This window comes from Dama dama, chromosome 17 (assembly GCF_033118175.1).
Source record: "Dama dama isolate Ldn47 chromosome 17, ASM3311817v1, whole genome shotgun sequence".
Classification (NCBI taxonomy): Eukaryota; Metazoa; Chordata; class Mammalia; order Artiodactyla; family Cervidae; genus Dama; species Dama dama.
In genome coordinates, this window is record NC_083697.1 from 49959412 (window position 1) to 50086225 (window position 126814).

The following is a 126814-nucleotide window of genomic DNA, read 5'->3' on the forward strand; positions in this document are numbered from 1 at the left end:
CTTAGCCTACTAATCTAAGCTTTCAAAAACAGTACCTCTTCCTTCTGTTCCAAGGGTAACAAAAACACTTACCCTCAAGAGTCCACATTTCCAAGCTCTGCTTCTCACTAAAAAAAAAAAAAACTTTTATTTTTGCCAACTCATCTACAATTGCAAGGACAAACAAAAACTGGTCCCTCGACATCTTCACCAGCAGCTGAGAGCCCAAGGAGAATCCAGTTCTCCAAGAAGACAAGCAGGCCATTTATTCACTTGTTCATTTTGTATTAAGCTAAGCACTTACTGTATGCCACTAAGACAGTCCCCTGCCCTCAAGGAGATGGCAGCCTGGGACAGCATGCTCAACTCTGGGTGTATCTTATGATCACCAGGGGAGCTTTAGAAAGTGCCAGTGCATCCAGGGCCAGTAAATCAGAATTTCACAGGGTGGGACCCAGGTGGCAGTATTTTTAAAGTTCCCCAAAGGAAGTCCAATGTGTAGCCAAGCAGAGAAGACAGCCAGTGATCTAACAGGACTGGCAGATAGAAGATGATTTCCAGTTCAGTATTGCTAGAACAGGCAAGTGACACACAGTATGAGAATTAAATCACAATAAAGATGTTAAAAACAAGTCAATAGGCAAGGGTGGGGATTATGAGAGCCCAGGGAGGGCTACCGGATTCCAACTAGGGAAGGGGGTTGGACTCGGCGAAATCTCCCAAAGGGGAACTTCTCTCGGCTTAGAGAGTCAGGAGTCAGACATGCTAAGATAATGAAGGGAAAAGTGTGCATTTAATTCTCATTTCTAAAGCAACAGCCCCTTATATTATTGACAGTATAGGACACACTGCATAATTAAGTCTGTTAATGAGTATTAATAAAATTGGCACTTTTTCCACTTAGATTAACACTTCTCAAGCCTCAGGAGTAGCTTTTGGTGGTTTAGTTGGAGTCTACCTGGAACTCTAGGAGAAGTCTGATGTGTGAGCAAAATAAGCAAGTTCTGAACTAGAAAGTCTCAGAGGCAGCTTTGACTCATCCATTCCTTCATCCCTGAGTCCAAGCAGTCAGCAGTGATTTTAGGTCTCTGTGGTGAATAGACCCCAGATTCGGCCCCAGTAATTCGTCCCCTTCCGTGTTTGCATGCCACTCCTCACATCAAATGGTGGGATCTGGGACTTGCCTGTTGGTCCGGTGGTTAAGAATCTGCCTTCTAAGGCGGAGGACCTGAGTTCAATTCCCGGTCAGGGACCTAAGATCCCTCACACTGCAGAGTAACAGTCTGTGCGCCACAAAGAGAGTTCATGCACTGCAGTGAAAGATGCTGCATGCTACAACTAAGCCCCGATGCAGCCTAATGAACTATTTTTTTTAAAGAATTAAAAATTTGTATATATACGTTTAAAAAAACAGGTGGGATCTGTTTTCCCTCCCCTGGGATCTGGACTGGCCTGTGACTTGTTTTAATCAGTGGAAGGCTGTGGATGTAACTTTCTGAACTTCCGAGCCAGGCCTGAAGAGGACCGGCGGGTGTTAACTTCTCTCTCTGAAGCCCAGATGCCATGCTGGAAGGAAGTGCAGGCTAGCTGACTGCATGACAGAGCTTAGGCACGGAGAAAGGCCATGGAAGATGCCATGGGCTGAATCGCATTTCCCTAAATTTCATGTTGAATCCCTAGGGTGACTGTATTTGGAGATAGGACCTTTCCAGAAGTAATTAAGATTAAAAGAGATCATAAGGGTAAGGCCCTGATCTGACAACAGTGGCTGACTTTATTTTGGGGGGCTTCAAAATCACTGCAGATGGTGACTGCAGCCATGAAATTAAAAGACACTTACTCCTTGGAAGGAAAGTTATGAACAACCTAGACAGCATATTAAAAAGCAGAGACATTACTTTGCCAACAAAGGTCCAACTAGTCAAGGCTATGGTTTTTCCAGTGGTCATGTATGAATGTGAGAGTTAGACTATAAAGAAAGCTGAACACTGAAGAATTGATGCCTTTGAACTGTGGTGTTGGAGAAGACTCATGAAAGTCCCTTGGACTGCAAGGAGAGCCAACCAGTCCATCCTAAAGGAAATCAGTCCTGAATATTCATTGGAAGAACTGATGTTGAAGCTGAAACTCCAATACTTTGGCCACCTGATGCAAAGAACTGACTCATTTGAAGGGACCCTGATCCTGGGAAAGATTGAAGGCAGAAGGAGAAGGGGACGACAGAGGATTAGATGGTTGGATGGCATCACTGACTCAATGGACGTGAGCTTGAATAAACTCTGGGAACTGGTGATGGACAGGGAGGCCTGGCGTGCTGTGGTCCATGGGGTCACAAAGAGCTGGACATGAATGAACGACTGAACTGAACTGAATGTCCTTGTAGTGGCTCAGATGGTAAAGGGTCTGCCTGCAATGTGGGAGATCTGGGTTCGATCCCTGGGTCAGGAAGATCCCCTGGAGAAGGGAATGGCAACTCATTCTAATATTCTTGCCTGGAAAATTCCATGGATGGAGGAGCCTCATAGGCTACAGTCCATGCGGTTGCAAAGAGTCAGACATGACTGAGTGACTAACACATTCACTTTCAAGAGGAAGAGGAGAGAACAGAGCTCTCTCTCCCCACGCATACACCAAGGAGAGACCACATGAATGTACATCAAGAAGGTCCACAAGCCAAGAACAGAACCCTTATGAGAAACCAAACACTGCCAGAAATTCCTTGGACGTTCCAGCCTCCAGAACTGTGAGGAAATACATTTCTGTTAAGATTGTCAGTCTATGGTATTTTGTTAGGGCAGCCTGAGCAGACTAATACTAAGATGAGAGACCTACTTGGAAGTTCCAAGTCTAGCCAAGCTCCCAAGTGAATGGAGACACATGAAAAATCCTGAGTGAGACTGGCAGAAAATCACCCAGTGGAACCCTGACAAAATATTTAACCTACAAAATTATGAGGAAATTAATGTATCACTTAATTTAGCCACTAAGTTTTGGAGTCTTTTGCTATATAACAATAATAATTGAGGCTTAGGTGGTAATGAATCTGCTTGCAGATTCTTGCCTGGAAACCAGGGTTCTTGCAGAACCCAGGGAGACCAGGGTTCGATCACTGGGTTGGGAAGAGCCCCTGGAGAAGGAAATTGCAACCTACTCCAGTATTCTGGCCTGGAGAATTCCATGGACAGAATAGCCTGGCAGGCTACAGTCCATGGGATCACAAAGAGTCAGACACGACTGAGCGAACTTCACTTCACTTCAATAATAACTAAAAAAATCCTACTGTGACACCTTTTCTTTCCACTGTCTAGCATCACAGTCTGACCCAGCTAAGCCCATTCAGTCACACCCAATTATCAGCTGGGCAACTCTGAGCAGCATCCCGATAAGGATTTTTAACCTGAGGGTCATGGAATTCAAGAAGGTCCACAAAGTGGAATATATATACATATACTCACACATATAACATCTTTATTTTCATTAACCTTTAACTGAAATTTATCATTGTCTTTAATTGTGAATAAGGCAACAAACCACAGCAGTATGAGTATTCATGACTTTGTCACTAATAGAAACCACAAGTAGATTTCTTTCACATCACAGGACAATTGTTAGCAAATATCCTGAAATGTATTTCATGCTTATCACTACCCATTGCTATACCTTGCTATTTAAGGTGTTAATAAGGAAGTACATATATTATTATAATGTATTAATATTTTGATAGTTGTACTTCTATATAATTCATTTTTTCTGTAACACTAGTATTTTTTTAATGCATTTAGAACCATTTTCCTCCAACGGTATCCATAGGCTTCACCAGACAGCTGAAGGGGTCCATGGCCCTAAAAAGGAATAAGAAGCCCTGAAACAGAGGTATGTATGGGCTAAAGTTCTCTGCACCACAGATTTCCCACCAGGTTTCATTTAGACTGAGTCCCGCCACCCACTCAAACATTTATGAGCAAATTAGCACTAAAGCAGTGCCTACAACTGACTCTGGAAGTGAGATCGAGTGCTGGCTCCCTCTCTTTTCAGGAGTTTCTACAGCATCTCATCTGAAAAGTTCATTCAAGGCAAATATTCTAGTTGCCTGTTTCAGCCAACTAGCAGCTAGGAAGTTTTCCAAAAATTAAAATAAAAATAGTTTGAATAAGAATAATATAATAATGCCTAACATTGAATTGAGAACTTGCTACTTCCTACACTGTTCTAAGTAGTCACCATGAATTAACTAATTATATCCTCACAACCACCAGATAAGGTAGGCCTATTATTCTACCCATGTTCCAGATGAGAAAACTGAGCCTCAAAAGGTTAGTAACTTGCTCAAGGTCACACAGTTCATAAGTGACAGAGCTAAATGTGGAGTACACCAATTCAGTTAATCACTACAGGAAGAACTAAGGAATTGGTATTTTTCAAAGCTTTCAGCCAGCTACAGCCAAGGTACAAGATACAGCCAAGTTTGAGAACCCATGTACTGCTGGGCTCCCTGCACCCTTTAACTCTGTTCATGCAAAAGCTGAGTTGCTGTATAATATTTATAGCCTGTCCACACATATATAACACTACTGGTTTAACCAATGAAAAATATTAATAATTTCTAGCATCCATTATGTAAACTAACAAAGTCTCTGATATTGATCTGAGATAAAGACTGCCAAAAATGTGGAAGCCACCTCAAGGGATTGGACTTTTGATTTCAAGTGCTAACCAACCACCCTGGAGTGTTCTATTTGGAACACTTGGAATGTTAACTGTCCTTAGAATATAGATTAAAATCAACCCACATACACTTACATATTATATTACCTGTTAAAAACATGTTAGATTAACTTATAGACAACATAATGCATTGCCATTACCATCACTTCTTTCTTATGTTGAACAACATAGTTCTCTTCACCTGCCATGTAGGCACCAGATGAAGCTTCCTAAATCACTTAAATAATGATTATGTTAGCAGTCCTTTTTTTCTGCCAAATGATCAGCATATACCTTCAAGATCAGGTGGTATTTCTCTGCCCTTAAGATTAAGATAAGATCACCTCCAGCCAACTTATTCTATCCTTCCTTCTTTATCACCACCACTTTGTCTGAGGTTTTACCCTGCTTGCAAGCTAGTAAGTTAGCCTGCTACAGTTTCATGGGTGCAGGCAGAAGACCCCTGGGTCAGAGACAAAGGGTTTATTACTCACAGCATAGCCTGCAGCAGAGCATAATGGATATGACCATTGGTTCCCATGTCTCCCAAGTCCTACAGGGATGACACGGAGGGACCCACATGGAAGCTACACATGCAATGGATTTGCATCACAGCCAAAGAGCGTTGCACTTAGGGAATTCATCGTTTTTATGGTGAGCAGTAAGCAAACCTGCTCTTTGTTTGACGGAAGATAAGACTGCTCACTGCAAATAAAGACCCTGAGAAATGGCCCAGGTCAAGAGCGATCAGGGTCTTGCGTTCTTGGCCTACACAGCAGAGATGAACAGTGCCCAAGATGAGCTGCCTCTTCCAATACCCATTGCTTTATTTTCATCTCAGCATCTAGTTTCCCGATATGTCCCATTAGTCTGTTCACACCCATCTCTTGGTGCAGTGGCAGCTCTAGGATGGCAGGGTCTTCTCTGTCTGTCATTTATTGCTACTTCCAGAACAATGATAACACCTGACCTGACCCAGCCAGGTACTCAGTGAGTGCTCCCCGAATGAATCATAGGACTGACCTCAACTTCCAACACAGGCCACAGATTCTTCACTCTGTTCAAACAGAATTCTTAGCTGCCCCCAAACATACCTGACCTCATGACTTCTGCTTAAGAGAACTTACCTCCCCTCTCCTACTACACAGCCTCACCCACCCCCAAAACCTGGCTCAGTCCCCCTCTTTCAATGTCCTACCACCTTAAGTCTTCTCTTTTATCCCAATTCCAGGAGACCAGGGTTCAATTCCTGGGTCAGGAAGACCCCCCGGAGAAGGGAATGGCTACCTACTCTAGTATTCTTGGCTGGAGAATTCCATGGACAGAGGAGTCTGGTGGGCTACAGTCCATGGGGTTGCAAAGAGTTGGGCAAGACTGAGTGACTAACACTTTATCCCAAAAGCCCTCCTCTCCAGCCTCATGTATTATTATTGCAATCATCATTCTCTCTTCTTTGTCATTATTATTTAATTCCTAAAGCTTAAGAGTCTTGTTAACGGACTTCCCTGGTGGTCCAGTGGTTGACTCCACACTTCCAATACAGGGGGCATGGGTTCCATTCCTGGCCAGGGAACTAAGATCCCACATGCTGCATGGGGAGGCCAAGAAGAAAAAAGAGTCTTCTTAAATGTAAATATACCTTGGCGAGAAGAAGGAAGAGAGATGAGGCCACAGGGGTAGTAAAGAGTAGTAGTAACAAGCTCCGAATATCTGTGTTGCTACTAACTAGCTGTGTGACCTTAAACAAGTGGTCTAACCCCTCTGTGCCTTAGTTTTACCACCTACAAAATGGAAATAATGACCTTAGCTACCTCTGAAGGTTATTCTGAGGATTAAATTAACTGCTTTATGGAGAACATGTAGAAGAAGGCTTTGGGGTTATTTGTGGCATGCCTACTACCTACCTGGCTGGATGCTTTACATGCATTCTCAGGAGGCTCCTTGGGAAATGCCCCCACCCCATCCAAACGCTAGTCCCTTGAAAGAGCAGAGGCTTAAACTTCCAGTTCTCCTGCACCCCCTGCAGTTCTCACTCTGCCCCAGAACACAGGGCTGCTGAGGGGAGGGATGAAGAGCATGCTCCCAAGTAAAGTCAAGCCTTTCACAGAAACGGGGGCATGTTCACCAAATGCACACCCAAAACTAGAAAGAACTGTCTCATGCCTTTGATTATGGTCAGAAAGAAGCACCTTGTTGAACCAAATAGGGAGCAGTTACCCCACACTTTAGGTCTGGTAATAGAAGCAAGAGGTACAGTGGGTACTCTTAGAGCTGGATTTTTCTGGGCTGAGAAAGGCAAGTATATCTAACCAGGTCTAGACTGGCCTGAATTGGTCTTTCTTCTTTAGTACCATTTTACTAAATAAAAAGAAAGTAGATGTTCACAGAATTTCACAAGCATCTGAACTTATATCATCCCCCTTAACCTTTACAACTCTAGGAGGCAGGCATTTCCACCAGCCTCGTCATCTTCCCATTTTGGAGAGGAGGAAACTGAGGCACGGTTGTTCTTGTTGTTGTTCAGTCGCTAAATCATGTCTGACTCTGCGACCTCCTGGACTGCGGCAGGCTAGGTTCCTCTGTCCTCCACTATCTCAAGGAGTTTGCTCAAATTCTTCTCCAATGAGTCAGGGATGCTATCTATGCATCTCACCCTCTACTGCCCCCTTCTCCTTTTGCCTTCAATATTTCCCAGCATCAGGGTCTTTTCTAATGAGTCAGCTCTTCACATCAGGTAGCCAAAGTATTGGAGCTTTAGCATCAGTCTTTTCAATGAATATTCAGGGTTGATTTCCTTTAGAATTGACTGGTTTGATCTCTTTACAGTCCAAAGGACTCTCAGGAGTCTTCTCCAGCACCGTAATTCAAAAGCATCAGTTCTTTAGCACTTAGCCTTCTTCATGGTTCAACTCTCACATCCATGCACGACTACTGGAAAAACCATAGCTTTGACTATACAGACCTTTGTCAGGAAAGTGGTATCTCTGTTTTTTAATATGCTGTCTAGGTTCATCATAGCTTTCCTTCCAAGGTGCAAGCATCTTTTAATTTCATGGCTTCAGTCATTGTCTGCAGTGATTTTGGAGCCTAAGAAAATAAAATCTGTCACTGCCTCCACTTTTTTCCCTTCTATTTGCCATGAAGTGATGAGACCAGGTGCCATGATCTTTATTTTTTGAATGTTGAGTTTCAAGTCATCTTTTTCACCCACCTCTTTCACCATTATTAAGAAGCTCTTTAGTTCCTCTTCACTTTCTGCCATTAGAGTGGTGTCATTTGCATATCTGAAGTTATTGATATTTTTCCCAGCAATCTTGATTCCAGTTTGTGACTCATTCAGCTTGGTATTTCCCATGGTGTATTCTGCATAGAAGTTAAATAAGCAGGTGAAAATATACAGCTTTGACATATTCCTTTCCCAATTTTGAACCAGTCAGTTGTTCCATACCTGGTTCTGTTTGCTTCTTGACCTGAATACAGGTTTCTCAGGAGACAGGTAAGGTGGTCTGGTAATTTCCATCTCTTTAAGAAATTTCACTTGGTTGTGATCCACACAGTCAAAGGTTTTAGCATAGCCTTTCAATGAAGCAGAGTAGATGCTTTCTGGAATTCTCTTGCTTTCTCCATGATCCAACTGAAGTTGGCAATTTAATTTCTGGTTCCTCTGCCTTTTCTAAACCTAGCTTGTGCACATGGAAGTTTTCAGTTCACATACTGTTAAAGCCTAGCCTGAAGGATTTTGAGGGTAACCTTGCTAGTATGTGAAATGAATGCAAATGTATCATAGTTTAAACATTCTTTGGCATTATCCTTCTTTAGGATTGGAATGAAAACTGACCTTTTACAGTCCTGTGGCCATTGTTGAGTTTTCCAAATTTGCTGACATATTGAGTGCAGCACTTTAACAGCATCATCTTTTTGGGTTTTAAATAGTTCAGCTGGAATTCCATCACCTTCATTAGCTTTGTTCATAGTAAGGCCCACTTGACTTCACACTCCAGGATGTCTGGCTCTAATTGAGTAACCACCTCATTATGGTTATTCAGGTCAATAAGAACTTTTTGTATAGTTCTGTGTATTCTTGCCAACTCTTCTTAATCTCTTTCGCTTCTATTGGGTCCTTACCATTTCTTTCCTTTATTATGCCCATTCTTGCATGAAATACTCCCTCAGTTCAGTTCAGTCGCTCAGTCATGTCAGACTCTTTGCGACCTCATGAACCGCTGCATGCCAGGCCTCCCTGTCCATCACCAACTCCTGGAGTTTACTCAAACTCATGTCCATTGAGTCAGTGATGCCATCCAACTATCTCATCCTCTGTTGTCCCCTTCTCCTCCCACTTTCAATCTTTCCCAGCATCAGGGTCTTCTCAAATGAGTCAGTTCTTTGCATCAGTTGGCCAAAGTATTGGAGTTTCAGCTTCAAATCAGTCTTTCCAAAGAATATTCAGGACTGATTTCCTTTAGGATGGACTGGTTGGATCTCCTTGCAGTCCAAGGGATTCTCAAGAATCTTCTCCAACACCACAGTTCAAAAGCATCAATTCTTTGGTGCTCAGCTTTCTTTATAGTCTAACTCTGACATCCATACATGACTACTGGAAAAACCATGGCTTTGACTAGACAGATCTTTGTTGGCAAATTAATGTCTCTGCTTTTTAATACACTGTCTAGGTTGGTCATAGCTTTTCTTCCAAGGAGCAAGTGTCTTTTAATTTCATGGCTGCAGTAACCATCTGCAGTGATTTTGGAGCCCCCCAAAATAAAATCTCTCACTGTTTCCATTGTTTCCCCATCTATTTGCCATGAAGTGATGGGACCAGATGCCTTGATCTTAGTGTTCTGAATGTTGAGTTGTAAGCCAACTTTCTCACTCTCCCCTTTCACTTCCATCAAGAGGCTTTTTAGTTCTTCTTTGCTTTCTGCCATAAAGGTGGTGTCATCTGCATATCTGAGGTTACTGATATTTCTCCTGTCAATCTTGATTCCAGCTTGTGCTACATCCAGCCCAGCATTTCACATGATCATAGGGATTTGATTTAGGTCATACCTGAATGGCCTAGTGGTTTTCCATACTTTCTTCAATTCAAGCCTGAATTTTGCAATAAGAAATTCATGATCTGAGCCACAGTCAGTGCCAGGTCTTGTTTTTCCTGACTGTATAGAGCTTCTCCATTTATGGCTGCAAAGAATATAACCAGTCTGATTTTGGTATTGGCCATTTGGTGATGTCCATGCATAGAGTCCTCTCTTGGGTTGTTGGAAAAGGGTATTTGCTGTGATCAGCATGGTTTCTTGACAAAACTCTGTTAGCCTTTGCCCTGCTTCATTTTGTATTTCAAGGCCAAACTTGCTTGTTATTCCAGTTATCTCTTGACTCCCTACTTTTGCATTCCAATCCTCTATGACGAAAAGGACTTTTTTTTATATTAGTTCTAGAAGTTGTTGCAGGTCTTCATAGAACTAGTCACCTTCACCTTCTTCAGCATCACTGGTTGGGGCATAGAGTTGGATTACTGTGATGTTGAATGGTTTGTCTTGGAAATGAACAGAGATCCTGTACTGAGTTTCAGGATCCACTGCATTTCAGACTCTTGTTGACAAGAGGGTTACTCCATTTCTTCTAAAGGATTCTTACCCATGGTAGAAGATTAAATGGTTGTCTGAATTAAATTCACCCATTCCCATCCATTTTAGTTCACTGATTCCTTAGATGTCTATGTTCACTCTTTCCATCTCCTGCTTGACCATGCTCAATTTATCTTGATTCATGGACCTAACATTCCAGATTCTTATGCAGTATTGTTCTTTATAGAATCAGGCTTTACTTTCACCACCCGACACATTCACATCTGAGCATCGTTCCCACTTTGAACCAGCTGCTTCATTCTTTCTGGAGCGATTAGTAAAAATTGCCCTCCACTCTTTCACAGTAGAATATTGAACACCTTTGGACCTGGGGGTGCTCATCTTCCAGTTTCATATCTTTTTGCCTTTTCATATGCTTCCTTGCATGACAAAAGGGACTTTGTAGATATGATTAAGTTAAGAATCTTCCTATGAGGTTATCCTGGATTATCTGGCTGGGCCCAATCAAAAGTGCCCTTAAAAGAGGAGGTTTGAGTCACAGATGGGAAGATGCTGCTGGCTTTGAAGGTGACAAGCAGCCTCTTAGAAATGGAAAAGGCAAAGAATTTGATTCTACCCTGGAGTCTCCAGAAGGAACAACGTTCTGCCAACACTGTGACTTTAGCCTGGAGAGACTCATTTAGGATGTAGACCTCCAAAACTGTAACATAATAAATCTGTGTTATTTTAAGCCACTAAGTTTGTGGTAATTTGTTACAGTGGCAACAGAAAACTGATAAAGCTTCTAGCGCACACCCGCCATGATGTTTTCAAGAGGTGTGTTATTTTTAAGTGAATCCATACTTGATAGAGATGCAACAGAAGCCACGGATGATCCAGAAAGGCTCTCTAGTTTCCCTGCCCTGTCAGCTACCAGAAAACCACCCCGGGAAGTCAGCAGAGGTGGGATGGTGTGGTGGTTAGCAACATACCTTCTGGAGCTGGTGGTGTCTGAGACTATAAACAGACTGTTTAGCCTTCTGTGCCTGTTTCCTCATCCGCGGATGGGAATGAAAATAATGTGGAGCCCCAAAGCCAGGAGAATTCATAAATCCTTGGAACGGTGCTTGGCACATGGCTATTGACTAGTGCTGGTAAAGGACTTTTAGTCCTTTCGGAAGCTTGTTACCATTTAAACATGGTGGAAGGGATGGTGAAGGGGGAAGGAGGAAGGGAGAAGTGGGGGTCACCTATGAGCCCCTCCTTTGTGGCAGGCACTGTCTTGGGAACTCCCAACACATTATCTCATCTATTTCTGCTGACAGCCAAGAGGTAGGGCTCGAGGACATGTGCCCAAAGTCACATCGCGGAGAAGAGGCAGAATCCGAAGGCAGATTTGTTACATTCCAAAGCTCTGTCTAGGACCACTTCTCCCACCTCTGCAAGAGCTGACAGAAATTGAAGAGGAACTGGCAAGTCAGTTTATTTTCTGAACCTCAGTTTTCTCATCTGTATAATGGAGATGAAGTAAAGGATAACGAAGTCTTCTGGGACTTCTGGAAGAATCCCAAGAGATAATATGCATGAACTTCCTTTGCAAACCAAAATGTGTCATTCAGATGAAAGGCAAAGGTGGGTACTGGAGTTGACAAACTATGGACAGAGAAGCTGGGATAGGGAGCTAAACCAGCCCTCGGCACTTCACCCAAGCAGCACGTGTGTGGGAGGGTGGCTCTGGGCTGGGCACCGTGCAAGGTGCTGGACACAGACTGGCCCTGTGGTACCAGTTTCTTCTTTCTTAGAGAAGAAGTGGAGGCTTCAAGGGAAGTGTGTGAGCATTTCTAATTCATTTCCAGCTAATTGAAATGCTGAGTGGAAGATGTTCAGCCCAGAGAGTATCAGCTGATAGTTTTCCAGCAAGGAGTAGCCAAGCCCCTGGAGTCAGTGAGCAACCTCACCTAAGAGCAGATGCTCTGCAGTAGAAGAGAGATCTCTGAATCCCATGTGCCCCTGTAGGGTGACCAATTCTCTTGGTTTGCCCAGGACTCAGCGGTTTCCTGGGACACGGGACTTTCAGAGCTAAAACCAAGAAAGCCCTAGACAGAGTAGGCCAAGTTGGTTATCTTATTCCCAGAACACTGCACCTTTCTTCACCAAAGCTTCATTCAGAACTCTTTCCAACCTGCCCTGGATTAGCACAGAATTCAAGCTCTCAGTTTGGGTTTTCTTGCCTAAAGCAGAGACTGGCAATGTTTCCAACTCATAGCAAATATTGTCCATTTGCTGAGGACTTTGCATTATGCAAAGCGTTTTCACATACCTCAACATGTTCAGTCTTTAGAACAATCTCAAGGTCAAGAAAAACAAAAGATAGTTGTATTAAAAATGCATTAGGCTGGAAGAGACAGAAAGCATAACTTGAGCAGCTTAAGCAAATAGGTTGTGCTTTTTCCCCAGAACAAGAAGCCCAGAGGTAGGGAGCTGCTGGGTTTGACTTAGTAGCACAGTGATGTAAAGGTGGCTGTTTACAATTCTCCTTTTCTTCCCTCATGATTATAAACGGCTGCCACAGCTCCGGACGTCTAGTTGCATTTTAGGTGGGAAGAAGGATGGTGAAGAAACAATACCAGCAGAATTCTACATATGTCTTTTCAGCCAGAACAGTGTCACATGGCCACTCCCAGCTCCATGGTCATCATGTATCTAGCTTTCTAACCTCTATAGCAGAGGAAGGAGAGGGGTGAAAGGCTTAGGAATGATTTGAATGAGTCTCCTAGAGTATCTACCATGATAGGAAGAGAAGACCATTTACTAAAGCCTAGAAGAGGCTAGAATGACTTAGGATATCATGGAACCCAGTGGTCTCAACACTTTGCCTTCACATTCAAATTACCTGAAGGTCTTTCAAAATAATGATGAACAAGCTCTACCCCAGACCACTTAAATCAGAATCTCTGGGGCTATACCCTGGCATTGTTATATTTACAAGGCCCCTAGTTGATTAAAATGTGCAGTCCATCTTCTAGAGCTGCTCTGTGCTTTACAGTAGCTATTTGTGGTAGCCTTTGTGGCTAATGTCATTGAAACTGAAATTAATTAAAATTAAATAAAATTTAAAAGTTTTAGCTTCTTAGTCATACTGTCTGGCTGCCATTGGACACCACAGAAACAGAACTTTCCATTGTCATAGATGGTGCTGTGATTGCATGGCTCTGTTCCAGAAGCCCGAGGGTGAGCAAGGCTGTCAGGAATGTCCAGGCCCCTTAAATCTGGTCTGGTTAAATGAAGCAAGCCAGATAGGCCTGACCTGGAGGCAGCATAGTGGAGTGTCAAGGTCACTATCCATGGGGCCAGAGAGCACAAATTTCAGTCCCCAATCTCCCACACACTGGGTGGGTGACCTTGGACAAGTACTTATCCCCTCTCCATTTGTAAAATGGGAATGATAACAGAGTACAGGATGACAGAGGATGAGATGGTTGGACGGCATCCCCAGCTCAATGGATATGAGTCTGAGCAAGCTCCAGGAGTTGGTGAAGGACAGGGAAAGCCTGGCATGCTGCAGTCCGTGGGTTGCAAAGAGTTGGACACAACTGAGCGACTAAACAGCAGCAAACAGGATACCATCTTCTGGGACTGCAGTGGGAACTCCGAGTTGATTCTTGTCCTGTGCTTAGAACGGTGCCCTGGCACATGCCATCTGCTGTCAGTGTGACCCAGCAGCGCTGATGGGGGCCAAAGCCCCCAGTGGGGCCCTCTCGGGACACATCTGCCATGCTGCCCCTCAGCCCTACTCAGGCCTGCAGCAAGGCTGCCTGACTAGGACCCTCATTCTGGCATTTCTGTGCCACCTGGAACTCTGAGCCTGATCTCCTGTCACTCAGCCTACTGTCCCATCCATGGTCTCTGGCACAGACAGTGAGTAAGAAAGTGAATGGATGAATGGACAAACACCGAACACATCCCTGTGCTCATTTGCTGAGTGTCAGCAGGCCCTTTGACTTACACCTTGGTCCTGGATGCAGTGGCTGCAGAAGATCTAGGGGCAGGAGGGCAGGCTTAGTGGTCCCAGCAGGTCACAGGGCCTCCTGAGTATGCGGGACAAGATCTACAGAACCAGAGGTTTGGCTAATACAGAGTACAGCCTCTGAAAGGCACACAATCTCTGAAACACAGGGTTTTCCCTCCTTGGGAAGATTACAGCTTCCTAACCACTGTGGCTCTACCCTGGTCTTTCTTCCTGGGTTTCTGATCTCCCCAAGATGAAATGCGAGTCTTCTCTCAGTGCCCAGACTTACCCGCCACCCAGCCTTCCCCATCCCCTCCATCTCTCCAGGCTGTGTTAACTGTGTCTAGGGATGGGATCCTGAAAGGAACATGTCATTTACTGCACCAGAAATGAACAAGATGCTCCCTTGGTGCCAAATGCTGGTTTTCAGAGAGTAGGGGGTGAAGTCCCCCAAGCAGCTCCACCTCCCAGGGAAGGAAGGACATTTTCCAGACGCAGCAACCTTGAGTCTGAACACATCTGCTCCTAGTGTGCGCATCCCACAGCCTGGCAGACACGCCGCGATGGGTCCCAGTCATTAACTGGCTGTCAGGTTCTTCAGATGATGGAGCTAAAAATAGCGCGCTATAGATAGAACCTTCTCCCACGCAGGCAGGCACAGGCTGTAAATGGAAGTAGGAAGAAGGGGCTGAGCCGCTCTCTCCCCTCAAGGGAGGTTCATGCCGATCTCCAGTCCCACACCGCGCTCGTGGGGCATGGTCCTGCTTCCTTCAGTAGCATCCCTCCCTCATTAACCCGCAGATGTGCCCAATGTTCCAAAAGTGCCCTGCTGGGCACGGGGCGTGGGGGTGGGGCGGGGAGTGGGACGGGGGAGGTGGGGGCAGGGGAGTAGGGAGGGGGAGGTGGGGGTGGGGCGGAGGAGATGGGGGGCGGGGGAGAGAGGGCATGAGGCGGGGTTCATTTGTATGCTGCATCCTGGATAACGGTGATAAGGCCCGAAACACTCCAAGGAGACGGCGCAGAGGAAACCAGCGCTGCTCCGCTCTGGAGGCAAGCTATTTATAGAATCCAAATATCAGCATTTTCCACCCATTTACACAAAGCAATTTCAGCCTTTTCAGATGAAAAGAGTGCAGCCCAGGCCGTCATTCATTCCGGTGCTGGAATCACATTTGGGGCCAGGAAGCCCTGGTTTTATAGGAAACCTCGAGGCAGGCTCCGATTAAAGATCAATGACAACATAAAATGTAGGCTGTCATATTTTCACTGTGAACATGTCGTGGCAATAAAAAATGTTGTTTTAGTAAATAAACTCGGGGAGATGCATTACTGGCTGCATGTTTATCCCCCCTGGCCTCACCCTGAGCGCTTGGAGCAAAGGACGGGGAGAGAGACACATAGACAGTCATATCGTGGGAGTCACAGCTGAGCCTGACAGCCGCCGGCCAGGACTCTGACACACTTTCACCTTCAAGCCAAGGCAGCTGCTGGGTATTTCTCTGCTGAGATGCTCTTTGCTGCTTCTCTCGGAAAAGTGTAAAATGTGTTTCTTAATAATGATGAGGCGGGCAGTTGAGCAGGCTGGCTAGCAGTGCAGATCCTGGGGACAGATGGACTTGGGGTCAAGTTCGGGTTCTGCCACATCCTAGCTATGTGATTTGGGAAGTTACCCAACACTGCTAAAACTGTTCCTCACCTGTTAAATGGCAGTGGGTCCTCTCTCTCTCATTGGGCAAAGGTCCTTGTTACTTTCAGACCCATGCCGTTCACATCTATCTGGGGTTTCTGACCCCGCCCGCTGATTTGGCCAAACCAGTGGCAGAGGGGAGCCACCATAGAGTTGTCTTTTTTCCAGGCACCATCGCCTTGTTCTCTGCTTCCTGGCCAGCTCACCTTTCTCCTTACTGTCCAGACCAGTGGTCCTCAAACTTCAGGGTATCATCAAAATCGTCAGCATGGGGAGTACCTGGTAGTCCAATGGTTGGGATTTGGTGCTTTCACTGCTGTGGCCCCTGGTTCAATCCCTGGTTGGGGAACTAAGATCCTACAGGCTGTGCGGTGTGGCCAAAAAAAACAAAAAAACAAAACCAAAAACCATCAGGACAGCTCATTAAACTCCAGAGAGCTGAGCCCCACCCACCCCCAGTTTCTAATTCAGTAGAACTGTGATAGGGCCAAGAATTTGCATTCCTAAATTCCCAGATGATGTCAAATGATGTTGATCTGATCTGGGGACCAGACTTTGAGAACCAATATTCTAAAGAAACCAGTATGGAGGGTGAGGAACTAGAAGTTGTGCTCTTATTCGTCAGGTCTTATAGAGTCTTAGTGTATAATATATTTAGGGTTTGCTGAGCTGGCACCTTTGAAGCACAGCAATAAAGATATAATTACAAATTGAGATGAGTGCTACATAGGAAAATTCAGCATATCTTGAGAGAGTATGGTTCCAATCAAGGACAGCTCTGAGGACATGATGATGGATGCTGAGGATGAGGGTGCATAGAATGAGCCAGATGAGGAGGCAGCAAAGAGTCTTGCAGCAAGGGGCCCCCAGAGATGCCTTGGAGCCACACTGTCAACAGAGAGAAGAGAGAGCAAATGAGAGGCTATAGTAAGCATGAATTTCCTACCCACAGAAACCAACTACCAGCTATGGTCTCACTGAGCCTCCTTCTCCTCTTTCTTCTTCTTCTCCTTCCTCTCCTCCCTTTCCCCCTCATTCCTCCCTTTCCCTCTCCCCTTCTGCTCCCTCCTCCTCTCCTTCCTCCTTCTATTCTCCTGTTTCTCTCTCTCTCTTTTAAAATTTCCTCAACAGACTTTCCCCTACATTTCATAGACCCAGACTGGGACAACGGTGTGCACATAGCTGCAAGGGAAGTTGGTAAATGTAGTCTCTAGCAAAGGAGGATATGACTGTGCAACAAGCTGAAGTCAGTCATCCTTCCCCGCTTAGGGTTTCACCTAGTACCTGAAAAACATCGAGGTTCTGTTTTCAGTGGGGCATGGAGAAGGAGTGGACAAGTGGGGAATGCTGCTGAGAAAACGTCCTCCATCCAGCCCTTTGCCTTGACTGATTTCCTCACTCCCTGGCAAGTCCACTGGCATGAACCTCAGCTCCCTTCCAAGTCTCCTCTTCCAGGGATTGCTGCAACCTCTGGAAATATGGGACAGGAGGACAGAGAAACAGCCTCCCAGGGTAAGCATGCAGATGGCTGGACAAGCCAAAGGCCATGCCCTCCGGCTCCCTGGCCTCCCCATTGCCCTGGCTTCCAAGCTCCTGGTGGAGGGCTCTCTTTCCAGCCAAATAAGAGCCGTATCTCTCCCCACAGGCTAGATCTGTTCACATGTGCCCTGGGCCATATGGCCAGCGTTCCCCTCAAAAGAGAAGCTCAGGCCTTAAACATTGTAGGGTCCTGCCGTCCCCTTTTTCCTGCTACTGCTCATTCACTGACCTGCCTATATTAAAGAGGAAAATAACGGATTTTAGGAAAGCATTTTCCCCTCAACAGCGCCTTGAGCTGTGGGACAACTCTCTTAGAAGAGAGCTCAGCCCAGGAAGTTAGGAGGCTGCCTCAGCCCTGCTTGGCTGGCTTGCTTGCCTCTCCACCATCATTGACTGTGTGTGTGTGTGTGTGTGTGTGTGTGTGCACACACACACAGACTGAGGGGTGGGATCCCTGGGGCCATGCCCTGTCCTGAGGTCAACCTGTCCTAAGCCATGACCTCCCAGTACAACAGGTCTGAACTCCAAGTTTCCTAGCATACTCATGACTATCTGGATATTTCTAGAGCCACTCCCTCCACCAGCAGCCACAGGAAACAGAAAAGCAAAGATCTGGGTATGTGAACTTTTCATTCTCCCTCTGCGGCCATTGACCTGCATGACCCTCCGTGACCCCTTAGGGTCAGAAAAGTGGGAAAGGGATTCCCTGTCCCTAATGTTCTATCTCCTCCTTCTCAACTCTAGCTAAGCTTCACGATCCATGCTGGTCACTGCTTGATTCCCAGGGCCAGCACAGTGCCTGGCACACAGTGGGCATTCACCAAGTACGCTCTGGGTGAGTGAATGCCTTTGCTTCTTTCCCTGACTTTCTCTCTCCCCTGACTCTGATCTTGAGGTGCCTGGCCCATCACCCCCATCCTGAGCCCTCCCTGGCAAATCTGACTTACCCTTCAGATCCCAGCACACCCTCATGCTTTCCAGGAAGGCCCCCATCCCCTCCAGCTGTCAGAGCAAGCTGGGAGGTTCCTTCTTTCTTCCTCAGGCCTCTCCCTCATCTCCTGGCCCTCTGCTTAGGAAGGCTCTATGTTAGATCAAGTTGCCTATGCATTCCATGGGCTTCCCTGGTGACTCAGCAGTAAAGATTCTGCCTGCAAGGCAGGAGCCGCAGGAGACATGGTTTTGATCCCTGGGTCCAGAAGATCTCCTGGAGAAGGAAATGGCAACTCATTCTAGTATTCTTGCTTGGAGAATCTATGGACAGAGGAGCCTGGCAGGCAAAAAGTCAGACACGACTGAAGTGACTTAGCAAGCACGCCTATGCATCCCACTCCCATTCTAAGAGTTCCTTAGGCATTGATGGGAATGGGAGATGTTTCATTTTGCTTTATATTTATTCCCCCACCTCTTACCCCCATCTTCAGAAGCCAGCACCATGTTTAGCACATGATAGGTGCTTAATGGATATTTTTTGAACTAATAATAGTTGTTATTATATTGTCTACATGTATATATACATTATATACTATATATAGTGATATCTATTTTATCTATAACACATGTATGTTTATGTTATGTAGATATATATGTTATATACATATCATATATACTAGTTATAATGAGTGTTCCTCTCCTCCATGTGCTTGCCTATTAACTCATTCCAGCTCCTGGGTTCCCTGAGGGTTACCCAAGGCCATGCCATTAGTATCAGAAAGACCTGGGGCTCTAGTGTTGGAGACTGACTGATTTTAGTGCATGCTAAGAAAAGAGGGTTGGCCATTTGAGCTCAGTAAATCCAAAAAGGCTCCTTGTAAGCGGTAGTCAATTCCCTGGTTATCTGAATGATAGGAAGAATGTTTTCTTGGTGAGAATGGACAGAGAAATACAAGGAAGAGTAGGGGGTCTGTGGACAAAACCATTTCCCCCTTTCCTGTTCCTCACTCACTGGGCCTTAAGTTAGCAGACTTGAAACTGCTTTATTTGGTTCCAGGGAAAGACGGTTCCACCGAACATTATCCTGATATGCTGACTGTACGGGCATCATCCTGCTGGAAAAAGCACCCCCGTCTCAGCATATCAGTCCTTTAGTAAGAGTTCACAGTTATCAAAGTGCATTACTTTTGCGTAGGCACTCGGTGAGTCGCAGAAATGCCATTCACTGTAGCTAAAGCGCTCCTTCTCTAGCTGCATAATTCCCCATGCTACCAGTCGGCGTGAAGTGTGTGTGCTGGGTCTCTCACTGCCATCTGGCAGCCTCTTTGAAATTGCAGCTCCCTCTGCACCTCCCACCCTGCCCTCCATCAGCCCTGGGGTCCCAAGCCAAGACTGTCAGTAAAGCAAGATCAGGACAACGGACGCCTCCACGAGGACAGCGGTGACGTAGCTGCATCAGTTGCTTTCTGACGCTTCCATAGCTCTTCCCGGCTTTACCCCTGTGGCCGGCCAGTTGAGAACTGCAGAAGTCAACAAGCAGAAATTGAATTTTCCACAGTGTGCACATTTGGGAGGCTCATTCCTCACTTCTCCAGGCAGCTGCCTGAGAAGCTTCCAGCAGCTGCCACCGTTCCCCATGCTAGGCCCTGGGCAAGCCCCCTGGGGGGAGCTGACTCCGCCCAGGAAGGGACACTTAGCTCTGGGGACAAACAGGGGGCTCAGAGTGTGTTCTTCTCTGAGGCTACCGGAGTGGGTGTCTGGAGGCTCTCCCCTGAGTTTCCTGAGAAAGCCCAGAGGATTGCCCATTTTGTTGACAATTTGACTACACAGAGGTTCCCAAGGGTGAGTGTGGCGAGTGTGGTTGTGGGAAAGACACGTCAGGCAGGGCCCACACTCGCCTAACATCAGGGTGCAGACCAGTCCTCTAAATCCTCCAGATGGAAGGAGTCTGCACAAACATCGGGAAGGACGAGAGATTCCCTTTGTCTGCTTAACATCAGAACAAGGGGCTTTGCTTCCGTGTGAGGGGACACAGGGGAGGTTAGGATGCCAGAGAGACTGTTATGCGCTTTTCTAAAATCCTCAATCCCCTTCGTCTATTCCACTCTAACACCTTTGGCATGGGTAACATGCCCTGAGTGATGGCTTCCGAGTTTCAGTGTATAAAGGAATTTCCTGATGGCCGTCTGATCTCCGGTGGTTCCAAGCTGCTCTGAGATGAACCCAGAAAACTGCATTTTGAACAAGTACTATGCAAGGCTGTCTTGTAGGTGGTTCTCGGCTGTCATGTAAGAGATGTTGTTGCATATGCAGCCCCTTCCTCCTGCACTGACTCTGTCCTTGAAGGCTATGGCAGGGGTACCAACTGTGAGATGTTTTGTGCTTTCTTCTTTCCACTCCTTAGACACCATGTCTGCTCCTGGGACACATCCAGTGCGTGGAATCACTCCCCCTACTTTCCTTGTATTCTCCTTCCTACAGCATGGCTTGTGTCTCCCCGAAAGCAGGTGCCCCCCTCACCAGGTCACACACCAGGTCTCCACATGGGCAGTGGTAGAAATGATGCTCTATTCCCCTTCACGTCTGAGGGTGCCTAGCATGGTGATGCGCTTGTTAAATATTCTTGAGCAACTGCATTACCTATGCATCAAGTACCTACTTTGCTTCAGACCCTGTTGTTGTTCAGTCACTAAGGCATGTCCAGCTCTTTGTGACTCCATGGACTGCAGTATGTCAGGCTTCCCTGTCCTTCACTGTCTCCCAGAGTTTGCTCAAACTCATGTCCATTGAGTCGATGTGCCATCTAACCATCTCATCCTGTGTCTCCCCTTCTCCTCTTGCCCTCAATCTTTCCCAGCATCAGGGTCTTTTCCAGTGAGCCAGCTCTTGGCATCAGGTAGCCAAAGTATTGGAGCTTCAACTTCAGCTTTGGTCCTTCCAGTGAATATTCAGGGTTGATCTCCTTTAGGATTGACTGGTTTTGATCTCCTTGCTGTCCAAAGCACTCTCAAGAATCTTCTCCAACACCACAGTCTGAAAGCATCAACTCTTCGGCACTCAGCCTTCTTTACGGTCCAACTGTCACATCCAAACATGACTACTGAAAAAAATCATAGCTTTGACCATATGGACCTTTGTCGACAAAGTGATATGTCTCCTTTTTATGCTGTCTAGGTTTGCCAACAAAGGTCTATAAGGTCAAAGCTATGGTTTTTCAAGTTGTCACAAATGGATGTGAGAGTTGGACCATAAAGAAGGCTGAGTGTTGAAGAATTGATGCTTTTGAACTACGGTATTGGAGAATACTCTTGAGAGTCCCTTGGACTGCAAGGCAATCCAACCAATCAATCCTAAAGGAAATCAGTCCTGAATATTCACTGGAAGGACCAATGTTGAAGCTGAAGCTCCAATACTTTGGCCACTTGATGCGAAGAGCCAACTTATTGGAAAAGACCCTGATGCTGGGAAAGATTGAAGGCAGGAGGAGAAGGGGACAACAGAGGATGAGACGGTTGGATGGCATCATCGACTCAATGGATATGAGTTTGAGCAAGCTCCAGAAGATGGTGAAGGACAGGGAAGGCTGGCATGATACAGTCCATGGGGTTGCAAAGAGTCGGACATGACTGAGCAACTGAACAACTAGATTTTCATGGCTTTTCTTCCAAGGAGAAAGTGTCTTGTTATTTCATGGCTGCAGTCACCATCCACAGTGATTTTAGAGCCCAAGAAAATAAAATCTGTCACTGCTTCCACTTTTTCCCCGTCTATTTGCCATGAAGGGATGGGACCAAATGCCATCATCTTAGTTTTTTGAATGTTGAGTTTTAGGCCAGCTTTTTCACTCTCCTCTTTCACCCTCATCAAGAGGCTCTTTAGTTCATCTTTGCTTTAGCTGCTGATGAGAAGAAAGAAGATAAAAAATGATTTTTAACCCAAATTGATAAAAGGTGCTAAAAGTATAAAGCATCAAACCTATTAGACCAGCGAAGTCTGAAAAAAGGAAAACCTTCAGCTTTGCAGAGGTGAGGAGAAGCCCTGACAGTATTGGTAGGACTGTAAGTTGGTATGACCGTTCTAGCAGGCAGTCTAGTCCTGTGTGACCAACATCAAAATCTCTATTCCCTTTATTCCAAAATTCAAGTTCTAGGAACTTTTCCTAAGGACACAATAGAGGACATAAAACTGTTCATTCAGGTTTGTCCCCAGACATCTTGAGAACCCACCATACACAGGGTGTGGAGCTAGGCCCTGGGCAGAGTGTAAACCCAACAGCAGGGCATGTCAGAGTGCGCTCGGGTCCAACGAGAGTCACTTCAGCAGGGTTTACCAAAGCAAGAGGCCAACAGCAACACAAAGGCCCTCCAGGAATGGCTGAGGGTACATTTTGCTTCAGCCACGTAACAGAATTCTAGGCCACCCTTTAAAATGTTGCTGTGTATCTGTGGTCACTGGGGGAGGCTCTCGGTGACATCATTGAGTGAAGAAAAGCAAATTGGGAAACAGAAGGTCTCCTTGAGTTGAGTGACACATAAATGTCTACCCAAGTATACACATAGAAAGAAGTATCAAAACCTTCACTGTCAAATGTCAGAGTGTTCAAAGGATTTGTTTCTGGTCAATGCCTTCTTCTTTCTGCATTTCTGTATTTACATTTTCTACAAGAGCATGTACAGAGAATGCAAATATTATCTTTGTAAACAGAACAAGTGAATGAATACACAAATGAGGAAAAAGCAAAATTTTATCAAAGTTCAACAAGTAACTAACTTCCCAGGAAAAGGAAAGAGCTTCCGCAGAAGGCCGGGCACCCCATCACACTTCCCCCAGGAGGCTCTGAACTCCTGGGGGGAGGGGCGGGGGCCAGCATGGGGTAGGAGACCAGTGACCAGTCTGTGTGGCCGCTGCCCTCCTGCTGGTCCTGACGTGAAACACTCTCCCCTGAAAAGCCTCAGGTGTCTCCTCTAATCCAACAACTGTTGGCCTCCGTGACCTTCCCGGGCCTCTACCAGCTCAAAAGCTGAAGCTGCCGTCAGACCACAAGTGAAATCAATCCAGGCCCAACATCAGGCTGGGAGCTGGCTGGCCCTGGCCCTGGGTCATTGTTTCTTATCTGCTGAGGCTCTGTTGAACTGGCTAACTGACACGGCACAGCTGAAGCTGTTAAATCTTCCCCAGCAATGCATGTGCTGTCAGGATTATTCACAGTAGCTTGCGTCCCCTGCCCAAGACCCCTTTTCCCCAAAGATACCCTTCCAAGCTTGACTCATGGCTAATAAACTCATACCCAAATTGATCTCACAGCTGTGCTTCACGGCCATGCCAGCCCCCTGATCGGAGCCAAGCTATTTGGACCTGCGATAAATAGGGGTGATTTTTCATCGGGGGCTTGTCATTGGTTTCAGAAACTATTCTCATTCAGCAAAGGCTTTTTTTTTCCAATTTTTTTAAACATAACTTTTTCAGAGCAATTTTAGGTTTACCACAAAATTGAGAGGAAGGTGAAGAGATTCCCTACATACCCCCGGTCCCTCGTACGCATAGCCTCCCCCATGAGCAACATCATTTATCAGAATGGTCCACTTTTTACCAAGGATAAGCCTACACTGACATTATAATCACCCAAAGTCCATAGTTTACTTAAGGATTTACTCTTGATGTTGTATATTCTATGGGTTTGGACAAATGTATAATGACACATCTTCATCATTATAATATCATAGATAGTATTTTTCATTGTCCTGAAAATCCTTAGTGCCCTGCTTATTCATCTTCCCTCAACAGACCACCAGTTTCCCCAGTGGCTCAGATGGTAAAGAATTCGCCTGCAATGCAGGAGACCTGGGTTCAATCCCTGGGTCAGGAAGATCCCCTGGAGAAAGGCATGGCAACCCACTCCAGTATTCTTGCCTGGAGAATCCCATGGACAGAGGAGCCTGGCGGGCTACAGCCCCTGGGGTCGCAAAGAGTTGGACATGATTGCGTGACCAACACTTTCACTTTCAACCCACCACCATCCTTGGCAATCCCTATTCTTTTTGTGTCCATAGTTCAGTGGAGACAGTAACATATCTTGGCAACATCATATCATAAATTTAGAAAACTGGCTTTTTCCTACCACCAGATAATACTAGCCAACAATGCTCCCTCTCTCTAACATAGTTCGGTTGTTTCATGGCGGTATGATTTGCTCATGAGAAAGAAAAGGGGAGAGTGAACGTCTCTCTCCCCGCAGCTTACTTCCACCAGTTGATGGAACTTCCTCCCATCAGCTGATGCACAACTCAAATAACATGGCCCAGATGTGAGAGGGACTGGATATCAAACCTCACTGATCATCCACTTCATACAAGGCAGTTGTGGAGAGAGAGGAGGGCTGGTTGTTTGGAATGAGGTATCTGGAGGTCCATGACGACAAGAGCTACAAACCACTTAAGGCCAGCAGTGATGCAAGTAGCCACGGTGGTTATGGTAACAGCAATGGGAGAAGATGGGTCCCGGCACCTTCAAACACAGCCCGCGGAACACAGAGGAGGCTACTGGGAGGCAGAGCGCGCGCCCAGAGTCCACAAGCAGCCCTGGTAAGAATCTGAAAAACAACCATCAAGCACTTACCGTGAGTCAAATACTATCATATTTTGTCTCATTTAACTCTCTAAGCCGTAAAAGATGGTTACTATTTTCTCCCATTTTATAGCTGAGAAAACAGCCTCAAAGAGTTTCAGAAACTTCCTCAAAGACTCCCCCTTCCAAAAGTATCAGTAAAATTGAGTTTCAAACCTAGGTCTCCCTGGTGTTGAACCCCAAGCTCTTGGCACCTTCATGATTCAGAAACACCCTGTACAAAAGCATGTGACTCCAGCCTCCCCAATTTCCAGCAACTCAGGGCAACCCTCCGCTTGACTAAACATCACCATATGGGTCACAAGATCCAGTCACCCCATGAGGGATAGAACAGCCATCTGACCTAAAGGCTGCCTGCGAGGGGTGGGAGGGATGAGCAGGATGAGAAACAGAGAATGCGCCTTCCTTTTCCAATGTGGCCTTTCATTTCTATTACTTTATACGACTGTGAAGTACGAAAAGTGGTTGCAATGGGAAGAACTCAGGGATGTTAGCTCCTGGCTTGTCACAGCCATGATACATGCCTGTTCCACTTCACTTACAAGCATAAATGTCCCTGTGATGTGCAGGCAACAGCATGTACAGTTGGGCCCGCCACACACAAACCACAGCGTGAGCCCTAAGCCTGCACTCCAGGTCTGGGGCTATTTGGTTTCTGAGTGGTTGGGGCAGTAGGGGTGGAGGGGGAGGTTGGGGCTTGTTTGCTTCTTTTCCAGGGTTGGCCAAATGTCATCACTCAGGATTTCCTTTCCAAACATTCTTCTTGCTTAAAAAAAAAAAAAAAAAGAAAAAAATGCCTGAACTGCAATTTTGCCTTTATGTCCTCTCCCATGAGATCAGCTTTTATTTCAAAAGTAAAACCCTAGCACAAAGGGTAAAGAAGCTTGCAAACCTTTTGAGGATGGCTATATAGCATGGGCTTTCATTAAAATACTTCTGCAACTCCTGTTATCAGGAAAATGCCTTTTGCTCTTGTGCTAAAAAGTCTCTAGCTTGCTTCTGATTTTATGATCCTGTGATTCTCTTATTTCTACCACTGTGCCTGGCTCACAGTTTGTATTAGGCAAAAAAAAAAAAAAAAAAAGCAATATTGATGCTAATTGGCCAACTGGATTCATTCCTTCTTCAACAGCAAGATACTGTTGTGCATGTTAGTTGCTCAGTTGTTTCTGACTCTTTGCAGCCCAATGGACTGTAGCCCACCAGGCTCCTCTGCCCATGGAATTCTCCAAGGAAGAATACTGGAGTGGATTGCCATTTTCTTCTCCAGGGATCTTTCCGACCCAGGGATCAAACCCACATCTCATGTCCTGCATCTCTTGCATCACCTGCATTGGCAGGCGGTTTCTTTACTACTAGTGCCACCTGGAAGGATGCTATTGGGGACAAACTATTTCTTCAACGTATGAAAATACGATACTTTGTTCTCAGTCAAAGCCAGCTGGAGAATGAGAGGCAGGGGATAGAAGTCTTTTCATGAAAACCCCAATCCTTCCTTTAGTTTCAGACTCCTCCCCACCTTTTCTCTACTAATAAACCACATTTTTTGTTGTTCTCCTTTCTCTGGGAATAATTCTACAGGCATTTCCTTCTCTCCCCAGAGCCCAGCTGTCCCAAGTTGCAGCTGGTCTGGGCGGTGTCTGGGTGGAACACCCATTGGGCCTCCAGGGCAATGCCCGGGGCCTGCTGAGCACTGAGAAGGCTCCCTCCTATAGGACGTGTCCTTGAACCTGGCCGAGCTGACTCTCAAATGACTCACGGCAGCTGCAGAGATATAGCTGCTATCACTCGAGGATCTCAAAGCACGTCCCACCATAATTTTCCCTTCATCTCATCGAGATGTGAAGGTTACGATAAGGCGGAGGAAGAAAATAAGACTCCAAACCAGGCAGATCTGGCTTTCTGTCTTGTCCTTGCCACTTGCTTTGTGACATTTTTCTGAATTTCAGTATCCACCTCTGTGGTGCTAGTGGTTTAGTTGCTCAGTTGTGTCCCACTCTTTGCAGTCCCATGGACTGTAACCCACCAGGCTCTTCTGTCCACAGAAATCTCCAGGCAAGAATACTGGAGTGGGTAGCCATTCCCTTCTCCAGGGGATCTTCCTGACCCAGGGATCGAACCTGCGTCTCTTGCCTCTCCTGAATTGCAGGCACATTCTTTACCGTCTGAGCCACCAGAGAAGCCAGTATGTTCATATAATATATGACATATATAATACATGTGATATATATTCATTCCTATGTTTGCTATTCCTCGAACCATTCAGTGATAGTCTTGGGGCCAGTGGCCTACTGTCTTCCAGGCGGTCTGAGGGAGGAGGGGGTGATAAGGTGGGAGAATTTGGAAGACGTTTAGCCACAAGTTTCTGTTGCACTGGTTCATACTCCCCAAACCTCAGCAATTCCACGGCTTTGGGGACCCTCCAGGAACTTCTCTTTGTAGGTTGTCCTGAATTTGATGCTGATTCCTGTAAAAATAGGTTGATCTCAAAACCACCTCTTCCAAGATGTCAGTGTTCAAAAGAGTCCATTGACATTCCCACCAGCTCATCTATAAATGGTCTTGCTTATCTGGGGACTGGCAAGACCTCCAGGGCAGACCCTCCTCTGGTATAGACACTCAATCCCCTGTGCCTGGGCATACCTAAACTGGGTATAGCCACTCAGTTCTTCCCAGACTGCTGGTGCAATGGTTGGCAGCTCATAGATCTCTCAGGAGATGGTTGGGACGTGGTCAGCACTGATCACTGAAATTGATGCCCAGGGCAGCACAAAGGCCTCCTCCCTCCTCAACTTCTCAGATCCCAGCCACTGTCCCTATTGTCTGTACTATGCTCTTGTTGCCTGCTGTCTCTCGGTGGAATCTTCATGATCCAAGATGATTGCTTGAGCTCCAGTCATCACATCTGTGCTCTACTTTCTTCCCAGGGCCCTCCCCAGTCAGAGTGGCTGTTACTGAGTGCATGCCTTATTGATATGTGTGATGGTTTTAAACATGTCCACAGATTCTATGACACTCCTAGTTAGAAAAGTAGAGGTCTGTGTCCCCTTCTTCCATATCTGGGCCCCAGTATTTGTAACTCATCTGTAACCAGTAAGATGCAATAGAAAAGAGGCAGCACAACTCAGATCAGAAAGTTCATGCAGTTTCCTGCTGGTACCTTAGGAGGTCTCACGCTCCAGAAGCACCATGCCGAGACTCACAGCATTGATATACAAGACTACTGGACAGGAAATCAGATGGTCCAATGCCAGCTGAATCCCTGTCTCTCTCTAGCCTATCGGGTGTGGGTTCTGGAGGCTAAGTGCTAGGATTCATGTGCCACTTGCCACTCACTGGCCATGTGTCCTCACACAGGCCGCTGTACAGTGGGAATATTAATAGTCCCTACCTCATAGAATTGACATGAAAGTTAAGTTGGCTAATAAACATGACAGTTTTAGAACCCTGTCTCACTCAATGTGACTTTTTCTTTATTTAATATCACTGATTATTTCCTGGATTTATTGTGGGTTTCCTCCTTTGTGGTTCTCTCTCCACTGCAATGTGAGTATACAAAGTGGGCACCACATGTACCATCCTCACTGCTGTTGCCACTACGTGAAGGAGTAGCATACAGCAGAATCTTGTATCAGTTTAGACTGGGTTCAACTGCGTGTTAGCAAATGAACTCAAGATAACAGCAGTTTTAAAAGGCCGCAGTTTTTCTACCTCTGATGAAAATTGTCTGCAGATGTGCAGCCTAGGGAACGTTTTATGGTGCTCTCATCATCAGAGGCTCAAATTCCTGCTACCTAGATTCTCCACTAGGCTCAGTGTGCCTACTTCATGGTCCAAGTTGGTTGCTTAAGCTCCAGCCATCACGTCTAAATTCTGTATTAGGAACAAGAAAGCACAGACACGTGTAGTACTTCTTTTTTAAGGAAACTTTTCAGCAACCCCACACAATAACTCAGCTTACATCATCTCACTGGCCTAACCTTCCTGGGTGGTTACACCTAACTCCAAGGTGGCCTGGGAAATTTAATCCATTGGGAGGATGCCATTATTTCCAGTTAAAGTCAGGGTTCTAGAGGAGAAATGGAAATATTAAGAAGAAATTGGCAAGGTTCAGTAAATCTCAGTCAGACAGGGACCTCTGCCCTTTCTGACTGTGCCCTGGGGAGTCCCACTGAACTGAAAGGCCAGTTGAGCTGTAATTGGTGCCAGCTCTGCCTACATAAGGCTGTGACCACTGCCTGCCTGAGTGGGAGTCAGAAGCTAGGAGGCTGGTTCAGGAGTGAGGGATGGGCCAGGCAGAGGTAGCCCTTCTTCAGTCTCTGGCATCCTGATCCTCCCCATAACCCCATCACTGCAGAGCAGCTCCTGGGCCTCAAAGGGCTGACCGGTTAACAACGAGGCGATTGGATGGGTCAGCCAAAGACAGAGCTGACCATCCTTGTTTACACCTGCCAGGGTTTCATCTGCTTCATTACCAATGGTTCTCACCATTCATCACCACAGGATACAAAAGGTCACCCTGCACACGGTCAGTGTGAGTGTCAGCAGTCCTTTGCGTAGGGGCAGAGATTCCCACTGACGAACAGGGAACTTCAGGAGCCAAAGAGCAGACACCCGATTCAGTCTCTTGGGTACCAAGAAGCCTGTTCTGACCTTCATATCCATCCTGCCTGCCTCAAGGGAGCAGCATCATCTGAGAAGGTTGGTCTGTGGAGGATTCTGGAAGCAGATGCCAAGTCACAAGCTTCTGCTTCTGAACAAGGAGAGCAGGGAGCCAGATCTGAGCAAATCTAGGCCAGGTTGGCACATGCTGAGTGGACAGACTTGGGGTTTTTTCCTGGATTCAGCTCTTTAGCTGCTTTCTGCGCTTGCAGATGTCTTCTGCTCACCACACTTCCAGCCTCCCGTGGTGATGCCGGAGCCCCACAGACCATGACCCCGGGCCTGGGGCTGAATACTCATGATGCCTGGAGCAAAGGGTTTCTGAAGATCTCAGTCTCTTTAGTGCTCAGGAATAAAAGGGGCATATTTGGCTAATAGACACTTCCCTCCCGCCCCCGCCACCATTAGCATCAACACTGACCCCTTCAGAATCCAAGCTTGAGGCGGGGCACCTGTGAGGGACAGAACAGGGATACCACCTGCTCTGGAAGATTGTTGACCCTTGGCTAAGCACAATGCTATACTTTTGACACCTATCATCCTATTTCATCTTCTCCTCCATCCTATGAGACAGAGATCATTGTTATTATTCCCATTTTACAGATGAAAAAACTGAGGCCTGAGAGCAGAAGATCCTTATCCTGATTTTGTTAGCAGGCCAAACATGTAGCCTGTTCATTTCATTTGGGCCTTTCCTGTCACTACAACTTATTATTTTTTAAAGGCTTCGTTGTTGTTCAGTTGCCCAATCATGTCCGACTCTTTGCAACCCCGTGGACACCAGCCTTCTCTGTCCCTCACCATCTCCCAAAGTTTGCCCAAGTTCATGTCCATTGCATCAGTGATGCCATACACCTGTCTCATCCTCTGACACCCTCTTCTCCTTCTGTCCTTGATCTTTCCCAGCATCAGGGACTTTTCCAATGAGTCGGCTGTTGGCATCAGATGACCAAAATACTGGAACTTCCACTTCAGTATCAGTCTTTCCAGTGAATATTCAGAGTTAATCTCCCTTAACATAGACTGGCTTGATCTCCTTGCTATCCAAGGGACTTTCAGGAGTCTTCTCCAGCACCACAGTTCGAAGGCATCAATTATTTGGCGTTCTGCCTTCTTTAAAGTCCAACTCTTACAACCGTACGTGACCACTGGGAAGGCCGTAGCCTTGACTATACGGACCTTTGTCGGCAGAGTAATGTCTCTGCTTTTCAGACACCAAAATACTATCTATGTTTGTCTGAGGCTTACCTTTAAAGGCTTACCTTTGGCTTAAAAAAAGTACTTCTGTCCTGTGGGTATATCTGGATTTCCCTTCAATTCACAATTTTTCATTAGGACGAGGTGAAGAAAAGGCTGAGGTTGTTTGAGAGACAGTAGAATCCCCTATCGGTATATTTCAGGAGGACAAATGATCCCCTAGAATTTAGCATCAACGAATCATGACACCTCCCATCCGCTGAGGGCTACCTATGTAAGAGATTTGCTAAACACTTTACAATTATTGCATTTCATCCTCCAGTCCCTATGGGTAGAAAACACTATGACTTTTCCAATCCTGTCATTGAGGGCACTTAGGCTTATTTAGGTAATCCGCCCCAAATTGTATGCTTAATAAATGGCAGAACCAGCTCTAAAAGAAGGTCAGTGCACCATGGCCCATGAGCAAAAACACAACCAGCCTCCTATTTTTGTGTGGCCATGAGCTAAGAATAGTTTTTACACTTTTAAGTGATTGAAAAACAAAGTCAAAAGAAGACGAATATTTCACAACTCATAAAATGATATGAAATTCAAATTTCAGTGTCCATAAATAAAGTGTTAATGGAACCCAGCCATGCCCATTCATTTACATATTGTCTGCTGCAGTTTTTGAGTTGTTGCAATGGAGGCCGTATGGCTCCCAAAGCCTAAAATATTTACTACCTGGCCCTTTTCAGGGCAAGTTTGCCTATCCCTGCTCTAAAGCATAGGATCTCAATCCCTGTTCTAAGTTTCCAAGAAAACTGCAAGGTGGGCGTCAGAGTTCTGAGTGCCTAGGTTTCTAGACCCTCCTACCCCTTGGAAGGAGGGCAGACAAGTCATCTAAATCACCAAACCTCTCTGGGGCTTAATTGCAAAATACACATCATCATCATCATGCCCGGTCCTGCTCCCAGGACTGACAGAAGATAAAAACAAGATAATGTATGTGAAACTATTTTGTAATCTGGAAAGCATTCTATAGAAATGGGAAGGATTACTGCATTATTTGACTCAGAGAAAGGAGGCTGGTATGAGGAAAATAAGCCAGTAAACGGGGGAGGGGGAGTTCTGCTTGGCTTTTGCATGATTTATTAATGAAACAGACCAAACCTGCTAGAAATGGCCTTTGGCGTAAACCCTGTGGCCCTTGCTCATCAAACTGTTCCTCTGGCCCTGCCGAGAAGAATCATCCATCAAGCATTTCTATCTGGGGCCAGTGCTTTTGCCCCAGAAAAGCGGGCTACCTGGTCTTCCCAGATTCAGCCACTTCCCAAGGAGTGGGCTTACCGCCCACCCAGGGAATCTCAAAGTGCTCCGAAAGCTTCCCTGCTCCCCACATACACCCAGTTCTTTCTGCTCACTGATTTGCAAAAGATCTCAGAGATTCGTTTCTATCTTTATTCTGAACTCAACATTTGTTTAAATATTTATTTCTGGAATAGACTGCCATTAAACCTTCTTGGTTATTGCTATAGTGTGAACAAGTTATTTGATCATTGGACCAATGGATATTTACTAAGGTTCTCCAACATGCAGAGGGAGGAACATGGTAAGTAGATCGATGACCCCCAGGAAAGAGGCAATTTGAAGGACCAGCAGAGAATGCCAGGAGGGTGAAGTTGAAGCTGGTGCCATCACCACTGTACTGAACCATGCCCACTTTTCAAGGTGTCTAAGAGAGAGAAAGGAGGAGACGAAGGTACAGTGAGAATCCCAGAGGTATGGAATTGCTTTGTGACAGACAAGGGCAAGGGTGTGAGGCACGTCTTGAGTGGGCAGGGATATTTGGAGCCTGATAATTCCAGGGTGGGGCCCACTGCTGCAATGAACCCCCACTCACCAGGAATCTGTTGTCCTGGGGGCTCTCAACACAAAAGCTGATCTGGAATCTCATAGCAGCCCTGCTCGCCTATACCCCTACCCATCGAAGAGTCCCTGCTGGCACCGTGGATGCATGATGCTCAGTCGATCTTTTTAAAGTAAGAGGCAAACAAAACTGTGTGCGGAATTGGATGTTTATTTCCACCATCTGCGTGGCAATACAAGTTCAAGTTATAATGGCATCCGCACTCTATCAGTATTAGGGAACCATTTAAACATCCACAGCCATTTACTGATTATAAACACACACTAAAAAAAAGCGGCAAGTGGCATGTGGCCCCGCACCTGCTGCCTTTGTGTGTGTCAATTTCATGCCTAGGAAGCACTGGGCTCCATGGGGATGGCTATATAAGCAGTTTGCTTGGTTGTGGGTTTGCTTTTTTTTCCTGGGGAACAGCATAAACCAAGTTGGCCCCAAAATGCATTTATTGCAAATAGATGGGAATAAATGGAAAATAGACAATGATCATAAATGCAAACAAAAATACTGAATTTCCTAATGTTAAAAGGTCCATTTGCTTATAATTAGTAGATTAAAACTAATGAGTATTTTTACTGGCTTTCAAGAAAAGTTGCAGGGGTCACTGTGCAAAACAAAAAGGCTCCTATCTCCCACCTGCCTCCACCCTCACCCCAGAAGGTTTGAGTCACCAGGTGATGGCAAATAGGGCATAAAGTGAACATGGTGAGACTGGGCATGGGGAATTGAAGGCACAAAAAGAAACTAATGCATTTTACAGGGGAACTAAAGGAAGTTTACCCAAAAGCTGTCAAAATGTTTTCTGGATCAACTTTTTATCTTATGAAGAGTTTTATCTCCTTGAGACCTGTCCATGCCCTGTCGTAGTTGGTAGGGGGCTCCTGCCTCAGTCCTGACCTTAATTAGCTGGTATGACTTTGGGCAGTCAGCCCTGCTCAGAACCTGTTTTCTTACTGGGGAAAGACTTCAAGGGGGAGTTTCATTTCCAGATTAACTTCTCCAAGGAGAGGATTTGCTTCTGTTTTGTTCTGTTCTGTTGGGTTTTTGGACTTTTTTTTTTTTTTTTTGGCAGCTTTCTAACTGAAAGTACTTTCTGCCTTTATGGTGTATAAGACCAATTTACTGCCTGTGAGCAAATCTTTTGGAGGCGAGAGTGTGGAAAATCACTCTCTCAGCTTTCTATCTGGTCAAAAGCTCCAAATGCTTTCTAAAAGTTTCCGTCTCTCTAAAGTGGTCCGTGAGATACATCAGGCATTCTTCCCACTGAGTATCACATTCAGCTCTTCCAATTTATCCCGGAGGGGGTCCCTGTCTGCATCCCTTCTCCTCTGAAAACTGGTTTTGAGATGGCACTCACCCTTCCACTGCTCATTAAACCTGGCTGGCTGGAGCCCCAAACAATGGTTCAATTAGCCTTCAATGCATTTATTTAGAATAAGGGTTCCCTTTATGTATCTGAAATGATTACCCCCATTGCCTTATAGGCCTAGTCTAATTTGTGGTTCTAATTCGCAGCCTTATGTTAAGGAAGTTGGCATTGAAATTGGAAAGTTATACATGACTATGGACTGAAGTTCATTTCTTATGATAACCAGTGAAAATTTGGAACAGGTGAAATGTGAATTTCTCCAGTATCCTGGAAGATATTTAGGAGCCCATTTGGAGTACGAACACCCTTCATAAATCCAGTATTACTAATCCATGGGAAAGTCATTAGAAAAATACCATCTCAAGCCTTGTGAATCTCTTTTCTCTGCACTTGTCTAATTGTCTCTGGTTACTCAAGCCATCTGTTTCTCACCTCTTCTCCCTTTTCCACTAAAATCTACCCTTAGGGGATCTTATTTGGATCAGGACTCAAATGTAAAAAAGGAAAGTAATTAGAGAAATGAACAATGATAGCATATTTGATGATATCAAGATATCATTAATTGGGGTTGATAATAGTATCGTGATTTTTTAAAAAATGAGTCCTTTAGTTGTTGTTCAGTTACTCAGTCCTGTCCGACTCTTTACTAACTCCATGGACTGCAGCACACTAGGCTTCCCTATCCTTCACTAGCTCCTGGAGTGTGCTTAAACTCATGTCCATGGAGTCAATGATGCCATCCAACCATCTTATCCTCTGTTGCCCCCTTCTCCTCCTAGGAGAAAGGAAGATTCCTCAGTTATGAGATTCATATTGAAATGTGAGCTACACCTTAAAATGCATATTTGCTTTAAGGTAAGAGGGTGGTGCAGGTGAGACAAAATAGGGTTTGATAAGTGTCAAAGGTGGACCTCATTGTATGGTTCTCTCTACTTTAATATATGTTTGAAATTTTCCATAATAAAAAAAAATTTTTTTAATAAACCACTCTCAGAGAAACATCTGATAAACTCATCCAAACTAAGACGTTGTTGCTAAGGGTAAATAGCAGTTATCTATTTCCTGATGTAGCTATTAATACATTTTAACAGGATAAAAAAAAAGACTTAAGACAAATAAATAAAACCAACAGTAGCAAATAAGGTGGGAGCAAAGGAGAGAGGAGGGAGGGAGGGGGCCATGAGGAAAATGGCCACTTAAACAAGAGCTTTGAATACAGTTCATCTTAATTTTCATTTTTTCATCTGATCTAATAGGATTTAATCAAGATCAGGCCTCTAAACCCAGCTGCATTTTTTAAAATTGAAGTATAGTTGATTTACAGTCTTGTGTTAGTTTCGGCAATTCAGATATGTGTGTGTATATATACATATATATATATATATATATATATTAGATTTTTTTCCTATACTCAAAATATTGACTATAGTTTCCTGTGCCATACAGTAGGTCCTTGTTTCTTTCTATATTAGTGTGTTTATGTTAATCCCAAACTCCTAATTTATCTCCATCCCTTTCCCCTTTGATAACTGTTAGGTTTGCTTTCTGTGTCTAACAGAGCTACATTTTAAAAGACTTGTTTCTGGTGCTACTTTATTGAAATCTCTTTTTTGTTGTTGTTAACTGCCAGGTAATAATAGCTACTATCAAAGCACTTACTGTTTATCAGACTCCTTGCTAGGTACTTCACACACATGATTACATTTGATCTTTATTTCAACTTTCATAGATATCATCACCCCAATTTTACAGACGAGTCAAAAGTAACTTGTGCAATATCACTCAGACACGTAGAAGTCTGGTCTCTTAATTATGTCATGGTCACCACAGTACCTTGGTCATTACAGAACTCCTCCTAAAGGTTCAGGGGATGACTTACTTTTCTCACAGTGTATGGACCACTTGTCAGAGGTATGCTAAACCACTGTCTTGCCCCAGGTTTAAAACAGTAATTAGTACTTTAAATTACAAAAGAGCGGACAACTGAGGTGTGAGCTAACCTTGAAGGAGCGAACAAGGCCGCGGGCACGGGTTCAACCCCTGGTCAGGGAACTAAGACAGCATGAGCCTCCAGGAGCGGCCAGGAAAAACAGAAAGGAATGAACACCAGGGAGGTTGTCAGCTAAGCACACTGCCGCAGCCAGGTAGCAAAGTCTTCTCTTGATGGGAAGACTGGAGCAGGACCTCTTTGGATCTGCCATAACCAAGTAGGATTTTTGGAGCTCTGTCCTAGAAGCAATAGAAAACCACTGAATAGACTCAATCAGACATGATAGGATTTCATTCATAGTTAAAATATATTTAATAACGCCTACTGAATCACTCATACAACAAATACACTGTCTCATGTGCCAGGTGCCATTTAGGTTACTTGGGTATATGTGAGGGGACAAAGACCCTGCCCTGAAGTAGCTTATGTTCTAGCCAGAGGGATAGAGATAAACAACTGTACATAATAAACAGTTAAATTACATAATATGTTGTATCTTTGCTCTTCAGTGTGGTCCCTGGGCCAGTATCACAGGTCGGTATCTGTTATCGCCTGTGGGTTTGCTACAAATGCCGGCCTCACCCCAGGTCTACTGAATTCAAATTTGCATTTTAACAAGAAGCCCACTTTTAAGCACAAAAAAATTGAGGCTCCACTTTCAATTTTAAGAAAAATTTTAAGCAATGTTAAAGTGGGGGAGATAGCTACCAGTATTGAGCGGAGTCGTCTAGGTAGACCTCATCAGGAAGGAAAACTTGATTAAAAACATGAAAAGGTGAACGAGCCAAGCATCTGGGTTGAGCTGTTCCCTGGCAGAGGAAGCAGCTGGAACCAAGGCTCTGAGGCAAAGTGTGCCCAGTGTTTGAGGAACAGCAAGATAGCCAGTTCGGCTGGAAGGGGCAAGGGTGAAGAGTAGAAAGAAAAGAGAGATAAAGGAAGTCAGGGAGATAAAGGGGGTGGGAGTAGGGTGGCCAGATGCTGCTGGGCCTTTGGGGGCACAACAAGGACCATGACTTACACTGATGACATGAGGAGTTTGAGCAGACGAGTGACTGCACGTCTCGAAAGGATCACCCCGGCTGGGGTAACGGGGCACGGTGAGAGAGCAGGGAGACTTTCAGGGGTGGGAGGGAAGTACTGAAATAATTCAGACAGGAGACACTGATAGTCGAGACCTGGCCAATAAGAGAGGAGGAGGTAAGAAGCGGTTTGATCCTAGATAACTTTTTAAGGTAGCTCCAACAATGTTTCTTGATGAATTAGATGTAGGATGTGGGAAAAAAAGGGAAAGAGGAGAATTCAAAGGTGTGGAGTTCAAGAAAGAGGTCTGCTAAAGATGTAAACTTGAGAACCATATTTGGTCATTCTACTATAAAGTTGGGCTTCCCTGGTGGCTCAGAGGTTAAAGTGCCTGCCTGCAATGCGGGAGACCTGGGTTCGATCCCTGGGTTGGGAAGATCCCCTGGAGAAGGAAATGGCAACCCACTCCAGTATTCTTGCCTGGAAAATTCCATGGACGGAGGAGCCTGGTGGGCTACAGTCCATGGGCTCACAAAGAGTCGGACACGACAGAATAGGGGTAAATATAGCAAACTGCTGTGCTAGTAGGTCTGCTGACTACACCAAAAACTTTGGTCAGATAATACAATGGATGCAGACATCATAGTAAATGAACTTTCTCTATACATTTTTGCTGGGTTGTGATCTGAAACTTCAGGCACATAAAATTATTGATGCATATTTAAATGTTTCTTTAAAAAAAAACTCTCAGATATAAACACAAAACAAAAATTCACAAAAATTTAAATAGAAAAATTCTGGAAAAAGAAAAAAGATAGTCATCAAAAATCAACTAATACTTTGCAATTTCCACTGGAGATGAACAAAATTTCATTGATGACTCTCTCTCAAAAATAATTTTGCTGGGAATTCCCTGGTGGGTTCCTATGTTTAGGAGTTGGTGTTTTCACTGCCATGGCCAAGGTTCCTCTGATCAGGGAACTAAGATCCCACAAGCCACATGGTGTGGCTGGGAAAAAAAAAAAAATCCACCTAATAAGCTTAGAAATAGATTTTCATTTAATTTTTAAAATTTAATTTAAATCTAGTAAAAATTGGTACATTATAGCTTTATGCAGACTATCGTAGCAGTTATTAACAGCAAGTGCTATGTTTCAAGTATTGAGTTAATCACTTTATATCTCATTTAAACCCTCAATCCTAAAGGATTGTACCCACTTAACATAGGATGAGACTGAGATTCAGAGAGGTTAAATGTGAATTCACGTGGGTTAATAAGTACCAGTGCAAAGATTTAATTAAAAATCAAATGAGAACCTGCAAAAATCAAATAGTACAATTTAAAAATGAAGTCGGCTGAAGAAGAAAGTACTACCATTTTATTTTTAATTAACATGTTTCTTTTTAAATACTTCTAAGCCTCCAATGTTCTACAGTCAACAGAGCTTTGTGAAATGGCTGCTAGAAGATTCTCTTCTCCTTCCTCTTTTAAAAAAAAAAAATAATCTAACCTCCATCCCCGTGAATCATGAGTCTCATTACAAAGTATGACTTTCCTTGCTGATTTCTGAGCAAGTTAATACTGATGACTAAATGAAAACATGTGCAAGTAATTTAATGTTAGTTATCTGCACTTTCAGATTTTATCTGTAGCAATGATTAGGTAAAATAATATAATGCACTGCCATGATTTATTAAAAATTTATTTTATAATAAATTATACAATTCAGTCTTATTTTTAAATAGTCTACACCAAAAATATTTTTGGAAATGTCTTTCTCTTTTAGTAAAACATATAAGTTAGCAGGCTTCAATTCTAATAGCTAAAATCCCTCACAACTATACATTTAAACACAGCCTTTCTTCACAGTTCTCTACAAGTTAAAGTTGACACCAATATCACTTCATAAAAATAAGACCATATAAATAATATCTCAGATTTTGCTTAAGGCCTTAGATTGAACTTTAAAATATTAGGTGGAAAATTATAAAGATATAGTCATCAGCCTTGAACTCATCATCTTACATGTGTACATACCATAATGACCAAGAAGAGCATGAAAGTAAAAAGGAAGGCACAGAAGAACACAGTGGGGACGTCTGAGACCTGTATACTGAGTGGCCAAGAGAGACCAGTAATCAACCCAATGTGACAGACAAGAAAAAACTACTTACAGCAATTTAAAAAAGATGTTAACAGCATATTCAGTTGTTTCATCAAATTATCCAGAGGGTATCAAGCCTCTAAAATAATTAAACTTCTACGTACACAAACTTAGTTTCAAAACGAGATTGGCCTCATGAATGCAAAGCACAAAAGCAATGGAGGGCTTGGCAGAAATGAGCACATTTCAGACAGCAGGGAAAGAAAGCCCAATTCTGTATGCACCAAGTGTGTGCGTATTCAAAACAGTTTCCCTGAATGGGACTCATCAGGGTTTGCCATACCTGTCAGTTGTTGGATTTTTCCTCTACTAAAGAAGACAAGAATATAACTTAGGATGAGCTACTAATTCAATATTAAAGTAACATCACTGGTTGAACAAATTATCTCTGTTTAATTTTACTAAGACCTACCATGGCCGTCTAGTCTAAAACCAAAGGCACAGACTATAGCTTAGACCTCATGACAGTACTTACTATAGTGCTTAAAGAAGCAGAACTACAACAGAGGTATGTGCTAGAGCAAAATATCAGGAAAAAAAACTCAATTTATATTTAAAGTTATCATTCTGTATATCAAGTGCCCACTGACGGAACATAACTGTATTCAATAATTCACATTTGATCAACTCATCAACTAACGCAAAAAACTAAATAAAAACATTTATAGTTGAACACAGAGTTCCTAAGGCTAGTATCACATATCATTCCCTGATAGAGGGAGAATTTGTCAGCAGAGAACTTAAGAGCCAAAATGAGAATTGGATTGAAAATACCCTTTCCTGCTCTGTGTATAGTAAGTAACACATTGGGTGTAGTGACCTAAAGAATATTTCACATTATTCAATTTTCTTTTCCGGGCAGACTACCACACAGCCCAATGACTTTAAAAACTAAACTCAAAAACTCTACCTGATAGTCTTAATAAGGGCAGCTGGATCACAAAGACAGAAGAGATCATCTTAGCCACTGATTGCAAAAGATATCATCGGTTGGCCCTTTGCCCCAGTGAGACGATAACTAAAGCCAATTATGAGGCTTACCAATCATTACTAGGAGATTAAAATAAATAACTTGTATGTACATGGAAAGGAGAGATAGCAAGTCAAAGGACACTGGCGTGGGGGCAAAGGAAAGCCTAAATATGCAGAACCTGTAATATCTCTTCAAAAATTCTTGACTTCTACAACCTCAAGGTCAAATTGAAACCAGCAGGAATAGAGTTGGAATTCTAAAATCTCTGAAAAGAAAAGGCTAACAGTAAAAGCTGCAGCTGATTTTATGCACCAGGAATGGAATGTTATAACATAGCTATCATTCACATGTGGGTTGGTGTAAATTATTTTCAATTAGAATTATTATCTATCCAGCAGCTGTAGCCCCAGAACTGCTGATACACCACAGATGAGAAAACATTTGCAGGTCTCTCGACTCCGGCCTTTCTTAAGTTAAATGATGATCACATAAAATAGATCACTCGTTCTATGAAATGATCTTGGCTTATGTGGACAGTATACTGCAACACCAGCAAACATCCACAACGTCACTTCACTTCCCTTCACAGACTGGAGAGGGTCTACAGCAACTCTTCACCTTTACTAATTCTTCGATTCAGCCCCAAATTCACATTAAAAACATTATACAACTTTTTAATCCAGGATTTACTCCTTTGAAAGAAGTATTTAAAGAACCCAGACACTTCAAATATCTGAACCCCATAGATACAAAAACTTCAAAGCAACCTTCTATGATAGTTGTAATTAAGTACTTATCTCAACAGTGGACTTCCTAAGTTGGCAATAAAATATTCTAACTTACCAGTGGGAGTGGCAGCAATCTGAGCTCATTTAACACAGTCTACAATACCAAACCAATGGGGAAAAACACAATCCAGAGAGAAAAGTGGCATTCTCGACTGTAGTGTTTTCAAAAATACATTCAATGGGATGCCAGTAAGTATTTAATTTAAAAAACAGGTTCCATCTTTAGATAAGGATATATTCAAACTCAAATAGAAGAGTTTCTTAGAGCCTCTAATATGCCAATAGGCAGGTTTTGCAAAGTTCCCAACTTATTTGCTCATGGAACCCTTCATACCCTTGAGCATCTCTTAGGAATAAATGCTCCACAGGGCAAGTCTTAACAAATACTGTTTTGAAACTTTGATGCATTCAGGAGCTTCACTAATTCCTTAGACTATCAGTCTTAAAATTAACACCAAAAATAACAGATATAGCCAGTAAGTCTAGAATTTCAGACTCAGAAAGGAAGCATATGGGCAATGGGTAGGGAATACACCTGTTCATCATACTCCATCATTTTCACCTCCCCAGCAAAAATATGTTCAGAATCCCCATGTTAACCACTCTTGATGATGGCTGTACAAAACACCTGAACAAGCTAACCAAGACTGCTTGAGGCAAAAAACACTGAAACAGTTTTCACTTTCCCAAATGGAAAAATGCACATATGCTGTATTAACAATTTATAATTATATACTTAGAAGAGGTAACCTCAGTCATCAGTTAATAATCTGCACACTGTGTAGTTCATTAACATTTACAGAGCTACTTTCTATTAAGTTACTGGTGAATAAGTAAAGTTGCTATGGAAAACTTCTCTTTACTTAGGAGTTCTCTTACTTTGTGGTGGTTTAGTCGCTAAGTCACGTCCAACTCTCGCAACCCTATGGACTACAGCCTCCAGGCTCCTCCGCCCATGGGATTCTCCAAGCAAGAATATTGGAGTGGGTTGCCATTTCCTTCTCCAGGGGATCTTGCCCATCCAGGAATCGAATCCGGGTCTCCTGCGTCACAGGCAGATTCTTTACTGACTGAGCTATGAGAGAATTGAGAGCAGTGTTTCTCAACCATAGCTCTAGTGAGGTTTGGGGCTGGATAAATCTTTGTTTGGGGAAGTTGTCTTGCCCATTGTAGGATGCTGAACTACACGCCTGGCCTCCACTAACTGGATATCAATAGTATTCTGCTAGCTTTGACAATCAAAAAGATCCCCAGATGTTTCTTAGATATAAGCAAATCATCTTGAAGTTGAGATCCATTTCTGTTGAGTGAAAATTAAAGCTTACTCGTTGACTCTGCTTTCCTGGGAAATATCCATTTTACAGGCATACCGTGACTTACACACATCGACAAACATCTAATGAACAGTAGCACTAGTGATCTTTCTAAATTCTGTGTGGTCAGAAACTAAGTAATTTGTGAATGATAAGAGAATGGTCAGAGGAACGCAGTCTACACATTTCAAAGAGAATCAGAGGTCATGTGTAATTTTACTATCAACATATTAGTAAGAATTATCTGAATCATAATGCTTAATTGGCAAATGTTTAACAATTAGAAAAATGTTAATTGTACATTATGACCTGTTGAGGATGGTAATGACTGAAGCAGTCTAGAAACAACAAGTGTAACAATCATCAATGGCCAGCTCAGACCATAGTCTATTCCTTGACCAAATATTCTCCATGAAATCCTCAATTCAAAAATCTTACATTTTGTCTTTAAACTGCTAGCTTATACTGTAGCCTCCTCACTCCTTTCAAATCATCAAAAAGAAACCCTTCACATGTCATCAAAAAGAATCCTGGCATGTGTCAAGACATACATTATCTAGTTTTAAAGCCATTTCTTCTATATCCACATCTTCAGTTTTGTCATTATTGTCAACTCCAGATATGTCACTCTCTTTATTTTGTTCTTTTCTGACTGTCTTTAAACACTTGTCAAGTCTCTTTATGAACAAGTCCACGTCCTGTGTCTTCATTCCGATGGCTGACGCAGCATTGAGGTAAGCACAAGGGTAATTATTTGTATGTGACATAAAGCCCCTGAAAGTGTAGCCACTCACAGTCTGCATAGACCCAAGAGGAACAACCCTGCAAAGGAAAAGATTTACCAATTTAATATGTTTGGTGATGTTAACAGAGTATCACTCATAAACAAAAGAAAGCTGTGTTACTAAGCCTTACACCCACTTTTCTTTCTAAGAAGTTTAAAATCAGCCATAGATCGTAGCCTATGAAAATAGACTGTCAGCCTTAAAATAAAATTATACGATATAATGCACTTCACACAGGAAGGTACTATCTGATGCTTACCATTAACTTATCTTCTATTAAAAAGCTACAAGCTCTAGAAATCAAAAACACCTTCACATCTTCAAAAAGGTAGAAAGAAAACTATTTCTGTTTTTGTACCAAAAATGGAAATCTGACACTTCACATATACACCCTTCAATGGAATATTTAAGTTTGTAAATCAAACCACTTTGATTAACTGCCATGTATCTCCTCAAGTAATCAATAGACTAAAATTACAGCTATCTGATCATATTATGCATGGAAGGTTTTAAAGCAAGGCTCCAGAAGAAATCGCGTAATTGCTTACAGTAGATTGATGGTCAGCAACTACCAATATTCAGCAATGGCACATGCATTTTTAAACCTTGAGTTCACTGGCATACTTGATATAAGCAGATTTCTAATGGTACTTTTTTTTAAAAGTAGCCAATTAAGATCAACCTAAACATAACGACAAATAGTGGCAACACTAAAAAGCAAGGCCAAGGAAACCATTTTATAAGTGTCAAAACTATGCTGCATACAGATACAGCTCATCAAGGTAAAAAGGTTAAGTAATCTAAGATTTTTTCCTTTTAAAAAGCTGTTCTTTGATGTGAAATCTCTGACCTCTGGTAGTCAGAGAGAAATTCTTTAGTAGACGCATGTAAAGAAGAGTACTTAGAGCAAGATACTTCAAGTCATCTTTCTCTGACCTCATCAAATGTAAAATGAAAAATGAAATTCATCTTAAGCTATAAAAGCAAAAAAGACATTTTTCAAAGGCAAGACAAGAATTGCATAGGTGCTTTCAGTTTAGGAAATGGACTTTTCCTTAAAAACATTTTCACTTAAACTTAGGAATGAAGCTAACTTACTTCTAACACCATAGTGTGAAGATTATCTAACAAAGGAAAATAAATACAAAAATTTGTACAGGGGGTAATGAACTTTGCTTTTGTGTATCTATTAAACAAGATTCATATCCCTTTGTGACTGCTTCACACGCCACAGGTGGATGCATAACAGCCTCACAGATTCTCTACCTCATCACTATTTTCCTACATGATGAATCCTCAGGTATAGCTCACCATATACTTGGGGGATTTACTGGTAAGGAAATGTACTTCATTAACTTTGTAACACAAAATAAAACCAATCCCCTTTTAAACATACTCACCTGGCTCCAGAAACCTGTCTTGTAAAAAGCATGGAGCCAAGCTGAGTGACAGCTTTGCTGCACCGTTTATCCAGGGTTTTAAGTGTCATCGCTGAAAAAGAAAACAGTATTCCAGCGAGCCTTGGTTCGCCAGCACGAAACCACTCAAGAAACAAACAATCATGAAGACATTACTTTTTTTTATTGTGTTAATAAACATAAAGCATAAAATTTACCATCTTACCCAATTTTTAAGTATATACTTCAGTGGTATTAAATACCTCAAACACTGTTATACAACCATCATACCATTCATCTCCATAACTCTTTTTATCTTAAAACTGACACTCTACACCTATTAAACTGTAATTCTCCATTCTCCCCCACCCTGGCAACCAGCATTACACTTTCTGTTGTGATTTTGAATACTCTGAGTGCCTCACATACGTGGAATCATATGGCATTTATCTTTTTGCAACTGGCTTATTTCATGGAGATAGCACTTTTTATTCATTGTCTCATGGGACCATTTCACCTTAATGTACTTAATAAATTATAGTAAGGATTTTCTTGCATATCAAAGAAAAATATTGTAAAACAAGCTAACATACTCAGAATCAGAAAAGAATTTCCATATAACCCTTCCAAAGAGTGAATATTCCAATTAAATGCACAGAACAATGACATGAATAGTATGACTTACCATACTAGATACTTGACAATTATAATCTTAACCACTTTTAACTCTGTATGTGAGGGATCATTATCTCTACTTATAGACAGGGAAAAGAAAGTTAGAGGCTACTACATGGCAGAACTGGAATTCAGATCACACCATGTCACCTTCTATAACATCTACCTAGATTTTAAACCAACAGAGAGGACTGACTGGGGTGATTTATTATCTATCAATGGCCAAATGGTTTTCCAAGGAAGTTCATTCCTGGAAAAGGCTTCAACTACAAATTACTAATTTCCTTACTTTCCTCAGATATACATAAATATGAACCATATTATACTACATATATTCACAAATTAAAAGACGTAATTATGAAGCTTAAATGTTAGTTAAATGCATAAAAGGTCAACATTCATATTACCCTGTTTAGTAGCTCCTGTACTACAATGACAATATTAAATCATCATAAACACTGATATCTCTAACATTGGCATACTCAGGAAAACTAACAATAATAACATTGTAATTTTAATATCCAATGTTATGGTGTTTTTTTAACTGGTAGAAATTTTTAAATAGTTATATAGATTCCTTATTATTGACCAAATTATTCTGGTAAGAAGCAAGAGGTGAAAGTATTTTTTCCACATATTCATTGTAACACAATAAGATATGAATTCTTTCAGCACATAGATTTTTACCTTTGAAATACATTAAAGTATTTAAAAAGACTAACTACATTTTTAAAATTTACAAATTAATACTGTAATGAAATTAGAAACATCACTGCAACAAGGACGAATTCATACTCTTTCAAGAAAAACCAGCCTCCCAGTGGAAATGGTTCAGAAGTACTAATGTTTTAAAAAAGAAATAAAATTACCTAAAGATATGGGATTGTGAGGTGTATGCAAAAGTCTTTCATTGTAAGCTTCCGACAGTTTCTTTAGTTGGTTGGACAAATAGGAAAACATTTCCTGCAACAACAAAATGTTACATTTACAGAAAATCAAATAAACACTCACTGCAACTTGTCCGACTGAGTAAAACAAATCTGACTGGTGTATAGTCTATGCTGTATGTTAACTCACCCTTGTGCCCTAGGAACAATTCTTTCCTTTGCCACAATATAGTAAGATTCAGAGCTGCCAGAATGATCTGAAACCACAGAATTTAAAGGTAAAGAACCAGAACATTTCCTGCTCAGGGGCTATTACATATCTATAAGAAATCCATCCTCTTTTTAGAACCTCCAGGGCTACCACTCTAGTCCAAGAAGCCATCAACCTCTCCCCTGGATCACAGCAATAGATTCTAAATGACTTCTCTGCCTACTTTTCCGACCCTCTACAATCTGTTCTTCAGACCAAGGCCAGAGTGGTCTTTCAAAAACATAAATCAGATCATATTCCTCCCAACTTCCTCCTGTAAGTATTAAAAAAAATAAAATAAAATAAAAAAACTCTTCATCTATAAGGCCGCGCATGATCCAGCTGAGCCAACATGCCCAACTCAGCAACAACCATTCCCTCCACTTACTACGTGCCAGGCACATCAGCCTCCTTTTCCGATCCCTGCTCCTCCAGGACTGGGAAGGCTTTTCTCCCAGATCACTCCATGAGTGGTCCCTTTTGTCACAATCTAAGGAGACCTTCCTTTATCTCTTCCCTATTAAAGTAACTGTCAACCCTGCCTACCTCCAACTCCTAATCTCCCTCCAACACCACTGTCTGTTTTGGTTCCTTCACTATACTTTTCACAGTCTGAAGTTATCTCTTTTATGTGCACAAATAAATACTGCCTATGACTACCCATAGAATGGAAAGACTCCTTGAAAGCTAGGACTCCTTACCTTCTTCACCACTGTTTTCCCAACACCAAGAAAAATATGCTAAGATTTTAGTTTGTAAGTGAACTGGGAAGAGACCGTTTAAAAATTAATTTCCTTTCAATATTATAAACTTAAAATTAACAATTCCCTTTTAACTCAGTTTAAAAAATATAGCAGCTAACGACTAAAACTGTATTCTTGATCCCATACTGAAAAGTAATGTATATCTAGTAGTAAAAAATAAAAATACATATTATTTTACAAGTACAAAATCTCATGTGCACTGGCGCATTTGAGAATTTAATGAAGCTACAAATAATATTACGTTGGGAACTGTTTGACCTAAAATTGTTTTTTCTTCTCCTAGTAAGGACTTTAAAAAGTGTTGAAATGAATATCTGCCCCAGTAAGTCTGCAGCTGAACAAACCCATTTGCAATGACTTCCTCCAGCCATAGTCAAGATATATAAACTCTAATGATGTACCAAAAAGCCAAGGGCCAACAGAGTACCTAAGTGGAGACAGGAGGAAATCATACTTGAACTTCAAAGACCACATAAGCGGCTTCAGTTTTCTCTAAGGTAAGGATTGGCGAGTCTGAGCCCACACTGGGACCCAGAGTAGCTTTTTCATGTCTAAAGCACATAGTAGATGACTGACTCTGTCTTTTGTTAGTTAAGGATTAAAAGAACAGGAAATTTCCTACCAGGTTTATGAATTACGAATGAGTCTCCTTAAGACCACAAGCATTTTTATCCTTGTCAACACAGTATATTTTATATTCTGACCTAAAAAAACTTTAATAGTCATTCTTAAATTTTTAGTATCTTTTAAGATCAATTCTCAGCATGCCAGAATTATGAAATCTTAGATCACTAAAATATACTGATTCTTTTTATATTCAAAAAGTTAACACCCACATTTGTCATACCAAATGAAGTTATAAGTAAACATACTGTTATATTTAATAAGTCTTTCTCTTCTGTCATTAAAAAAAAAGTGTACAGAAATACTTTAGGAGACATATGTTATCACCATTTGCAGTAACAGAAAAAAGAGTAGGCATCTTTTCTTAGACATATAAAGATTTCCTGGCCCCTCTGTCTTAAACTAATATTCTGATGTTCACTTCACTAGGTGAAATTATAAGAAAATCAGATGAAATTTAAAAATCAAGAGTTTGTCCTACAACTGGAATAATTCATAATCTTTTAGTACCATGCCAGTGTTAACAAAGAGCAAAATTCCTGGGTTTTCATTTACGTATTTCCATCTACTATAAAGCAGGTCATTAACATAATGTTCAGTGTTGGGAATTCCCTGGAGGTCCAGTGGTTAGGACTTGGTGCTTTCACTGCCAAGGGTCTGGGTTCAATCCCTGGCTGGGGAACTAAGATCCCACAGGCCAAAAACATTAAAAATAAAACTTTAAAACTGTTTAGTGTTGTTTAAAAAAGAAAAAAAAGAAGTCATGTATTTTAATTTAGATGTTAACTGCTGATTCTTCATAATATTATACATTAAAGTCTTAATGGGCATCCAATTCTCTCTTATTCTCAAATTCATTAACCTCCCATAAGCAGAAACAAATCTGAGAGCCAGGAAATGCCTTTTACAGACTCCCACATTCTGCGCCCTAACACTAACAACAAAAAACTTATTTCAATTGTGAGGGCCGAATTTAAAATATTATTCTCTCCAGTGTGGCTGCCACAGTAATCACCAATGTGATCACACTTGTAGAATAAAAGGAACCTGAAAAGAGTAGTTAATTTCTCCTTAATTTGTACTTAGCTATTTCTTTAAAAAAAAAGAAAGGAAATGATTCCTTAATAACACCCTTAGAGGGTGCTTTTAAATTCACTAATGCATACATGGCTATTAAAAAACAGATTTTTCCAATGTTCAATTTCTAATACCTTAACAAATTAATTCTAACCAGTTCTATCAATCACTTGCTAATACCACTGGAATGGTAGCTAATATTAGAATAAAAATCTTCAGACTATAAATGTAATGCTAAAGTAACTAAATCACATATTACTAGTATGGGAGTAATTAAACAAAAAAGAATATATTTGTGTGTCAAGTTCACATCCATCTGCAAATGTTTTTATTATCTCTACTCTGTATAAAGGGTTATGACAAGCAATCCAATAAGCAAAGCAGCTTAAAATATCTTAAAGCAGAATGTACTGAGTCCTACAGTATTTCACATATTGAGGTCCTAAATGCTCTCCCATTAATATCACTACACTTTAAAAATATCATTTAAGAGACTGTACCACTATTTCCTACACTGATACTTAGCTAAGCAGTTTTTTATCTGATATATTAAAGGTATTTCAAAACCTGCACTATTTTTTTCCTACAGTTAAATCTATAACTGACATTTATTATAAAATACTCCTGTAAAGGGAGAAATTTATAAGCACTCCCAACAAATGTATATAGAAAGATCTTACTTAAAAGAAATGAAATATTATTGATTTTCTATGGTGTTTTGTGCTGTATTTAACTTAATTTTAAAAGATTCTTCACCAGAGATAAGCTGCACCGTACACCTGAATGCTAATGTCAGCTACATTTCTAGAATAAAAATACAGAACTTTACACCATAACTCAAGATGTTAATGGAAGAGAAGTTGAATTACATTAAGCATTATCTTTCGTATAGCCTTTTGCAAATTGATTTGCAGTTGTGAAGCCCAACATCTAGCTTATCTGTTCCCATAACCCAAAGATGTACATAATTCACTAAATTTTAAAGGGTCTTAGGTAACCATATCTTTCGAAATAACTATTTCATGTTACAGGATGAAAGAGAACCTCACATATCATTACAATATGCCCCGTAAAGTGGGTAATAAATCAAAAAGGAAACATAACAAGTAGTCTGGTATTTCAGTGATAACATGTAAGGATGGACAGACAATGGACTGGAGGTACATATCCACTCACACAGATGTTCCTAAGTGAAGATAAACATACTAAATGTGGGATGCTGCTATCTATGACTATGGCCAGGCCACAGCGTCCAGACATACTCCATGCAGCACAGGCTAAAGCTTTCGAACGTTTCTACTGATGCTTCTTATCCAGGCCTAAAATCTGACACTTTTGTTGGGATTCAACTAGTCTACCTTTAGGGCTACAAATTTACAAAGCTTTGAAACTTAACTTTATTATAGGACATTGTTTGAGTTGTACGTCTAACGTTCTCCAAGTTTCAGCAAACAAATTCCAGTCACTGAAGCAGCCATTTTGTCATTCTTTTTCTGCAGATATTCTCTTCTCCAAATCAGTAGATATTTACAATAATGAACGATTACCTGCCTGTCCTGTTCAGCAAAGCACTCTTCTAAAAAGTACAGCTAAGCAGAATAATGGTCTTCTCTGGAATCAAACCTGAAGCAGGGATGAACGTCTAAGACTGATCATTCTTTTGCATAGAGCAACTCAAAGAAACAGTTTCTGCAATTTTCATCCCTTTCCTTAAAGGCCTCTTCAGTTAAACTTCCTGGTCACTTCTCCCCTCAATGCAGCAGATGTGTTGATCAGGAAGGGGCTAAGGGCAAACAGGTTCAGTTCACACACACAGTCCACTCTCTGATCCTTTCACCCTTCAAAAAAGGAGGCTTGAGAAGGAATGGCTTCAAGCTGAGTTCTTGTCTGCTTTTACTGTGAAAAAGATAAAGCCTCTTTGGAAGAGATATAGCTAGATGAAATAACCTCTAAAAATATCATTGTGGTGAATAAGGGCACAGAATTAAAAAAAATCCTGTTTTCTTTTAACACTCCTTTTTTAGTACGCAATAACACCAATAATATAAAAAGGAGCTCTCAGTGATAGGATAAAAATAGCTCTGGCTGGAGCAAAATATCTATGCCTCAGCTTCTCCAGAGCTGAACCAATAAACTATCACGATTAAATTTTCACAGTTCAAAAGCAAGTCCATTTAAACAAAAGAGGGCTTTACTTCTGCAACAAATCCAATAAAAAAAACAATATTTATGCTACATATATGCAATTATGGTTTATGGAGGACATCCACATTTTTCAAGAAAAAGACTTTCCTGTTGAATGAAGTTGTTAAAAAGCAAACTTTTATTCTCTTACAATGATAGAGTTCTCAAATGAGCATTTTTATACTCTGAAGATTACTACTATAGATAGTCTCTGTTCTAAGTAAATTCAATACAAAGAATTTTAAATAAAATCAATGAATACATTAGAGCCTTTGGGATTTTACACACCTCCATCAGATAAGAAAAGGGGTCATGAGATTACCATTTTTATGGCTCAAATGCCTAGCACAGAGCAGGCAAACACTTCCACAACAGTTGATGGGTGAATGGAAGCAGGTGGGAAGAGTGGGAAGACATAAAGTGCAGAGGCTTCAGTATCATATAGACTTGGGTTTCAGCACCAGTTCTGGCACTTACATGTGATTCTGGGTAAGTACGTAACTTCTAACCTCAATTTCATCTGTAAAATGGGGATAATACCTACCTCATAAATTTGCTCTGAGTACTACATGCACTGCATGAAATAATGAATACAATGAACCTAGCAGAGTCCTAGACATACAGCAGACATACCTAAGAATATTAGTTTCCCACCCACCTACTTTTCTCTTAGCCTAACAGTTTTCAGATTAAATAATTAACATTAGCCTGGTGGGGATGAAGAAGTGACTTAGCAGCAGCAGCAGGACTCATACAGACAGATGCTAATATACTGAAGCTATAATCGTATTCTTTTCCTGTCCCTGTTCCTTCCACTCTACGCTATCTAAATAAAGAAAAATAACAAAGTTCTGGATGCTACAAAGCGAGTGATCTCTTGACACCTAAAATGGACTCATCTAATTCATAACACTAAAAAATAAAATTTCCCCACAAAATATTTACGCAGTGGTTATGGTTCAGACGGTAAAGCGTCTGCCTGCAATGCCGGAGACCTGGGTTCAATCCCTGGGTTGGGAAGATCCCCTGGAGAAGGAAATGGCAACCCACTCCAGTACTCTTGCCTGGAAAATTTCATGGACTATGGAGACTGGTAGGCTACAATCCATGGGGTCGCAAAGAGTCGGACACGACTGAGCAACTTCACTTTCACTTTCCTTAATAAAGGACAAAGTTCCAGTGAAATCAGAGCTGGGCTGCCTATTGCATCCATTTACCAGCTGAGCTACACATTCCTGCAGGTCAGTCTCAAAGCAGGTGGACTTTCATTCTTGCTGAGCACGTGCATGGGACTTTGGTATCATCTAAAAGTAACTTAAAAATTTAAAGTCAAACCCTAAATGTCAAAACTAACAAGCATGGTATAAAAGAAATTCTTAGACTGCAGAAAGATGACAGATCACCCCTAAAATCAACAATTTCAAAATCCTTAGAGGTAAGACAAGTCCTTTAGGAAGAAGAGTATTTGCTAGGGAGGAAGCCCTATTCAAGTACAGTAAAAGCTACATACAACAGGTAATCACCATTTTAAGTCATTCCTTTTTCACAAGTTTTCAACTATATCCCTACAGAGAAATGTCTCTATAAGAACATCTAAGTCATAAGAGATGTCAGTACCAAAATGTTATTTGTTTTCTGCCTAATTTTATAGAAAGATATTTATTCTGTGTAAAACAAGACTGAAGAGTGGACTTATGTGTTCCCAAGTGTCCTTTCACTTTTTACTTTCATAAGAACTACAACACTATGACATTGCAGGTTTCTGCTCCAAGCTTCCATTACAGATACAAATGACCTGTGTGCCCCCAAATAATGGGTTTTAAGCTTGGGTGGGTATCAGATTTATCAGGGAAGTCTGTTAAAAATACAGTGACTAGGGACGTCTCTGGTGGTCCAGTGGTTAAGACTTTGCACTTACACTGCAGGGGAAATCTACATACCAAATAAATAATTACAAGTCTGATGAGAGTTACAAAACAACAAGCAATACTTCTCTATTCAAAATCCTCTAATGGCTATTTTACTCAGAATACAGGGCAAAGACCTTACATGGCCTAGAAAGGCCTACTTGACCAGCACCACCCCCATTACCATCCTGACCTCAATTCTCACAACTCTCCTCAGTCTCTTTGCCCTAACCACACTGGCATCGTCTCTGCTTCTCAAATGCACTGTTCAGTTCAGTCGCTCAGTCGTGTCTGACTCTTTGGGACCCCATGGACTACAGCATGTCAGGCCTCCCTGTCTATCACCAGCTCCCAGAGTTTACTCAAACTCATGTCCATTGAATCAGTGATGCCATCCAACCATCTCATCCTCTGCCATCCCCTTCTCCTCCCTCCTTCAATCTTTCCCAGCATCAGGGTCTTTTCAAATGAGTCAGTTCTTCCCATCAGGTGGCCAAAGTATGGGAGTTTCAGCTTCAACATCAGTCGTTTCAATGACTACTCAGGACTGATCTCCTTTAGGTTGGACTGGTTGGATCTCCTTGCAGTCCAAGGGACTCTCAAGAGTCTTCTCCAATATCACAGTTCAAAAGCATCAATTCTTCGGTGCTCAGCTTTCTTTATAGTCCAACTCTCATATCCATACATGACTACTGGAAAAACCATAGCTTTGGCTAGACAGACCTTTGCTGGCAAAGTAATATCTCTGCTTTTTAATATGCTGTCTAGGTTGGTCATAACTTTTCTTCCAAGGAGCAAGCGTCTTTTAATTTCATGGCTGCAGTAACCATCTGCAGTGATACTGGAACCCCCCAAAATAAAGTCTGCCATTGTTTCCATTGTTTCCCCATCTATTTCCCAAGAAGTGATGGGACCAGATGCCATGATCTTAGTTTTCTGAAGGTTGAGCTTTAAGTCAACTTTTTCACTCTCCTCTTTCACTTTCATCAAGAAGCTCTTTATTTCTTCACTTTCTGCCATAAGGGTGCTGTCATCTGTGTATATGAGGTTATTGATATTTGTCCCGGCAATCTTGATTCCAGCTTGTGCTTCATCCAGCCCAGTGTTTCTCATGATGTACTCTGCATAGAAGTTAAAAAAGCAGGGTGACAATACACAGCCTTGACGGGCTCCTTTTCCTATTTGGAACCAGTCTGTTGTTCCATGTGCAGTTCTAACTGTTGCTTCCTGACCTGCATACAGGTTTCTCAGGAGGAAGGTCAGGTGGTCTGGTATTTCCATCTCTTTCAGAATTTTCCACAGTTTGCCATGATCCACACAGTCAAAGGCTTTGGCATAGTCAATAAAGCAGAAATAGATGTTTTCCTGAACTCTCTTGCTTTTTTGATGATCCAGCAGATGTTGGTAATTTGATCTCTGGTTCCTCTGCCTTTTCTAAAACCAGCTTGAACATCTGGAAGTTCACAGTTCTTGTACTGTTGAAGCCTGGCTTGGAGAATTTTGAGCATTACTTTACTAGCATGTGAAATGAGTGCAACTGTGCGATAGTTTGAGCATTCTTTGGCATTGCCTTTCTTTGGGATTGGAATGAAAACTGACCTTTTCCAGTCCTGTGGCCACTGCTGAGTTTTCCAAATTTGCTGGCATATTGAATGCAGCACTTTCACAGCATTATCTTTTAGGATTGAAATAGCTCAACTGGAATTCCATCACCTCCACTAGCTTTGTTCGTAGTGATGCTTCCTAAGGCCCACTTGACTTCACACTCCAGGATGTCTGGCTCTAGGTGAGTGATCACACCATCGTGATTATCTGGGTCATGAAGATCTTTTTTGTATAGTTCTTCTGTGTATTCTTGCCACCTCTTCTTAATATCTTCTGTTTCTGTTAGGTCCATACCATTTCTGTCCTTTATTAAGCCCATCTTTGGATGAAATGTTCCCTTGGTATCTTGAATTTTCTTGAAAAGCTCTCTACTCTTTCCCATTTTATTGTTTTCCTCTATTTCTTTGCAATGATCACTGAGGAAGGGTTTCTTTCTTTTTTTTACACAGATAATTAGGGTATTCTTTTTTTTTTCCCATTTATTTTTATTAGTTGGAGGCTAATTACTTTACAATATTGTAGTGGCTTTTATCATACACTGACATGAATCAGCCATGGATTTACATGTATTCCCCATCCCGATCCCCCCTCCCACCTCCCTCTCCACCCGATTGAGGAAGGGTTTCTTATCTCTCCTTGCTATTCTTTAGAACTCTGCATTCAAATGAGTATATCTTTGCTTTTTTCCTTTGCCTTTCACTTCTCTTCTTTTCACAGCTATTTGTAAGGCCTCCTCAGAGAGCCATTTTGCTCTTTTTGCATTTCTTTTTCTTGGGGATGGTCTTGATCACTGTCTCCTATACAATGTCATGAACCTCCATCCATAGTTCATCAGGTACTCTGTCTATCAGATCTAGTCCCTTAAATCTGTTTCTCGCTTTCACTGTATAATTGTAAGGGATTTGATTTAGGTCATACCTGAATGGTCTAGTGGTTTTCCCTACTTTCTTCAATTTAAGTCTGAATTTGGCAACAAGGAGATCATGATCTGAGCCACAGTCAGCTCCTGGTCTTCTGCCCTAATTTCAGGTACTGGTTCTTTGCCTAAAATACTCTTCTCTATCATACATTTGAGGGAGTATACTCCCTCAAACTTCTTCAAGTCAGCTCAGAAGTCATGTTCTCAATGAGGCCTGCACTAACCACTGTATTTTAAAAATCAGTTCTCACCATCTCCCCCCTCACATCAACCCTAACCCCCCTTATTTTACCCTGTTCTTCTTTTCCACAGTGCTTTCACCTTTATAGTTTATGTATTAAACAAACTTTGTAATTTATATTTTATGTTCTTTATTGCTGGTATCCTTCATACAAAATGTAAGCTCCACCAGAGCAGGTATCTTATTGGTTACTATATCAATAGTATCGGAGAAGGCAATGGCACCCCACTCCAGTGCTCTTGCCTGAAAAATCCCATGGACGGAGGAGCCTGGTAGGCTGCAGTCCATGGGGTCGCAAGGAGCTGGGCACGACAGAGCGACTTCACTTTCACTTTTCATTTTCATGCATTGGAGAAGGAAATGGCAACCCGCTCCAGTGTGCTTGCCTGGAGAATCCCAGGGACGGGGGAGCCTGGTGGGCTGCCATCTATGGGGTTGCACAGAGTTGGACACGACTGAAGCGACTTAGCAGCAGCAGCATATCAATATTATAGGCTTGACACATAATATATACTCAACATATACTTAGTAAATTAATTACTCAATGAAACTTATCCTACAATCAAAGTTCTCTACTATTTATTTCTGTTTCATAGAAACACTGGTCCATACTTTAAACCATGCTATTTTAAATGAACTTGTCAGTGTTCAGATTGGGGGAGGGGGTGGGTCAAGATGGCTTAACAGGGGTAGAAATGGATATGAGATACCATGAAATTGAAGAGATCATCTTAAAAATTTCAAACTCAAAAAATGCTTGATATAAACTACCCATATGACTTGTGCTAGATTACTAAATTACAGGCCAATTCCCATGATTATAACACCCAAGGCTCAGAAAGCAGCTATTTCATTTTAAGAAATATTCTATAATCTTTTAGAACTAGAAGTGGCCTGAGATATCAATTGTTTCTTTCACAAACAAGGAAATAAAATTTGTGAGTTCAAGTACCATAATGAAACAACTAGGGACAGGAGAGCTAAGACTCACTGGTGTCTGATACAACTAAACTTTCACATAAACAGGTGATGGTTTTCCTCAGTCAATAGTCTCCATCTGTCCTACAGGGAAGGAGCCTTGAAAGATTCTGCTGAGGTTTTCTCTCTCTACAACAAGATGATTATTTCTCGGAGTTCATTAAACTGGAGTTTTAGTCTAATCATCATTTTCAGGTCTACTGAGGCATAATTTACACAGAGTAAAATTTCAGGTGTCCCCTTCTGTGAATTTTGACAAACATACAGTCATGGAACTACTCCCATTATCAAGATACAAAACATTTCACTATCATTAATAATCCCCTCCCCAACCCAGGCCTCTAGCATCCACTGATCTCTTTTCTCTCCTGATATCTTTTTGCCTTTTACAGGATGGCATGTAAATAAAACCATACAATATGTAGCCTTTCAAGTCTGGCTTATTTCATTTAGCATAATGCATTTGAGAGTCATTATGCTGCTGCATATATCAGTAGTTGGTTCCTTTTTATTGCAGAGTATGTATGTACCAGTTTGTTTATACCCCAGATGATGGACATTTGAGTTACTTTCAGGTTTTGGCAATTATGAATAAAATCACCATGAACATTCACATGTATGTTTTTGTACACATACAAATTTTCATTTCTCTTGAACAAATAGCTAAGAGTGGGACAGCTAGTTTTTGTGGTAAGTATAAAAGAAACTGCCAAAGTGTTATCAAAGTTGCTGATTAGTTTTTTCTATTAGTTTTTGTTTTTTATATTAGTGATATCTCACTTTAATTTGTATTCCCCTAAAGACTGAGGTTGACCATCTTTTCCTATATCATGTAAATCTTAAGAGATGTCCTAACAAAAAGTAAGCAATTATTTTCCTATGGGTTGAATTAGTGGGAAGAAAGGGACTAGGGTAAAACAGGGCACAGAAAGTTTTAAATTTCTGTTAGATATTCATAAGGCTGTTTGTTGAGAGGATCTATCAGATGATGTACATGAAAATATTTTAAAATATGTAAATTAATATTACAAATCTTACGGACTGTAACTGCTACTAAGTATTAGAAAGTTATAGATACAAAAACGATATCAGGAACCTCTAGCCCTCCCAGATTGGAGACAAATAAAACATCTTAATCTGACCTACCCTAGCAACACTCTCTGACTACAATTTTGAAGCTGCCCTGAATTAAGCTAGCTTTTAGTGTTGAAGACAAAGTCCAATTTTCAAGCACAAATGTCACTTTTCACAATCAACATAATCAATGAGTTCAGCATTCCAATAACGGCAAGGGATGGATTTATTACTTAGAAAGAGAAGCTGGCCAATTTCTGACCTGTATTTTTCCTCCTGCAAATGACATGTCACATCTAAACAAGTCTTCCGAAACTAAAAAGAAAAAACTTGTCCATCTGTCTTTTAAGAGCCTCTATTTACTAAGTGATAAATGAATTACATTTTACCAAAGTAATAGAATCCCTGATACAGGACTTCCTCAAAAAAAACAAACACAAAAACAAAATCACTTTTCCAAGATTCCTCAGGATGTCTGAATAGATGGGATAACAATGATTAATTGAAAATCAAATCAAAGTCAATCCCCTAGGACTGTGCTAGGTATCTATATCCCAAAGTGATAAACCAATAGACAGACACACCAATACTCTGGAGTACTATTTTAGTCAAGGATATTATTTTATACCTACAGGGAAAGCTTACCTTTCTTTCTTTTAATAGCTTCTTGTAGCCATTTGATCCAAGTGATAATAAAGTAATAAGGACATCTAAAGAAGGTGAAGCTGAAGCTCTTCCTGAAATAAGGATGATATGTTACATTAGGGAGAAAAAGCTTTGTAAAGTAACATTTATTACAGTAGCCTATATACAAATGGGTTTTTGTTAGTTACTTTTTTTGAAGATCAACTGATTTATTTACCTGGATACATCTTGCTGATTTCCTGAATGAAGGAATCATTAAAGCCAGCAATTATAGCACCACCTACTGGAACCATAAAATTTTTGTCCAAGCTCTGAACAAAAGCATCTATTCTACCAACACGAGCTCCCTAGAACAGAATAACATGCAATATTACATTATTAGTTTCCAGAAGAAAGGACAGCAACTGCTATTAATAAATGTCACTAAAACAATGCACAGAAATAAAAACACAGATCAAATATTTTTGTTTTCTTTGTATAAACACCAGTAAAATATTTTTAAGTATTAAACGGAGTTTTTAAATGCTGCTTCTTATAACTGGAGAGCTTCCCTCATAGCTCAGTTGATAAAGAATCTGCCTGCAATGCAGGAGACCCCAGTTCAATTCCTGGGTCAGGAAGATCCCCTGGAGAAGGGATAGGCTACCCACACCAGTATTCTTGGGCTTCCCTTGTGGCTCAGGTGGTAAAGAATCCGCCTGCAATGCGGGAGACCTGGGTTTGATCCCTGGGTTGGGAAGATCCCCTGGAGAAGGGAAAGGCTACCCACTCCAGTATCCTGGCCTAGAGAATTCCATGGACTGTATAGTCCATGGGGTCACAAAGAGTTGGACACCACTGAGTGACCTTCACTTCACTTTCACTTATTGTAACTGGAGGACTTCCCTGGAGGCTCAGACAGTAAGGAATCCACCTGCAATGCAGGAGACCTGGGTTTGATCCTTGCATCAGGAAGAACTGCTGGAGAAGGGAAAGGCACATCCACTCCAGTATTCTTGCCTGGAGAATTCCATGGACAGAGGAGCCTGCAGGCTACAGTCCACTGGGTCCCAAAGAGTCTGACACGACAGAGCAACTAACGTAACGCTTTATAAGTGGAAGAGCACTGTATAGTTACAAGCTGCTTTCACACATAAATCATTTAATCTTCACAGCAGCTTGTGACAAAGGCAGGGTTTCAGCATCAGCTCAGGTGGGCATTATTACTGAAATAGAACTTTTCATCTTAAAATTGGGTAAGAGAGAATGCATTCCTCTCATACCTTTTGTATGATCTTCTATTTGACAATAAATGTCAACAGTGAGTCCAACAACTATTAAGTAATTTTAAACACCCTCTGTAAAGTCAAGAGTGGCAACTCTAACCTGATGGACTGGAACCACCCACACAGTTATAAGTTATACGTCAAGTGCCTCCCTCTGATGCTTGGATAATCCACTACCTGTGTAACCACTTTAAGCATGATAGCTCAGTTGGTAAACAAACTGCCTGCAATGCAGGAGACCCCGGTTCTATTATTGGGTAGGGAAGATTCGCTGAAGAAGGGACAGACTACCCACTCCAGTATTCTTGGGCTTCCCTTGTGGCTCAGCTGGTAAAGAACCCGCTTGTAATGTGGGAGACCTGGGCTCAATCCCTGGGTTGGGAAGATCCCCTGGAGAAGGGAAAGGGTACCAACTCCAGTATTCTGGCCTGGAGAATTCCATGGACTGTATAGTCCAGGGGGTTGCAAAGAGTCGGACACGACTGAGCGACTTTCACTTTCTGCTCCTACCACCACTTGGATAACAACAGAGAAAAGAAAGATTTTATTTTTAATATCAACTAATGGAATTTTGGGGGGGTATACTATTGCCAATATTTCTACATAACTTCTGTTTCCTAATATCATAATCTTAGATGATCCTATTCCATTGCAAATGAACTTCAAGTGAAAATTTCATATTCTGGTGAAAAATGGAATACTTGCTAGAAATGTAAAACTAAGTTCTAGTCCCATGCAACAGAGTTCATGACCTTCTGCCTAATGTGTTTCAATTTTCTCCTCTTAAAAACTGAGATACTATCTAAATTTCAGCTAAGATAGTTTTTCTTCTTTATCTGTAGCCACAGATTTTCAATCTGTATTCACAATCTACATTCCTATTAATATTGTAACCACATTTGACCTTCATCTTCCCACTTTATATCCACATCCATATCTCAGGGAGGGTAGAAGGAGCAGATAGGGAGCCTAATCTGAGAGACCAGATTCAGGCAATAGAGAGAAGCCACAAAAGCAGAAAAAGGGCACGGACCACTCTGGAGGCTATCGTGTGATTGTTTCAATCATAACTTTCCCAATCATTCTCCTTTCTAATTTCCTCATAAACTATGATCAGAGAAAATCTCATCTCACCACAGGAAAACAGAGAGAAGCATACAAGACTAAGTGAATAAAAACTGAAAACCATGCAAAGCCACTGAATAAACAACTGAAAACTATGCCAAGTAGCAGCACATAAAAATAAAGTGGAACAGAGTTACCTCTTCATCAGCTTTTAAGTACTGCCCAAGATGTCCCAAGAGAAATCTGAACCTAAATTGGGAGCAGGAGTACTAAGAGGGTAATCAGTCCACAAGACTTTGCTAGAATCCCTTCACTACTAAAACACAGAAGCACTCAAAGGGCAGCAAACTCTGTGGCAGGAAAACAAACAGGCTAGGAATGGTGTATAGATCTTGTTCTCCACACTAAGGTCTGAGGCTATTATTGAGGAGGAAAGAAAAACACTACAAGGCTAGAAGGGCTTAAACAGAATAGGAAACACAGGAGCACGTCCTATGAAGTAAACAGTGGCCACTTATCAGTTCATTCACTTACTCATTTATTCAGAGGACGAATATTGGGGCATCTATCGCCTATTACCATACACTGCTCCAGGTCCTGGACACAGCAGCAGTGAATAAAGCAGATGATTGCTCAAACAACAATTAAGGCTCGAATTTATGGAGAACTTACTATGCATCAGGCACTGTTCTAAGCACTCTACATTCTTAACTCATTTAACCCTTGCAATACCCCTCTGGGAAGATGTCACAATAATAGCTATTTTACAGATGAGAAAATTAAGGCACAAAGAAATTGAACTGATGTGCCCAAGGTCAGAAATGTAGTGAATAGCACAGGAAGTTAGAGCGTCTCACTGAAAGTCACCAGGGGCTTCCCAGGTAGCTCAGTGGTAAAGAATCATCTGCCAATGCAGGAGTCACAGGAGACGTGGGTTTGATCCCTGGATCAGGAAGATCCCCTAGAGAGGAAATGGCAACCCATTCCAGTATTCTTGCCTGGAGAACCCCATGGAGAGAGGAGCCTGGTGGGCTACAGTCCATGGGGTCGCAGAGTAAGACTCGACTGAGCAACTGAGCACACATGTACTCACTCAAAGTCACCCTGCCAAAAACCTAGATAAGTGTGATGAAGAACTCATGTTTCAAGAATTAAATAGTATCCTACAGCATTTTCATCTTTCTAGCAACTCACACCAAAAGTATTGGAGGCCCTGAATCCTCATTTCCTCACATCTGATTCATCAGCATATCCTATAAGATCGACTCTCAAAATCCATCTGAATCGAACTGTTCCTTAACACCTTAACAGCTACCACCCTGGCCTAGGCCACCAATACATCTCACGTGGGCAGCTGCAACAACCTTCCATACTTGTCTTCCTACAGGCCATTTCCCACAGTGCAACAGTGGGAAAAACAGTGGTTTAAAAAAGTAAGTCACAGGCTATTCTCCTGCTCAAAACCTTCCACTGGCTGATGATCATACCAGAAATAAAATCTCAAATCTTTACCACACCTCAAAATCTCTTTACCCTCACTGCTCCCCTCATTTGCCCTGGTCCAGCTATACTGGCCTCCTTGCTCTTTCTCAGCCATTCCCAGCATACCCTGGCCTCAGTGTCTTGGTACCTACTGTTACTTTCTGCTTCGAATCTCTCCAGAGTACCACCCAACTCACTCTTTCATATCACTTAGGGCTCTGCTCAAATGTTACTTCTCAGAGAGGACTTCCTGGATCCCTCCATCTGACACCTCTCCCCTCAAACGCTAGAGCATTTAAGAAGACCTGTCGTCCTTATTGCTTACTGTCTGCTTCCATTCCATGAGGATGAAGATTGTTACATTTACTACTGCATCCTCAGCACCTTCCCTGGTGCCTGGCACATCTGTGGGAACCCTGCAAATATGTGTTGAATGAATTGACAGGTCTATGAATAAGTAGTATAACACCTACTTCTCTCAAATTCTCAATGAACACACTCACTGCTTCCCACACTTTGGGAGCTTAGCAATCCACTCTAACTCTAAAATTTAAATTAATTCTACGTAATTTTGTGACTCTACTACAACCCTATCTAGTAATGTGTCCTCACACCCATATTCTATGAGACTCCTAAGTTAGTCAGTTTAATATATATCAGAACTATATGTTTTGCAAAGTTAATTTCCTGGGGACCATATATGCATATCAGAATGCATGGTATGCTCAGCATTAAGTCATTTTGGGGTACTGCCCTTAAAAAAAAAAAGAATTCGGAAACATTTTAGTTATACCTCTTTCTTCCCTGACTGTTTGATTACTGCAATACTATCTCCTCAAGAAAGTTTTGCAGTTTTAGTACTTTGTTTTATAGAGGAAAATAAGGGCTTTGGAGTCACATAGAACTAGACGGGCCATTTTGCAGCTTGGCACCTTAAGCAAGTCACTTAATATCTCTGAGTATGTTTCTTCATTTGCAGAACAGAAACAATAAGAAGTATACCTTAAACTGTTAGGATTAATTTAATAAACTTTAAAAGTCTAGCTGGATGCCTGACACATGGTCTGTACTGAGTAAATGGCATGTATAATGAATAAAAACTACTGAAATAAAGTTAATTTTAATTTTTTAGAATGTCATGAAACAACTAGCACCAATAAGACCCAAATATTTATTTGGCTGAAAGCAACAGGGACACTGCCTCTTTTTTTAAGGGTCAATGTTCATGTACGGTTTTTTGTTTTTTTAAAGAACTATCAGTTCTAGAAGGTAACACAGTATCTGCAACAATACAAGAGCTACCTCATAAAAATTCATTCATCATCTTATAATATTATTTTCTGGTTAAAATTTTAGTAAAACCACCTCACAAATGAAGAGAAGTGATGACAAAGTAGTCTATTTGTGATGTATAACCTCATGGGAAGCTTTCGCAGTCTTAATTTCTTCAATTACACCATCAAATTTTCTAGTATTCAAAAATATATCATGAGCATTGCTGGGTTAAGTATGTAACATCTGGATAAATGTTAAGGAACCATTAAACTGATTATTATGAAAACTTCATAGGCATGTGGAGAGTATAGAAACACAAAGTTAATATTTGAATTTAAAAATTAAATATTTTTACTAAATTTGAAAATGTTAATACTAAGTATACATAATAGCTAAAACCACATATGTATTTAAAAAGAGACAGAAAAGGGATACAGAAACTACTAAGGGTAACTGTTAGGGTATCAGGTTTGTAAGTGATCTTCTACTACTTCCTCATTTTTCTAAACTTTTAGGAATGCTGGTATATTTAACTTTTAAAAGAACTGAGGCTGCTAAAAATTAAAGAGCGAGAGAGAGGAAAAGAGGGAAAGGGAGACGGAATAAAAATGAATCATTGAAATGAGATTTTTTTCAAGAGTTCCTCTGCCACTATTCAAATTAGATATAATCTAATCTAAAATTGTGATGAAGGCTTAAAAAGTTAAGGAGTTATGGAAAAGGATATCAAGGAAACAGTAAATGATTTTCTGCAAAGGTTTTAAAAAACCTGGCATACCACTCCACCTCTGGACCTCTTCTGTTATGCAAGCTAATCTATTTCTTTACTGATTAAGCTAATTTGGGTTGGATTTCTGTTACCTGCAGTCAATTACATCTGAACTGGTACAACCTTTGAGTAAAGAAATTAAGAAAATCGGCTAATATTATCATATAAACCATATTTATATCAGAGATAACACTAGTACACTCAAAAGAATAAAAAAGAAAACAAAAAATTCATGAGATTGGACCTATAGAACTAAGAAGCATTCACCACCATGTGGGAGAAGACCACAGATAATCTGTGAGCAACTCTTTTTCTTTTTTCCCAATTATTTTTATTAGTTGGAGGCTAATTACTTTACAATATTGTAGCGGTTTTTGCCATACATTGGCATGAATCAGCCATGGATTTACATGTGTTCCCCATCCCGATCCCCCCTCCCGCCTCCCTCCCCATCCCATCCCTCTGGGTCATCCCAGTGCACCAGCCCTGAGCACTTGTCTCATGCATCCAGCCTGGACTGGCGATCTGTTTCACACTTGATAATATACATGTTTCAATGCTGTTCTCTCAGATCATCCCACCCTCGCCTTCTCCCATATAGTCCAAAAGTCTGTTCTATACATCTGTGTCTCTGTTTCCGTCTTGCATATAGGGTTATCGTTACCATCTTTCTAAATTCCAGATATATGCGTTAGTATACTGTATTGGTGTTTTTCTTTCTGGCTTACTTCACTCTGTATAATGGGCTCCAGTTTTATCCACCTCATTAGAACTGATTCAAATGAATTCTTTTTAATGGCTGAGTAATATTCCATTGTGTATATGTACCACAACTTTCTTATCCATTCATCTGCTGATGGGCATCTAGGTTGCTTCCATGTCCTGGCTATTATAAACAGTGCTGTGAGCAACTCTTAACCACATAACACAAATTACATGTGTGTCAAAACTGAGTAATTGATTTACATCATTATGCACACAAATCATAAAACTCATATCATACCTAAATAATATCTATTGATATACTAATATAGCATGAATAATCACTGCAAGTAAATATAATTCAATTTGGAGTAGGCAATTATTGAGTGTCAATTATGTACCAGGTTCTATCCCAAGTATTGAGGACATACCAGTGAACAAAGTCCTTCCCCTAAAAGAAAACAGTCCTTTTCCTATCTGCCATCTCCACAGTTATATGCTAGAATAAATAGTCAACATTTTATGAATACTATAATCAAGTACATTAGGAAAATGAGAACGTTGGTAAGGGAACATTTTGAGAAAGTTAAATAAAATAAGCTACTCAATTTTTTTTTTCTTTCAAGAAAAACAGATTTTTTTTATTTTAAATTGAGGTATAGTTGCTCTAAAATGTTGTGTTCAGTTCAGTTCAGTCACTTAGTCATGTCCGACCCTTTGCGACCCATGGACTGCAGCAGGCCAGGCTTCCCTGTCCATCATCAACTCCCAGGGCCTACTCAAACTCATGTCCATTGAATCGGTGATGCCATCCAACCATCTGACCCTCTGTCATTCCCTTCTCCCTCCTTCAATCTTTCCCAGCATCAGAGTCTTTCCAAATGAGTCAGGTCTTCACATCAGGTGGCCAAAGTATTGGAGTTTCAGACTCAACATCAGTTCCTCCAATGAATATTCAGGACTGATTTCCTTTAGGATGGACTGGTTGGATCTCCTTGCAGTCCAAGGGACTCTCAAGAGTCTTCTCCAACACCACAGTTCAAAAGCATCAGTTCTTTGGCACTCAGCTTTCTTTATAGTCCAATTCTCACAACCATACACTACTCCTGGAAAAACCATAGCTTTGACTAGATGGACCTTTGTTGGCAAAGTAATGTCTCTGCTTTTGAAAATGCTGTTTAGGTTGGTCATAACTTTTCTTCCAAGGAGTAAACGTCTTTTAATTTCATGGCTGCAGTAACCATCTGCAGTTGATTTTGGAGCCCCCAAAAATAAAGTCTGCCACTGTTTCTACTGTTTCCCCATCTATTTCCCATGAAGTGATGGGACCACATGCCATGATCTTAGTTTTCTGAATGTTGAGCTTTAAGCCAACTCTTTCACTCTCCTCTTTCACTTTCATCAAGAGGCTCTTTAGTTCTTCTTCACTTTTTGACATAAGGGTGGTGTCATCTGCATATCTGAGGTTATTGATATTTCTCCCCGCAATCTTGACTCCAGCTTGTGCTTCATCCAGCCCAGTGTTTCTCAAGAGGTACTCTGCATATAAGTTAAATAAGCAGGGTGACAATATACAGCCTTGATATATACTCCTTTTCTTATTTGGAACCAGTCTGTTCTTTCATGTTCAGTTCTAACTGTTGCTTCCTGACCTGCATACAGGTTTCTCAGGAGGCAGGTCAAGTGGTCTGATATTCCCATCTCTTGAAGAATTTTCCACAGTTTGCTGTGATCCACACAGTCAAAGGCTTTGGCGTAGTCAATAAAGCAGAAATAGATGTTTTTCTGGAACTCTCTTGCTTTTTTGATGATCCAGCAGATGTTGGTAATTTGATCTCTAGTTCCTCTGCCTTTCCTAAAACCAGTTTGAACACCTGAAAGTTCACTGTTCACATACTGTTGAAGTCTGGCTTGGAAAATTTTGAGCATTGCTTCACTAGCATGTTGAGATGAGTGCAACTGTGCAGTAGTTTCAGCATTCTTTGACATTGCCTTTCTTTGGGACTGGAATGAAAACTGACCTTTTCCAGTCCTGTGGCCACTGCTGAGTTTTCCAAATTTGCTGGCATATTGAGTGCGCCACTTTCACAGCACCATCTTTTAGGATTTGAAATAGCTCAACTGGAATTCCACCACCTCCACTAGCTTTGTTCGTAGTGATGCTTCCTAAGGCCCACTTGACTTCACACTCCAGGATGTCTGGCTCTAGGTGAGTGATCACACCATCATGATTATCTGGGTCATGAAGATCTTTTTTGTATAGTTCTGTGTATTCTTGCCACCTCTTTTAATATCTTCTATTTCTGTTAGGTCCATACCATTTCTGTCCTTTATCGAACCCATCTTTGCACGAAATGTTCCCTTGGTATCCCGAATTTTCTTGAAGGGATCTCTAGTCTTTCCCATTCTATTGTTTTCCTCTATTTCTTTGCATTGATCGCTGAGGAAGGCTTTCTTATCTCTCCTTGCTGTTCTTTCAACTCTGCATTCAAATGGACATATCTTTGCTTTTCTCCTTTGCCTTTCACTTCTCTTCTTTTCACAGCTATTTGTAAGGCCTCCTCAGACAACCATTTTGTCTTTTTGAATTTCCTTTGCTCGGGGATGGTCTTGATTCCTGGTCCTGTACAATGTCATGAACCTACGTCCACAGTTCTTCAGGCACTCTATCAGATGTAATCCCTTGAATTTATTTCTCACTTCCACTGTATAATCGTTAAGGGATCTGATTTAGGTCATACCTCAATGGTCTAGTGGTTTTCCCTACTTTCTTCAATTTAAGTCTGAATTTTGCAATAAGGAGTTACATGATCTGAGTCTCGGTCAGCTCCCAGTCTTGTTTTTGCTGACTGTATAGAACTTCTCCATCTTTGACTGCAAAGAATATAATCAGTCTGATTCTGGTGTTGACCATCTGGTGGTGTCCGATGTTGTGTAAGTTTCTGCTGTACAGTAAAGTGAACTGGCTACATACAGCCCCTCCCTCTGGGGCCTCCCTCCCACCACCCACCTTGGGTAGGATGAACTGGGAGACCAGGACGGATAAATACACACTACCAACTACCATGTGTAAAGTAGACAGCTACTGGGAACCTGCTCTATAGCAAAGGGAGCTCAGCTCGGTGCTCTGTGGCGAAATATTTTTACACCCATTCTGACCACAGCTGTAGTCCAATGCCACTAGCAAAGCATAATGACTTTCACTAGTTACTACTGGATGCAAATTCCTAATGCTCCATAAAAACGAAGATGCTAAACTGTCTTTCTATATTAGGTTGTAAGAAAAATAAAGTAATAATCCCAAATATGTTAAAATCCATTTTTTCTTGACGTATCTTTTGAAGCTCTCTTACCTGCTGAATGAGGTGCATGCACTTTGAAGATTGCACTCCATAGGCATTGTTGACTATATGTGGAATGCCGTACTTAGCACAAATCACAGCCAGTTCTTCTAACCTATAAACATATTCAATAGAAAGTTGTATTCATACTCTGCCTTAATAAACTACAAAAAAAGTTTTAAAATTTAAGTTATCCATATGGCAATCCACTCCAGTATTCTTCCCCGGGAAATCCCATGGACAGAGGAGCCTGGTGAGCTATAGTTCATGGGATCACAAAAGAGTTGGACACGACTTAGGGACTAAACAGCAAAAAAGTATACTAGGGAAAAAAATGACAAACTGATATTTTTACAGCAGTATTTCAGCATATACTTTGGCACCTTTGAAATACATAGTAGGTACTTAGAGATAAGCCTGGAAAAGCTTTTAAATTAATGTTACCAATAAAAATAAGAAAACAAGTGTTTAGAAAAGTCTGTATAGATGGTAGCTTTTATATCACTTGAAAAATTTCTATATAAAAAGCAATAAGCAAAAAAAAAAGCAAGAAGCAGATTATTTATAAAGTTCTTACAAGGTAGGTATGCTCATTTTTAAATGCTTTCAATTGCTTATCATTCCAAAGCTAATATCTGCAAAATAATTAGCATATCTTGAAATCCTAAGAAGTCTCTATGAAGCATCTCATAAAGTAAAAAATACATTTTCAAATAGACTTTAATGTATTAAAAAATACAGAACATTAAACTACTTGAGTGCCAAAATAACGTTTTCCAACAACTTGGATACTAAAGAATCTTTTAAATAGCTGCTGGTTTAAAATTCACTCTTACTTTTTCATTTGACACTTCTCATATTAAGACAATCTGAGAGTCTAACTTTATGCAAAGTAAAGTAATAAATTTCGATTAGAGTGTAATAAATGATGCTCTTTTGTAAAACTAAATACTACTTGTGACTGAGGTCATCTCTAACAGGAATGTCTTCATGCTCTGAAGCTGAAACGAAATCCTATGGCTTGATAAAAATTATTTAAAAATGCTCTCTACAATATAAAAATTTGAAGCATGTTAAAAGAATAAAAATTCTTTCCCACAAAAATGTATTACAAGTATATAATAGCTTAATTATCTATTTATCCATAGCACATTTTCCTTTTACAGTAGATGTACATTAATATGTTTTTAAACTACAAATATAAATAAATTATTCAACTGTTAGAAGTTTTCAATTTACTTCCTTAAAGTTTTGTTTTATGAATTAAAATCTCATTTTATCACTCCTTTTCATAAACCTCACAAATCAAGGCAGAAAACGAATCAGACGTTTTTAACAAAAACAGACCTCTGGAATACACACAAGTATTTTCTTCATAAAAGACACTTTCACATGTTTGTGTTCTAATGAAAGGATTTCTTAATAATGGGACAAACTTCTTCGAGAATAAAGCATCATAATAACAAAGTACTTTAAAAAAATAACTTGTGAGCAAAAAAGTATACTTTTTTAAATATTTTAATTATTATTTAAAAATAGTTTTAAATATTCTGAATTGCTCAAATTGCTAATATTTACAATGTGTATTAAGAAGGCAAGGAGAAATGAAAAAAATATTTTCCATGTGAATCAGATTGTATTCTAACTTAGAATCTAATTTATCAATTTAAGAAATGATACTTTTAAAAAACATTTTGATTTTGCCCCACAATACTCTAATTAATAAAGACAATATATACATTCAAATTAAGACTATAAAGGAATTAAATTTAATGTAAAGAAATCAAAATGTAGTTTTAAATTTAATAAAATCAGAAATTCAAACATATTACTAATAACTGAGCATCATCATTTCCCTAAAATTCACGCTAATCAGGAACATTCATTATATAACACCACTAAACAGTAGTATTTAACATGAGAATAAACATGAGAATTCTGACTGAAAAAAAAACACCTGATTTTCTGTAAAGGATAATACACACAAAATGTACTTATCCTATACCAGGCAATAAAGTTATTCAAAATGATACAGATGGCCAATAGGCACATGAAAAGATGCTCAACATCGCTAATTATTATAGAGCTGCAAATCAAAACTTCAATGAGGTTATCACCTCACACCACTCAGAATGGCCATCATTAAAAAAATCTACAAATAATAAGTGCTGGAGAGGGTGTGGAGAAAAGGAAACCCTGCTACATTGTTTGCAGGAATGCAAACTGATGCAGCCACTATGGAAAGAGTATGGAGATTCCTTAAAAAAACTAAAAATAGAGTTGCCAGAGGATCCAGCCTTCCCACTTCTGGACATACATGCACACAAAACTTTTTTAATTCAAACAAATACCTGCATCCCTATATTCACAACGAGGGCCTCCCCAGGTGGCGCTAGTGGTAAAGAATCTGCCTGCCAATGCAGGAGACACAGGTTCAGTGTCTGAGGTGGGAAGATCCCCTGGAGTGGGAAATGACACCCACTCCAGTATTCTTGCCTGGATAATCCCACGGACAGAGGAGCCTGGCAGACTATAGTCCATGGGGCCACAAAGATTCAGACATGATTGAGTGACTGAGCTATATTCATAATGGCACTATTTACAATAGCCAAAACATGGAAGCAACTTGAATGTCTACCTATAGGTGAATGGATAAAGGTGTGGCCTATACAGACCATGGAATACTACTCAGCCATAAAAAAGAACAAAATAATGCCAATTGCAGCAACATAGACTGACCTAGAGATTACCATACTAAGTGAAGCAAGTCAGAGAAAGAAAATTACAATTATGATACCTCTTATATGCAGAATTTAAAATATGATACAAATGAACAAACTCACAAAACAGAAACAGACTCATAGACACAGAGAACAAACTTATGATTACCAAAAGGGAAACCGGGTGGGGGAAACATAAATTAGGTATTTGGGATCAGCAGATACAAACTACTATATGTAAAATAGATAAACCACAAGGTCATACTGTAAAGCACAGGGAGCTATATTCAATATCCTTTAATAAACCCTAATGGAAAAGATATAAAACCAATATACATATTGTTTTTATATGTATGTGTATAACTGAATCACTTTTCTGTACACCAGAAAACTAACACAACACTGCAAATCAACCATATGTCAATTAAAAAAAAAAATCAAAATGAAAGAACAAAAATATCCTCAAGGATAAATAATCTATAATAATACAAATATCCATATGCTGTTTTTAGAAATGTAATTTATTTCCATCACATTAAAATTTTTCTAGATAGCAAAAACATCAATGAAGAAAGAATAAAGATGTTTACTTAATATTTCAATACAAATTTAAAATGAATAAACAACTCAAGCATATGTAACATAATCTGAAAACAGAACTCAAGCTCATGAATGAAGCAAGGGTCTTAAAAAGTGTCTTAAAATCCGCTTATAAAGAAAGCTAATATGCATTCATTAATTACTGTCAAATCATGTGACTCCATGAACTAAAATCAAAGTATAACTTGATGCTATGAAAATTGTCCAAAGTCAATGTAGTTTTTATAAATTATTAGTACTTCTGTTCAAAATGTTAAAATGAAACAAACAGTTGCTGTCAAAACTAGAAATATATATTACTATACCTAAGCCTACTACATTTTCAGAGCAAAAACTTGTGGCCATCCTTTAGTAAAGGAAACAGTTGCCATTTTTAAATATTTGCATTTTCTCAAAATGCAAGGATAATTATATACCTAACTGTATATCTGGGTTAGTCTTCCAATTTAAAAAAGGAAAATCAAAGGATGATAAATAATCCTAAAATTTTCTATTTAAAATCTGTTATTATAATACTGATAGTTCCTATATATGAAAACTGTAAGATCAAATAAGTGGAGATGGCAATAAAAACAAATGTGCAAATCAAAAATTTAGCTTAGAAACTTCTATTAAATAATGACAAAAAAGATGCTAGATGTCCAGAAACATAAAGAAGAGCAAGAAAACAGAGATGCTCTGCATCTACTCAGGTGATAAAAAGGGTCTCCACTTGGTAGTAGTTGCTTTTCCTTCTTCTATATCATATTTTTATTTTCTGAAGCCATTATGTTGTTTCTTCAACAGTTCATTCAAGTAGCATTAACTGCAAAATGTTACTTAGATATCTCTCAGAATTAGTATAAGTGCATTTTAAAGACTGATGAACAGTGAAAGACAATATTCACAAATCATTTACCTATCAGGCACCCTTGGAGCAAAACAGGACGTGGTAGAATGAACACACAGAATGTGATCAGGCCCAAGTTCCTGGACTTTAGCCTCCACTGCTTTCAGGTCTGTGCGCAGCTCGTCACCTTCTAAAATGTTCTCTATCACCACAGGCTCAAAACCTAACCAAGTCAACCAGAAACCAAAATGTTAGAATAAGGGGAGATCCTGGACCTTAGGAGGCAGTCCTGTTCTATACAGAACTCTTAAATATTTATTTTGGTCAATGGACCCTTCTCTAATATAAAGACCTGGCTTAATACTGGCATGAGGCAAAGGCAGGTCAAAACAATGTGAAGGACAATTAGGATCACAAATCTATTAATATTTTGATATGACAAGAAAGACTAATTCTGGGAAGAAAGGAAAACAAGTGTTGAACAGATGCCTAGGAAAGTAGTAACACAGTCACTGATGACAAGAGAGGTCACTGAGCCCTGTTCAATTTCAGTCCATCGAAAAGTAAATCTACTCAATCTCTGGCAACACAAGTTTTATTTTAAAGTTCATTTTATTTGAGAGATGAACAAAAATAATATAATTCAAGTACTGGAACAAATCACAATCATGCACTTAAATGTTTTATCTCTAAAGAAAAATAAAACACATTTTAGGAGACCCATCCCATAGCTTATAAGAGCCTTCTATAATTTAAATATAAAAATTGTTTTGCACGTAAAGTTATTATGTACTCACGTCTTAAGTCTTCCTAAATACCAGATCTAGCAGTAGGCTAGATTCATGGATTTAAAAGCTATAAGGGATTTAGAAACCATTTAAGTCAACTTCCTTATTTCAAAGATAAGGGAGCCAAAGTTTAGGAAGATTAAGTGGCTTCCCCAAGGTCACACAGCAATTTAAAGCAAAGTTAAGTGCAAGTAGTTTTCATTTCTGTTTTAGAATCCACAACAAGCTGTCTGCATTATAACTACAGAAATATAAAACTTCAGCCACTATAAAAACATTAATTCACATATGCTGGTCTACAGAAGTCTAGATTTCATATCTAAGCAGCTATTAAAACAAAACTTTACTTAAATCAATAACATCCTAAGGACAGCTAATTTTCCATTCTCAAATTCTCTAGATTCAATCTTATTTTTGCTTTCAAACAACTACAATGCAAGTTTGTGTTGTTTTTCTATGAATACAACCATCTTGCTTCATAAGAACATAATATTGTTCAAATCATAACACCTTTTGGAAAAAGCTTCCAGTTTTTCAATATATCAATCTTTCCATAAGTTTGGTTATCAGATTTTTGGTTAATAGTTTGCAAATTAACAGACTTGACAGATTTATGCCACTTAAAAGTCTATTTCTGCTGTATGATCTTATTATGAATCCCTTTACCCGAGTTTCTTTAGAATTATTTATGCAGTTTAATTACAGTCCAGTACTGTTCATTTCATACAACAGACTGAGGTCATTCAAAAATAACTTTAAATTCTCAAATTTGACTTGACCCAATCAGGAAGCCAAATACTAAAATGCCAATTTAAAGTTTCTTTTCATCTATATTCAGTGATGTCTGTATTCTTGTACTTTGGTTCATGGTAATTATTTATGGGTATTCCACTCATGTACATACAACAAATATTCCTGAAGCACCTTGCATGCTCCAGGGATTATTGCCGGCACTTCATATGTCATCCCATTTAATCCTGAAAACAATCTTCTGAAGTAGGTAATCATATTCCCATTTTAAAGAACGGGGGCATACAATGCAGCACTTCCACTTCTTGAGTGTATACTGAAAAGAATTCACAGCAGGGACTCAAACAAAATATGTACACCCATGTTCTTAGCAGCATTATTCACCATAGCCAAAAGGTGGAAGCAACCTAAGTGTCCACCAGTAAACGAATGAATGAACAAACCACACACACACACACACACACACACACACACACACACACACACACACACACAATGGGAGTCTTAAAAGGAGGAGGAAATTCTGGCATATATTATAACATGGATGAACCTTAAAGATATTATGCTAAGTCAAATAAGCCAGTCACAAAGGACAAATAGTCTATAATTCCACCTATATGAAGGACAAATTCATAGAAAGTAGAATAGTGATTTCTGCGGACCTGGGGTGGAGGGGAGGGGAGAGTTATTGTTTAATAGGTAGAGTTTCAGTTAAAGAGGATGAAAAACTTCCATAAAGAGATGGTAGTGATGGTTCAAACATGATGAATGTACTTAGTATCAAGAAACTACATATTTAAAACTGGTTAAAATGATAAATTTTGTTATGTATGTTTCACCACAATTAAAAAAATGGAATAGGAACAGGTTTAGTTGGTAGCTCAGATGGTGAAGAGTCTGCCTGCAGTGCAGGAGATCCAGGTTCAATCCCTGGGTCAGGAAGATCCCCTGGAGAAGGAAACAGCAACCCACTCCAGTATTCTTGCCTGGAAAACCCCATGGATGGAGGAACCTGGCAAGCTACAGTCCATGGGGTCACAGAGACAGACACGGCTGAGTGACTTCACTTTCGTTTCTTTTTCACTTATTTGCCTCTATATAAAATATTTGAATTTTCTGTGATATTGAAGACAAATATGCTGCTTCTCTTTTTTTTTTACCTGCAGTGATCATGGATTTAAAGCAAGACTTCTGGTCTATTCGCGGCCATATAATATACTTTGCCTTTGGTCTTCTGTGTCGCAATGTTAAGAAACACAGGGTTAGACTCATACCAGTTGCCATTGGAACTACAAAGCAGCTGGTCACTGTATAGACACCTACAAATAAGAACAAAAACAGAAATTAGTTATTCCATTGAAAAACTAGCATCCTTCTTAAAGAAATTATATATTTCTACCAAATAAAAAGAGTTATAGACTTAGTACGTCTTCTGTATTCCTGCTCAGGAAGCTCACTGCTAAATTCATCCTCCAGACTCATGGCTCTTATTTTCCATCTTATTCTAAAGGTTTTACATATATCTTTTCAAAAGCCATTTATACTCCTTTTGGAAAGAAGCATTAATAAAAGAAATTAGGCAAAGGTTTGTGTGACTGGTCAGCCAAAAGTATTATTATTAACACAGTACATACCAGCCAATTTTATGACGTCCAGGACCAAAGAATTGGTAATTTTGTTCAAAAGGCTAGAACCTGCAGCTTTGGGTTGCACAGCGGAAATATCACCTGATCGTCCAATTCCATGAATGAACCTAAGCAAAAAATGGGCCAACAGCTGGACAAAAATGTTCACTGTTAAGTAATCCACTGTATAAGTATACAAATACAAGTAACCAAACAAACACTATATTTGACTATTAATAATGTGGACATATCGAGTTAAATCAAAACAAATTCATCAATTATGCTGTGGTTGCTAGTCTTCAAAGATGGCCACTATCGATTCCGTTTCTCTCTATGCCCAAATGCCACTGCCACACCAAGAGACGGAGTCTAATTCCTCTCAACTTGAATCTGGGCTGGCCTCAGTGGTTTGTTTGGTCTGGAAGAATCAAGCAGACATGATGGTGTGGAACGTCTGAGCTAGGTCATAACAAGTCTTAAAGCCTCTCTCTACCTGGCCTCTTGAAGGGTTTGCTCAAGGGGAGGCTGGGGAGAGGAAGAGAGGGTTTCTCTCTTCAAATCCAGCTGCCATGATGGTGGAAACCCAAGTCAAGCCACTTGGAGAGGCCATCTCAATTCCCAGCCATCTAAGTGACTGAACTTGGATAAACTGCCCAGTTGAACCTTCAGATGACTAAACTCTCAGCCGGACTGTGTACATGAGAGACTTGAAGCAATAATTACCTGCTAGGTCCAGGTGACCTAAGAACTGTGAGAGACAACAAGAAGTGACTGCTTTAAACCACTATGTTTTGAGGTGGTTTGTTATACAGCCATGGAAAACCAGAATATATGCAATATTAAATTCTCTTCTTTCTTTCCATTTCCCTAATCAGAGCAGTGAGCTAAGTTCCAACAGAGATGAACTGATATTTCAAATATTGCCTTAAGTTTAGAAGAATTATATGCTCCTTGAAAATTAGTGTACAAACCATTGATTTTAAATTTGATTTATTTATCATTTATAGTTGCCTACATTAGAAACTCTGCACATAGGAATTATCACAGAACACTAGTATCATACTCCATTACCACTGCAACCTCAGGTACAAAGCTCTTTTTTAACATATATTATCAATGATGTTATCAGCTTATTTTTAACCATGAATTTTTCATCTAGGTCATACATTCATTATCATTAGCTTTGACAATAGCTTGGGCTGAAATAAAATTCTACTATCCCGAGGAAAATTTCATCATGATTTAAAATTATGAAAGACATGAGTTTTAAAGAGTTTACCTATATTTCAAGGAAAGGTTGGAGAACAGAGAAATGATTGTATTTCGAACCACTGACAACTAAATCGTTGTCAGAATTGATGGCATAATGTTTTCTGAAATAATACAAAAGAAAAAAAGTGATTTAATAACCTGAAATTAAATATAATATACCTTTCCTACACCTACTGCAACAAAGCAGGATACTCATATAGGATTCAATTTAGATGTGAGTGAATGATGGAAAGTCCTATCCATATAACATTCTATAAAAAAAATCTGCAATGTTAGAAAAGAAACATGGAAAACTATAAACAACCCTAACACATTTTAAACTCTGATAACCAAATAGGTTTATTAGGTTAAACACTCTTAACACAACATACAGCCAGTATTTTTTAACAACCCAGACCTGACAGGATAACCACCACATACTATAACTTTTACCCTGCTGTCTTAAAAACCACCTACTCAGATAAATCGTTTCCATCTCCCTGTTGAAGCTAGTTCACATGTCCATTTAAACACGAAGTAGGTTACAAACATTTTATAATTTTATTAATACTGCCACCATGGTTTTTAACAAAGAAAAAAGAAATGCTTTGTACTTAAAAAAACCTACCTGTAATGTCGCCGAGCAACTAATGCAGATGCCACCCTTCCTTCCCTTTCTCCCACACCACAGTTGCCCAGGAAATTGTTGCTGTCCATAATTGCAAGTTCATGTAAAAAGAGTTCAAGTGTACTTTCATCCCAACCATCCTCTGGACACTTGCCCTTAAAAAAGGAGGGGAAAAAAAGCTTATGACTATATTTAAAAAACCATCATTCCCTAGAACTCTATTCAATGAACTTTAAAACTTTTCCATGCACATTCTGCCATGCTCCTTGCTTTCTAAAATTCAGACATGAATTCAGCACTGTGAAGAAACCCTCAGGAGGCAAAATGTTTGTTACAATGCATTACAATTATCTACAGACTACAGATATGATGATAAATGCATACAATGAGATTTACTCAGGTTTAAAGCTACAAGAAAAGTAACTGAAGACAAATAAACCTTATCTTCAACTAGGATTTTTCAAACCAGGGTGTTAAAACTGGGGTTGCCAAACTGTACTGAGATTAAAATTCAGGATGCTGGCAAGAACTAGGAGACCTGTGAAGTTCCTTGGCAATACTTACTTTGAGTTAGCATGTTGTTCAGTCACTAAGGGGTCCGACTCTTTTGAGATCCCAAGGACTGCAGCACCCCAGGCTCCTCTGTCCTCGACTATCTTCTAGGATTTGCTCAAATTCCTGTCCATCCCGTGGGTGCTACCTAACCATCTCATCCTCTGCCGCCCCCTTCTCCTTTTGCCTTCACTCTTTCCCAGCTTCGCGGTCTTTTCCAAAGAGCCGGCTCCTTGCATCAGGTGGCCAAAGCATTGGAGGTTCAGCATCAGTCCTTTCAATGAATATTCAGGGTAGATTTCCTTTAGGACTGACTGATTTTAAGTGCCTTGTTGTGTGTCGTCGTTAAGTCCTGTCTGATTGTTTGGGACCCCATGGACCGTAGCCCGCCAGGTTCCTTTGTCCATAGGATTCTCCAGGCAAGAAAATTGGGAGTGGGTTGCCATTTCCTTCCCCAGGTCTTCCCGACCCAGGAATGGAACCCACGTCTCCCGCATTGGCGGGCGGATTCTTGGCCACCGGGTAAGCCCTTACCAGTTAACAAACCTAAGTTTATATAAACATCACGTGTTTCCTGGGAGTAGTGAAAGTTGGAAGAGGCGAACTTTGCCCTACCCGCAAACAAAAAACTAAATCATATGGTCCCTCCCCTTCGCTTCTCCAACCCGAAGTTAGAAAAAAAAAAAAAAAAGCGGGTGGGGGGGTGGGGAGGTGGGGGCTCAAAATCCCGAACACCTCTTATCGCCTAATAACGCTCTCCGGGGTTTGCGGCACTGGCGAAGCTAAGAGGGACCTGAGCGGTGCAAGCCGGCACAGGGCAATGCCAATCTGCGACAGGCTCTGGGGACAGGGTTCAGACAGCAAATACGAGCGGGTGAGGCTTGTCCTGGAACTAACAGGGGCGCTGGGCGGAGCCGGAGCCTGGGGGGCGCGGCGGTTGGGGAGGGACCCGAGAGCCCAGTACCTTCTCCAGAAGCAGCCGCATGAGGTGCTCGTGCGAGCGGCGGGCCTCACAGCCCTGCCGCACGTAAGCCGGCGACACCAGCCGCTCGCCCGCCGCGAAGAGCTCGCGGTTCATGTCCGTAGTGGCGACAGCTGTCGGAGACCGGAGAACTGACACACAACAAATATACCCCCGAACCAGGAGGCCACTCGCCTCCTGGACGGTACGGGAAGGCCTTGGGACAAAAAGCTCCGTCTCGCTCTCGCACATGCGCGAACCGCTCCTCACAGTGTGCCTGAAGGCGAAGCATCTGCGCATGCGCAAGGGTGTCCGGGCGTTTGGTAGGCTTCAAAACCAGTACAGAAAATTAGCCCTGCCCACGGACTTGAAGGAAACCTTTGCACCTGAGAGGAGCGGCTGAGGAGAGTCAGGGCCAAGTGAGTGGCTTCCCTGAAGAAAAAATTTCCTACCTTACGCTGTATGCCAGTCCTGTTGAATGGTGGATATCTGAGTCTGCTCTTCAGCCTTACTCAGGCCATGTTTCTCAGATTCCAGACCCGTTCATCCCTTCCTTCATAGATCTCAACATTGACAAATGTCTGGAAACCCCGTCTGAAATAGCAGTGCCCCTACTCCTTTTCTCCTTTGCACCACAGAGATTTTGGCCATAACATTTATCATCCACCTCTTGATATGAGACGTTTTTTACAAACACACACATAAACACACACACGTACATCCAAAAGAATGTAAACCCTCTAAAGGGCAGGGCCTTGGTATTTGCTGTGGTACTCCCCAGATGCCTGGAAAAGTGCCCAGAATATAGTAGGGGCTCAAAATTTTTTTTAAAAATGTTGAATTAATGAGTTACTTTTGACTTTTCAACAACCTAGCACTAGGTGCTTGAGATGGAGATGAAAAGGCAGGATCCCTCCCATTGATTTCCTTGCAGTCTTCACTCTAGGTGAGCCTACAATAATTCTTGAAATCACTCTTGTCTAGCGGTATGCTGGGACCCATTTACAATAGTTCGTATTCTCTTTCAAGAGGTGATTGTTAAATGTTAAATAATTTTGTGAGTTGGTTTTTAAATACAGTGGCTCTTAGTTGTAAGTTTACAATTAAGCCAATTGTCTTAAAGCAAAATATAGTAAACACTCAAACTCATAATTTCCTAATTATTTTTCTACATTTTACTATTATCTGTGCTTTTGAAATTGTTTGCATCTGCTATACTGTATGGTGGAAACAGGATATAATGGCACCTTACTTCACATCTCTTTCCAACTACCTGTTTAGTGGCATCCTACAGGTAAATTAAAACTGGCCAGATGGGAGTATTTACACCATGGAAATCCATTGAAATCAGTAATCTCTACAAATCAGACCCTTCCCTCCCACTGCCCCACCCCCACCACACCCCACTACCCTGGGACGCATTGTTTAACAGGTAACCTGGTGGCTCAGATAGTAAAGAATCTTTTTGAAATGCAGGAGACCTAGGTTTGATCCCTTGGTTGGGGAGATCCCCTGGAGAAGGAAATGGCAACCCACTCCACTGTTCTTGCCTGGAGAATTCTGTAGACAGAGAAGCCTGGTGGACTACAGTCCATGGGGTCCCAAAGAGTCAGACACAACTGAATGACTAAAGCTTTCACACTCAAGCACTGTTCCTACTGTGTGTTCCCAGACCATCCTGCCATTTATTAGCTGTGATACTTGCCAAATTGCATTTCGGTCGATAATTTTCTGTCTTCCTCAACTAGACTGTGAGTGCCTCATTGATGAGGGTTATGTTTGACATCTGTGTTCATAGCACAGCACTGAACACTATAGAATAGATGGTCAACAGCTTCCCCTTGTCAACAGTCTCCAATCAGAGCACACCTGAACCCTTCCGCTTTTCTAACATAAAGCTTTTCCAACTCCCCTGCCTGCCTTTGAGTCTGCCAAATGCAAGTGATGATGACTAAGTCTCTTGCACTAGCAAGTTGTGAATTTGTTTCAGAACTTGCTAGTTCTGAAGTTCCTGTTATTTGGATGGTTTTCATTCATTTCCATAGTTTTCCTGGAGACCCCACTGAGACACGATCTGCTCTGTCCATCACCATGGACCCTAGCCTTCAGCCGGATGAGGTTCTCCCAGATACCCTAATGCCGCCCTGCTCGTGGCTGTCAAGTCTGTGTCAACATGGTAAGTAAGTGCCAAATCTGGGCTCCACTGTTGTTGTGTTGAGTTCTTCAACTATTTATTCTAAGTTTGGTACCCAGGTTTTGTTATCGGTTCCTATATATTTGACGTCCATGAAATCAGACCATTCTTTTCCATGTTTTTTGGTTCTCTTTTATACTTCTATTTTGTATTGTGCTGTTTGAAAGTGTTGTCAGAAAAAGAAGAATCATAAAGTAGAACACAGGCACAGGTCCTTTAAACCTGTTGTTCGAACCAGTGTCACAGACCGATGAGTATTGATCTAATGAGGGCTGTTCTTACCAGACCAGCATCCATTTGGACAAACTTTGTTGTGAGTCACCAATGAAACTGGATGAGAGTCTCCTTTCATCTTGATTTTTGTTCTGAGAGTTTGCTTTTGATCTAGAGGGCGCTCACTCAAATTTTCCATCTGCCAAGAGTGGAAAATTTGTCGGGTCTGTGTTCAGAATGGTCTTGAAACACAAAGAGAGCAAACATCTCTTTTAACCAACTATTGCCAGCTCTCCTGAGGTCATCTTAGCTTGCCTCTTTTCCTCCAGGAAAAATGGCTACTTCTTATGTGCAGAGGGTCAGCCTATCAATTCCCAGTGGACAGGGATGCTACTATTACTAAATTAAACCCTGTCATTTTTGCTCATTTATCTGTATTTATTCACCTCAAATGTTCAAAGATAAGTCAGTATATTGAAAGTGTTTTCCTTTTTCAGAAAGGTACTCTGAAAAAGGAAGAAAGTTCTTCAATAGCTTCATTTACTGGCATTTCTAAATACAAAAATCCCTTTTGTCTATATGTGCATAAGTGATCTGGACAAACCCTTGGGGTTTTAATTCAACTTCATGGGAACCATCAAAATCTATTGCCAGACTTTTGACCTTGTTGCAAAGATTTATCCCCCATAGTAGTAGCTGTTGCTTAAAAAAATAAGTAATTGGTTTTTTTTCCATTTATTTTTATTAGTTGGAGGCTAATTACTTTACAGTATTGTAGTGGTTTTTGCCATACATTGACATGAATCAGCCATGGATTTACATGTGTTCCCCATCCCAATCCCCCCTCCTACCTCCCTCCCCATCCCATCCTTCTGGGTCTTCCCAGGGCACCATCCCTGAGCACTTGTCTCTTGCATCCAACCTGGGCTGGTGATCTGTTTCACCCTTGATAGTATACTTGTTTCAATGCTGTTCTCTCAGAACATCCCACCCTCGCCTTCTCCCACAGGGTCTAAAAGTCTGTTCTGTACATCTGTGTCTCTTTTTCTGTTTTGCATATAGGGTTATAGTTACCATCTTTTTAAATAAAAAAATAAGTAATTGTTGATATTTTTACTGAACTAGCTCTAGGATCCTCATTTGACCTTATAGTTCCTTATATAGGACAGACATTAATGCTGGCTGAGAACGCGCAACACTTTCAGCCAGCTGATTAACCTCCTGTGACATTGTTACTCTTGTACTCTCACATTACTAACTAATCACCACTCCAACCCTGAATTTTGCCACTCTGCCAGAGGAAGGTGAGTGGCACAATTGTCTTGCCTTTGTTAGGGGATGTTCTGTACGTGACTCAAATGTGTTAGAGAATGCCACTGAGAACTGTGGTCTAATATTATTTGTTGACGGCTCATACCTCAAAACTGAATCTGGAGGTTATCAAACAGGATATACTATCACCAACTTAAGCTCTCCTTTGGAAATAGTCCTCTGCCTGAGGTGAAAATCAGCCCAGATGGCAGAACTTTATTGCACTTAATACAGCTAGTCAGTTAACCGAAGACCAGAGGGTAAACATACCTAGAAAGATAGAATGTAAGCTTTTGGAGTAGTACCTGACTTTGAACACAATGCTGGAAGTCTCATTTTAAAAATGGACAAGTTAGTAAACTTTAGGTGCATTCCTACTTCTTAAGGGGTGACTGTTATGCAAATGGAGGCTCATGCAGAAAGAATGCATGCGTGTGTGTGTGCTAAGTCACTTCAGTCCTGTCAGACTCTTTGCAACTCTATGGACTATAGCCCACCAGGCTCCTCTGCCCATGGGATTCTTCAGGCAAGAATAGTGGAGTGGGTAACAATTCCCTTCTCCAGGGGATCTTCCCCCAACCAGGGATCCAACCTGAGTCTCCTGCGTTGCAGGCAGATTCTTTATATATTTACTTAAAACTGCTTTGGTGATGTCTAGAATGGAACCTCCTGGAAAAAAGAAACTGTGACTATTTATTCACCGCCTCTTCTAGCAGTTAGCGTGGTGTCTGGCACATGGTAAGCATTCACAGATTTGAATGAATAAACAATTAGAATGAGTCCCAGAGAGTGCTTATTATTTGGTGGTTGCTGAATGAACCGAGATATGAAGAGAGGGGAGAGAGCCAGAGACACCTCATGAGATGAGGGTATTTCAAATTAAGGAGATATTTTCCAATGACAGATGCAAATAAACAAATAATGACCATATCACTTTGTCATTCCATTCACATGTGTTCTAAATGTTCAGGGTAGGGGAAATGACAAGTCTCACAAAGCATGGCAGGATATGGTTGTCGTCAACCTCATTAATGAGACCTCTTAAGCAATTTGAAGCAAAATACCTTTCACACCAATGTCAAGCTTCAAAGAGGAGTTGGAAGTAAGAAGTAAAGGAGTGGTAGAATCAGTAACTAGGTTTCTCAGAAAAGTCTCCTCTGATTAGAACAATAAAAAAGAAATGTAGTAATTGCCTTTTGCTAAGACACAGAATTCAGAGAGCCTGGTCTTGCCTTCATCTGTACTTCAGATGGAGAGAGATGAAATAAAAGTAGATGTGGATGTAGCAGAAAGGAAATGAAGACCTTCCTTGGGATGAGTAAAGCAATACTTTCTCCAGAAGGAGGAGAGGCGGGTAGAGAAAGCTTCCTCCAAGCAGGAAAACTGAGATTATTGCAATTCCTTCAAAGCAGGAACCAAGAGGAAAGCTGTGGGAGACTTCTCAGAAGTCTGTGAACTGGCCCAGAGCTTGAGGCTCGCTGCACTGAACAGAGAGTGAGGAGAGTTTCAGAGGCCCTTGGCTCAGAGTGATGGTGGGTGGGGGAGCAGTGATAAAGAATTGGGTGGCTGCTGGTCAAGTAGCAGTGGGAAAGTAGCCTCTGGAATCAGGCAGATGGAACTCAGAGCCTGGCTCCTCCGCGTCCTACAGCATGTGTGTGTTAGTCACTCAGTCGTGTCCAACTGCTTGTGACCCCATGGACTGTAGCACGCCAGGCTCCTCTGTCCATGGAATTCTCCAGGCAAGAATACTGGAGTGGGTTGCCATTCATTTCTCCACTGTATCTTCCCAACCCAGGGATTGAACCCTGCTCTCCTGCATTGCAGGCAGATTCTTTACCATTTGAGCTATAGGGAAGTCAGCACCAGCATAAACTTGTGCAGTTTACCCGTCTCTCTAGAGAGACCCCAGTTCTCTCCTCTGTGAAAGGAACCTAATAATAGTGCAGGGAAGGAATGACAGGTGTAAAGAACTCAGCCCAGTACTTGCACTGACGGAGCACTCAGCAAGTGGGAGACCTTGGTCTCTGCGGTTGTAGCCATTTGTGGCCATAGCAGAGAGTGTGCCACTTGATCCTGAGTGTGGAGAGTATGGACTGTCTCGCTCAGTCTCCTTCTCATGGGCCTTACTAGAAGTGAAAGTGTTAAGTCACTCAGCCGTGTCCGATTCTTTGTAACCTCATGGACTGTAGCACGCCAGGCTCCTCTCTCCATGGAATTCTCCAGGCAAGAATACTGGATTGCCATTCATTTCTCCACTGTATCTTCCCAACCCAAGTCTCCTGCATTGTAGGCAGATTCTTCACTGTCTGAGCCACCAGGGAAGCCCCCTTACTAGAAACTGGACAAACTACATTCTCTGGACTCCCAACTAGCACTCTAGAAACAAATTAATTTTAGCCAATTAGATGTACTTCCATGAGACTTAAAAGGTGGAAGACATTTCCTGCTTTTTTTTTTTTTTTTTAACTGTTGATTGTCACTGGCAAACAAGGCAGTAGAGACATGGAACTTTTGGTCCTGGGATCCAGAGGCAGTGTGGCCTCCTGATACCAGGAACACAGTCTCAGCTCTGGTTCTTGACATCAGCAGCCCTAGCAGTGGCCCCAGAGGTAGCTCCCCTGTAGGTCAGTTCTGTAGTATTCTAGAATGGATTTCCAGAGGCCTAGTCTAGAGTCCATATACCTTGACCCCTCAGTGATTTTGTAAACACCTTATTCCTTACATTAAGTCCCTTCACAGTTAAATACCTAGAGCCATGTCCACTACCAGCACTCAATCCTGACTACTACACTAGGTGTTTGGATTTATTTCTTTCACAATCTCAATTGTTGTCACATTTTTCACATGTGAAAAAAAAAGTGTTTTTAAAGTATCATTCACTTTACCTGGTGACATTATCCTCCCTGAGTTATTCGCACCTCCTGAAAGACTGACGAATTACCCCATCCCTATGTAACTAAGTCTGAGGCATTGTCATGTCCTGGTGACAGCTGCCCAAATTGCTACTGTGGTGCTGCAGAGGGAGTAATCAGAGTCAGAAGGATCAGAACGGAGCAGACTTCACAATCCCCAACCAAGAAAGGAGAGCCCAATCAATACTGATGTGCTTATGGAATATTGAAAGTGGAGTCATTGACGAAGAAGAATTTCCCCAGTACTGCTCAAAAGAGATGGAGTACTAATGACTCAATGTGAGTCTTTCTGTCAGCTTGGCAGATTTAGCCTTTTCATCAAGAATGACTCACCATGCCTCATCAGTGACTGTATTGCTTTAAAATAATCACTCCCTTTGCAATGGACTCAAATCCTCTTCAGAAGGAATGAAGTAAACACACTCTGCAACCTTTTCATGTTGGTTTCCCTGTTGATAAAAGACCATGCTACCCATCTGACACCTGTGCTGGTGCGGTTGTAACTTCTCTATCTCCCTGGACACTAATGAGTTAGCATTCTAGATTTTTTTCAGCTTTTTGTGAGTCTGGAATCAATTTATCAATGATTCAGCTTTCCAGAGTCTGAAAACTGTTGTACAGAGAAGTGAGAATAGCTTGTGAACCTACTGATCTGAATCAAAACTCTGAGCTCATCTCTATACTGCTTCTGCTGCTAAGTCGCTTCAGTCGTGTCCGACTCTGTGCAACCCCATAGGCGGCAGCCCACCAGGCTCCACCGTCCCTGGGATTCTCCAGTCAAGAACTCTGGAGTGGGTTGCCATTTCCTCCTCCAATGCATGAAAGTGAAAAGTGACAGTGAAGTCGCTCAGTTGTATCTGACTCTTTGCGACCCCGTGGACTGCAGCCTACCAGGCTCCTCTGTCCATGGGATTTTCCAGGCAAGAGTACTGGAGTGTGCTGCCATTGCCTTCTCCATGAGTTCAAGAGATATGGATTCAAATCCTGATCTTAGGCTTCCTGGCTCTGTGATCAAGTTACTTTACTTCTCTGTTTTTCATTTTCCTAATGTGTAAAAGGAACCAATAAGAATACCTACTTTTAATGCAGATGGCCAACAAGTGCATGAAAAGATGTTCAACATCATTAGAGAAAGGCAAATCACCGCCACCATGCCATACCCCCTCACACCTGTCAGGATGGCTATTGTCAAAAAGAATACAAATAATAAATGATGGCAAGGATATTGAGAGAAGGGAACCTTCCTGCATTGTTGGTAGGCATGTAAATTGGTGCAGCCACTGTGAGGAAAATGCTATGGAGTTTTCTCAAAAAAAACCTAAAAGTAGAACTACTCTGTGTGTGTGTGTGTTAGTCACTCAGTCATGTCTGACTCTTTGCAACCCCAGGGACTATAGCCCACCAGGCTCCTCTGTCCATGGAATTCTCCAGGCAAGAATACTGGAGTGGGTAGCCATTCTCTTCTCCAGGGATCTTCCCAACCCAGGGATCAAACCTGGGTCTCCCACATTGCAGGCAGATCCTTTACTGTCTGAGCCACCAGGGAAGCCAGAACTACTGTGTGACCCAGCAAGTCCACTCCTGGGTGTGTTTTTTAAAAAAAAAAGAAAGAAACACTAATTGAAAAGATGCGTGCAGCTTAATATTCATAGTAGCATTATTTACAATTGCCAAGGTATGGAAGCAACCTAAGTGTCCATCAACAGATTAATGGATAAAGAAGATGTGCGTGCACGCGCGCGCACTCTCTCTCTCTCTCTCTCTCTCTCTCTCTCTCTCTATATATATATATATATATATATATACACACACACACACACACACACACAGTGGAATATTACCTCATACCTCAGTCATAAAAGAAATGAAATTTTTCCATTCCCAGTGACATGAATGGACTTCACATTTAAATTATTTGCTGAATGTCACAGGAATGCAAAGATGAGCAAGTGATAATCAAAATCCTTTAGAAATATCTGATCTAATAAGGTAGGATGCAACCTGTGTATAAGTAACAATGGGTCTGAATGTCTGAATGAGCTGTGCTGTGTAACTCAAGATCCCATCCAACTTAGACAACAAACTTAAGTGGGACATACTTTTTGGAAGAGGACCAGGTCTCTGTCCAGTGATGGGTAGAAGGAGTGTTCCAGGAGGAGGGCAGTAGAAGAGTAATAGTATGGAGATAAAAATAAGCCTGATGGGACTTTTGGGGGATAGAGAAGTGGACCTTAAAGGCCGACTCGAACTTGAACAGTCGGATTGCAAAAGCAACCACAAATGCTTCCCCATCCAGCATCCACAACTTAGGTAATTCTATCCCACACTGACACTGGACTTGGTCATGCAGCTCTTTTTGACCAGTGGGATGGATGGCAGCAAATGTGATTTAGGTAAAGACATGCTGCTGCTGCTGCTAAGTTGCTTCAGTCGTGTCCGACTCTGTGCGACCCCATAGACGGCAGCCCACCAGGCTCCCCCATCCCTGGGATTCTCCAGGCAAGAACACTGGAGTAGGTTGCCAGTTCCTTCTCCAATGCATGAAAGTGAAAAGTGAAAGTGAAGCCACTCAGTCGTGTCTGACTCTTAGCGACCCCATGGACTGCAACCCACCAGGCTCCTCTGTCCATGGGATTTTCTAGGCAAGAGTACTGGAGGCAGAAACATGAGAAGAGCTTACATGTGTAGGCTGATCCACCCTATACGTGGAACCTTTTTGCTGCCACGTGAACAATCCAGCTTTAGCCAGTTGGATGGTGATGAGAAACATGTGGTCCAGTACTCTCCATTGCCCAAGTCAACAGGCAGCACTGCCAGGGGGACAGCAATCTAGCTCCCTGCAGCTGGCCATAGATCAAGAGCAAGCCCAGTCAACACCAGCAAGGGAATCACCCAGTGGGGCCGATGCCAGGGAACTGTGCGCATGTTAATGGTGGTTGTTTTAAGCCAGTGCATTTGGCCTGACTTGTTAAACAGCAAAAGCCTGCTGATAATGAGAGTGAGAGATATTCAGAGGTGGGGGCAGGTGAGCAAATATGACATGCTATGCACATAGATGTATGCTTTCGAAATTGTAGGCACATTGTAAATATTAGATTAAGCAAAATAATTGTTAATTTCAACAACATTCCCAGGTAATTCTTTGGCACTATTAGAGTTTGAGAAGCACTAACTTGTCCTAAAAATGCAAACTGAATCCACATTGACCACTAACCTAGTCTTTCATTTTCTAGTCAGATAGTTTTACTTCTTTAGATGCTTTAGTATACCTTTCTTCCTGCCTACTTCCTACTATAGCTTTAGTAAAAACAAAACACACACATCAACCTCCCCCCCGCTGCAGAACAACAACAAAAAACCCACCATTATCCTTTGATATTATCAAGAAACTGTATGTGTGTGTTTTATTTCCCCATCCAGGTTTTGAACTAACTAAGAAATAAGACAGAGGATAAAGCAGAAGGGAGCTAAAATATTTTCTTTGTCACTGATAAAGTCTAGGTTAAAGACGTGCCAAACGGGCTTCCCTGGTGGCTCTGACCAAAAAGAATCCACCTACAATGCAAAGGACATGGATTCGGTCCCTGGGTTGGGAAGATCCACTGGAGAAGGAAATGGCTGCCCACTTCAGTATTCTTGCCTGGGGGATTCCATGGACAGAGAAGCCTAGCAGGCTATAGTCCATGGGGTCGCAAAGAGTTGGACCAGACGAGCTACTAACCCACACACAAACAGCAATGGGATTCCCCTACAGCATCCAGAATTAACCAGACTTAACCATAGTGAGTGCTGACCCAGGGCAGTCTCCCCAAAGAGAAGGAAGAGGGAAGTTCTAGCTAGGGGAGGGGGAAGAGTTAGTGAGGGGCTGGAGAGAGCCAGAAGAGTTGCCTCTGCATAAAAGAAACTCTGGGAATGGAGACAGATATCAGTATGTGTGTGGTGGTGGTAAGAGAGATATATTCTGTATAATGTTGTCATGGGCTTCTCTTGTGGCTCAGCTGGTAAAGAATCCGCCTGTAATGCAGGAGACCTGGGTTTGATCCCTGGATTGGGAAGATCCCCTGGAGAACAGAAAGGCTACCCACTCCAGTATTCTGGCCTGGAGAATTCCATGGACTGTATAGTCCAGGGGGTCACAAAGAGTTGGACACGACTGAGCAACTTTCACTTCCTGCTCCTACCACCACTTGGATGACAACAGAGAAAAGAAAGAAAAAAGAATGTTGTCATCCTAATTGCTTAGAAGTCTCTTAAGAGCCAAATTTTTAAGAAATGATGTGTAATGATGATTAACTGATGGTGTAATCTTTTGCTAAAAGGAAATAATATTGTAATTTGTGATTTTAAAAAATTAGACGGAGTTCAGGCTGAATAGTAATGGTAACAAAAAACATGTTTGAAAGTTTATGAACAGAATAATACCAAACTGAGGTGAATGAAAAGCAATGTAGATTTGGGGGAAGCAAGAATTTATTTATGAAGATTGATATTTGGCCCAGGAATGGAAAAGACCCATCAATGACTTCCATGTGACTTCCAACCCTATGACTTTGAGTTGCCCTAAGACAATGTACTATTACTATTAATAATGATCATGGTAGCAGTAGTTAAGCTTTTTGAGCACTTACTGTGGGCCTGATACTGAACTATAAGAACAATATTTTATTTAAGCCTCATAACAAGACAGTGAGGTCAGTGTTTTTATTACCACTCTTCTCATTTTGTGGATGAGGAAATCAATACTTAGAAAGGTTAATGACTCATCTAAGGTCACATAACTAGTAAGTGATAGAGTGAGGATTCAAACCAGGGCACCAGTTTTTTGGTCATCTATACTCATGATCTTCATTTTGACTAACTTTTTATTATTTCCATTTCAAGTGCAATACATTTTTGGTGTATTCCCCCCAAATTAGAAAATTCAGATTTTAAAAAAGAGAAGAAAATAAAAATCACCTATAGTTTTCCAGAGAAAGATAACCGTTTTTATTAAAATTGTATATACTCATCCAGTCTCTCTCCTGTGCACATATCTACTACTTCTGTTGTTGTTTTACAAAGAGTAAATATATTGTATATGTTTCATTACCTGCCTTTCATACTTTAACAATGCATTATAAACATTTTCCATGTCATTCTAAAGCATGTTTTCTTCTGTAATACCATTTTAAACATCGTATTTTATAATGTTATGAATTCATTATAATGTATTTAACCAATTCCTATTGCAGGTTATTTAGATTGTAAAATATTTTCACTGTTATAAACAATTCTGTGGTGAACATTTTTATAGCATCATCTTTGCATTCATCCTTATTTCAGACATTATTTTTGCCTACCTCAAAGCCATTTCTTCTCCTGGTGTTTCCTTCTAAGGAAACCTCAGTTTTTAGACGTTAGAAGAGAGATGTCCTTTGAAGTAGACAACTTTCCTCAACTCCTGTTGTGATTTAGTGTGGCCACATGACTGAGGTCACACATTCAACAGAGTGTGAGTGAAAGCAATCAGGCCATTTCTAGTCAAACCTCAAGAAGTAGCTGTGCTTCCCCCGTTCTCTGTGTACCCATCCTCTAGAGAGGTACAGCTGCAGCTGTGCGTAGCCCCAGAGGGTAACCGTGTTAGGCAGGGTTCGCTAGAGAAACAGAACTAATAGGATATATATAGAGAGAGAGGGAAAGAGATTTACTACCAGCAATTGGCTTACATGGCTAGGGAGGCTGAAAGTTCTGAGATCTGTAGATGGCAAACTGGAGATCCAGGAAAGCAAATAGTACAGTTCTAGTCCAAGTCCAAAGACCTAAGAACCAGAAGAGCCAATGGTGTAAATTCCAATCCACATCTGAGTCCAAACACAGGGAAAGACTGATGGCGCAGCTCACAGACAGTCAGGCAGAGATAAAGAATTCTTTTGTAATCGCCTTTTATTTTGTTTAGGACTTTAATGGATTCGATAAGGCCTGACCACATTAGGGACGACAGTCTGCTTTATTCAATGTACTGATTCAAATATAATCTCATCCGGAAACACTCTCACAGATACACCCAGAGATAATGTTTAACCAAACCTCTGGGCACCCTCGACCCCGTACAGCTGACAAATAAAATTAACCATCAAAGTGACAGAGTCAGAAGATGAAGAGAGTGTGGGTACTTGATTGCCAGTTGAAAGAGAAATGCTCACTGGATAGAAGATCTTCCTTGAACTTTTCTTTCAGTAAAAAAATAAACTCTATTATGTTGGAGTCATTATACGAATATCTCTGCTCTCCCATAATAGATGTTGCTAAAAAAACCACACATTCAGCAAAATTATACATTCAAAATAATGCTTTTAGGAATATTATATTTATAGTCAGACCACTAAAAATGTATGCAAATTGATAACGAGGGCATGAACAAAAACAGTCATTGGTACCTTGGGAGACAACTTGGACAGTTCAGGCAGGAAGCTCAGCATGGTTGGAAGTTGCTCCAAGGCTAGTAAAATGCTATTAAAAATAATTGTATGGAATTATAGAGATGGAGAACAGATTAGCTATTGCTCAGGGTTAGAGACGGTGGTGGACTTCCCAGGTGGCACAGTGGTAAAGAATCTGCCTACCAGTGCAGGAGACCCAAGAGATGTACTTTCAATCCATGGATCGGAAAGAGCCCCTGGAGTAGGAAATGGCAACCCACTCCAGTATTCTTGCCTGGAAAATTCCATGGACAGAGGAGCCTGGCTGGCTACGGTCCATGAGGTCGCAGAGTCTGACACCAGGGAGTGACTGAGCAGGTACGCACACAGAGATGATGGGAGAGGAGGCTGGCTGTGGCTGTGAAGTAGTGGCACAAGGGAGCCTCGGGAGATGGAAGAGTTATGTAGCTTAGTGTCAGTAGTAGTTATGCTAATCTACACGTGTGATAAATTTGCATAGATCTACACACACACACAGAGCACACACAGTGTGTGTAGAACTGGTCAGATCTGAAGAAGCTCCATAGATCATACCAGCCACCAGTATCAGCTTCCTGGCTTTGATGCTGTACTACCGTTGTGCAAGATACTACCCATGGAGAAGCTGGGTACGGGGCATATGAAAGCTCCCGATACTTCTTTTTTTTTTAAATTTCCAACAAATCTGTAATTATTTCATAATCAAAAGTTGTTTTTCAAAAAAAAATGGGCAGAAATTCTGTCTGTGGTTGCAGAAACAATACAGATGGAAAGGAGATTCTGAGCCTGGGGAGCTGCATCTGGGTCACCAGAGGAGAAATGCAGACTGCCCTGAGCAGGGCGAGGAGGATACCTGTCTGGAAGGAAGCCCAAGATACTGTAGTTATTTTCATTTTCTTAACAAATACCTGAAAGAGTTCTTGCCTGTTTATCAGCCAAGGTGAGGGATTCTTCCATTCCCACCAAAGGTCATAATTCTACTCTTACTATTCAATGAGAGTAACTGATATGTAAATCAGTAACATATCAGAGTTACTGACATATGAAATATGGTACTTCTTCTTTCAAAATATGTTACAGTTTTGGATTTGGCTTGTTTTCTTTGTTACAGATCTATTTAGCCATTTAGAAAGATATATACTTGATTGCACATGGGACATTTTCAAAATATAAGCCATAAAGTATTTAAGGGACAGGGAGTTTTCTGGGAAGCTTTGAGTCATATGAACCAACCTGCCTCTTGTGAAGATGTCCAGATGTATTTCTGGAAATAGGCTTCTACAGACAGTTGATGTCCCAGCCCAGTGTGTAAAGGAATACATGAGGCTTAATCAAAACATAGTGACTTTAAAAACCCTCAACTCAGAGGTCCTAACCATCAGTGCATAGACGTCACCAGGGGCATTTGCTTAACATGCTGGTTATCTGCTCTCCCATTCCCAGTTTCTGAATCCTTCCATCAAGAGGTAAGGTCCAGGAATAGGCAACGTAACAAGCTCCCCAGGCAGTGTGGCTGGTGCCTGTCTGAGGATCTCTCTTTGAAAAACAGACTTAAAACCTCAACAAAGAAGGAGGCTGGTCCACTAGCTTTTAAGTATTTAGCTGAGTTCCTGCTGAAATAGTGCAATTTGGCTGAACAGTGAGCTGTGGAAGAGACAAGTAGAGGCGATGCTTCAAAGACATGCTGAGCAAACTGAAAAGCAAGTTAAAGTACCATGACATTGTTCCAGTAGCCGGGGACTGACAGCAGCTGACAGTTGTGCTGGTACCAGTGTCACCTCTGAATGCAAAGAACATTGGGTATTTTGACTTATTTCAGCAGGGATAAAATGTTAGGGAGGAAAATATTCCCTTAACTAGTTTCCTCCTCTGAAGCGTCAGTGTAGAATAATAATGTCTTATATTCATGCATCAGCTTTCCAATCACTGACTTATTTGAAGCCATCACAAGAGAGAGCTTTTAAATTATCTGCCCTTAGGCAAATGGTACATTTCTCAAAATTCCTTGACTGGTTAAAAAAAAAAGAGAGAAAGAGAGAAAAACAAATGTACTTTTGAAAAACACATCCCAAGTTCTTTATAGCTTAGAAATATCTCCTTCTTGGGATTTTAGGAGATGTCCAGTCAAAGTAAAAGTGAATACAAACAGAGGCAGAGTTCTGGTTAGAAGTTGGTTAGGACATCAAGGACAATTCTCTGCCCATGGGACACTAAGTTGCATTTGAATTTATAAAAATTATGAGATCAGTTTTTACCAAACACTGTCCTAAACATTCATTAAAGTAAAATTTATTGCATAAAGTTAAGAAAACTATAATTATATCAATAAATGCCAGCAAAACTGAACAGAGACCCTAAACTGCATTTGCAGTACTCTGACTTTGAAGCTTATTTCAGTTCAGTTCCATTCAGTTGCTCAGTCATGTCCATCTCTTTGTGACCCCATGGACTGCAGCACACCAGGCTTCCCTGTTCATCACTAGCTCGCACAGTTTACTCAAACTCTTGGTCCGTCGAGTCAGTGATGCCATCCAACCATCTCATCCTCTGTTGTCCCCTTCTCCTCCCGCCTTCAATCTTTCCCAGCATCAGGGTCTTTTCCAGTGAGTCAGTTCTTCACATTAGGTGGACAAAGAATTGGAGTTTCAGCTTCAGCATCAGTCCTTCCAATGAATACCCAGGACTGATTTCCTTTAGGAAGGACTGGTTTGATCTCCTTGCAGTCCACAGGACTCTCAAGAGCCACCAGAAAGCTGAAGCTTATTTATCATACGTAACTCTGTTCCGGGCTTCCCTGGTGGCTCGGTCAGTAAAGAATCCACCTGCAATGTGGGAGACCTGGGTTGGATCCCTGGGTTGGGAAGATCCCCTGGAGGAAGGGATGGAAACCCACTCTAGTGTTCTTGCCTGGAGAATCCCCATGGACAGAGGAGCCTGGAGGGCTACAGTCCTTGGGGTCGCAGAGTCAGACAGGACTGAGCGACTAACACAAGACATTCCGTTCTACAAGTGAGATGACAGTTCTCCTGGTGATAATAAAAGCAGAATGCCTCTGACTGCAACCTCACTCACTCACTCTCTCTTTCCCACCAGGAATATTTCTTTTAAGACAATAAGTGCATATTTGTTTTAATTTAAATGCTATCTCCTCTAGTTTCTTCATCATTCATCATCTCAGACATGCAATGAAGGATTCCCCTGCAAATACAAATCAGCATATGGGCCCTCTGACTTGTGCACAAAAGATTCTAGAAATCTACAAATGGGGAGAGTGTGTATTTCAGTAAAGACACCACCATTCATCCATGTACTCAGGCCAAGATGTCAGTGAGCCACCTTGATTCTCCTCCCACCCCAGCCCCTCATCTGACACATCAGTGTCTTAGCTCTGCCTATCATAACAATATACCACAGAGTGGGTGGCTTAAACAACAGAAGTTTATTTTTCACAATCTGGAAGAGGGAAATAAAAGATCGGGGTACCAGCCTGGTTGGTCAGGGTGATAACCCTTTTCCAGGCTTGCTGGAGGCTCAGTTCTTGCAGCTTTCTTACAGGGTGGTGAGAGGAAGTTCTTATAAGAGTACCGATCCTATCATGGAGGCTGTACCCTCATAACCTCATCTAATTCTAATTACCTCTCAAAAGCACCACCTTCTAATACCATCACACTGGGTGATGGGGATTAGGGCTTCAACATATGAACCTTGGCGGGGGGTCGGGGGAGGGCTGGGGGGGGTGCTGGGAGGTGGAGACAGAACCATTAATCCATAACAATCAGCAGGTCTTAAAGTTCCACCTTCAAAATGCACCCCCAGATCCAGCTACTTCTTACCACACTCACACTTATCTAAGTCACCATCATCCGTCTCCTAAATTATTGCAGGGTCTCTTCACTGGTCCCCTGCTTCCACTCTTCCCCTGACTGCAGTCAGAGTGATCTTTTTAAAACATAAGTCATATTCTGTTGCTTTTCTGCTTAAAACCTTTTAAGGCTTCCCCTTGTGCTCAGACACCCTTCTGCGCCTCTGATCTCTCCAGCTTACTACTTGTCACCTTGCTCACTCCACTCTGCCATCCTGGTCTTCCTGCTGTTTTTCAAAACCCAGCACTCATTCCCACCTTGGGCCTTTGCTTTTTAGGTGACTCTGCTGAGAGTGCTCATCTCCTAAGTCTTTGCACTGCTGACTTCCTTTGGGTCTCTGCTTTATGTCAGCACATCAGAAAGGCCTTCTCTGAACCATCCTAAGGCAGTTCCTTCCACCCCAAAACAACCTTTCACCCTGCTCTATTTTTCTTCAAGTGCACATCTCTGCCTAACATATTAAATTGTTATTTGTTTTTGTCTGCCTCCCACACTAGAAAGTTCTCCAAAAAGCAGATATTTTTCTTATTCACTGCTCTGTTCTTAATGTCTAGGAAGGACTTGGCTCATATTAGGTGCTCAATAAATAACTGCCGGATGAATAAGTGGAGAGTTCTCCATTGTTGTTTCCATAATGACAATTCCCAATCCCTAGGGTTAGGGTCTCGAATTTTGAGGCTTGGGTGGTATCACAGGTTAGATTCCCCAGGAAGCAGACTCTGAGATGGAGATGAGCATACAGGTTGTTTATTAGCACCTATGGGAGGAAAGGAAGAAAGCAGGACTGGGCAGTGGGAGAAGTTGAGCTGTGACGCAGTCTTAGTAGGAGCTTCAGCCTACCTTACGAGGAATTCTGAAGCTAGATGGACCCTCAGAAGCTGTCCCAAGGGGACAAGGAAGCCCTCTTAACTGATGCCATCTTAGCAACCGGGGATTTAGTCCTCCTCTCCCAAGTGGCACAATCTTGGTTTAATCATGGTCATGCCAAAGAAGCCTGTGGCTCTTTACCTAGAGACCTCATAATATGGCATCTGGTTCCTCAACAGTGTTACAACACTCCAGGGGCTGGTTCATGGTCTTCCAAATCCAAATCTCATACTCTGGTGGTATGAGAACAGAGAATATGGACCTGTCTCAGAAGTGGACTCACATTAATTCTGGTTCACAGACAGCAGTGCAGACAACTGGATGGCAATTTACTTTAAGAGTGACATAAATTTCACCCAAACTGCAGGTGTCAGGAAGACTTGTCCATTCTTTTCAGAGCCACCTACATATACTTTCCCAGGCTATGTATTGCAGAACCCTAGAGCTGCCATTCACGTGGACTGCAGTGAGAACGGTGTAACCCCCACCCATACCGTGCAGTACACCAGCCCTGAATAACTAATATGTTGGTTGGAACCAGGTGAGGAGAGGCAGGTAGGGAGAGTTTAGAAGTTGGTCCCCAGATGACAAGGCTTGAGACAGTCCTCCTCACTGCCAAGACAGTCTTTCCAACAGAACCACAGTATTATATGAGGCCTGTTGGCTAAGGTTGCATCCCATGTGTAGCTTTTGAACGAGCTCTCTCTTTAATCGTATTTATCACCAAGAGAAGAGGGTGCACTCCACAAGTGAATTCATTGCCCCTCTGCATATAATATAGTTTAAATAGCTAAATACGAGATACTAAATAACTAAAGCTAAAGTTTATTTTAGAATATTATCTCAATAGGTTTAAAAAACACTTTTGTATTTTTCAAAAAGCAACCACAAATATATGTCACTATATACTACATTTCTTATGGTCCTTGGTATATAAAACTTTTCTGTGCTAATTTAGATAATTAGAAGATACAAAAAGTTTGCATTTAATTTATGAATGAAGAATCTAGTTCAGTAATCAAACAGAACAGTTAACTCCCACCTGTGTCACTTAGCAGCTCTGTGATCTGGGGCAAGTCACTTGGTCCTCTACGCCTCAGTTTCCTCATCTATAAGACGTCGGTAGGAACAGCCAGTTCAGAGTGTCCCCTGGAATATGAAAGAAAGTTACATGAAACAGTGCATGTAGAGCAACAACATCTAGTGCTGCTGCTGCTGCTTACTCACTCACGGCCGACTCCGTGCGACCCCGTGGACTGCAGCTTGCCAGGCTCCTCTGTCCGTGGGATTCTCCAGGCGAGAGTACTGGAGTGGGCTGCCATGCCTGCCTCCAGGCGTCTTCCCAACTCAGGGATTGAACCTGCATCTCTTATGTCTCCCGCATTGGCAGGCGAGTTATCTACCACTGGTGCCACCTGGGAAGCCCAAATTAACACAGTGTACTTTCATGTTGTACTTTCATAATAGTCACATATGATATGTGGCTGTTAGTGTGTTAAGTGGACTTTCCCCCTCCCATTATCTAGATGGATGGTTAGAATTTGCATGAGGTGGGCAATAGCATATAGTCACAGTTCTGCTCTGAATTTTTAAGGTTTCCATGTATTCATTGCCTCAACAGCATGTCTCTCGGATTCCTGTCCTGGCCTGTCCTGTGGTAATTGCTAACAGTTGCTAAGTCATGTCTGACTTGCAACCCCATGGCCTATAGCCCACCAGGCTCCTCTGTCCATGGGGTTTCCCAAGAAAGAATACTGGAGTGAGTTGCATTTCCTTCTCCAGGGGATCTTCCTGATCCAGGGGTTGACCTCGTGTCTCCTGCATTGCAGGCAGATTCCTTACTGCTAAGCCACCGGATGATGTACAACATAATAAATGTAATTAAAACTGCTCTATATTATATATGAAGGTTTTAATTTAAGAGTGTAAATCTAAGAACTCTTGTCTTGAGGAAAAATATTTTTTTCAGTTTCTTTAATGTATCTATATGAGATGATGGATGTTCTGCTACGATAATAATTTCATAATGTATATAAGTCAAGTTATTATGTTGTACACCTTAAACTTATTCAGTGCTGTATGTTAACTATATCTAAATAAAACTGGAAGAAGATGAAAAAAAATAGCCACAAATAACATATAATGAATGGGCATGGCTATGTTCCAACAAAATTTTAGTTACAAAAACAGGCAGTGGACTAGATTTGGCCTGAGAGCCTAGCTTGCCAACCCCTGGATTGGATAAAATGATTGATTTCATGGCACAATAGTACTATCTATGCACTACTTTTCCTATTCCCTTTCTTGTAGACTCTTGAATTGATACTCAGTGATTCCAGAAGAATCTGCCTCTCCTTGCTTCTTTCTTAATGAGCATGAATTATCATCAACTCCAAGAGGAGAAAGAAGGCTTCTAACCTTACCCATTCAACTCAGGGCTTCAAAGCCCAAGAGAAAAATAGATTTGCCAATTGTCCTTACTGATCCCAACACATCCAATGTATTTGAATAGCCATTTGACATTTTCAAGAATGCTAACAGATGCCACATAATTAAGTGTATCATCTGTGCTATCACATGTTACTCTGCATTTTGTGTTGTTACTTCCAAGCTCTACCAGTTGTGGATCTTAGCCACCAGTAGGTGGCATCCCCATTTAATATTAATAATGAATACTCACCTAGTTGCAGCCCTACTTTAGGAAATAAGACCCCTTTCAAACATTTCAAAATAGTTATTTGTAATTTATAATTACAAAATAATCTTTTAGCCTCCTAGAATTCCATCCAGATGGCATTTAAATGTATTTAAATTAGCCTATAGTGGACTGAATTATGCAACCCCCCCAAACAAAGTTATGTCCACACCCTAATTTCTGAAACCTGTGAATGTGACCTTATTTGGAAAAACGGTCTTTGCTGGTATAAGTTAAGTATCACAAGAGGAGATCATCATGGATTACCTGGGGAATTACCTAAAGTCAATGGCAAGTGTCCTTGGAAGAGACAGAAGAGGAGAAGAACTGGGAAGAGAGATGGCTATACACAGATGGAGGCGAAGACCGGAGTGATGTCGCCCTGTGCCAAGGAAAGGAGGTGAAAGAGGCAGGGAAACATCCTCCCCTAGAGCCTTCAGAGGAGGCAGCTTGCCAACATGTGGATTTTGGACTTCTGGCCTCCAGAACTGTGAGAGAATACATTTTTATTGTTTTAAGCCACCAAGTTAGTGGTGGCTTGATATGATAACCCTAGGAAACTAACAGACAGTCCAAAAAATAAAAAATAAAACAGAGTGAAAATCATGGCAGATTGTTTAACAAAATTGTGACAATTCAAACTCAGTTGCTTAACTAAAATGTGGCTCAGATGGTAAAGCATCTGCCTGCAAAGCAGGAGACCTGGGTTCGATCCCTGGGTCGGGAAGATCCCCTGGAGAAGGAAATGGCAACCCACTCCAGTACTCCTACCTGGAAAATTCCATGGATGGAGGAGCCTGATAGGAGGATGGAGGAGCCTACAGTCCATGGGATCGCAAAGAGCTGGACACAACTGAGCAACTTCACTGGTTCACTCAACTATAGATTTTCTATGACTGATGCTGAAGCTGAATACTCCAGTACTTTGGCCACCTGATGCGAAGAGCTGACTCACTGGAAAAGACCCTGATGCTGGCAAAGATTGAGGGCAGGAGAAGGGGGCAGCAGAGGATGCGATGGTTAGCATCACCAACTCAATGGACATGAAATTGAGCAAAGTCTGGGAGATAGTGGAGGACAGAGGAGCCTGGCATGCTGCAGTCCTTGGGGTTGCAAAGAGTCGGACACAATTTAGCAACTAAATAACAACTACAAATGCATATATCACTGTGAAAATGAATGTTTCTATCATTTGTGATTCAGAATTGTATTGGAAACCTGTATTTTGATTTCCGAAGATAACAGACCTTGTCTGTTTTCCAACATCATACCCCTCCCATACATCATTCAGGAACAAAGAGGCATTCAGCTGTCCATGACAGCTTTACCAAGTGCAATATTAGAAACAAAGCAGGAACCACATTGAGAAATAAGCACAATACAGCATCCCTGACTAAGCCATTCTTGTCTTATTTATTATGACCTCATACAGGACTCATTCAAATACATTCAGCAAGCACTTACTGTGCACCTAGCAAACACCAGACTCACTGCTAGGTGCTGAGCAGTCAGAGATGAGTCAAATATAGTTCCTGTGGTTTAGTTGAAAAAGTCAAAGTTGCCTGGAGGGACAAATGAGGAGTCAGCTATGGTGCATGTGACAAGTGAGAGAGCAGAATGGTGATGGGCGCACAAATAGAGGCATCCCTGACCTGCGTGAACAGGAGGAGGAGGAGGAGATGGAATCTGGGCTGAATATTGAAAGTGTGGTTGGATGGATTTCAGGCTGGGGCACCTAACATCAGGGAGCAGCTAGTGAGAGCATGGGAAATTGGGTTGGCATATGTGTATTAGAGAATCATATTACAGAAAAGCTGAAGATGCGTATTAAAAAGCAGAGACATTACTTTGTCAGCAAAGGTCTGTCTAGTCAAGGCTATGGTTTTCCCAGTAGTCATGTATGGATGTGAGAGTTGGACTATAAAGAAAGCTGAGTGCTGAAGAATTGACGCTTTTGAACTGTGGTGTTGGAGAATACTCTTGAGAGTCCCTTGGACTGCAAGGAGATCCAAACAGTCCATCCTAAAGGAGATCAGTCCTGGGTGTTCATTGGAAGGACTGATGTTGAACCTGAGACTCCAGTACTTTGGCCACCTGATGCGAAGAGCTGACACATTTGAAAAGACCCTGATGCTGGGAAAGATTGAGGACAGGAGGAGAAGGGGACAGAGGATGAGATGGTTGGATGGCATCACCAACTCAATGGACATGAGTTTGGGTAAACTCTGGGAGTTGGTGGGACAGGGAGGCCTGGCGTCCTGTGGCTCGTGGGGTTGCAAAGAGTCGGACACGACTGAACAACTCAACTGAACTGAACTGAAGACACAAACAGACCTGTGATGGTGAAGGGCCTTGGTAAGGGGTTCAGATTTCATCCTTAAAAACATTTGAGTGCCATTAAAGGGTTTTTCATCCATGACTAAGTGACTTGATCAGATTGGGCTTTCCTGGTGGTTCAGATGGTAAAGAATCCACCTGCAATGCAGGAAACCCGGGTTCTATCCTTGTGTCAGGAAGATCCTCTGGAGAAGGGAATGGCTAACCACTCTAGTATTCTTACCTGGAGAATTCCATGGACAGAGGACCCTGGCAGACTACAGTCCATGGGTCGCAAAGAGTCGGTCACAACTGAATGACTAATACTTTCACTGCTTTCACATGATCAAATTGCTTTCTGGAAATGTTCATGTGCTGCTGTGTGGATGGGGCAGAAGTAGTCAAGGAAATCATATTGAGAAACTGTTGCAGCTATCCATCCAGGCTTTTGGAAAACCTGCAGTAGGGGTGATGAGGAGCAGAACGTCTGGAGAGGGTATTAAGGGGCAATTCTTAGGACTAGCTATAGGGTCAGAGAAGAGGGAAAAGTAGATTTTTAAAATTACTCTCTCTTTCTCTCTCTCATTTTTGAACCCCAGAAGGATTAAGTACTGTCTTTTTATTCATCTCTGTACCAGCCCAGCCACTTGTACAAAAATAAGCCTTCAATTTGTTAGTAGTTGAATCAATTTCCTAGGTTTCTATTAGAAGCTGAGGTTCCAGGTACTTTCCGCAATGCTCTCAGAATGCCCTTCACTTTCAAGTATATAAAGCTGTTGTAAGAGATAATTTACAGCTCTCAGAAGGGCTTCCTGTTTTTGTTCGTCTGCCCATTTAGCAGCTTCTTACTGGATTAATGGCCTGGTGCATGAATCATGGCGACAGCTCGCTCAGAATTAAGTGCTACCAGGAGGTTTCGGGAGAGCCATCTCTGATGCTGCCTGGAGCCCCATGCAAAGTTCCGCCATAGTTGAGGCCCCTCACTCAACACCCCCCCGCACCAAGTCTCCCTGGCAACTGTAGCATGCATGTGTCTATCATTCTATAGAAAGACCTGCTGTTTGTGTCTCCCTGGCTACAATCCCTAAAGAAATCCCTACAGCACTGCGTATGGAAGTCTTTTTCAATCATTTTTGGACTGACTGAGCAAGCAAATCACTGTGGTTCTGAAGTGGTGGATACAACTGAATAGCAGACTGGCTTCCTAAAGGCAGAGTACCTCCAACGCACTTCAGCACATTGGCTTTTACAGCAAGAAGAGAAGAAAACTAGAAAATGTAAAACTAAAGACTATGCAGGAGCAGCAGAAGTAGCAACGAGTCATTCAAGAGGGAGAGGTGACCTGGGGCTGGGTTGGACAGAGAAAGCCTTGCGGAGATGACTTGAGTTGGGTCTTTAAAGATGGGATTTAGCCAAAGTTTTGGAGGCAGTGCTATTGGCAGCTTGGGGCTAAATGACTCATTCATGCTTCATGCATGGCATAGTGCTTGGCACTCCTGACTCCTGCCCACTAAGCACCAGGCATTTAAAATGTTCCCTGACACCCACATTCCCAGATATCCGCTGGAGCATTTCAAACAAGCTAAACATGAGATTTATAATTAAATTTTGTTCATGACATGTCCAAATGGCCCCCCAAAATCATGTTAAACGCTAATGTCAGATTCAGTTAAGAAACCAAAGGCATGTAGTAGATGGAATATGGGCTCTGAACTCAGACCTAATTTGAATCCCAGCCTCACCAGTTACTAGCTAGTTTCCCTGGGCAGGTTACTCATGTTCTCTCAGTCCGCCTTAACAACTTGAAGATGAAGATCATACTCCCTCAAAGCAATGTTGGAATCTCATCATGTTGGAGGAGGTCATTGAGAGGACGTGACCCCAGTTGACCCTCAAGCTGGACCCAAGTGGTCGAGGCTCCTTGCCCCCTGCTACTCTGTCCTTGGAATGTACATTTTCCCACTGTACCTGCACTAGGAGAGACTTTAAAGACATAGCCTTGAGAAAACAATGTGTTATTGAGACCATCTAGACAGTATCAGACTTCGCAGGTGGCTTAGTGGGTAAAGAATCCGCCTGACAACACAGGAGATGTGGATTTGATCCCTGGGTCAGAAAGATCCCCTAGAGGAGGAAATCGCAACCCATTCCAGCATTCTTCCCTGCGGAATTCCGTGGACAGAGAAACCTGGCGGGCTACAGTTCATAGGGTCACAAAGAGTTGGACATGACTGAAGCAACTGAGCGTGCCTGCAGACAGTATACATAACTGAACCCCATTAAGGCTTCTACATAAACTCTTAAATTTCTGGTGGGTAGGTTGGGCGATCTACTTAGTGTTGTGACCAAACAAGACAAACCTTATATGTAAGGCCCTTTGCTTATTAAAACTGCCACCTACCAAATCTGCAGTGATTTGCCTCTTTGGTCTTTCCATGTTCTCCAAGTAAGGGGACCAGTTTTGAATAATATTTTTTGAGATGTATCCACGTTATTGTCTATATTAACATTTCCTTCCTTTTTATTGCTGAGTAGTTTTCCATGGTATGGATATACCACACTTGGTGTATCCGCTTACTTAAAGGCAATGGACATTTGAAGTGCTTCCAGTTTGGGACTATTATGACTAATGCTACTATAACCATTCATATACATGTTTCGTCTAGACATATATTTTCATTTCTCCTGGGTGAATACCCAGAAGTAGAATTCCTACTTGTATGATGTGGATGTATGGTAATGACTCTTTACCTTTTTAAGGTAATGCCATGTGAAGTGAAGTCACTCAGTCATGACCGACTCTTTGTGACCCCTTGGACTTGTAGCCTACCAGGCTCCTCCGTCCATGGGATTTTCCAGGCAAGAATACTGGAGTGGGTTGCCGTTTCCTTCTCCAGGAGATCTTCTCGACCCAGGGATTGAACCTGGGTCTCCCGCATTGTAGGCAAACGCTTTACCATCTGAGCCACCAGGGAAGTCTGAGGTAATGCCATACTGTTTGCCAAAGTGACTGTATTCCCACCAGCAGTACCTGAAAGCTCCAGTTGCACCACATCCTTGCCAATATTTATAGGGTCAATCTTTCTCCCTTTCTCCATTCTAGTGTATGGTGGTATCTCATTGTGACTTTACCTGATATTTCTCTGATGGCCAATAGAGTTGGACATCTTTTTGTGTGCTTATGAAAATGTTTAATCAAAATATTTATCAAATGAAATGCCAGAATGCTGTTATTAGAAGCAAGGTTTGCAAACAGGGAGACTTGATATCTGTCCTTTCATGAGCACAGGAACTACTGAACAAATTAAACAGTGAGCCTCCAAATGGTATACAATAGTAATATTAAAATTCTGTAATTGCATTTTTGGGATATCTCAACTTGCAGAATGAATCATTTGTTGAAGCACCTATTTTTAATTGGATAAATTTATGTTCTGTACTGGAATAAAATGAAATTTAGGAGGCCTATAATTATACACAATCATAAGTAGAGACAACTTATTTGATGAGGTTTTTCTTATGAAATATTTGTTGAAGAAAGGCACTCTGAATGAAAGCAAAAAAAAAGAGCATCTGTGAAAATATTTGGGCTGAAATATTTACACATTTCAGCATGCAAAAACTTAAAATTGTGAATATCCTTGTTTTAGTTTGCTAGGGCTGCCATAGCAAAATTCCACAGACAGGGTGGCTAAACAGTAATTTACCTTCTCTCAGTTCTGGAAGCTGGAAGTCTAAGAGCAAGGCGTCGACAGGTTTATTTTTTCTTGAGGCTTTCCTTGTTGGCTTACAGATGGCTGATTTCTGGCTGCGTCCTCACCTGGTCTTTTCTCTGTGCTTGTGCCTTCCTGGTGTCTCTCTGTGTATAATTTCATTTTATTATAAGGACTCCAGTAAGGTTAGATTAGGGCCCGTTCTAATGAACTCATCTTAATGTAATCACTCTTTAAAGACCCTATGTCCATGATACAAATGAACTTATTTACAAAAAAGAAACCAACTCATGGACACAGAGAACAAACTTATGGTTGGGGCGTGAGGGAAGGTTAGGGGGAGAGCATGGTTGGGGAGTTTGGGATGGACAGGTGCACACTGCTGTTTAAAATGGATGGCCATCAAGGACCTGTTGTCTAGAACAGGGAACTCTATTCAGTATTATGTGGCAGCTTGGATGGGAGGTGGGTTTGGGGCAGAGTGGATACATGTATATGTATGGTTGGATCCCTTTGCTGTCCACTTGAGGTTATCACAACATTGTTAATCAGCTATACTTCAATGTAAAATAAAAAGTAAAAAAAATAAAGACCTTCTGTGGTCACAATCTGAGGTGCTAGGGATTCAGGCTTTAATATAGGAGTTTTAGGGGTATAGAATTCAGCCTACCACACTCTTCCATTTAGCAGACTAGTTCTGACATCCCTTTTACTTCCACATAACTCAGGAAGAAACATGACCCCTGGCATCTAGTGCAGGGTATAAATGGGTCAGAAAGTAAATGCCCTCTGCCTAGCAATCTGCAATTGACCTTTTTCTCTGTGCTTTCCATGTGTCAGCATGGACCTGCCAGGCTCCAAAGTCCACCTGATTAGATTAATAATATCTACCTGGCTTTCTCACTTTGGCATATTTTTTTTAAAAATGGTGTGTTTCTTATTTATATAAGTAACATATGCTCATGGGGATGTGGCAGGCATCAAACACTGGTAAGTACATAGAAGAAAATAAGATCACTTCTAAAAAAACCACCCGGGCATAGCCACCATTACTACATTGGTCGTATGTGCATCAAAAATATTTTGTCTATGAAAGAGCTTCAGTCAGTTCAGTTGCTCAGTCATGTCTGACTCTTTGTGACCCTATGAACCACAGCATGCCAGGCCTCCCTGTCCATCACCAACTCCGAGAGTCCATCCAAACCCATGTCCATTGAGTATGAAAGAGCTTATGTACTTTTTAATATAAAAAGTAGAAATTACAACGTATATCATTTTTTAGCTTTGTTTTTTCCATGCCTTGTAGGGCCACCCAAGACAGACGGGTCATGGTAGAGAGTTCTGACAAAACGTGGTCCACTGGAGAAGGAAATGGCAAATCACTTCAGCGTTCTTGCCTTGAGAAGCCCGTGAACAATATGAAAAGGTCCCAAATAGACACATGGAAAGCAATTCAGCACAACCTCCAACAAAGAGGAACTACTGCAAACGAATTCACAAGTATCACACACTCTCCTCCTTTGCTTCAAAAATACACAGTCTGTCTTCTGGGGACAGGTTCTGGCAGTGTATAAGAAATACAGGTGTTTATCGTGGTATGCTCATTCCATTTCCACAAGAAAGAAAAAATTATAGATTAAGAGAGTCATCAGCCCAGCAACATAATATCCTTTGAAACAAGTGCTAGGTATTCCATTGCCTAGTAGAAATTATATCAGAACTCATTTCCTACTGATAGATATTTTTGGTTATCTCCAAATTTATTAAACAATATAATGAACATCTAAGATATGCCTTTTGCACTCTTGGCTTAATATATTAATATTTCCTTGGAATATATTCTTAGTGGTTGAATGTATGGGTTGAGGGTATGTGTTTTTTAAGTTGTGATAACTATTTCTAATCTGTTCTCTAGAAATGTTATAGCAGTTTATATCATTTCTATTATTTTGGGTATGTGTGTGCTCAGTGATGTCCAACTCTTTGCAACCCCATGGGCAATAGCCTGCCAGGCTCCTTGGTCCATGAAATTTTCCAGGCAAGAATAATGGATCCAGTTGCCATTCCCTGCTCCAGGGGATCTTCCCAACACAGGGATTGAACCTAATTCTCTTGAGTCTCCTGCATTGGCTTGCGGATTCTTTACCACTGTGCCACCTGAATATTCCTTTGAGTGAAATTGAGTCCCATTTGGTAAACTTCCCTGGTGTCTCAGATGTTAAAGAATCTACCTGCATGCAGGAGACCTGGGTTCAATCCCTGGGTTGGAAAGATCCCCTGAAGGAGGGCACGGCAACCCACTCCAGTATTCTTGCCTGGAAAATCCCCATGGACAAAGGAGCCTGTCGGGCTACAGCCCATGCAGTTGCAAAGAGACAGACACAACTGAGCGCGCGTGCACACACACACACACACACACACACACATTTAGCTTTTAGAGTAACTGTCAGACGGTTTTCCAAAGCAACTGCACCATTTTATATTCCAGCAGCAATGCATAAGGATCCCAATTTCTCCGTATCCTCAGCAAATTTGTCATTGTCTTTTACTATAGCAATATTATATGTGACATAGTATCTCGTTGTGGTTTTGATTTGCATTTCTTTGGTGATTAATGCTGTGAATATCTTCTCATGTGTTTATTGGCCATTTTGTATATCTTCTTTTAAGAAATGTCTATTCAAATCCTGTGCCCATTTTTAATGGGTAATTTCTCTTTTAATGTTGAGTTGTAAGTGTTCCTTATCTGGATAGTACTGATCCCTTATCAGATGTATGACTTGAAAATATTTTCTCCCATTGTATGTCCTTTCACCTTCTTAATAGTGCCCTTTGAAGCACCAAAGTTGTAAGATATGAAGAAATCTATTTAATCTATTTTTTCATTTCTTGCTGTGCTTTAGGTTTCATATCTAGGAAACCATTGCTTTACTTAAGGTCAAGAACATTTGCCGCTATGACTATTGTAGTTTAAATTCTTACACTTAGGTCTCTGGTTCATTTTGAGTTGTTTTTTGTATATGGTATGAGGCAGGATCCAACTTTATTCTTCTGTATGTGGATATTCAGTTGTCCTAGCACTATTAGGAAAGACTAACCTTTCTACCACTGGATTGTCCTTGGCACCTTTGTCCAAAATTAATTGACCATAAATTGGTTTATTCTCAATTCTGTTTTATTGATCTGTATTCTGTCCTCCAGCCAGTAGCTTTATTTTTCACACAGTCTTAATTTAAATAATTTTGTAATAATTTTTGAAATGAGAAAGGATAAGTTTCTCCAAACTAGCTTTTTTTTAAAGGATCATTTTGAATAGTCTGCATCCCTTCCATTTCCAAATGTATTTTTCTAATATTAATTCAAAAAATACTTTCTATGTTAAGGATAGTAACCTTTTATCTACTAAACATATAGCTATTTTCCCTTGGATACTATTTATTTTTTTCTATTCAGTAGTTTTAATTTTTAATTAGTTTATTAATCTATAATCTTTCATTTACAGTTTGGGGATTTTGGCTATAGCTAACTTTTTGGAACCTCAATCTTAGTTCTGCCTAAACCTATGGCAGTCATTTAATCCTCCTGATAGTGATCCCTGATCACTATGAAACTCAAACTCTACCTAAGTCATAGTATTTGTTGGTCTCTTCTTAGGTAAAGAGTGTGAGAGACTGAAAATGGCCAAGAATTCTTTGACATTTCTCCAATCAAGTGATGGGGTCTGTGTCACCCCCTTTCCATTTAGATAGGCTCTGTAACTGTTTTCATCAGTGGAATATGGCAAAAGCTCACTCTGTGCCTGGACTTAGGCCTTAAGAGACTAGCAGCATTCACTTCCTATCCTTGGAACATTCTCTGGGAGGCTTGAGCCCTAAACCCTAAGCCATGTGAGTCTGACTGCCCTGAGACCACCATGCTGGAGAGGCCCTGTGTGACAGCCTCCCATAGTTGAGGGTCCCAGCTGATTCTGCCTTCCAGTCATCCCTTCCAAGAAACCAGACAAGCTAATGAATCCTTTCAGAGCAGTCCTCCACAAGCTAAACACCATCAAGTGACCCTAGTTGACACTCACGATGGAATATTATCACCTAACTCAGCCTGCCTGGATTCATGACCAGAAAAATCATGAGATGGAATTAAATGGTTATTGTTTTAATTGTGGCAGTAATTTGTTACACAGCAATCAGTTCAGTTCAGTTCAGTTGCTTAGTCGTGTTCAACTCTTTGCGACCCCATGGACCACAGCACGCCAGACCTCCCTGTCCATCCCTAACTCCCAGTCAGTCAGTCAGTTCAGTTGCTCAGTCGTGTCCGACTCTTTTCGACCCCATGAACTGCAACACGCCAGGCCTCCCTGTCCATCACCAACTCCTGGAGTCTACCCAAACTCATGTCCATTGAGTCGGTGATGCCATCCAACAGTCTCATCCTCTGTCGTCCCCTTCTCCTCCTGCCCTCAATCTTTCCCAGCATTAGGGTCTTTTCAAATGAGTCAGCTCTTCTCATGAGGTGGCCAAAGTATTGGAGTTTCAGCTTCACCATCAGTCCTTCCAGTGAATATTCAGGACTGCTATCCTTTAGGATGGACTGATTGGATCTCCTTGCAGTCCAAGGGACTCTCAAGAGTCTTCTCCAACACCACAGTTCAAAAGCATCAATTCTTCAGTGCTCAGCTTTCTTTATAGTCCAACTGTCACATCCATACATGACCACTGGAAAAACCATAGCCTTGACTAGACAGACCTTTGTTGGCAAAGTAATGTCTCTGCTTTTTAATACATTGTCTAGGTTGGTCATAGCTTTTCTTCCAAGGAGCAAGTGTCTTTAAATTTCATGGCTGCTGTCACCATCTGCAGTGATTAGTCTGCCACTGTTCCCAGTGTTTCTCCATCTATTTGCCCTGAAAAGTGATGGGACTGGATGCAATGATCTTAGTTTTCTGAATGTTGAGCTTGAAGCCAACTTTTTCAGTCTCCTCTTTCACTTTCATCAAGAGGCTCTTTAGTTCTTTGCTTTCTGCCATGAGGGTGGTGTCATCTGCATATCTGAGGTTATTGACATTTCTCCCGGCAATCTTGATTCCGGCTTGTGCTTCATCCAGCCCAGCATTTCTCATGATGTATATATGTGTATGTATATACACACACACATATATATGTGTATATCCAAAAGAATCAAAATCAGAGTCTCAAAGAAGTGTTTGTATATTCATGTTCATAGCAGTATTCTACACAGTAGTCTAAAGGTGGAAGCAATTATGATGTCCATTGATAGATAAATGTATAAACAACATGTTATGTGATTAGGTAGAAATTCATTCATCCATAAAAAGGAGGGAATTCTGACACACGCTACAACATGGATGAGCCTTAGGACATTATGCTAAGTCACATTAAACCAGTCACAAAAAGACAAATAGTATTTGATTCCATTTATATGAGGTATCTCAGGCTTCCCTGGTGGCTCAGTGGTAAAGAATCCACCTGCAGTGCAGAAGATGCGTTCAATCCCTGGGTCGGGAAGATCCCCTGAAGAAGGAAATGGCAACCCACTCCAGTATTCTTGCCTGGGAAATCCCATGGACAGAGGAGCCTGGCAGGTTACAGTCCATAGGGGCTCAAGAGTTTGACAGAACTTAGCAACTAAACAACAAAGAATATGAGGTATCTAGAGTAGTCAAATTCTTAGAAACAGTAGAACAGTGGTTGCCAGGACTTGGGTGAAGGGGAAATAAGGAATTTTTCAGTGAACATAAAGTTTCAGTTTTGCACAATGAAAAGATTCTGGAGGTTGGTTGCACAACAGTGTGAATATGCTATCCTCTACTGAACTAAACACTTAAAAGTTAGATGGTAGGTTTTATATTCTGTGTATGTTATTACAATTTAAAAAAACTGCTCCAGATATTTTCTTGGGTGAAGGTTGGGGGTTTAGGATTTTACGAAAATACCTACTCTCTGGAAACGCTATGTCCTCAGCAGTTCCAAAGACCAATTGTCTTCATTGTGTGAAGTATAATACTTAAGGGGAATTTGTTGTGTGCAGAACATTGTTTGGAAATAGGACTTTTTTAGCTCCCAAGATATAAAGGACAGACACTACTGGTAAATTATCTTATGATTTATAGATAATCTGTATATATAGATGCTTGTATTACCGAAGTGTATATGTTATAGTACTAATTTGGTAGCTAATATTTATTGAGTGTTTACTATGTGCGAGGCCCTGTGGCATGTTACATTAGTTGAGATGGGTTAGGTTTCAGTGTGCCTATAAACAATCCCCAAATCAGTGGAATTTTATTTAAAATAAATTAAAGTTTATTTCTCACTCAGACTACACAGCTTGGCTGCGGACTCTGTTTTGGCATATCATCTTCATCTAACTCCAGGCTGACAGCTGCCAATGTCTGGAACTTTGTCAGGGCCCTAGCAGAAGAAGAAGCAAAAGCCCATGCTGAAACTGAGCAGGAGCTCAACATAAACTGAAACAGGAGCCCCCGTGGGGCTCCCGGGCGCAGAAGCCTTTCTGTGTCCCAGTCCTTGTTTGCAGGGAATAGACTCCAGCTTCCATGACCTTCCATGAGTTCCAAAGGGCATATTTGAACAGTTATTGATCAGGGAATGGAGGAGATGCAGAGACATTGGAGAAGCAGCCAATAATCATTAGTGCAGCCTTGGGTAGGGTCCTGGTTCCGCCTCAAAGGATACATATAGCAATATCTTAGAGCTCTTCTGCAGAACTGAAACCTCCAACAAATGGCAGATGTTAGCTGTTTGACGAAGCATTCTTCACTCCAAAGAAGTTCACAGTGTGATGACTAAAGGAGAAAAAATACTATAGCTTCTTCAAGATTTTTTTTCTATATTCAAATAATACTTGACGAATACTTGTGAAGTACCTCAGGCACTGGACTATGATGTCCTGGAAACATAATGGTGAATAAGATGTTATGTAGTTGCCTTAGTGCAGCTGAAGTTTTTCCTACTTTCTTCTTAGACAAAAGGATTTGTGGTGGAAAATAGGAGCTGGAATAACCAGGCCCCATTCCTCCAACTCACAGTCACCACTACTACAAGTACATCACACTCATTCCCCCAAGCGAAGATCAGATCTTACCCACTCACTTCTTGAGACTGGAGGAGCAAAGAAAAGTCAGGAAAAATGAAGACGAAAATGGTTAAAATGAAATAAAAGCTATTAAGACCCCAACAGATGACTCTGCCACTTCTCCTTGCTTCAAAGTCATGAGCAGCAGGTATAGCATAGGCACTGCCAAATCTGATGGCAAAGGTAAACTGTTGTCCCACCTGTAAGGAACAGGCCTGTCCTTCTCCCTCATCCTGTTGGAACTACTGAAGAAAGAATATGCCTTTTTTTCTTTTGGGTTTAAGAGAAGACAAAATATTGGCAACTGTCTTGTCAGCACTAGAGATCAGCCTATCTGAGAATGGAGCCACTATGAGGAAAGCAGGCAAGACCCAAGAAATGCAAATTAATCCTTTGACAGCATTTGAGCTCCTGGATCCAGCCATGCCTGAAGTCAGTACAGCCTAGACTTTTCAGTTATGTGAGCCAATTAATTCCCTTTTTATGGCAAAGAAGTTGGGTTTCTGCTATTGAAGTACAAGAGTCTCATTACACCTATATACTCTTCCTCTTTTTAAAGTTCCAATGCCAAAGAAGCCATCGTGTGCCCTGCACAAGAAGGGGGGAAGGTTTATATCTGAGACAGGAGAATAATCCTGAGGAAAACAGATTCTGAAGGCTCAGCTTCTCTGCACCAGTGCCAAGTCAAATCTTGGAGACAGAGTTTTTGATGAAGAAGAAAAGAATACCTTTATTGTTCTGCCAGGCAAAGGTAGACACAGCAGGCTTCTGCCCTTGAAGACTATGTGTCCCAGCACATGAGGATTTGATGAAGAGGGTCTGTATTCCCTTAATCTTGTCTCAGGTGGTAAGTGTCCTGATCCTGATGAGTTTCTCTGGTCCCTTTAATATTGCCTCAGGTAGATTCATGGCTGCTGCTCTCTTGATTAGCCACTGTTCAAATCTGCTTCTTGGAACCTAGGAAAAGTCATGGAGGCTGGAGTCTTGCCTACAAGAAACAGGGGACAAAAATGCTTTGGGGCCCTGGAGCCCTACAGGGTCCTTCTTGGTTTCAAGGCAAATGAAGCTCATGGTGGATGATACCAATTTCCTAGGCACCAACTGCTGAAATTATCACCCCTTCTGCCCAAACATATAGCCCTAAACTTTTAGAAAAGCAGGAATAGCAGTGGAAGGAGGAATTGGCCACCAGGATGCATGGAGAGACACCAACAGACTGAGTATCTTATCTCCACTAAAAGATTTAGTACTAGAAAGCTGCAGTGAAGTCTCATATCGCTAAAATTCATTACAGCTGTAAAAAACACCACCATATTTTCATGAGCTATTAAAACAACAGTTAAAAATAAAGCCCATTTGGTATCCAATATCCTTCACATGATCGTATTTTTTCAAGTATTTGTGAAGCAACAAAATTTGGTTAACTGCAATACATCTCCTTGTAACTGATTCAGATTTCCACATTCTCTTTTGTATCCTAAAGTAATAAGCTACAATTTCTCTCACCATATAATTTAAAATTACATAGAAGTATCACAACAAGAAATATATGCTCTTTGTTTCTCCTATCTCAACTAGTTTTTCATTTTAACAGTTCTTGATGAAGCCTCTACAAACATTGAGTGGCATGGGCATAAGAATAATTTAAAGGGAAGGCATTACCATTTATTTGGAGCCTATTATGTGCCCATCTCATAGTAAGTTATTTTATTTCATTGAATGCTAACCCTAGCCTTTATTTATTTATTTTTTTAATCCTAGCCTTTAAATCAGGTGTCATTGCTCCCATTTTTCTGATGGGAAAGCCTCAAAGAAGGGAAGTCATTTACTCCGTTTTAAATAGCTATAAAAGATGCTGTTGATTTCTTCTGCATAAATATTTCCTTCTTCTTTGCTGTTTGAACATACTTCTCCTTAAAGAAGTTGAAAATGCTGAATACCCTTTATCCCAGACTTCTTTGCTAATAGGGCCTGAGCTTTGGTACCACCTAGCCAACAGGGCCTGGAGGAAAGTCTGCTGGGGATTTAGCAGAAGTTTTGTCCCATATTAAAAAAATTAGATACATACACGCAAGAAGAGCCTTCTTTCTCCCTACTTTTTAAAAAAATTTTATTTTTAATTAGAGGATAATTACAATATTTTGACGGTTTCTGCCATACATCAACAAAAATTGGCAATAGGTTTACATGTCTCCTCCCTCTTGAACTCCCTCCCCATCCCTTCCCTCTAGGTTGTAACAAAGCATTGGGCAGCAAAAGAGGTGCAGATATAAAGAAGAGACATTTGGACACAGTGGGGGAAGGAGAGGGTGGGCTGATTTGAGAGAGTAGCATTGGAACATATACATTACCAGATGTAAAATAGATCACCAGTGGGAATTTGCCGTATGACACAGGGCACTCCCTACTTTTTGGTTTTGGATAAGGTCCTGTAATGTTATTCCTGGAGCAGTCACAGCCTTCTTGAGACTATGAGGACACAAGCCTGAGGATGAAATTAAATACTCTAAAACATACTAAAGATGGTGAAAATGTAGAATGATCCTTAATGACATCTTTGAACTTCTCATTTAACTAACTCTGGAATCCCTGTAGCTGCAGACTTAGAACAGCCCCTGGTGCATATTAGGCATTTCAGTTCAGTTCAGTTCAGTCGGTGAGTCCTGTCCGACTCTTTGCAACCCCATGGAGCACAGCATGCCAGGCCTCCCTGTCTATCACAAACTCCTAGAGTTTACCCAAACTCATCTCCATCGAATCGGTGATGCCATCCAACAGTCTCATCATCTGTTGTCCCCTTCTCCTCCTGCCCTCAATCTTTCCCAGCGTTAGGGTCTTTTCAAATGCATCAGCTCTTCGCATGAAGTGGTCAAAGTATTGGAGTTTCAGCTTCAACATCAGTCCTTCCAGTGAACACCCAGGACTGATCTCCTTTAGGATGGACTGGTTGGACCTCCGTACAGTCCAAGGGACTCTTCAGGAGTCTTCTCCAACACCACAGTTCAAAAGCATCAATTCTTTGGCACTCAGCTTTCTTTATAGTCCAACTGTCACATCCGTACATGACCACTGGAAAAACCATAGCCTTGACTACACAGACCTTTGTTGGCAAAGTAAAGTCTCTGCTTTTTGATATGCTGTCTAGGCTGGCCATAACTTTCCTTCCAAGGAGTATTTGTCTTTTAATTTCATGGCTGCAGTCACCATCTGCAGTGATTTTGGAGACCACAAAAATAAAGTCTGACACTGTTTCCACTGTTTCTCCATCTATTTTCCATGAAGTGATGGGACCGGATGCCATGATCTTAGTTTTCTGAATGTTGAGCTTTAAGCCAACTTTTTCACTCTCCTCTTTCCCTTTCATACAGAGGCTCTTTAGTTCCTCTTCACTTTCTGCCATAAGGGTCAGGTCATCTGCATACCTGAGGTTATTGATATTTCTCCCGGCAATCTTGATTCCAACTTGTGCTTCTTCCAGCCCAGTGTTTCTCATGATGTACTCTGCATATAAGTTAAATAAGCAGGGTGACAATATACAGCCTTTACATAGTCCTTTCCCAATTTGGAACCAGTCTGTTGTTCCGTGTCCAGTTCTAACTGTTGTTTCCTGACTGACCTGCATACAGGTTTCTCAAGAGGCAGGTCAGTTGGTCTGGTATTCCCATCTATTGAAGAATTTTCCACAGTTTATTAGTTTATTGTGATCCACACAGTCAAAGGCTTTGGCATAATCAATAAAGCAGAAATAGATGTTTTTCTGGAACTCTCTTGCTTTTTTGATGATCAAGTGGATGTTGGCAATTTGATCTCCAGTTCTCTGCCTTCTCTAAAACCAGCCTGAACATCTGGAAGTTCACGGTTCACGTATTGCTGAAACCTGGCATGGAGAATTTTGAGCATTACTTTGCTAGCGTGTGAGATGAGTGTAGTTGTGCAGTAGTTTGAGCATTCTTTGACATTGCCTTTCTCTGGGATTGGAATGAAAACTGACCTTTTCCAATCCTGTGACCACTGCTGAGTTTTCCAAATTTGCTGGCATATTGAGTGCAGCACTTTCATAGCATTACCTTTCAGGATTTGAAATAGCTCAACTGGAACTCCATCACCTTCACTAGCTTTGTTCGTAGTGATGCTTCCTAAGGCCCACTTGACTTCACATTCCAGGATGTCTGGCTCTAGGTGAGTGATCACACCATTTTGATTATCTGGGTTGTGAAGATCTTTTTTGTACAGTTCTTCTGTGTATTCTTGTCACCTCTTCTTAATATCTTCTGCTTCTGTTAGGTCCATACCATTTCTCTCCTTTATTGAGCCCATCTTTGCATGAAATGTTCCCTTGGTATCTCGAATTTTCTGGAAGAGATCTCTAGTCTTTCCTATTCTGTGTTTTCCTCTATTTCTTCACATTGATCGCTGAGGAAGGCTTTCTTACCTTTCCTTGCTATTCTTTGGAACTCTGAATTCAGACGCTTATATCTTTCCTTTTCTCCTTTGCTTTTCACTTCTCTTCTTTTCTCAGCTATTTGTAAGGCCTCCTCAGACAGCCACTTTGCTTTTTTGCATTTCTTTTTCTTGGGGATGGTCTTGATCCCTGACTCCTGTATAGTGTCACAAATCTCTGTTCATAGTTCATCAGGCACTCTATCAGATCTAGTCCCTTAAATCTATTTCTCACTTCCACTGTATAAGGGATTTGATGTAGGTCATACATGAATGGTCTAGTGTTTTTCCCTACTGTCTTCAATTTAAGTCTGAATTTGGCAATAAGGAGTTCATAATCTGAGCCACAGTCAGCTCCCAGTCTTGTTTTTGCTGACTGTATAGAACTTCTCCATTTTTGGCTGCAAACTATGTAATCAGTCTGTTGTCAGTGTTGGCCTTATAATGATGTCCATGTGTAGAGTCCTCTCTCTGGTTGTTGGAAGAGGGTGTTTGCTATGACCAGTGCGTTCTCTTGGCAAAACCCTATTAGCCTTTGCCCTGCTTCATTCTGTACTCCAAGGCCAAATTTGCCTGTTACTCCAGGTATTTCTTGACTTCCTACCTTTGCATTCCAGTCCCCTATAATGAAAAGGACATCTTTTTTGCATGTTAGTTCTAAAAGGTCTTGTAGGTCTTCATAGAACCATTCAACTTCAGCTTCTTCAGCATTACTGGTTGGGGCATAGAGTTGAATGATTAGCCTTGGAAACGAACAGATCTCATTCTGTCATTTTTGAGATTGCATCCAAGTACTGCATTTCGGATTCTTGTTAACTGTGATGGCTACTCCATTTCTTCAAAGGGATTCGTGCCCACGATAGTAGATATAATGGTCATCTGAGTTAAATTCACCCATTCCAGTCCATTTTAGTTTGCTGATTCCTAGAATGTTGATGTTCACTCTTGCCATCTCCTACTTGACCATTTCCACTTTGCCTTAGAAATATCAATAACCTCAAATATGCAGATGACACCACCCTTATGGAAGAAAGTGAAGAGGAACTAAAAAGCCTCTTGATGAAAAAGAGGAGAGTGAAAAAGTTGGCTTAAAGCTCAACATTCAGAAAACTAAGATCATGGCATCTGGTCCCATCACTTCATGGCAAATAGATGGGGAAACAGTGGAAACAGTGGCAGACTTTACTTTTTGGGCTCCAGAATCAGTGCAGGTGGTGACTGCAGCCATGAAATTAAAAGATGCTTACTCCTTGGAAGGAAAGCTATGACCAACCTAGATAGCATATTAAAAAGTAGAGACATTACTTTGCCAACAAATGTCTGTCTAGTCACGCCTATGGTTTCCCCATGGTCATGTATGGATGTGAGAGTTGGACTGTGAAGAAAGCTGAGCACCAAAAAATTGATGCTTGTGAACTGTGGTGTTGGAGAAGACTCTTGAGAGTCCCTTGGACTGCAAGGAGGTCCAACCAGTCCATCCTAAAGGAGATCAGTCCTGGGTGTTCATTGGAAGGAGTGACGCTGAAGCTGAAACTCCAATACTTTGGCCACCTCATGCAAAGAGTTGACTCATTGGAAAAGACTTTGATGCTGGGAGAAATTGGGGGCGGGAGGAGAAGGGGATGACAGAGGATGAGATGGCTGGATGGCATGACCAACTCGATGGACATGAGTTTGAGTAAACTCTGGGAGTTTGTGATGGACAGGGAGGCCTGGCATGCTGCAATTCATGGGGTCACAAAGAGTTAGACACGACTGATTGACTGAACTGAACTGAACTGAATTTGCCTTGATTCATGCACCTAACATTCCAGGTTCCTCTGCAATATTGCTTTTTACAGCAATGGACCTTGCTTCTATCACCAGTCACATCCACAACTGGGTGTTGTTTTTGCTTTGGCTCCATCCCTTCATTCTTTCTGGAGTTATTTCTCCACTGATCTCCAGTAGCATATTGGGTACCTACCCACCCGAGGAGTTCATCTTTCATTGTCCTATCTTTTTGCCTTTTCTTTCTGTTCATGGGGTCCTCAAGGCAAGAATACTGAAGTGGTTTGCCATTCCCTTCTCCAGTGGACCACATCAGAACTCTCCACCATGACCTGACTTTCATGGCTTAGTTTCATTGAGTTAGACAAGGCTGTGGTCCATGTGATTAGATTCACTAGTTTTCTGTGATTGTGGTTTCAATCTGTCTACCCTCTGATGCCCTCTTTCAGCACCTGCCATCTTAGTGGGGTTTCTCTTACCTTGGACCTGGGGTATCTCTTCACGGCTGCTCCAGCAAAGTGCAGCTGCTGCTCCTGACCTTGGACGTGGGGTATGTCCTCTCGGCTGCTGCAGCACCGCACAGCCACCACTTGCCACTCCAGCACCACACAGCCCTATTAGGCATTTAACAAACATCTATGGAATGAATAAATGAATGTTTTAACTATTCAAAATTTGTCCATAGTAGTTAAAATAATTATCTGCCAAAGCTATGGCTTCCACTATGGCTCAGGGGGGTGAAGAATCCATCTCCACTGCAGGAGTTTCAGGAGACACAGGTTTTATCCCTGGGTTGGGAAGATCCCCTGGAGAAGGAAATGGCAACACATTCCACTATTCTTGTCTGGAAAATCACATGGATGGACAGAGGATTCTGGCGGGCTATAGTACAAAGGGTCTCAAAGAGTCGGACACAACTGAGCAATTAAGCATGCAGCATCAAAACTTAGTCTTCATCTACCCTCTGACCTAGTGATTCCACTGCTAGAAAGTGAAGTCGCTTAGTTGTGTCTGACTCTTAGTTGTGTCTGTCTGTGGACTGTAGCCCACCAGGCTTCTCCATCCATTGAATTTTCCAGGCAAGAGTACTGGAGTGGGTTGCCATTTCCTTCTCCAGGGGATCTTCCTGACCCAGGGATTAAACCTGGGTCTCCCACATTACAGCAGACCCTTTACCGTCTAAGCCACCACTGTTTCCCTTCTCCAGAGTATCTTTCCAACCCAGGAATCAAACCAGGGTCTCCTACATTGCAGGTGGATTCTTTACCAACTGAGCTATCAGGGAAGCCTCTCCACTGCTAGGTATATATACAAAAGTGCCATGTGTCTATAATAGACATATGAAAAAGTGTTCCTAGTAGCACCAAACTGGAAACAACTCAAATGTTCATCAACAGAACAGACAAATAAATGCTACATTGTTACAATGTTCATGCTTTGGGATGCTATACAACAACATAAAAGAACAAACTATTAATATTCACAACAGCATGGATGAATCTCACGGACATAGTATTGAGGAAAACAATATACACACGAGTACATACTATTTGCTTTCATTAAATAAAGCTCAAGAACAGAAACAACTAATCCATGGTGATAGAAATCAGTCGTTACCTCTGGGAAGGGGAGATAAATATTGAGGAGTAGGGACATAAGAGAATCTTTGAGGTGAAAGAAATGTTCTACAGCTTGATCTGAATTATGGTCATATTGGTTTATACACATAAAAAATTAAACTGTACACTTGAAATGTGTGTGCCTTACTATATATATGTTATACTTCAATTTTTTTAAAGAGCAGAAAAGTTTTTTCTTTTAAAGGATATACATGGAACATTTTTTACTCAAGTCTTCATTTCGGGAAGATATTACCTTAAGTGCCTTACAAAATAACCTTCATAATCACACTATCAAGGGGGCAGTGCTATCTTGCAGATATGAGACTCAGAAAGATTAAGATATTTTCCAAGGTCACACAGCTAATCAGTGTCAAAGCTGAGATTTGAATACAAATTTATCGGATTCCAAAGCTCATGATTCTTTCTCTGTGTTGCCATAAAATAGGCAGGCACTTACATAGCCAACTTCCCAAAGTCATGGAAAAAATTATCACTGTGACCCAGGAATAATCTTCTAGAGTGTGGATTTTCCTATAGAAATTGCCTAAGTAGAACAGAAAAGGCTTTATGTACAAAGATAGTCATTGTAGAATTTATAATAGTGAGAAAAAAAAAACAACTGGCAACAACCTAATTATTCAACAGCATATAATTAAGCAAATTATAATGTATATATTCAATAAAAAATTATGCAGCCATTAAAAATTATGCTCAAGAAAGCTTATGATATAATGTTTAATGGGGTAAAACGGAATAGAAATTGCATTTACTTTAAGAATACAGCCATGAAAAACCAAAAAATTTAAACTTATGTCTATAGAGGAAAAATCCTGAGAGTGTTTGCATGTAAAGAACAGTAACAACGTCTGCCTCTGAAGAATATGATTTGGCAAGGTGGTGGTAGGAGTTGGGGTGGGTGGGGGGTTAGGGAGAGGACAGCAACTTTCATTTTTTGCTTTACAAACCCTGTATTTTATCTTTATGGTGAAGATGCATTTTATGACGAGATTTTAATTCATTAAAAACAACCAGAAGGGAATTTGTAAAATATTAACAGTGGGTTGTCTTTGGATGATGGGATTTGGGAGATTTCGTTAAAGTCTTCTTTCACCTTTCTGCACTTTTTAAAGATTCCTATGATGAGCATATGTTCCTTTACACCGGAAAAAAAGATAAACATTTCAATGAGATGATGCATTTGAAAGCACTCTGTAATCTGTGAAGCAATTCAATTATAGAAATGCTTTCATTACTACTGTAAAACATATTAAATGCTGTAGATGCCATTTGTAAAGTCAGAGGGCAGATCTACTAACCAAGCACTCAAGTCTATGCAGCTGCCACCTTCCAGAGGTGGGAGGGAGGCTGGGCAAACCACCACTGCCCACTCAGAACCATTATAATGCTTTAGAGTCTCTCTGGCAAAACCACAGGTGTTAAATTAGAAAAGCATTTCTTGGGGTTGTGGTTCTCAGCCCAGGAGGCACATTAGAATCACCTGAGTGAATTTTTTAATGCCCCACCCCCAGAGATAAGAAATCTATTGTTTAGGGTGAGGCCCAGGTGTGGGTACTTTTAAGATGTTTCCCAGTTAATGCTAATAAGCAGAGAGAAGAGTGATGCCTTTGGGAGATATTATAGATATTTTCTCCATGCAAGGGCTAGAATGGCTTCCTTGGTGTTTCAGGTAGTAAAGAATCTGCCTGCTATTCAGGAAACCTGGGTTTGATCCCTGGGTCCAGAAGTTTCCCTGGAGAAGGGAATGGCTACCCACTGCAGTATTCTTGCCTGGAGAATTTCATGGACAGAGGAGCCTTGCAGGCTTCAGTCCATGGGGTCACAAAGAGTCAGACACAACTGAGCAACTAAACTAACACAACAACTAACACAACACGCAAGTGCTGGAAAGAGTTCTGAAACCCGTCTGGGAGTGATTAACTCTCTCACCAAAACACTAGAAAAATTTTGCCTTCTTCAACCTGAGGTTTTTTATTTTTTTAAGTTAGAATTTTAATTACTACTTCTGTCTTTACAATTTACGAGGGTCATCATGGAAATAATCTTATTTGATAATCTCACTGAATTATAATATATGTAAAGTACTAACAGGTGTAACTGTCTGAGACCATTCTGGGAAGTAAGTGAGGCAAAAACCATTGTTTACATTTTACCTGGGAGGGAATTGAGAGAGTTCAGAAATTTCCCAAGATCAATTAACACCAGAGTTGAACCCAGGTACCTTTCCCAACTACAACATGCTGGTTACAAGAATTGGCTCCTATCTTTGAGTTGCCAGTGAAATTTGTTGTTGTTTAGTCTGTTTAGTTGCTAAGTTATGTCAGACTCTTTGTGACCCCATGGACTGTAGCCTGCCAGGCTCCTCTGTCCATGGGATTTCCCAGGCAAGAATACTGGAGTGGGTTGCCATTTCCTTTTCCAGCTGATCTTCCAAATGCAGGGATCAAACCGGCGTCTCTTGCATTGGCAGGCTGATTCTTTACCACTGAACCACCAGGGAAACCAGCCAATGACATGATATAAGAACAAAAGATTCAAAGAAGCTTTGCGTTCCTCCTTTCCCACTGCATCCCCAGGACCTGGAAAGCAAAGTAAAACTACAGCTGACGCTTGCTATCCATGGGAGATTGGTTCCAAGACTCACACAGATACCAAAATCCAAGAATGCTTGAGTCCTTTTTATAAAATGATGCCGTATTTGTGTTTAACCTAAGCACATCCTCCCAAATACTTCAGATCATCTCTAGATTACTTATAATACCTAATACAGTGTAAATGCTACATAAATAGTTGCCTTTGAGGAGTAAATTCAAATGTTTAGGGGGACTTCCTGGATTTTCCCCCCAAGCATTTTCAATCCACAGTTGGTTGAATCTTAGGATTCAAAGCCCACAAATTCAAAGGGTCACCTGTGTTATGTGAACATATTTTACATGAAATTGTGACACCAATAGCACTGCTGAGAGCAGGGCCTGGACACATGAGTGTGTATTGAATGAAAGAATGAATGACTATATCCTCCAAGATAACATTACCCCCATTTGTCTTAGTCCTTTCAGGCTGCTATAACAAAATGCCATAGAATGACTGGCTTATAAACAACAAGCATTTATTTCTCAGAGTTCTGGAGGCTGGGAAGTCTAAGATTAAGGCACCGGTATATTCAGAGACTGGTGAAGTCTCTCTTTGTGGTTCGTAGAAGGCAGTCTTCTCGATGTAACCTCACGTGGCAGACAAGGTGAGGAGGGGGCTCTTAGGGGTATCAGTTGTAAGAGCACTGTTCCCATTTGTGAGGGTTCTACCCTCATGACCTAACTATGTTCCAAAGGCCCCACCTCCTAATTCTGTCATCTTGGTGGTTAAGATTTAACATATGTATGAAGGGAAGGCCATAAACATTCAGCTGTATAGATAGAACCATTTTACAAAGTAGGTAACCAAGACTCCAAGAGAGAAGATAACATGCCTGAAGTAAGAGAATTATGCCAGACAGGACTGAAAGGAAAGAGAAATCAGAACAGCCAACCTTCTATTTTTACCCATGATACTAAACTACCAACTTTTATAGCATTTAGAGACCAAGCCCCAAGGGTAAGCCCTTAGAGATAATTTATGTAGCAACTCTTCTCTAGATATTAAACAAAGATATTATAATAGGATGAATATTGAATAGGAGTTGGCAGCAGTGATTTGCTATTATAGTGTTTCATTGAAAACAATTCATTTTACTTAAGACTTACTTCCAAAATCCTTAGTCTGATTAATGACAACCTTCTGAAATGATTTTAAAAAAAAAAAATTAAAAAGATTTTGCTTCCTGAAAAATTCACATAATATAGTGTGTGACAGATCACCATAGTCATATATTTAGATCCACAATTACTAGGCACAAATAAAAGAGAGCTGGAGAGAAGACATCATACATGGTTTTAATCAGGAAAGACAAAGAGCTCTCCAATCAATGTCTTGCAAAATCATTAACCAAAGTCCTAAACTGAAGCTCAAATAATTGAAAAATGAAAATGATCCATCTACTCATGACAGAGAGATTGCAGTCTAATAAAAAAGTTGGATGCATATATGGATGAAAAGGATTGACACTACCATTTGGTAATTGGCTAAATAGCCATCATAAATAAATGGAAGAAATTACCAAGTTAAAAGCAAAAGTTAGAATCTTCCCCATCATCTTTAAGAGGTCACAACACATTGATCTGGAATTTTGATGCTCAAATCATTGGTTATATGTAATGGAACTGACAATGGTAAAAGGCTTTATAGTTCATCCATTCATTATCATTCCTCTATCCATCATCTATCTCTCCATTCATTCATCCAGCCATCCATCCACTCATCGATCCATCCACTATGTTTAACAACATGAAATTACCATTATTTGATAATTTTTGACTTCAGAGAAAGGCAGGTTCATGTGGCTCAATAAAAAATATTCAGTGAATACTTACTTGAACATGCTAACCATGTTCGAGTCTTAGGGAGTAAGAGTTGAATAAGAAATACTCGCTTCTCGGCCTTTTGGATAAGATCAAGAAATACTCCCCATCTCTGCAAATCTTCACTGGGAGAAACACACACCAGCTACCATTTACAAAAGAGTTGCAAAGTGCTGTGGGATTATATTGATGACTGAATATGCATAGAAAGAACATACCACAAATTGTCAATGGTTGGTGGGAATTTATAAAATTCTCTTTCCTTTTGTTTATTTCTACATTAAAAGTTTTCATTCAGTGAACATGAATTATTTTCATAATTAAAAGTTCGTTGAAAATGTACTATAAAAGTTGCCAAATTGATGGATATTAATAGGTATATGTGAGATAAAGGATTTAAAACTTAAAACAGGTTAAGTAACTTAGGGAAAATAATAGGTGAGAGATTGAATATACAAACAGAGAATTGTCAGACCATATATAAAAACAGAGCTCTGACCCACAAACTGTAGAAACCAGCCTGGGAAACCAATCTATTGATATTATTTATAGTAACCAGACTGGAAAGCCAGTCTTCTATCTGTAAATCAAACCACTATCTCTATCAACTGGCCTAGGAAGCTACATTGGTGCTTTTGAACTGTGGTGTTGAGAGTCCCTTGGACTGCAAGGAGATCCAACCAGTCCATCCTAAAGGAGATCAGTCCTGAGTGTTCTTTGGAAGGACTGATGTTGAAGCTGAAACTCCAGTACTTTGGCCACCTGAGGCGAAGAGCTGACACATTTGAAAAGACCCTGATGCTGGGAAAGATTGAGGGCAGGAGGAGAAGGGGACAACAGAGGATGAGATGGTTGGATGGCATCACCGACTCAATGGACATGGGTTTGGGTGGACTCCGGGAGTTGGTGACGGACAGGGAGGCCTGGTGTGCTGCGATTCATGGGGTTGCAAAGAGTCGGACGCGACTGAGCGACTGAACAGAACAGAACAGGAAGCTACATAATAATCTCCATAGGAGTTGGCCCCAAACCAGGCCAGGACTTGATTATTAACTGAACTTCCCTAATATTTGTCCTCACTTTGAACTTAGGACCAATCAGACACAGCCTGATATACACCCTTACCAATATATACAGTTACACCATATAGGATGTCCTATTTCTAGTTAGCCCACTTCCAGGCTTCTCCAAGCCCAACAGACTCCAATCAGTCCATACCTGAAGCTTTCTCTTTGTTTTACTATAAAACTTTCCCACTCCTTTGCCTGCCTTTCAGTCTCTGCCAAAAGGCAAGTAATGGTGGGTTATTCCTTTGCTATCAGTTCAGTTCAGTTCAGTTCAGTTCAGCCACTCAGTTGTGTCTGACTCTTTGCAATAGCAAACTCTAAATAAAAACATCTTGCCTATGTTCTCCTGTAGGAGTTTTATAGTTTCTGGTCTTACATTTAGATCTTTAATCCATTTTGAGTTTATTTTTGTGTATGGTGTTAGAAAGTGTTCTAGTTTCATTCTTTTACAAGTGGTTGACCAGTTTTCCCAGCACCACTTGTTAAAGAGGTTGTCTTTTTTCCATTGTATATCCTTGCCTCCTTTGTCAAAGATAAGGTGTCCATAGGTTCGTGGATTTATCTCTGGGCTTTCTATTCTGTTCCATTGATCTATATTTCTGTCTTTGTGCCAGTACCATACTGTCTTGATGACTGTGGCTTTGTAGTAGAGTCTGAAGTCAGAATAAAATACTTAGGAGTATATCTACCTAAAGAAACAAAGGACCTATACATAGAAAACTATAAAACACTGATGAAAGAAATCAAAGAGGACACAAACAGATGGAGAAACATA

General features: G+C 41.3%; 1 protein-coding gene and 1 long non-coding RNA gene across 5 annotated transcripts; one reads left to right on the forward strand and one right to left on the reverse strand.

Moving 5' to 3' along the window:
• Positions 1-35525: 35525 nt before the first annotated feature.
• On the reverse strand, positions 35526-79332 carry SEPSECS (Sep (O-phosphoserine) tRNA:Sec (selenocysteine) tRNA synthase). Of its 4 annotated transcripts, none has more exons than XM_061164482.1 (12): positions 78089-78609; positions 77525-77679; positions 75655-75773; positions 75181-75339; positions 72552-72705; positions 68346-68448; positions 58652-58781; positions 58435-58526; positions 46149-46242; positions 44608-44698; positions 42974-43244; positions 35526-36402 (listed from the first exon to the last, which is right to left on the reverse strand). In XM_061164482.1, exons 2-12 carry the CDS (start codon positions 77611-77613, stop codon positions 36292-36294), a joined length of 1413 nt encoding a protein of 470 aa, XP_061020465.1. In that variant the 5' UTR covers positions 77614-77679; positions 78089-78609; the 3' UTR covers positions 35526-36291. The 4 variants fall into 4 exon arrangements, 3 of the variants coding, with proteins under 3 accessions (XP_061020465.1, XP_061020463.1, XP_061020464.1); XM_061164480.1 differs by lacking the exon at positions 78089-78609 and adding an exon at positions 79041-79332 and having other exon boundaries at positions 35536-36402; XR_009696514.1 differs by lacking the exon at positions 78089-78609 and adding an exon at positions 79041-79331 and having other exon boundaries at positions 36268-36402; positions 41989-43244.
• LOC133071750 (uncharacterized) lies at positions 78820-107333 on the forward strand. The gene is made up of 3 exons (XR_009696515.1): positions 78820-78950; positions 81083-81213; positions 106865-107333. It is a non-coding gene; the product is annotated as an uncharacterized LOC133071750 (long non-coding RNA).
• The last annotated feature ends 19481 nt before the right edge of the window (positions 107334-126814 follow it).

Bases quoted from the DNA above. Each gene is read 5' to 3' on its own strand.
- SEPSECS (XM_061164480.1), bottom strand. From the start codon at position 79,289: ATGTGCGAGAGCGAGACGGAGCTTTTTGTCCCAAGGCCTTCCCGTACC. The intron at 58,527-58,651 runs GTAAATAAATCA...TCCTTATTTCAG, and splicing joins AATCAGCAAGATGTATCCAG to GAAGAGCTTCAGCTTCACCT. The intron at 36,403-42,973 runs GTATGTCTTGAC...TATTGCTTCTAG, and splicing joins TGGCTTTAAAACTAGATAAT to GACAGAGCTCCAAAAATCCT.